General features: G+C 39.5%; 2 protein-coding genes across 7 annotated transcripts; both read right to left on the reverse strand.

Moving 5' to 3' along the window:
* Positions 1-2,240: 2,240 nt before the first annotated feature.
* On the reverse strand, positions 2,241-119,379 carry ARHGEF10 (Rho guanine nucleotide exchange factor 10). 4 transcript variants are annotated; one of them, XM_056343945.1, is made up of 29 exons: positions 119,293-119,379; positions 105,502-105,576; positions 89,464-89,634; positions 87,853-88,143; positions 86,542-86,605; positions 85,351-85,430; positions 84,147-84,203; positions 82,239-82,402; positions 78,925-79,041; positions 77,588-77,702; positions 75,651-75,763; positions 71,972-72,049; positions 71,555-71,734; positions 69,827-69,943; positions 67,666-67,758; positions 66,073-66,243; positions 64,144-64,289; positions 61,003-61,178; positions 45,018-45,133; positions 43,258-43,385; positions 42,656-42,756; positions 41,356-41,477; positions 37,749-37,835; positions 35,697-35,920; positions 34,372-34,529; positions 21,311-21,453; positions 15,111-15,285; positions 8,220-8,342; positions 2,241-6,226 (listed from the first exon to the last, which is right to left on the reverse strand). In XM_056343945.1, the coding sequence occupies exons 2-29, from the start codon at positions 105,536-105,538 to the stop codon at positions 5,712-5,714; spliced, it is 4,062 nt and encodes a 1,353-aa protein (XP_056199920.1). In that variant the 5' UTR covers positions 105,539-105,576; positions 119,293-119,379; the 3' UTR covers positions 2,241-5,711. The 4 variants fall into 4 exon arrangements, with proteins under 4 accessions (XP_056199920.1, XP_056199918.1, XP_056199919.1 ...); XM_056343943.1 differs by having other exon boundaries at positions 86,542-86,608; XM_056343944.1 differs by lacking the exon at positions 119,293-119,379 and adding an exon at positions 119,171-119,283 and having other exon boundaries at positions 86,542-86,608.
* Positions 119,380-126,710: 7,331 nt separating this feature from the next.
* CLN8 (CLN8 transmembrane ER and ERGIC protein) lies at positions 126,711-132,845 on the reverse strand. 3 transcript variants are annotated; one of them, XM_056344152.1, is made up of 3 exons: positions 132,682-132,845; positions 130,677-131,334; positions 126,711-130,276 (listed from the first exon to the last, which is right to left on the reverse strand). In XM_056344152.1, the coding sequence occupies exons 2-3, from the start codon at positions 131,217-131,219 to the stop codon at positions 129,962-129,964; spliced, it is 858 nt and encodes a 285-aa protein (XP_056200127.1). In that variant the 5' UTR covers positions 131,220-131,334; positions 132,682-132,845; the 3' UTR covers positions 126,711-129,961. The 3 variants fall into 3 exon arrangements, with proteins under 3 accessions (XP_056200127.1, XP_056200128.1, XP_056200126.1); XM_056344153.1 differs by having other exon boundaries at positions 132,666-132,845; XM_056344151.1 differs by having other exon boundaries at positions 132,657-132,845.
* Between the last annotated feature and the right edge of the window lie 11,334 nt (positions 132,846-144,179).

Genomic DNA, 144,179 nt, shown 5'->3' on the forward strand with positions numbered 1-144,179 from the left:
GCTCATCTTCTAGGTTGGGACACACATTAATGATAACAGTGATTATCCCTGGAGTATAACAACATGCATAACAGGAGAATTTGCAGTTCTGCTGTCAAGGCCTGTTTTGCTGGAGGAAAAAAAATCTCTTTGAACACCTTTGAAGGTCATGCTGTGAAAGACTGACTGCCTTTACAGTGTGGTTTATGGAGCCTGGCCAAAGCATTTGAAGCGCTTTTGGTCATACACTGACATTGCTGCATTTCAGATGGGAGTCACACAGTAAATCTTCATTTGCCTAGGAACTTTCCAGATCCTTTCATCTGAAGCTGTTTCAGTGTTGCTATTTTGATTCTTTGTTTTAGGAGGTGAAGAGAGTTTCTGGCAGTTTGGTATCTGGGCATGCCTTTAAGAGCAATGCTACAATCAAGTAAGCACAACTATGCGGCAGCAGCAAGTCAACTAATTCTGAAAAATCTTGAGCTAGGTTTCTCAAATCAAATAGCAGATAAATCTAGCAGCGTGCAGGCTGCATGTGTGAGGAAAGAAGGTGTGGATTCTACATACAGCTATAAAACCCCAAAACTGGAAAGGTGAAGGAAGTAAACCAGAACTTTGAGCTGTGATGTGGTGCAAGCAGCTGATGAACCATCGCAGACCAACAATGTGGCTTCTCATATCAACCACCAATACCTGCCTGGCAGGTGTCAAGTCTCTGCTAGTACATATTTCTGTCTCCTAACTGTAAGAGACTGCTCTCAAGTTCTAGCCTGCTTGGCAACCATCCCATATGAACTAGGTTGTATGGATACATGTTAGGCTACATCAGTATCAAGAAACCAGAGGCAGAGAGCTTGTTCGGCAAGTGGCACCACAGAGATTACATCCATGTAGTTAATCAGTCCCCAGAATACCCCACATAAGTGGCCTTGTCAATGCTGCCTGATGAAAGCAGCCCAGGCCAGGCTCAGTCCTAAAGAACCAGCTACTAACTATAACCACAGGTCAGTGCTCATGTTGTTGCCCTGGTCCTGGCCAGTTCACTAGCACAGATGGTTTCAACAGCCACACATTAAGGAGGCGGCGGTTCAAAGAGCTAATCATGGGCTTAGAAAACAGTAATGGCTTTAATCTGTGTGCTTTTACAGAGTCATCATGTGGCTTCAAGTCACGCAAACACTTCCAACTCAGTTTCTTCCTAGCTACAGATGATATTAATCTGCCGCTTTAACGGGACTATTATTATGTGAAGTATTATTACTATAAAGATATGTAAAGCAATCTAAAAATACTGTATCAACTCCATGGAATCGCTCATTGCAATACAGATTAACTCTCACAGAACCCTCCATTATAGTTGCACCTTTTAAACCACAGATTTTTCTCACACCCAAATGCATTTTACAAAACCAAATTTGTCTTTTTGCAGTCAGGAAATTAAATAGGACAGAAAAGAGAGGAACAGTGAAGTTTAAGCACCAAACCACAGTTCAGGAAACCCTTCACAATGTTCACTCCTCTCTCACAGGGGCAGTAAGTGATTTTCAGCCCTCAGCCTCCCACCCATGAGTTGTAAATTCCCATTGGGACAGAATCTGTCTTCAGGTGTGTGAATGTACAGTATCCTGCACTCATGCAATATGATGTTTTACAGAACCATGTATTAAAGAGATGTGGTATAAAAACAGGAGCAAAAAGGCACGCTTTGCTAGCAACCAAACAGATCTCAATAACTCTTCTTTATTCATAATAGTGCAGGTACACACAGAAGGGCTATTGCCCGAGTCTGATGAATACAGTATTTAAATACAATCATGGGATTCTGTATATATCCTTTAGAGCAGATTAATTAGAACAAATTGCCAGTTAGCAACTGAAAATTAATTTCCTCTGTTAATGCTATTGCTTTGCAATACTCATTTTGAATATTAATGCTTCTCATTTTTATGCATCATGCATGCTGCCCAAGTGCTGATGCATACTTCATGTAGACAGCATAATAAAAATTCTACTGCTTAGACTTATTTGGGTCCATTGACACAGGGGTCAAACTTATTATGAGATACTGCATCATTTTCAGAAATGGTATTTACTGGCATTTTAAATTGGAGAAACTATAAAACTAAAAAAATACTTCTTTGTCACATATCCTATTTTCCTTTTTGTAAGTCCATTAATATATATATATGTATTATTCATTATACACGTCACAAATTATAGCCTTTTAGTTAAAATGGCAACCAAGAAACATACTACTGATGTTATTTTTTATCAATATTTTTTATTAAAATTTTTTCTCAGTTTATACTTTGAACATAAATACACAAGTTTTATGGCTCATGTTATACAAGACACTACTATGTGTTAGAAAACATATCTAGAAGACATCGTAGTGGTTACACCAGCTCCCCTCAATATTTTCTGTAACTTTATTAATCTACAAAAGCAGTATCAGAAAGCAAAATCCAACCTACCTAGCAGCACAGTCTACAGAAGCTGTGAAGACTATTTGCCAGCTGTAAGAGAAACTTTGGTTCCTGCCTGTTTTCATAGTAAGGTAATACCAGTTAGCTGCATATCAGAAAACAAACATTGCACCTTGTGCTCAGTTAGTTACTAAAAATCTAGTTCATGACAATGTATATTTTTAAAGACAAACATGCACCTTCTCTTTTGCTTTACAGCTTCGTAAGATAAATAGATACATATTTTCAAAATAGGATAATGTATATGAGAGACCCAGTTCTGCTCTTGCTGAACTTACTGGCAAAACTCCAGTGTACTTTCAGAAAAGCAGGTTTGTACTTTGTTTCTACTATTTTGTTGATAAAATCAAAGAAAATTACATTTCAGCTGGAAGATGGAATGAATTTAACTTTAAACTCATGCATTACTGCTAGCAGATCCTGTAATAACGCCATGCATCGATTTCCAGTTGAATGTGTAGTGGACTCTTCTCACTGCTCCTAGTGAAAAAGATCTATGAGAGACTGGACATGATCATCCAGCCCTGAAGGCACAGATGTGGCATCCCATGCCCAAGAAGCATGCAGAATAAAACCTGTGGTCTTTTTACTGCAGTGTAGCAAAGGGATGCTAGATTATATATGCTTTATACACAGAAGAATCTTTGTAACTTGTTTTTCAATATACAACATTAAAATGTACAATGTAGCACTTCCACACAGTGGGCAAAAAGCAGCTCCCAGGGCCATAGCTATGGAAGAGTATAGAAAATGCAACTGGCCTTGATCCCTCAAGCCAGACAAGTCCAGGCAGTAGGGCAGGGAGAAGAGGAAAAGTTTGGGAGAATGTGGCCAGCTGCCTGGCTTAGAGGCACTCTGCTTTGCCTTTTTTTTTTTTTTTTTTCTTTTTTCCTTTACCACCAGGACTCATGCCAACACTAAGCCCACACCAGCGCTGACAACACCCAATTAAAATTGTAAGATATCCAGCAAAAGACACAGAATAAAAGCACAAAACAGCAATGAAGACCCTAAGCCTACAGTCCTGCCTGTAACAAGTGTCCTTTCTGACCTATTGGAGTCTGTGCTATTACGGCTGAAGAATCCTGTTCTGATCAGGATGTAGGCTGCAGGCAAAACCTCTAGAAGGGATTGGGGTGCCTAATTGATTTTTGAAATGCCTATGTTGGTGCCACCTAGCAGGCAAAGACTGACCAGACTGGCATTCCCTCTGTTCCATGTACTTTGTGGCAGAGAAGACCTGACATTACGCCTGTGCTCTGTCAAATTTGGTAAGTCATCAGCCCACCCCCCAGTTTTGGAGTCACCTTGATAGAGTTTTGCCTTTTAGAGCAAACAGACTGAAAATTTAAGAGAAATCTGCTGCAAAATAAAGAAAATAAATTTCAGCGACATTTAAAAAAGAAAACCACACAACAAACCCTACTGCTGTTTTGAGGAAAAAAAAAATCTTTTATCTTACATAGAACAAAACAATTCAGTCTCTAGTACTGTTTACCTTGAAATATTATGTGCTGGGAAACAGTGTAGTTATGGTTGCTGTTGATTTAAACTAGGAAGATTGAAACAAACCATGATGGAATCAAAGAGTTTGTATTAGAAGTGGCAGAAAAAATTTCAGGGCAAACCACCTCCTTCCTGAGATAATAATGGCACCAAAGTAGCCAGAAGTTTTACTTGATCCTAGTCAATGTATACATCTGACAAACACAGTGTTCAGATATATTTAATTTTTATTTTACTGAACTGAGGGACAGCATCAGACTTCTTAACATACTCAACTGAAACTTAATCATCCTAATTTATCTGTATCTTTCAGTCCATTGACAAGGGAAAACGATGTTCCCAGTGACTCCATTCAACATGTTTTCTGTATTAAACATAGAAGGATGTGTCTCATCACCATTTTTGGCAATGTCTTTCTGAGCTCAAGACTTTGTCTTGTATTTCCCATGTGCAGAGACTAGCGCAAAAGACAATTTCAGTAGGAATCCCAAATTCAAAGTTTCCTTTGGAAATACATTGATTCATTAAGAAACGATGATTAGGTCACTGTTTAAATTCAGGCTTCTAACACTACCAAAGCAACCACTTGCCTGACAGTGCGAATGAAGCTGTGCACGCTATTTTCATAACATCCACTTACATGACCATGCTTTGCTGAAACTCTGGGTGAAAAGAGGTGACTGCCACTCAGGTATGACCATATCTCTGTTGTTGCTGCTGTGCTGTGACATTATTTGATAGGTGTTTGCCTGAGGACATAGGGCAAAGCAATTGGCATGGGACCTATACCCATAGTGATTACCTGCACTTCTTATAGATATTCAAAAGTTAGTATAATTCTTCCCAATTAAGGATTCAATTAATAATGTAATTACTAATTTACTAGATGCACATACCTCCTTAAAAATGGCATAGTCCATGTCCAGTTTTGATACTGAGTTGCCAGGGGCAGAATGCGCTAGCAGCACTACAACACACAGCTGTCCTGTATCTGTATTTTCTATTTGCCCTAAGCCATAGCATCCTTAGAACTTTATCTGTATAACGAAAGCAAGTCACAGACACATTGCACCTACCAAGAAAATTAATGTGCTTTTTGTACTGCAACTTTTTTAATAACACTGAGCATTAGAAATAATAATAATAAAAATCTATTTCCTATGTTGAGATAAACAATCAATTAATATAACTGCTTTTGTCCAGACCAAACTCTGGCTTGTGGAATGATGTTACAAACTATTATAGTCATTACCAAATTAATAATAGCTTGCATTAGACTATTTATTGTTTAAAAATTTGCTAATTTGTTAAGATCTACAGTCCATGCAATATGTCATTTTGGAAAAAGAAACAACAGCTGATTTACATAAGCACAAACCAGCATTAGAAATGGCATGTGTTCCTTGCCTTCCCTAAGTGCTATAGGACATAATTCTGGTATTTATAAATGTGAATATAAATAAGGTAGAGATTCTAAAACTGTTTAAAAGTGTCTAGCAGATCTTTTTTGTTCTATATATCAAGGAAACTACCAACAGCTAAATGTCTTCCAATATCCTAGCACTGCAGAATATTCTAAGTATGTGAAGACTGTCTTGCAACCCTTAATCCTGTGATTAAAGCGTACTGAAACTGCTCCCAGGTGTATAAAGTCTATCCATTTGGGTCCTAAGATGGCATTTGCGGTAAAAGGATATCAGACTTTTTTTAATAGCAGAAACTGTCTTGGATTTAGTTCAGTTAGATATTTAATAGTGGGATTTGCCAGACCATCACTGAAGACACTAGTTCATCTTGTCGCTGCTGCTTGGTCTTCTTGTTCAGTCTTCTGTGTCCTTGGCCACCAGAAATGACCAACACTGAACTTGCTTTCATTTTCTTGGATCTCTGTCTTTTACTTTTAAATGAGATATTTTGATCCTTCAAAAGCTCGTAAATGTTACTGTCCTCAGGCCTGTGTTCTAGGGAACTTGATCCATGAGATAAGGTAAGGGATCCAGAAGATGAGGACAGGTCACTTCTTTGTGCAATGGATCCTGCTGAACCTCCCAGCCAAACTGCAGCATCATGGGTGTTACCAAGAGAAGAGCCTGGCCTTTCATTGTGCAAAATATTCTTTTGGTCATCGTCTTTAGGTTCTGAGCCAGGAGGCAGGCTGTTCCTCAATTTGTTTCTGTTCTTCTTGTTTACAGAAGTAGCCATTACAAGAAACTTGACTGGACCATTGTGTGCGTGATAGGACACCATTCCTCTTCCTGGAGGCAGAAGAAAAAGACAATTAAAGAACACTACTTATTTAACCAAAGTGTTCCACTGTAATTAGTCCATGAAATTTGCTCAGAAAAGTTTAACTCTTAAAACTCTATTACATGCATCCAGTCTTTCACCTTGTGTGTACACAATTTACAGAAAAAGTGTACAAAAAAGAATCTATTGTACCACGAATGATTTAGGACTGCACTAATAAATAAGATGAAACATAGGATTATGAATTTTAGTTGACTGACTTCTGTGCCCTGTTCTCACAACAGCGTGAGTACAGAAATGCTGCTAACTTCTTTTTGTTGGCATTGACACAAATGTAACACTGAGTTTTCTCCAGTAATCCACAAACAAAATACGTGGTTTTCAGTTAATCCTATTGCACCTTTGTACCTCTCCAGAACAGCAGAAGAACATCTGTTTCATTGTAACAGACCCCTTCACACTGTACAGCAGGAGCTAAAACTCATCCTCCAGAACAGTTGTCTAGTTACCATGGCAGATTCATAAGGAAATGACTGAACAATATTTTTTCTTCCTTTTTTTTTTTTTTAAAAAAGTATCTAAACAGTGGGATGTTGGCAGTACAAGAAGAATTACACAATGCAAATCATCAGAATGTGTGAAAAACAAATTGCATATGGCCAAATTCAGAAGCTATAACAATATCAGTATATGTGTGTTCCACAACAAAAAAGACTTAAAAATCTAGGATTCTACAAAATCATCTGCAATATGGAAAAGAACTAGGCTAATCAAGGGGGGAAACCCACAACCCTACAAATCACACTATCCATCCCTAACGCATTCCAGGTTAGAAGAAAACATACTCTGCTTTTAGAGAAAGTGTAATGACATAAAGATGAGTTACCACTTTGGAAGCACAACTGGAAAAAGTCACATTTTTTTCAGTTCAAATGCCAAATATGGTATCAGAGACTATAAAAATAGATCTCTAAATGTAATGTTGCTAGATCTGTGAAATCTGACAAAACTTGACCAAAACCAAATGCAAGAATATAGAGATGATATAAACCACAATAATCAAGACAGAAAATGGAAGAATAAAATGAGATATATTTTGATTCTGCCGCTATGCATTTGTGTTACCTTGTATTGCATTTATTTTCACCTAACACAGGTTCCACGTTTTTAAGAAACATTTATCCTGTGCCATACTGGATTACTGCTATATTTTGCTGAACACAGGATTTCGTTTTCATTTTGTGAAGTTACATAAGCTTTATTTTTTTTTTTCCCCCTGAAGGAAGTTGCAAACAGCATGCCTCAAAATCTGCCAGCTTCCCTCCACAGAGCAGAAGCTCAAGAAGAATTCTGAACTCAAAACTTTGGGGCAACCCCCCTACTTAAACACACTTTTAAAATCTTCCCTCTGCTCATAGCTTAAACATTTGCAGAGAGATACAGCAGCATTTATGCATTTGTATTTCAAATAGGGTAATATGAAAATAACTCAATAAATACATCTCTCCAAAATGCAAAAATCTTGGTTGTTGTCAAAAAAATGAAATATATACTCTTGTATATTCCAAGTCTCCTGTTTGGGAAGAAAGGACACAACACAAATTTACTGAATAGCCAGTCAGACAACATACTGAACTTTCAGTTTCTACATCCCTAAACTTACTGCATCTATTTTCCCCAAATCTGGAAGAAAGATTGCTTGCATTCTCTTCTCATCCCCATATATCTGACTGTACTCTGAGAGGATTAATGCCTATCCTATTCTTATGCCCTAAAGAAAAGCAGTTGTCCTGGCTTAAACAACTGAGACAAAACTAGACAATGTCTGGTTATACTGTAAAGCTCAGGAAGAACTACAAATATAATTTCATCGCAAAGCTCTTTTATTATATCTAAACAATACACATAATTTGGCAGGTCCACTTAAGCTACTGACAGAAGATAAATGAAATCTTCACTATAACACCAATGTAGTTGATCCGTTTGAGGAATTTCACTCACCAGTTACTTTGGGAATCCCCTGCAGGCGTGGCACTGGTAATGCTACTATTATACCCAGGTTTGTTCCAACCAGCAATAAACCATGGCACACCAGGAGGCTAGTCACAGAAACACGCTGCTGCCCTGCAAGGTTTAGGAAGTGCTCCATTACTTGAGTGATGATTTTTACCTAGATTAAAGTAACTTCAGGTAAACACAATCAGCTGTACTGTCTCATTCTGCAAAGCACTCATCACAAAGGCAAATATTTTGCTGGACTGTGGTATTAAACTTTACATACATGACAATTTAAATCCTGTTAAACTTCTCAAACATTCTGTCCTAAATATCTAAACAACAGTATCTAAAAGCAGACATGGATTATCTTTATAAATAGACTGTGATTGTATATTCTCAACAATAAACCTGAAAGGCATTTAACTTCACAGTACTCAATAATATATTGCCATAACACATTAAACTCAAGACTCAAACCTGTTTGTGATTACTTTTTTCTCCTAGTTTTTATTCTGTGAAATTGTATATGAAGTGCTGTGTCCCCCTGTTTGAGTTTGGGTGTCATCCCCCCCTGCTCCCCCCCCCCCCTCCCCCCCCCGTACAAGAATGACATTGGCACATTGAAAGTTCAAGGGAAGGCAACCAAGACTTATCAGGAGAGTGACGCACATAGCGTACAAAGAGAGGTTAACAAGCGCTGTCTGCACCTATCTCAGGAGGGCGCATAGAAGACAGTCACACTCTATTCAGAAGTGCTCAGTGACAGGATAAGACACAACATCAAATTTGGAACATGGGAAATTTGGATTTTAAGTAGGGAAAGGCTTCTTCATCGTAAGTGTGGTCAAACACTGCAATGGGTTGCTCAGTGAGGTTGTGAAATCTCCATCCTGTCCAAAGATATTAAAAATTTGGCTGGACAAGTCCTTGAACAACCATGTCTAATCAGGCATGCTGCAAGAAGGATGGGCAAGATAACTTCCAGAGTAATTTCCAACTAAATTTTTTCTGTGATTTTCTACAACATTATTTATGGGATTGCTATTTTTCTAATAAAAACAAAGTAGTTTTTGCTTGCAATGCTTACTAATTATGTTTGATTCAGTTCAGATGGATTTTCAAAATGGCCTTGACAAGTTTCCCAAATGGAAACTATGGCCTGCCCAGACTTTTGCCATGGCCCAAGTTTGTGTGGAAGAGCATTTAAACTCTGCCGGAATCTTCCAGGTTCAAAATCTACATGTTCTTGAATTAATCATGCAACAGAACAGTCATTCCCATCTTCATCACAGCTCTCAAGTTGTTAATCACTTCATTGCTAAGTAGGGAATTTGGTTTCCATGCCTCTTGTAACTTGGATGAACCTGCATGTTCCACACTTTGGAAAAGGACCTTAATTATGATGTATCACAAATGAATGCATTTTCCATCTTGTCTGTTGAAGCTCAGCCAATTTACATCCACAAATACATGAATCACAGACCCAGTGCGAAAGCAGAGAAGGAGCAGCTTGACTGTAGCCCAGAGCACTCAAGTGGAAAGCAGGAGGTGGACCACAGTTTAAGTCTTTCCTCACAGAACTTGACAAAAACAAAGTATTAACCCAGCAATGGTGTGTTGTAAAAGGCACGCGCGTAGGGCCAGATCTGGAATCCCAGCTCTGTCTACCCAAAACCACATTCTAAAATACCCTAAAGGCCCAATGATTAGGTCACTCTTAGCAGGTGTAACAAGCATGACTAAGTTGAAGAAGTTCTATCTACTTATGCAGATCCTTCAGAGACACCTATGTTGTTTTCCATACTGCCATCATCCCTCCTCAGCTAAATAAGCATGGATGGTCTATGCCTATAGAGAAATTCCAAGCCTTCTGGAACTTGGAGTTTACTTTTTTGATTTTTTGTTGTTGTTTGGTTTGTTTTAGTGGGTGTTTTTGGTGGACTTTTTTGCTTGTTTTGGAGTTGGGTTGGGGGAGGGAGGTTGTTGGTTGTTGGGGTGGTTGTGGTTTGTTTTTTTTGGGGGGGAAGGGGAAATGTATTAATGGGATTATTTTATTTTCCAAAACAAAGCACATAAAGGCACTCCTTCAGCACAAAAGAATTTCACATAGTGATGACCAAACAACTCTGTGTATTGGAGTTTTCAAAAACCAGTATTTGAATTCTGTGATTTCGAGCTCAAGTTTGCTCAAGTTACATATGACAAGCGAGTCCCCTCCCACAGCCAGTGCCACAGCAAGTGCAAGGTAACTGTAGGTCAGCTTAACCTCACTCCATTTCACTTACAGCTTCTTTCACACACTACAAACAGAAATGCTTCAGTACAATTTTTAAACTCACAATTATCAAAACCTCCAATTGTACTGTTGCCTCTCAAACACCTTGCAGAAGAAAGTGCTCACATTTTTAAACAAGAGATCTTTAACACTTTTTAAAGCATTTAAAATGTAAAATAATATGCATGATTTCATATTCCAAACCTGAAGCAACTTCTAACCAGTAATTTTCACCAGGGAACACTGGTAACACGCATTACAGTTTCCATAGGTGAAAACAACAAATTATCAGCCAGCAACTTAGAATCTTCAACACTGAGCACAACCTTAAGTATAAACCATCTACAGTAACATCAAAAGAAAACCACTTGCTTTGAAATCTTGGAAAAGCAGGAAACATCTGCTTCTGAAAATATACTTTGAAATAGCATATAACAATTAAAAAGAAAAAATATAGATTAAAAACTTATTAAAATACCAATTTGAAATATTAATTTGTCATCTGCTAGCCAAGGTTTGAAATAATACTTTTCTTTGTTATTTTGTGCCTTTTTATTTTGATATATTTCAAATTCAAAGAAAAGGAAAAGAAAGTAAAACCAATTTTTCAGAATGCATTATGCAGTAGCACAGAAATAAACTAGTTAAGAAGGGAAAATGATAACCATAAATGCCAAAACCAATCAAATACTCCTGTCTTTAAATGACAACGTTTAGATCACTGTCCCAATGCAGACAGAACCTGTAAAATGATCTGACCAAGATCTTGACTTTACAAAGAACTGAAGCCAAAAATTAAGCATCTTCTGCTCTATGTTCATGTTTCTCAGGTCTGAATTACAACCATCACCAGACCCAGGTAAATCCCCATGTGTTCCCACATAGATCTTCTGAAGTCAACCCTAGGTAGGTACAAGGGCAGACCGGTACATATCCTCTTACATGACGCCATGCTGTTCTTAATACATAAAAAGTAACCCCACTGTACAGATCTACTGGACTGACCTAATCCCCAAACTTTTTATCATTTCCTAGCAGTAAAATCATAAACCAGCTGCATTTTATGGTGTGGCTCTTGGTGGAGTGGGGACAAAGGAAGGCTGTAAGCCTCAAAGTATAGTTTGTTTTCCACAGAGAGGAAATTACACTTTTTTTTCTTTGCTCTTCTCATCTGTTTCCAGGAAACACACATGCCATTAGAGGATATAGGGGTATAAACAGAATAGAGCAACTTAAGCAGAAATCACCTCTTTGTTAAGCAGGTAACCTGTCATCATCCACATGAACAATGAAATTACATGTATCGGGGTCAGAGTAATCTCTTTAAAAGGACAAACTCTTTTAGAGTTTTAGAGCTGAAAGGAAAAACTTGTTTAAGAATGTTCTTGAATAATAAATTATTGAATGTGACTGAAAAACAAGTGGACTGTCTATTCATATACAGTAAGATTTTATTTTTTCTTTTTTTGGTGAAAGCTGTGATAAAGGCCGATGAAAAGCTGCCTTTGTTGACATTACAACTACAGATCACAAACAGTGAGCATAAACTTGCTCTACAAATGAAGTACTTAGCACTAGTGAAGTGTGCATATTTGTCTTCACATGTTAATAGATTTTTTTCCCCCTGCTGCTCAATGCGCCCTCTGTTCAGCTAACCTCTGTTCCGAGCTGTGCTTAGGCCACTTAAAAGCGATCCAGCTGTACTGTGGTATACTAGATAGCAACATAGTTACCTGAACCTATAACAATGGTGATGCTCTTCCTCTCAACCATTCACTTGTTTTCACATGGCATTTGTGCTTTTTTGGTGTTTGCTTATAGAACTCAAGCTTGTTATACATTATTAGGAAGTATCGCTGCTGACATATGAAATAAAGGTACTGTGGACCATTCTGGACTAAACCTCCATCCCACAGTTGCCTCCATGACCCTGGTTTAATTTCCAGTCCTGCATTTCTACGCACAAACTTCCCATAACTCCAGAAAGCAAAAGCCCTCCCAACACCATCCTTCATAAGCAGACTGCCACAGATTTCAAAAGTTATGTCCAGCAGATAGAAGATTCTGCCAGACACATTCTGCTTTTGTACATTACTAAACTTTGCCAAATCTAAGGACAATCAGCTCCTGTGTCATTTCCCTTACACTTCATTCTTCTGTGATTCTGTTCTGCTTGCTGTACTGCAGGGATGTCTTCCTCAAAGCAAAGGAGGCGCATCCTTTACAACAAGGAGAGCAGGTACTGATATTTAAAGCCGTCTTCTCCTAAGAACAAAATTGGGAAAATTTAATGCTATAAGAACTGGTTACTAAGATTATGAGAGCCTCTTCCTCAGCTCCATCTTAATTAGTTACTACAGCTATCCTTTAAATACAGCACTGTAACTCACAGTAACTATTCCTGACAGCGACAGTAAAGTTTTCTTCTACTTCTACTGTATAACAACAAAATAAGTTCATTAACTTCATGGAGTAGCATTCCGCTCATTTACATTGCTTTAAACAAAGACAAAGATGGCATCTCCAGGTAGCCAGCCTATCAGGCCAATACTGCATACTGTTTTTTCTCCTAAAATCTTGGCAGAAGAGTCCAGCTTCTTTGAAGTTATATCAGATCCTTGCCTTTTTAATCTCTCTTTATAAGACTTTTAGCAATATTTTTACACAAATATCTTCCCTCTCGTTTCAATACCAGTTGAATTTTTACTTGTCTGTTATTTTTATATACTGAAGTGCTCCTATTCCTGTTCAGAAAACAAACACAGCTGTTCTCTTTAACACTAAAAGTCCTAAAAATCCTCAGTAAAGGCATATACATATTTTGTAAATACACAGCTATTTCACTCCTTTTCTGTTTCACTCTGTTTTTTTCTTTTTTAATCTCAGTATATACTACACAGAGCTTGACTTATTCTTTGGTTGCTTTTACTTCTAAAAGGTCCTCACTGCTGCTTTATTATGTAAACCTCCTACTCCTCTGTCTTTTAGCCTTTGTTGTTGCAGCATTATTGGAATCATATAAACAGGCCCAAGAGCTGTTGCTAAATAATTGAAATTCATTTAATTTTTAGAATGGATTCTCCCTTGGAACATTTGCTGCAATAATGTTCTACTCCTGAAATAAATTTCCACTTCCATTCACCGGCGTGCTTTTTGTGAAAACACTGAGAAAAAAAGAACTAAAATGGGTAAGAATGACAACAAGGAGATATAATTAGCTAGAACTCTTTTACAAAAAAAATAATTATGTTACATCAGTTTTATTACCATGGCAATGAACACTAAAGCTAAATTTTGGAAGATTTATATATATTTTCTGCATATAAAAGGGAGGCCGTTACTTCCCCTTTTCCCCACTGCTATAAACAGCAGCACATATTAAAAGTTAATCTTCTTTTTACAACTGGTCTTGATTTATTTGTGTAACTATGATGAATTCAATTAAATGACCTATTTAAAGGCAGGCCGTTTTTGCTGCTGTTCAGTGTTGGAGCTACAGTCAAACATCACATGTTAAAAATGCCCTGTCTAGAACGTGATATAAATGGAGACAATTTAAAATAGACTTTTATTGCAAAGCTAATACCATCTGAAAGAAAACATGATAAGAAGACTGAGACTGACGTGAAACATGTTTGATGCAAGATTTATACCTAAGTCTTGTAAGAATATGAACATAACATCAGTGCAGGAAGAACTGGTTTCTGCTAGAAACCAAGCAATAAAGCTGGTGCACACATTGCCCATGAAAACTGCAGAAGCTCAGACTACTGCAGTCTATAAACAGGGAGAGACAGAAATAATTGTTGGCCCCTTGTGGACACCTCATGCTCAGCCATGCCAGTATCCCTTTTCTGTCTGCCTCTTCTCCTAGCACTGCCACAGCTCCCATCTGAGGTACTTGCTGATGCGGAGGTCCTAACCACTCACTCACAAAACTGATACAGGCCAATGACAACTGTCTGTGACAGTGATGATTTGCAGATGATTGAAGACCTGTCTTAAAACACTTAAAGATCTGTTAAACGCTATCCTAACAACCACAGGTTCCTTCTTTATTTATAATACTAACTTTTTTATAAGACTAACCTTCTAATTTGACAAATTAAAACTCCCATTAGCAAAACACTGGTCATACTCTGAAATGGCAATGTGTGAGTTTCAGCTGAGTCCACTGGGACGACTGTTGTAACTAAAATTAAGCAAGCGTTTTTTGGTCTGGATCCTAGACTAAGTGACTCCATCACGTACTTTGATACTAAGTTCCAGAGCAAATCCTAAACTCTGCAAAGCAAACGCACTTTCATAGCAGACTGCATTGTCCTACTGCTTCACAGTCACACACACACGCAAAAGGCTAAATAGAAGAATCCACCTGCTTATCTATATAATTACATTTATAAACTCTAAGGAGGAGAGCTGCTACTCAACCAGTTTGCTACACAGGATGTTCTTCTGGGCAGGCAACAGACTGTGATTAACTAAAGCAAATAGTTATAAGACAGTTATCAGACTCAAAGTCCAAGACAGATCTGATTCTGGCCTAATCTGTAACACTCTGGAGAACGATAGTGACAAAGACAAAAGAGAAATATTATTATATGATGTGATTCAGCTACCTGGTAACATGTTGTGAACAGGTGTGGCAATGTTAATATCCTGGAGGTGTTTCAGTGTCTCAGTGTGGAACAGGCGAAGTGTAGATCCAGACGTGAAGGCAATCCAGATTCCCACTCCAGCAACTGCCATGTGGGAGATTACCATCCCTTCCTCTTGATGGGCTTCAAAATGACTCTGTAAGAAAAACAAGGACTCTGGGGAGATGCAACCAAACATCATCCAACCTTCCTAATAAGCTCTTCACTGGAGGCACTGCATCTGTCCTCCATGTGAAGGACAAAGCTAGCTTTTACTTTCCTCTTCTTCCTTTGCTCAGGATATGTGCCTCTGCATACGATGTTTTGATTTTCCTGGGTTTGGTTTTTTGGGGGTTTTTTTTGTTGGTTTTTTTTTTGTAATACACCATCATTAGTATGGAAGGACTCTCAGCTCTTGAGCCAAAGTTCTACCTGATGACAGAGTCACAGTAACTTACATATTGTGTTTATTAAAAATATTGCATGGCAGGGGTTGATAACATGCTGATAACATGAGCAGGGACTCATAACAGCTCAGACTTAAAAGGATTTTGTATTTCTTTATTCATACTCCTTTGAGAAAACTACCACAGGTGAGGTTCCTGGGGGTGAGCAGATTTTTTCCTATTATGTTGCTTTTATCTACAGCAGAATTCCTCTTTAAATGATAAAAAAATATTTTTCTTCTGTTCTGCTAGGAGATATTTTCAGAATAAGGGTAACAGTCAAGGAAAAAATCATCTTTAGAAAGTAGGGCGTTTATGAACATAAATACACAAGTATTTGCTCAACTACACACACAGCAATGTAAACCTTAATACTGTGGCTTGTTTTTCCATGTAGACACTTCTGAATTTCACAAACATTAGCTCTTTTGTTTTGCTGTCCTTCAAAATATTGACGCTTCCCATTAGAAAGGCCAAAATCCTCCTTCTGAAGATGAGTAATACAAGACATTGAGGACAGACCTTTTTCCTTCATCTAAGCCTTCACAGTCACAACTTCTGCAAGGCTCCAGGAAGGCCAGAACCTCTCTACAGGCCCCTGTTAACATGCGAGATAAAGCTGTAGTAAAGTTCTTTAATCATTAACAAGAAGTAGGGATATTTTTTTTCCAGTTATGTCCTCAAGTTAAACACAGCCTTTTAATGTTGTGCCAGCTATTATTAAATACAGAGAGCTATTCTGATATACAGAAAAATTCCTTGCCTAAATAAATGACGAACTGTTCCCTGTATACAAATCTCTCTGAGGGATATGGAAGGAAATATCTGCTCTAATATTCACACTACATATTATATACTCTTAATTACCTATGCAGACAAAATGCAAAAGTACCCCCTTTCTTCTTGGAAAAGTACACTTAAATTTTCCGTGCATTACAGTTATGAGTTATGTTTTGGTCATTTTCCATCAAAATCTAAATTACATATTTATCAGGATAAGCTCTTAGCTTAAGACAGTTATGTTTTGAATTTATTAGGGTTATAGATATAATACCCAAATTGTCCATCTAAATTCACAAACAGGCTAAGATCAGAGATAAAGAATACAAGTTTAAGCTTTCACAAAGTGTAACTTTTGATATTATACTTAGTAGGCACTTAATTTTCTTTTCATACTTTAATACCCCATTAATTAGTAATTTCCACTGAGACATTGGCTGTTTAAAGATAAGGGGATTTTTTTTTTTCTTTTCATTTGTTAACACTATTCTTGAAATTTTCAGTTTTAAGTAAATTAACAGAGAAGTTTCTCTTCAACTGTTAGACAGTGGGTTCAGTTTTTGAGTGTTACTGTGGTACCTTTTGACTCTTCAAACACCACCACTGCAGAATGCAAGGTAAGCGCCTCTGGCAGGCACATTTATGTTCACTGTTTTCTTCAAGCAACCTCTATTCATTCTTTACTAAATAATACACACAATTTGAAAATCATACGATTTATTCAACAGAAGAATTCATCCATGAACAACATCTTTCAAAGGCAGAAACAGCTCTTATGACTAAATTTCTTGTTATTCTTATCATGTAAGTTTCATTGCAAAAAGGATTTTAAAATATTAACTCAGTTTACAGACTCATACATCCCTATACTGACGACCACCTGACCTCTGAAAACTTCTCAAGGACAGATCCAGCGTTGCTGAAGTGAACCTGACCAGCAACTTGCACTGTTTGAAATTAGAAGAATGAAGCAGGTCATAAGAAATGGAATTTCTCTGGAGTGGTCTGACCACAGCTAACAATTCTTTTGGTGCCACTGTAAACAACTTGTACATGCATTTTTGTCACATTCCATTTTCACCAGCCAACTCATTATACTCCCACTCTGTCCTGCCATTCGTACAGCTGTCTGCTGAAATACGTAAACACATTTAAAGTAAAACTGTAACACTGTCAACACCATAAGGAGCACGTAAAAAGAACTATTCTTCTCATTCAAAGGGTCTCCTAACACGGAACAGGAACATACCCCAAACGTGTACATTCTTTCACAAATGTGTAGGGTTTTGTACAGAGGATAGCTTTGACATCTGTTTCAATTACAAGTCTATCTGAAAGCCAATAGCTGGTCTTTTTCCTTAGTTGTTTTCTTCTCATAGCAAATACTGATAAAAAGGGACAAAAATGTCTTATTCCCTTAAACAACCAAACCCACCCCAAAAATGCCCTTCATTTTACTTTTCTCTTTTAGTTTTCATACCTACATTCCTCTCTATTCAGAGCCCAGCTTTTTTCCCCCGAGGCTCTCTCATTCAAACTCTAACGACAGGAGAGCTGCAGAACACACTCTGGATGCCGCAGCCCGCCTGCCCACCCCAACATAGCTCACCGTTGTCCCAGCAGCGCGGGGCATAACTGGAGTCTTTCTCTGAGGGCGTGCACACTTGCACCAAACAGCTGTGCCAAGCACTGAACCACAATTTCTCAAGATTCATGAGAGGTGCATAATGGGTATCATTGTCCACAAGGTAAAATAAATGACTTCTATTACTCAGAAGTTAAGAGTACTCAGGCAACATACGTTCATGTATAGGGATTTTCATTTGGTTTTTTTTATTCAGCTGAACATTTCAGAGTAACTCTGGTATAGTTAGTCAAGTTTTAAAAACAAGGGAAAACAAACCAAGATGGAATGTCATACAATTGGTGAATTTATTCTTAAATACACTTGGCATTTACTGCCTTTACAGAGCATAAGGTTCTACAGGTATAGAGATCACTATGGGATCAAGGTCTATACCCAACAGAAATACAAGTCTTGGATCTAGGGTCAAGACTAAGGACAAATTTTTTCTTCAGAGGAAGAGTATCAGAGTATGTAATTAACGTATAACAGCAGTCAATGCATTTCTCATGTCTCTTGCCAAGGACCTTGAGGCACTGTGCCAGTTTGGGGCACTGTGCCAATATAAGACATTTCCTAAAACATTCTATTACAGTAACGTATCATTAAAACAAGTGAATTGAATCTTATCCGTATCAGAGGGGAAAATAAAGAGGCAGGAAAACAGAATAACATCCAAACCCAATATACAGAATACCACATCTCCTCATTTACTGATAATTATTTTGAAAAAAGCTCAAATAAGAATCTTAAAGCAAGGAGGCATGGAATGAGATTGTTTTCAAGGATAACGTACTTTGCACTTAGCAAATACAGGGACAGTTAACGATGAGTTACCTATGAAGCAGGGAGTGCCTCACCAAGGACAAAGTTTACAAAATGGTCTTGAATAGGCTCATGGGCTTGTACAAATATGGCCTTAAAAAACAGTCAGGTGTCTTTGTAGGTAACATACGTGACACAGAGCATAGAATATGCATGCATGATAGTAGAAAGCAATGAACAAACAAGCAGCTATATGGAGATATAAAGGAGTTCAGCAAAGAGGGAAGAACAACAAACAACTGAGCCTTGTGAAACACTTGGATTCCTGTTGACAGAGCAAAGATGTATATTATGCAAAATATCATGGGTCAAATCATTACTACTAACTCTCAACAAGAGAGGGCAGAGAAGGAGAGCAAACATTTCCTTGCTGCTGTTTCCTTTCATACCGTAAAGCTTCTGCTCTGCACAGTAAAAGGTAGCTCAGATGTATTCAGCTGCTGGTATTGTTAAAATATTCCTTATAGACAGAGTCTAAATTGCCTCATGTATAATATAATACTGAAACAATATTGCCAATGAACAAGGTATGCACATCATAGCAGATCACTTTTGGAAATATAAGGAAGTTATCAAAACAAGCCAGGTAACCGAGCAAGTAACAGCAGTGAAAACATTAGTGAGCTGTTTAGTCCGGTGAGAGGAAGAGAACAAGATCAGTACTTGTGTACATCTTAGTACCAGCAAGGAGGCAACAGAAAAAGAATAATTTGTTCACGGTTTTATGAGGAAGATGACATGCTACGGCATGGATATTTGTGTGGAATAAAAAAGATGACTCTCAGGCCAATCATACAGAAAATCATCATGCTCTAGAATAAAATTATCCATGTCAAGAAAACATTATTCAGCCCATACACACCATTTCAGTTGCACGATTTCTTATACGTTGTTTGCTGCAGCATTCATTGCATGTATATTAGTTATAGCTATAAAAGCCAGTGGATCTGAGCTCTGAATACAATTGATGGGTTAGTTTACAAAGCGCTCTGGAAATGAAAAGAAACCTTCTGAGATGCTTTGTAGGAAAACTGTAGTAACAGCTGAAAAATGAACTACCATGTCTGAGAGATATTGACAGAATATTTGTTATTTTGTCTCTGAACTTCTGTTTTCAATATGCAATCGGTTATATTACACTGTATTTTGATAAAAGTAAGCTTTACGCATTCTTTAATCCTCAAAGCTTGTCTAACTGGTATTGTTCTCCTGTGTCAAAACAGCACAGCATAGCCCAAACTGCAGCCATACCACCTGATATAGGAAGAGCTTTGTGGTAGAATTAGACTAGAATTGCCAAACTTATTTACAGAGACCTGGCTGTATGTAAGCAGCGTCACACAGGAACAGTGTGGCTGTGAGCTCTTACCGTTGCTAAGTATTTCTTAGTAAGAATCAGAGAGATTCTTCATCAAAGTCTGTAGAACAGTAACCATGTGTCCCAAAGTCTACTCTGCCCCTCAGTGATACTAACAAAAGTCCATTTCAAGCACCTATTCAAATCACTCTTCCAAAATCTTTCCCTCATCATACCATTTAAACTATCAACAAAACAAGCCTTAAAGAAAAACAAAGTAGGAAAATGCATGATCTGAGCATAAAGAAATCACCCAGAAAGAACAGATAAAGACAGAAGAAATTAGGATGTTAGCTATTTCCCTGCAAACCCATGACAATGACTCACAGAATCAATTGTACCAAATAGACAATTGTTGGGAGAAAACACGTTCATCAATGAAACAAAAAAGCAACAAAGCAGCACACAAAGGAGGAGGCTGTGAGCTCATCACGACTCCTGTTTGAAAGAACTTCATGGCTGTAAACATCATGCAACTCCGTGTAACTGTATTGAAGGTTGAAGGAGAGGCTTAGTTCCTAATGTTTCATCAACTCCAAACTTTAGACCACTAAGGCATTCTTTTGGTAGAGGCTGCCGATTTGACAGAAATGAGTGCTTAATGTTTTCTGGAAAAATGTGGTCACAAATATGAGCTTGAATCCTTAACACTCTTCTCTCCTTACAGAAAGTCTGACTCTTGTATCATTATTCACTGGAAAATGTCCTTATACAAAGCAAATTTTTGTAGGCCACTCAGAAGCAAAACTCTGAAGAAACATCCTATGAAATCATCACAAGTAACATCTAACTATATAGAAGCAGTCTCTTAATTAAACCTTCTTCTGGAATTAACAGGCAATTCCTATAGGCACCCATATCTTTGCTGCCTTTCCTCAGATCTCATTTTTAAGTAAACCTTTTGCCCCAAATATTCTACAAGTTCCAAGCACTTTATGGAAACCTGGAGGAAAATGGAAGCAAACTGAAATCTAGTGAGACATCAGCGGAGAATTTCAAACTGCAGGGAGTGGAATTTAACAGAACTGAAACAATACTTCATGAAAAGCTTCCTGAATCATGAAGCTTCTCAAACAGATTTCAATGTTTGAAATTTCACCACTTATACCCTGTAGCATAGTATGTGAGCAATGCTTTTAAAAGCGTTTACCTCTATGGAATGTGTCACAGTGCTGATTATAAAAATTTGTCCACCACATGCAGCCCAAATGGTCTCCTCCATCACAAGCAGACTTCTAACAGGCAGAACCCCCAGTTTAACTATCTTCTGAGGTTCAGTGTTCCATGTTCCATCTTCAATAAAAAAGAAGAAAGGTTATATACAACAAAATGGTAATATTTGTTTTAAAACAGTTTTGAAAACACTATCTCTCAAGCCTACTGCTAGAATCTCTGCAAGCTGCCACTTCAAGCTATGCTGTGACTTATGTATGTTTAATTTTAGCTTCCAGGCTAAGTTTGTAAAGGTAATATGCAACATTAAGGGGGAAAACAAAAACCAAACACTCATGTGTTTGTTAAATGAACAAATTTTATCTGGATTAATTGAGACACAAGGAATTCTACATTACTGTTCTAATACATCTTCCTTCCTTTCCAGAGGAAATGCACTCAGAAAGCCATGGCTGATATAATTTTCTCCAACACAGAAGGAGCTCATAACTGACCTATTTCAAGATGAATCAACTTCCAACTAGGACAGAATCATCTTTCATGTGAAAAGTAGTCAGCAAAATTTTTATTGGGTTCTAATGGGCTCAGATGACTTTTAAGAGCACATTGATGGAACGGACTTCCTGCTACTAGATGCCTCATTTAAGGAGGAATGTTTTTTCTTAATGAAATTAAAACTTAATTTTGTGCCATATCTTCAGTTTTCCTACTTTTTCCCCTAACTATAATCCACAGTGTTTTCTGTGGACTGCATTTAGCAGATCCATGTTACATTATGCATGTGTATGGTGGCACAATCAATTATTCAGAGACCTTCTAAATAAAAACTGTACACCGCCACTTAGAGCTCTGGTCACTTTCACTTGCCATCTCTTTGAAACAAGGATTAGCAGATTATTTCTCCAAATTTAAGAGCTAGCAACATGGGGTTCTTCAAACAGTTGTAGCTGTGTATTTTATACACGCAATTTGACATACTAAATATGTCAATAATGATTTTAATACTTTTATATTAGTTAATTTCTATTGTAAGCACTCATTGAACATAAAGTCTCAAAGACCACATTCCTATTCATTATGCTTTAGTAATAATATCAAAACTAGTTAAAGTAACTCTTTTGACATTGAAATAAAATGTGTCAAAAAGGCCTCATTCCGTCACTTTAAAGCCTTATTCCTGCAAAAGCTGCAGAAAAGTTGTCTACTGACACTGGTTTCAACTCTGTGAACACTTAAATTGTTGTTGATGGAGATCAAGGTAAACATATCTTTAGGCAAGCACTTAATTACACCTTTTTCATTCCATCTCCATAAGAAGTGCATCTTTTATTACATGCGTAGGTGAAGGGGTACAAAGTTGCCTGCTTCACAATAATGGCAGTGACAACAACAATGAGAAGCCTCAGCTGTGGAGTACTTCTCATCCCTTCTGCCATCTGCATGATACAACCTTTGCTGAGTCATGCTCAGGATGTGGCTCTCTTCCAAAAGCATCTTTGTAAAAATGACATTTAGTTTTAGCCCATCAAAATAATTTTCATTATTTTAGTTTTCAAGTGAGAAGAGTATTTCCAGTTATTAGCCTGCAAACTCTCCCAGCACTATCAAAGTCACTCCATGTTCTTTGTGACTCATATGTACCATCAGTAATATACAAACTTTTGGAAAACTTCTCATTTGCTAGCAACCGCATTATCCTCAAATTAAATTCTGAAGTGAAGGCCGCCCATACCCTGCAAGTGCTTAACCACTGTAGGTAGCTCGGTGCAAAGCCTTCAGAGATCAGAGCTGCACATGTGTGCACATCCTGACTTTGTTGTGTAAGTTATGCTGACTGCAGAAGCCAGAACAGCATCCATATGTAGCACCCTTGTGTTTCCTCTTTAGGGATAAACCCAGCATAATTCTAGTATATTCTTACTGTCTTTTCTGAACAATAAAGACAGTAAACTTGGGCAAAGAGCAGATATGGTGAGCAAGAAGCTAGCTCTTCTTCTGTAGTTATATTTTCACACTGACCAACACATAAACACAAACACAAAACCATTCATGGAACCCAACAGCTCTTTCTCTTAAGTACATTCAAGCTATATGTTGATCTATACATAAGGCATAGCTGATACTGAAATGACAGGCGAATAGAGATTTTCAGCTTCTGAACTATGGACTTGGATTTAAATTTTGCTTAAATTTCATTGCAAGCATCTAAGGGTTTTTTCTTCTTCATCTTTATGCCCTCAACTTTCACACAACTCCTCAGATCACTAGGCATTAAGCTGTGTCATTAATTTTGATCAAGTCTAATTTAAAATTATTATGTAGCATTTGTAATAGTTTTGAGTGAAAAGGAAAACTAGTACTGGTGTCAGGTGGATGTTGATCGCAAAACAAAATTTCTAACACAGCTTACTGAAAGGTAAGAAGATGAGTTCAATATTACCAATGTTATAAATGCTACTAGTATTATGAATACTTAATTCAACAAATATGCATATCAAAACTCTGTTCTCAGAATACCATTTTCTGTTGGCACTGTTAGCACAGCATTTAACAAACCAGTTAACTTTAAGCATTCAGTGGGATTGGACATATGAAAAAAGTGAGACGGAGATGTGATGTCTTTCATGTTACCATGACTTCATGCAAAGAAACTGCAATCCCATTTCATATACGGCCCAGGGAAAACCCGAAACTATTGCTCTACCCAGATACCCTAGCCATGTGCTAAGACTATTCTGTAGTACTTTTTTATTTCTTCCTGCAAAGATTGCCGTATTCCAGATCAGACAGCATCTGAGACAGGTGGGACAAAAAACCGGCAGGAGACTCTCTAGTCTGGTAATTAGGGCAGTATTTAAATGACGGGTCAGCTGTGTTCTGGTCCCCGTCTCAGTGAATGCTTGATTATATGAAGTAGAATGGCACCAGGAGGAGAATTTAAGCACTGTGCATCTCTCTCCTCTTATTTTGTGGCAGGCAGGAAAACCTCTTGAGAGTTGAAAGCATAGGTATAAATCCTCTCAAGCAAGGCAAGGGATTAAGCCTGGTAATCCAACATACTTCTGTGAATGCTTTAACCACAGGCTGCTGACTAAAAGCAAGATCACAACCTCATTTTGCTGACCAAAAGTTTTATCGCTCATTGCCAAAATTACTTAGCAAGTCTGCGTCTAGTTCACAAGTTGCTTCAAGACTATCAAAATCATACTTTAAATAAAACATAATACTCTCTCTGCCTCTCTCCAGATGTCAGCATCTGTCCCTATTCAATACCTGCCTGCACAGACTTCATGTTTGACATGGGCTATTTCATGTTACCTGTCTGCTTCAAAGTTCCTTCCTTCTAAAATCTAAGTGAGAAGTATTATTTCTATTCTACTTGTGTAAACACCTGCAGTTTCAAGACATACTTATGTAAGCGGGTCCAATAACTGGCACTGTCCATGTATTTACAATCAGATGCAGCACTTGCAAAAGATATAGAATGGCTTCATTTGATGTTATAAATCCTTGGTTACTGATTTAATAAACTGATTTTTTCCTAAGAAAAGCAGCAAGAAGTAGTAGCTGAGAGAAAACTTTTGCCAACAAAATCTCAAGGCATACAATAGGACAGGGCCAATGCAAGTTGCTCAGCAAACTATTTTCTGAAGAACAGGAATCGAGCAAAAGAAAAATAATCAATGGAGATGTACATGATGTGGTTCTCAGAGAGCTGGCCAGAGAATACCTGTAGGAATGCCTGCAGAAGCATGGTTTGTCTTAAGATTCTGTTCAATTGATTCCTTGTTTCTGTTCTCTAAACAAGCATTGATTTAGTTTTAGGAAGATTTTACGGTCATTGTCACCTCTAGAATGCTAAAAATACACAATAAAATCTTCTTCTACCTATGAGGTATGCATATAGATACCGAAAGAGATGCAATATACAGTACATATATCCAATAACTAGAGGCTAGTTTGTATGTGGGAAAATCAGTTATCTGCACGTTGAGCAAATACAAGAGCGAAGCCTGACACCTGTGGAAACAGGAAGGACGCAGTGGGAGAAGAGAGAGATGTTTTCATTCTGCTTTGTGAGAAAAGTCCATACAAGTATTAACAACACATAAAGATCCCTGTATTTGCAAGTTTTAGTTGACTCAGATCTTAAACGGACCACATCAAAGCACCAAAACTCCTGCTAAGCATACACCAAATGCCTAGTACACAAGACATGAGTGTCTCTGGCAGTCTGTACGACATTACTATAGCAGAATGTAGGCACCTATATAAATTGCAGGTACAGCTATTTGCAGGAACGAGATATGTCTACAAAATCTGAGAACAGGGGCAAATACAAAAATACATCTAGAGGCTTCCAGAAATAACACATCATAATTTCTGATTTTTGCATCTTAGATGAATACTTAAACCACGGGAACACAGTTTTTAAGCACGAATGTGTCTATGCATTAATCGACCTGTGCTATGGCACTATTTGCAATACCCTCTGTAAGTTGTATTTCTCAAGTAGTTACATGCCATAGTTTATACTCCGATATTGAAAAGTATCTTGCAATGCTTATATCAGGCTGTATATCATACTTATATCATGGCTTATATCATACTGCACCAAAGTAAGATATCTTATGCTCATACTTTAAAATCTTAGAAATATTGTATAATAAGGGCATTATTTCCATTAGTGCATTTTGTTATTAGTCTCATGATTTTTATGGATGTTAGAAAATCAGTTACCCTTCTATTCACTCAAATTTCATCAGATAGGAAAAGTTTTAAAACAAAATTCATTATATAGGACAGGATGTTGGCTATTTTATCTTTCTTTTATTTGTTTCCATAAACCCCAGTTAAGTAAAATACTACTATTTTACAATAACATATAAAAACAAGTTTCTTATTTAATTTATACATGATTTATTAATATTTAGTATTTTTAATAATAATTTGTTGGCGCTTTTAGGTCTTCATATGAGATAACCTAATAAAATATAGTTTAGGTCTTGATAAAGGCTTTCTAAAGTTTGTAGTTTTCCCTTCCTTTATGCTTACAATCAAGCTGAACAGAACATGCCTCTTTGTCGGTAGCTTCCTCTCCTGCTTAGCAGTACTATTGATGATTTCTACAGAGCTGCCAACACAGTCCTGGGAACAGTGGTTGTTGGTTAATTTGTGCAGTGGAGCACAAACATTTTTTCCATCACATGGTGCATAAACCAGCACTGCTGAGGATTAAGATGGTAGCTACAGAAGTAAAAAGTGTAGCACATTTCTTATCTCTTGGAAATAAGCCGAGAGACTCAGATTTGCTCTTTTAAACAAGGTGTAACTAGGAATGTCCTGTGCTAACACATGCTTATAGTATTTTTTTCCTACATATGCAACAAACTTCATGCTAAATAGCTGGGATACAACCTCTACCTAAAATTATGGGGGGTGGGGGGTGCTAGAAGTCCCAGCATGAGGTACGCAAATTAGACTGATAGCAATGTTACCAGAAATATGTTGACAAGTATTGGGTGATACTGCTAACAGCGATAATGCAGCCAAGACAACAGTATTTATTTCTTTTCAATATCACTGCTCTAGACCTCTCCCCAGCAGCTTAATACCACACCTTACTTTTCATAGCAATACCTCTCACCACTTTCTACTTTAAGTGATGACAACGTGTCAGAACCACACTCTTCAGACACTCTGGAGCAGTGTGTGAAACCACCCAAGCTCTGAAGTTTGACATCAGTGACATTACACATATTCCTCCTTTCCTGCATTCATCAAAGTACACCATTGTCTTGCTAAACTGATCAAGGTACCTTGCTAATGAACTGACCTGATACCCCTCCATTGTTGTAACCGTTTCCCCTTACTCTTGTATTTCATTTCAGTTTTGGTCCTTTTCATTGATATTAATCCTCTGAAAATAATCACTGATTGGTGTCATGAGGCCTCTTTGGACAGCTAAGTCATCAAAACTCTTAACCAGCTTCAGAGCTCTCCATGTTTTTACCAGTGAAACACAGAGACTCATAGAATGGTTTGGGTTGGAAGGAAGCTTAAAGATCATCTAGTTCCCACCCCCCCTGCCATGGGCAGGGACACTCTAGATGAGGTTGCTCAAAGCCCCATCCAGCCTGGCCTTGAACACTGCCAGGGATGGGGCAGACACAGCTTCTCTGGGCAACCTGTGCCAGTGTCTCACCACCCTCACTGTCAAGAATTTCTTCCCAGTATCTAATCTAAATCTTTCAGTTTAAAACTATTCCCTCTTGTCTTGTCACTCTGTGCCCCTGTAAAAAGTCCTTCTCCAGCTTTCTTGTAGGCCCCCCTTCTGGTACTGGCAGGCTGCTATAAGGTCTCCCCAAAGCCTTCTCCAGGCTGAACAGCCCCAACTCTCTCAGCCTGTCTCCATAGTTGAGGTGCTCCCACCCCATAATCATCTTCGTGGACCTCCTCTGAGCTTGCTCCAACAGGTCCATGTCCTTCTTACATTGGGGGCCCAGAGCTGAACACAACACTGCAGGTGGGGGTCTCATGAGAGTGGAGTAGAGGGGGAGAATCACCTCCCTCGACCTGCTGGCCATGCTTTTGATGCAGCCCAGGATTTGGTTGGCTTTCTGATCTGCAAGCACACATTGCCAGGTCATGTTGAGCTTCCCATCCACCAACACACCAAAGTCGTCCTCCTCAGGGCTGCTCTCAATCCATTGTCCACCCAGCCTGCATTTGTGCTTGGGATTGCCCTGTACAGGACTTTGCACCTGGCCTTATTGAACTTCAGGAGGTTCACACAGGCCCACCTCTCAAACCTGTCAAGGTCCCTCTGGATGGCATCCCTTCTCCCCAGCATGTCAACTGCACCACACAGCAACAACAACAGTGTTGTCGGTGAGGTGCTTGCTGAGGGTGCACTCAATCCCAGTGTCCATATTGCCTACAAAGATGTTAAACAGCACCAGTCCTGGTACAGACCCCTGAGGAATGCCACTCATCACTGGTCTCCACTCAAATTTTTGAGTGTGACCACCCAGCCAATTCCTTATCCACTGAGTGATCCACCCAACAAATCCATGTCTCTTGAGTTTGGAGACAAGGATGTCACGTAGGACAGTGTCAAATGCCTTGCACAAGTCCTGGTAGGTGACATCAGTTGCTCTTCATCCACCAATGCTGTAACCTTGCCATAGAAGGCTACCAAATATGTCAGGCACAATTTGCCCTTAGTGAAGCCATGTTGGCTGTCACCAATCACCTCCTCCTCCATGTGCCTTAGAATAGTTTCCAGAAGGATCTGCACCATGATCTTGCTGGGCACAGAGACTGACTGGCCTGTAATTCGCTGCGTCTTCCTTTTTACCCTTTTTAACAACGGGGGTTTTGTTTCCCTTTTTCCAGTCAGTGGGAACTTCACTGGATGGCCACAACTTCTCAAATATGACGGATAGTGGCTTAGCCACTTCATCCACCAGATCCCTCAAGACACACAGATGCATCTCATCAGGCCCCATGGAGTTGTGCACCTTCAGGTTCCTCAGATAGTCTCAAACCTGATCTTCTCCTACAGCAGGCAGTTCTTCATTATCCCAGTCCCCACTTTTGCCTTGTGTGACTTGGGCTGTGAGGCTGGAGCACTTGCTAGTGAAGACCAAGGCGAAAAAGTCATTGAGTACCTCAGCCTTCTCCATGTCCTGGGTAACCAGGTCTCCTGTTTCCTTCTGGAGAGGGCCCACATTTTCTCCAATCTTCCTTTTATCACCAACATACCTATAAAAGCTTTTCTTGTTGCCCTACCCAAGTTTAATTCTATCAAGGCTTTAACTTCCCTAACGTCATCCCTGGCTGCTCAGACAATTTCTCTGGATTCCTCCCAGGCTACCTGTCCTTGCTCCCACCCTCTGCAGGCTTCCTTTTTGTGTTTGAGTTTGTCCAGGAGCTCTTTGTTCATCCATGCAGGCCTCCTGGCATTTTTCGTAGAATCATAGAAACATGGAATTGTTTGGGTTGGAAGGGACCTTAAAGACCATCTAGTTCCAGCCCCCTGCCATGGGCAGGGACACCTTCCACTAGACCAGCTTGCTCAAAGCCCTATCCAACCTGGCCTTGAACACTTCCAGAGATAGGGCACCCCAGCTTCCTCTTTGTTGCGATTTATTGCTCCTGAACTTGGAGGAGGTGGTCCTTTAATATTAACCACCTTTCTTGGGCCCCTCTTCCCTTTCGGGCTTTATCCCTGGAGGGGGAGTCTCTCTGAAGAATCTAAGCTATTGTTCTGTGCATGGCCAGAGTTGCCTCAGCCGCTGTTCTTGTTTCACATTCAATTGCAATCCGGAAAGTTGAGCCTTTCATTCTTTTGTAAACCTCAGAATCAGAATTTAGTAGTGTACACCTACAGGAACAGGCTCCGCAAAAACCTACTAGAAAATACACCTTTCGTTAAAATGTGCAAGAGGCTTCCTCTTACAGGTTTGCGGGCTCACGTCTTTCTGTGGCAAAGTGGATTCACATCAGTATCTTTGGGCTTCCAGAACAGACCTCTAGCTAGCCAGGCAAGGGCCACTTAGGGTGGCAACAGCAGCACTCCCAATCCCTTCTTCATGTTAAAGCTGAGCCGCTCTTGCAAAACACAGAGTTACAAGACTGGATGAAGGGAACAGAGCATAAGTTTTTGTATTACACAATCATTTTATAAAATAGAGATTTCTTCAGATGAGAATAGAGATTTCTTCAGATGAGAGCCTGGTGCCCTAGCCATTATGATACTCTATGAGAAATTACATGTCCTGTTTCTCCTATTCTGTTGTGTTTGTTTTGTTTTGTTTTTGTTTGTTTTTTTTTTTAATACCAAAAGAGCCATGGTTCATCCTTAGCTTAAGAAACCAATCATGGGTACAAGCTCTACACGGTGAATCACAGGCGACACTTCTCTACCTCATTGGCACCTGGAAGCAGAATGGCATTAACAAATGCCTTGTTTCAATTTCTTACTTTGGACATTTCTTACAGATTTACAAAATGGTTGTGGTTGGAAAGGACATCTAGACGTTATTTGGCCCAACCCTTCAACTCAAGCAGAGTCACCTAGTGCTGGCTGCCCAGGACTGTGTCCAGATGGCTTTTGAATATCTCCAAGGATGGAGACTCCACAGTCTCTCTGGGCAACCTGTGCCAGTGCTCACTCACCCTCACAGTAAATAAGTATTTCCTGATGTTCAGAGGGAAACTCCTGTGTTGCAGCTTGTCCCCACTGCCTCTGGTCCTACCACTGGACACCTCTGAGAAGATGACTCCATCCTCTTTCCACCCTTCCTTCAGGTATTTGATGACACCTCCCTGAGCTTTCTCTTCTCTAGGCTGAAGACTCTGAGCTCTCTCAGCCTTTCCTCACAGGATAGATTCCAGTCCCTTCATTGTCTGAATGGCCCTGTGCTGGACTTTTTCCACTATGTCCACATCTCTCTCATACTAAGGAGCCCAGAAACTGGACCCAACACTCCAAGTGTGTGGCCTCATCAGTGCTGAACAGCAAGGAAGGATTACAGAGCACACCAAGCACTGTGAATTTAATTCTAGGGGTGAGCATGCAAGGGTTCACTGTGGGTGCTGTACACGAGTAAGAGGTTACACATACCGATCCTGTGCTGAAAGGGTAGCCATTGCAATAAAAGCAGCATGTCTATTTGGTGCATCTATTCTCTCATCTTAATTAAACTTTCTGAAACGAAAAATATATTAATTCTACTTTTTGCCACAATCATTCTAAGTTTTTATTTTCTTTTTCCTGTTTTTCTCCATACTCTTTACAGGACTTTCTGAAAAGGAAATATGTATCAATGTCTAGAAGAAAGGAAGTAGCTGGAACTGACTGCAGTATAATCAGAAACAATACAGATATATAACGATTGTGATTTCCCTTTCCTAAGATACTTTTGTGAATGGAAGTCAAACACGCGCTGACCTTTTTTGCTATTGCATCACTCAGAAAACACATCTGGGCTGTCTGCAATCATCACAAAGGGGTTTTGTTATGTTTTTTAAACAAAGACAGTACAATGTACTTTTTCCTTAACCTCATCTAGAAGTGTTTTGCCTGGAAATATTCCTAATAATTCAGCATGAGGTAAACACTAAATACACAATATTTCAGACTGATAACTTTGCAAAAGTTGATAGCACCATAATCGACTTCCCAACCCACAAGGTTTCAGAAACTTTACAATCTGTATCACTACCATTCCTATGTATAACAGCATTTAATGCAGTAGCTATTCCATGATTCCACGTTCCACAAACTAGTCTTCTCACCCACATAAAATTAAGGATTATTGAGGATAATTATCAGGGTCCTTATTTCTAGGACTAACATATTAGCTGACCTGCATCCTAGTCTTTCTGTGACATTTTCACAGATTACCATGTTAGCTCACATTTAAAAGCTGAGTAGATTTTATGGTACCAGTGCTTCATTGACTCTGCTTTTAATTTATATTCAAATTAATTGAGGCTTAAGTACTTTTGAACTCATAGTTGAAAATACACAGATACTAAGGTGTCTCAATTAAACATGACTACTCTCCATAAAGGAAGGAATCTCACTGTACACCTTCAGCTCTCCCACTGATTTGGCATGTGTTCCTCAGTTTACTGAAATGGAAACCAAGATGTACAAATTACTTCAGGACAAGACTTTCTACCACCAAAGAGCACTCTGGATGCTGTCGATCTGACAAAGTTCTCTTGTGAAGAATGTCAGAAGAGAGCACTTGATGTTTGTAAACAAGCTGGATATGTACATGCTTTGAGCTATCTGAAAACAACAGGAGAAATTAGAGTTATTTGTGTACTTAAAACTGAGAGGCAGAAGTCATGAGTCTTTGACTACATACATATAGGCACTGAGCTTCAGTGACTGAAGTGAACCACTACACTACACTTTCAGCCCAGAGAGGAAGACACAAGGATCACAATTCTAATAGTAACCAGATTTCATGTTCACTTTTAAATCTTTCCTTAGTCTCCTTTATGCTGACAGACCAAAACCCAAGTTGAAGTGCATGGCTGGAAAGTAATCCCCTCCTTAGAAGAAAAGGCAACCCTGTAGTATGGCACAAAGCTCTTCACAGGCCGTATTCCCTCCCTACTCCCATTTTGCCGTTTGGATTCCTTTGTTTTGTAAAATAGGTCAGTGTTCATGAAAACACCCCTTCAGGGACTACTGCCTCACAGGTCCACGGCAGCCAGCTGTAAGGAATACAAACACTAACATGGGAGCAGCTGATTCGCACAACTTTCATGAGGCATGGAGAACTGAAATAACACCCACAGACCAAACTGTAAGGAAAGGGACTACAAGATGAGTCAGAAAAACATGGATGTGTATCTCTCATCTCAGAGCTTCAGCGATCCTGAAAGAGACCATGGCAGGCTCTGTGAATGTCTAGCTGCACAAAACTGATGTCTTCAGAGGAAAATAAATAGAGGACACCATGATCCTTGTCAATGCAACATAACCTTCAGCTCATAATGTAATTCAGTCTGGTTAACAGCTCTGCTGTGTCCTTAACATTCTCTGCAGACAAGCAACCCATGCATCCTTTCTTACCTATACTGCTAAGGATGCTACTTGTGTTTAAGTGATCTTTTCTGGAAGAAGTGACAGCAATTGCAATCTTAAAACAGCTTAAATACACCAAACCCTTTCAGAAGACAATACTTTACTACCCACACAGGTACATACAGAAACTGAAACAACAAAAACTATGTTCTGAGACTAAGATCAAGACCTCACTCCTGTGCTTCCAAGATAAAGAAAAAATTGCTCTTCAGTGATGAAGGGAACTGAAATCTAATGTCTGGCTTCAGATCAGAGATGACAGCTCCACAGGAAACCCACTGGGTTGAAGATGACAGCTGGCAAAAGGAAATGTCTTTCCCAACACTTTTTCAGATTCTTTGTTGCTTGGAAAAATGAAAACAAAAAACAAAACAAAAAAAAAAAAGAAAAGAAAAAAAAAAGAAGAAGAAAGTGCATCCTGTACTTTTCCCAAACTAAGTCTTTATATGATCTGACACTAGACATACAATTTGTTCCAAGATTGAAGACAGTAAGCTTGGTGCCTCAGTTAGAGGCTGGCAGGATTTAGTAGCCGAGGTATAGTGCCATACAAATGCATCTCTACTGTTTAGAGGGCCCACCTCATTAACATATGACAGTCATCTATGCAGCTCACACTAGTAAGGTACACCAGATCTCTGCTGGCTCTGCACTTTGCAAGGTTAGGTGTCTCTGTGCTAACATCTCGCTTAAAAACTCAAGTTTCAAACTTTGGTTAAAGCCTTGCTGATTTTGAAATAAATTAACTATATATGTATGCAGTACTGCAGGGAAGCTAGTGAAACGTGTACTGGAAGTACACAGGCAAGCACCTAAACCAGGTCCAGAGAAGACTGTTCTGGTTCAGAGGTATTATTTGGGACTCTCCTTTGCTCAAGTTATTTTAGCCAATTACTTAGCTAGGTGCAGAACAAGCAACTGTGATGCTAATGGGAAAAGGAGTTCTGCTGTGAAATACATGACCCACACACATAGGAAAGACTTCTCCTATCTGTACAGTAAAAATGGAGTTGTCATTTCAAATGAGACGTACAGGAATCTACCAATATGGTATTTTTGTCTTGCACAAACACCAGTGTTGGGTAACTGAGTGGAATTAGCACCGTGCTGGGTAAAATACAGTATACTGCCTGTTATCACATAAACTTCTGGACTCTTTAACACAAAACACTTTAGGCTTTAAGCTAAAGGGGCACAAATCAGTTTTCATTCATATCGTATGGTAAAAGTGGGAACAGTATCAAAGTTTCTACTATCCTTCAAAAAGAGAAAACAAGTCTTTTCAGAAGTACTGAAAAGTGTAGCAACCTTAGTTCAGCAGTTTTATAGAGAATTTTCAGAAAATATAATAGTGGAAAACTACTTCTGCCAAAATATACTGACATGCAAGTCCCTCAGGATGCTATCAAATCATATCACATTACCTTCTGCTTTTGTGTAGATCGAGATGTTTCCATTTACCAAGCCAGCAAACAAATATTGAGACATATATGTTAAACTCATAACAGTTGATTTTTCAGGAGTGAAGAAGTGTTGAAGTCGAATTTTCTTTGAGCCTTGACAACTTTTGTAAATAGAAATGCTTTAAAAAGAAGCAAAAAAAAAAAAAAATAGACTTGTGAAATTATGTTTTCTTTAGTTCTTATTAGAATATGCACAAATGAGATTTAGAATAAAAAGGCAGGGGGTGGGGATTTTCTCCTTCTATTCATAGGAAGAGGAATATAAAGAGTATCTTGACCCTCCAAAATGTCTATGTAGACAATCCACAATTACTTAACATTGATGTATGGCAACACACTTCATACTGTCTGGAGAAACATGCATTCAACAAAGACACATAACAATTCTGCTCAAAGTCCTTATTATGAGTCTATCAAAAATTATATCGGTTAAAAAAAAATAATGGATTCAGTATTACCTTGAGAACTAGGGAAATGAGAAGAAGGAACTCACTGCCAGAGTTACACTTAAAATTCCCACCGTTCCTACAGATTATTACCATAGGTATGTTAGGAATATTGAATACTTAAATCTGGAATTAATTGCACTTCACAAGCAAAAATAATCAGTACAATTAGATGTTGGAATTTTTGAAACACAGCATTTTCCTCAGAAAATTTTGTTCTGCTTCACATATACCAGGTAAATGTATTTATCTTATACCTTAAAAAAATTGCAGGTAGTTACATACTTACATCCTCACTGGCTATAACAAGATCTGTTTGCTTATTGACCTAAGTTTAAAATCTGTAACTTTGTTCTTCAATATAAATCAAGTGATGACCCAGTAAGGTCATCAATTCAATCAGAGCAAAATAATTCATGTCAATAGTAAACAGTATTATTATTTGCATGACAAATCCTGCATATTGTCACAGGGTAGAAGGTTAATGGGTTCCTCATCAACACTTTGTCATTCTGAAAATTTTCCAATACCTAAAGGTTATGTTGTAACGTTACAAAAGTAATATTTATATTTTTCAGACATGATTTATGATGAATTAATCCTCTTTCATCAAAGATACGCATTATTTTAATTCCGAATACTACATAGTGTATTTTAAAATCATATAGAATGTATTTTTTTCTTGATTTAGGTGGAAAGGATAAGCTGAGATCACTGTAATATCACTTGTACACTTCTTTAAAAAGAAAACATTTTCTTGGAAGTATCTCACATGATTTTGCTATAGAATAGTAAATCTAATTAATAAATCATAGACAGTACACAAAAAATGAGAATCACCTTCCTTCTTCCATGCCAAGGCAAATAGTAGGCACATTAGAAGCTTTTGTGAGAACATTTTCAGAGTCAAGAGCCTTATTTTGGTCTTTCAGTTTCTCCTCCTCTGGTATGTAGACCATGCAGAGAATCCGTGATTCCACATTGAAGCACTCAATAACCTTGGGGCTGGTGCTTTGAAATGAGACTATTGCAATCTGGCCCATCTGATTAGTACAACTACCAATCTGAATCGAAAAAAGGCAAGAAAAAAAAAAAGACCAAGACTTGATACCTATCTCCAGGAAGATAAGCATTAACAAGGAGGAATGACTGGAATGTTAATTGAAGAGTGTATTGCAAGTTATATGCATGAATATGATTTTTCATGCATTAAGACATAAACAGGATAATAATTCAGCATAGACAGATTTCAAAGCATTATATACACAAAGTTCCCTTGTATAGTCACAGAAACAGGGTTTTTTTGAAAGGAGGAATATTATAACCTATTCTGATGTCTGATTCATATGTATATACATAATGTAATGGAATCACAATAAGAACCTGTGTAATGTATTATTTTAATAACCAGTATTTTAAGTTATATGAGATTTTCTTGAAACAGATAATATATCTGAGGCCTGTCCTTTGCACAGTAACAGATCTGCAGATAAATGCTTTGTCCTAAGAGAAAGAGGGATTATTAATATAATCCCTTTTGTAAACTCACTGATTCAGGATCCTAAACAGCAGATACGGGATCCTAAGGGCAAATGAAGCTGGTGAAAGGTCTGGAGGATGAGTCTTATGAGAAGCAGCTCAGGGAACTGGGGTTGTTTAGTCTGAAAAGATGGAGACTCACAGGGGACCTTATTGCTCTCTACAACTACCTGAAAGGAGGACGTAGGCAGGTGGGGGTAAGCCTCTTCTCTCAAGTAGCAAGTGACAGGACAACAGAAAACAGCCTGAAGTTGCACCAGGGGAGGTTTAGACTGGATATTAGGAAAAATTTCTGCACAGAAAGGGTGGTCAAGCATTGGAACAGGCTTCCCAGGGAGGTTGTGGAATCTCCATCCCTGGAAGTATTCAAAAAACATGTACATGTGGTGCTTCGGGACATGGTTTAGTGGTGGACTTGGCAGTCTTGGGTTAACAGTTGGAGTTTATGATCTTAAAGGTCTTTACCAATTGAAATGATTCTGTAATTCAATAAACTTCTCCCTGACCCAGAACTAAGTATCATCAATATGTCCACAAATCTGTATATTTTAGGGATCTGGGAAGAGTACAAATTAAAAAAATAAAATCTGCCCAAGCAGCAGTTTTTTTATAAAGTAACTCTTTATGTTTATATGAAATGAAAAATCATAGCAAAGAGAAAGAAAGGACATCTTGTGGCAGTAGAAAGATTTTATTGGCATGTATTTGTGACAACCGCTTACGAACAGTGAAGACAAAAAGAAATTATACAGGTCACCTTGCAAAAGTTCACTGACAAAAAACCATTTCTAACTTCTACTTTTAATTCACAAGGGTTTCCTTAAATTTTTAGTATTGTAGTAACACGAAAAGATACTGAAATCATAAGCATTTTTTTAAAAAAAAGTATTGGCTATCTCCCTTTTCTGGAATATCTGCATATTTGCAGTCATAACAATATGCCAGAATAGAGGTTTTTTTCCTATGTACACACTTAAACAGATTATTTATGGCTAAAACATTTTTAAAATTTGAAAACAGACAACAGGAAAGTGTGAGCTCATACGGCTTTTAGCAGCCCTTCTTACAAATTAGCACATAACTTGCTTCTGAATGTGCTCAGCACTTTGGAATTCATTTTGTGCCACATTAACAAATAACCCACACATAAACAGAGAACAGCAGGATCACATGGACAAAATTACTAGCTGTCCTTTATAGAAGGCCATCTTAAAACAAAGAAACAAAACAAAAAAAAAAAAGGAAAAAAATTATCAAAATTTATTTCAGATCCATATGTTGCTAAGAGTCACAAAAAACGATGCAGAGAAACAGAAGACAATCCCCTTTTTAGCTTTTAAAGATTACACTTACCCAAAGAAAACCATGTTCCGTGGCACAGGAATCTGACTCCATTTCTCCAGAGAGGTACAGTTCAGGATTATAAGCAGCACATTCAACCTGCAAACAAAGGAGAAGAGAGCTGTTACCACATTAACAAGGTATGCCTGTTTCTGCATAATTTAGTCTGTAATTAACGAAAACATTTAAGGACATCAAAGAATCACAAAAGGCAAGAAGTCAGTTTAGTCTGTCCAGCTTCCCGTGGGCAGGGTCAGCTGCATGTGTGTTGTTCCCAGTGTGTTCCTGATCTACATTACAGACTTGAAAAGCCAAAACCTACAAATTCTCTAGCTGATCTGTTCAAATGCTTCATGACCTTTATTAAGTTTTTCCAAATACCCAACCTAACATCGTCCTTGCTGTAATCATTAGAGTGTTACTTCTCATTCAGCCACCAAGTACTTCCCTTCTGCAGTGTCCTTTTACATATAAGGCTGATTTATGTCATGACTCTGAGTCTTCTCTTAATTAGGCTAAATTATCATTATAATTTAATTAATTCTATTTTAAAAATTTTAAAATAATTAATTTTCTTATTCTTGTTTTTAAAATTTGTGATTATCACAACTTATCCAACTGGCATCTCTCCAGCAGATATCTAAGGTTCGCGTATTTTAGAGGGCACTTTGCTACCCGAACATGTTGTTTATTCTAGCAGAGCTGTTAGTAGCACTACACCATGATTACCTCTTCTGAAATCTGTTTGTACACATCCCATTGATTATTTTGCTCTTTTAACAATATTACATTCTTAGCCTATCCTTAGCTTGCTAGTCTATTAAGAAATACTTTTACAGACCCTCTACTCAGCCACCTCCTCAATCTTGTGATTGTGAAGCTTGTAAACCTCAAGCTTGTGAAGCACTTTATTTCTGCCCAAGCATACCATGTGTCTGTCCTATTGACTGTCGTGCCTTTTTTCTCCCCCTCAAATTATTTCTCCTTTACTCATTTTGAATTCTAATGCTATCATCCATAGTAATCCTACTCCCTCCCAACTTCATGTCATCATGTTACTATCAGTAGCTTAATAACAATACTCATGATTTTATCATGCAGGTCATTTAAGAAAATCCTGAAAGATAAATACAGACCTTGAGTCTGGTGTAAGTCCACTCCAACTCTGAATATCATTCAAGCACCAAGGCTCTGAAAACGGGCATTTTTATAAGCAGTCATGGATTTCTATTTTCCCTATTTCCCCTAATATCCATGGCAGTGTTACCTACAGCTTATGTAAACACTTTAAAATATACACAAGCAATTCATAACTTTGTAGAGAATAAAAAGGTTTCTGATGAAGTGTGATACTACATTTTTAGACAAGATTCTCTATAATTCACACTAGTGTTCTCACCTCAGACATCAATGTCATTGTGATTATATTGCAGTACTAGAGATAGTGTGGTTAGTATTAACTTAGACAACTTCACCATAACTTGGCAACATCACCTCCCAACAGTGAATAATTAAAATAAAAAGCAACAAACAAGCAGACATAAGTTAGAGTTCTAAATTCCCAGTTTATTTAATTTTCAAGAGTGCAAAGAATTTCCCAAATCTCCCTGAAGTCAGCAGACTTCACCAAGTGATTAGCAGTAGTAAAAATGATGTCATGTATTCAACCAAAGCAGTCTTCTATAAGGATAAAATATGGAAACTGACAGATGATAAAAAGGAAAAAGAAAAAATAAAAGCTATCCATGTCAGTCTAAGCATGTCTCATTTAGCACATGCTGAAGCTATCTACTCGTAGCGGTGATTTACAGTAGCTGTGACAGCTAAACACATCACTAGCGAACGAAAAGACAGCCTGCATGCTGGGTATTTTTCAGGCTGCTTGTTATACCTCTATGTTACTTCGCATCTTAGTCAAAACCGATGATGTTTTTCCATAGTTAAACCCTGGTAGTTTAGCTCTCAATCTTGACAGAAGCTATTTACCTGGAGCGTAACCTTGCTCTGATGGGAGGAGTTGTTACAGGCTCCCTAACACCACCGAACAGCCTAAGCAGCATGCAGCAAGATAACAAGCAGGATCAGCCAAGCAAAGGGTCTCGTCCCACCACAAGCTGTGGGCTGACACCCAAACTGCAGCTGAGGCTGCAGAAAACCACCAATAATGCTTAGATGGTCTTTTCTAGTAATATCAAGGACTTAGGAGCATCAGGCATGACAGCTGGGCTCACACCCACATTGTTTTTAGGAGCTGCAAAACTGGCAAAGCTGACCCAGAGCTCAGGCAAATACTGCCGCGCGCTGTATTCTCCTGAGGTGACCAAGGCAAAGACCATGACCCAGCTGTAGGGGCAACAGACTTTTCTTTCCAAAACAAGTGGATCCTGTTGTAACTTGATTACAGGAACTGAGCCTGGACCTTCAAGGCTCCTGGCATGGACCTACAGGACTTACAAATGCATACATAGGCTCTAAGGAAACATAAACATTTTAGGTTTCTGCAAAAAATTAGGTTAATTTGGTTATTTCACTAGTGGTGACTTTAGCAAGTATTCAACACAGGGAAAACTGGCTGTTTAATATGACTACAATTGTATAGCAGACTGGAGACTTTCAGTAGAATTTGGTTGCTGTAAACCACAGCTCTGCCCTGAAAGCCAGTATCAGGAATGGCTTGATTTAATACCACTACACATTTCATATGCAGTTCCAGCTTGCAATTGTTTTCCCCTAACATTCAGGCCTCTATGCTCATACTTGAAGTGAAGTTTACAGCTGAACTTCCCTCCTGTGCAGGCTGTCCTAGCAGTGAGGATCTGCAGACTTACTGCTTTAAGCAGTACCCATGCAATGTTGTTAATTTAACATTGTGATTCTGGCCATACACATCCAATTTTATTTCCATTAGTGTTTTTGCACAAGCATAACTGACTGATGGTCAATAAGAAATCCTGTCGATAGGAAAAAATAATATCCAGCACCCTTCCTTTCCATCTGTTGGTCTGGATATGCTGTACTTATTTTCATCATTAAAGCCAGTGGTCAATATGACTTCAAACTGACACATTACATTAGGAAAAGAACCATTCAAATTATTTCTGTATGATTGTTCAGGACAGAACTACATTTTATATCAGATCTCTTTTTATATCAGATATTGTTTTATATAAATGAATTTTTAAAATTATAACTGTCGCACTCTGTGCAGTAATGAAAATTGGAAATTTGAGGATAATTCTACATAGTTACACCAGTACAGGACAGCTATCGCGGAGATCAGATTCCTGCACTTTGTAAGCTGCAGGTTATACTTTGGAGCCTCAAACAAACACTTGGAGACTTCAAGACCAGTTCAAAATTCCCAGCAGTTTCCAACAAGTGATGAGTTTACATCTGAAAGCAAATGTCATGCTATACAAAAGCAAATACTATGTTCCTTAGTGCCTCAAAAATTGCAGTATTACGCCTTCCTGTGACCCTCTTGGACCTTCCATTGTTACTGGTCTTGCACCAAGGTAGTAACTCAAGAGAACTAATAGATGTATTTACACTACGGTATTCTTTAGCAGTTATATCACACAAGAAAAACATTGTAATCCCATATAAAAATTCTGTTCACCTTAAACTCCTGTTGCTTGGCCATCATCACTGGCATGTGTCTAACAAGGAGAGGATGTTTCTCTTTTTTTATTTGATTCCCATCATCTTCCACACAGAACCAACCCAACAAGTTATCCTCCGCTGTAATGAAAAGAACAAACATCCCACAATACTTTCACTGAATAACAACTTACACCTCTCTACAGGAATAGAAATTAATTCTATTAGGATATGAGCAATAGATTACATAGATACTGATAATGTAAAAAAAGAACACCTTACACTAGCAAAATGTTAAGGGTGTTCTTTTAATGATCTTGCCAGTAAGTCATTAAAAGAGGAAAAGCACATCAAACCTCTCCTCAGACTCCAGGAAATCTGTTTTACAAACAGCATTTCTCTGCCTGTGTAAGTGACATCGCTACCAACTACTACTTATCATAAGGATGCTCCTCCCGGAATGATGGAGACATCTATTCTTTCGTCTTTTGTTTTTGTTATTTTGTCTGTCTTCAGTGAGAAACCATAAAAAGCACTGCATTTTGAGGGTGTGCTGGTGAAACTTGCTTTCTAGCAAGTGTATATAGTCAATGTTTCCCAATTTAGGCCTTCAAAATCCCAGGTATCTTTGGAAATCTATACCCCTTTGCAAACTCAGGATATTAATAACATCACAGGACAGCACATTTTTTAGTCCTCCCACTTAGATCAGATTTGTTTGTGATAATCCCCTCAGTGAAGACTACAGACTTATGTTTAAAACAACCAAACACCACCACCCCAAAAACATAATGATTTAGTTTTACGCATTTAACCGTAGAAATATTGCTTTATATTAAAACTACACCCATAAGTTTATTTCAGGCTCAGAAAGCTAAACGAATGAACCGAACAGCTTTACTGGTATTTCCTAGCTAAAATGATTCTGACCTAAAACTGAGAAATTTAAACCTGAAGTTCAAAGTTTAAAAAGTTCATCAGATCTGAAGAGCTAAGTTTATAATTGAATAACTTCCTCGCCTGTCTGTCCTGTAGTGTATCTCATTCTTGTTGATTTAGACATAACAATTAGTAATGATTATCACAGTTTTCATTAAAATACTGTGGAAATTATATTCATTCATAATGAAACCTCCATCCTATCCATAACATCATTACTCTGAAGCAATACACAATCACTGCTATTTACTGTACTGCAATTTTAATATCTGCAAATAGATTTTTCACAAAATAACAATTTTCTGAAATATAGAAATAAATGCATTATACGTTGGAGAGCTATCTTAATGTGATAGGAAATGTAAGTAACTAAAAATTACCAAGGGCCAGTTTAGCCATTTGTAAATTGTTGATCCAAGATTGTTTGATAGCAGGGGTAAATGTATTGAACACAGCCGTAAAGAAAGTGGGCCGTCCAGACCTGCAAGACATAAAAAAAAAAAAAAAAAAAAAAAAAGGTGCCACTCTAAATGCATTGAGTATGACATACAGTCAAGGCTAGAAATGTTGAGCAAGATGAAATTTCATTATTTTCTAATAATTAGACAAAGACACAGCTCCAGTATAAGCATGCAGGTTATGCTATGCTGTACTCCCGTCTTCCTACACTTTACATGAAACGGTATGAGAACATCCTCCTTGGCGAAGGAATGTAACAGTGCCTGTTCCCTGTTAGCTGTCACTGCCACGGTTCCACTCTTGCTTCTTGCATCTGGAACACAGGGTTGAGGAATGGGAGAAAAACTACAACGCTACCCTGGAACATGCAAGTTCCCAACACTGTGGCATGACAACAGAAGTCAGAGGCTAACTGAAGAGGCAGAAGAGAGGAAGAGCTACAGATTCCCAAATCCTCCCTGGTACATCTATGCCTAATACAAAAACCCATTTAGAAAGTTTTGTAATCAAGAATACTACTGACTTGTCCTGTTTTCCTGGGAGTTGCAGCTGAATTCTACAGCGATCTGCCGCTCTGATTTCATCTTCTTTTTTCAAAATCAGTTTTTGTAAACCTGAGGTCCAGTCATGGGCTACAGATTGGTTTAAGTTCTGAAAAATTAAAAAAGCTAAGATTCAATGCCAGTTTACTGGCCTATTTCCAACAGGCTAACTAAGGTGATCTCTATATGTAACAAGTAATTCCTGGCACCTGGGCCTCATTTAGGTTGCATTTTCATCACAGATAATTTAGCCATATTTGTAAACGTTTCAAAAATATCTCTAAAAAATTTGCTAACATTTTATCTGCTAATTTAATCTCACATTGCTTAGTTTGATGAGATACCAACAACATTCCCAAGTGTTTGTCAGATGAAGAAATTTAAATTTGCATCAGGTGTATGCACAAGCCTTTCATTTTATTTCAATGAGTAGTTACACAGAACCCACAAAATCTGTTTCTAAAGAAAATTTCATTAAAATGTCTAGAAATTATACTGCCAATTTGGTTTTGTTCAAATCTTTGAGCCAAAATGTTTACAGAGCCATTATGAAAGCTGTCTGTGTGGTTGGAATCTGTTTAAGTAGGATGCTGAAACAATAGCCCTCTGCAAGCAGTGTTCAGAGTAGGTAAAAGCACACCTAATAAAGCATCAATAGTAACAAGTATCCATACACAAAAGTACACTGATTTTCCACAGTCAGAATTTTATAAAATTTGGATTCTTTTTCAAAAATAGAGAAGCTGACCTCATTTCCCAACTAAACTGCTCTATCTTATACATCTCTACCTCGAAATACTGACCAAATTTTAAGTATTTAAAGCATACTTGGCTCTGACTGGCAGCACAGGCAAAAAGGTTTTGCATATGTTAATGGCTGAATATCTTTGGGTATCTGTACTATACATATTCCAAATAATGCAGCTGAAATTGACCTTCAAACACTTGTGAAATTTTGTCCAAAAGTAGTTTCCGTAAACTTCTTTCACAGTATGTATTTTCACAAAACTTTATGTTTTATTTAATGCCCTTGACTATGAAGGCAAGATTTCCCAAGAGAAACTCAGCTTTCATATATGTATTCACACACACACATAAAACATTTACAGCCTATGCTGGCAGGTAGGAGTTAAAAATTGTGCCTAAATGTACATAAAGCATATAGAACCAAAGGCAAAAAAGCAATTTTTAAAAGTCTTAAGACTGCGGAGAACTCATTCTGAAATTCAGTGTTAAAAGTACTATATCTGTCAGCCAGAATATAAGCTAAATAAAAGGAATGTGAACAAAGCCAAAGCAAATTACTTTCAAAATTCCTCTGAAAATCCTTCTATGTTTTTGTAATTTGCACTCAGTTTTATGTACAGTTCCCCCTGAAAGCCAGGATTATGAGCTTGGATGGGCATCAAGAGCTTCCTGCAAACAACCATCCTCCTATTGCCTTGCCTAACTGCAAGAATCTGATTTCTTAAGATCAAAATGTAATTTTTTTCCCCAATAACTACTGAGCAGATGTGGACACTTGTAGTATCCACCTATGCTTAAAAACAAGATTAGAAATATAGCTGTAATCTACTTATAATGCTAAACAGTTAACAGTAAATTAGTTAGCAGAGGTAAAAATTACTACAGTCTTTACAGAAAGAGCTGAAGAATGTCTTGCACAGATCCTAGGGAGAGACAATTACGTTACTTTACAGCAGGAACATATCTGAAAAATAAATCCAGCTTTGTTTATTACCTGATAGTTTCCTTTAAGGCTGCCTATTAATTGACTAATTTGACCAACTACATTCAAGTCATGTAAAAGGTTCTGCAGATCATGGTACAGTTGCCCTGGTCCCATATAGAGCTTATCTAAAATGAATAAAAACATAAGGTTATATATAATAAAAAGACGTCATTCTCAGTTGAAGGAGAACAGCATGACAAAGATAACTTTAACACATATCGCTCTTTCTTAACACTATGAAAATGAAGCTTATTAAAACTGGTGACTCTCTCTCTAGATTGTAAAAACAACTAATGCACCAATGTGCAGCTAAGGTCTTCATTACTTTTGAAAGTCAGAGTGGTTTGTTTACACATATCAATATTTCAGCTTGCTGCTCCAGGTGCTTTTAATGTCCCTCCAGACAGGTAACAGTGAAATGCATCCCAGAAAACTACAGGTAGTAGTATATTATCATGTATTAGCTTTGCATGTACGGGCGTTACCAGAGGCATTTCCTCTTAGCTCACCTTATCACTGCCATTTATAGTTACAGTTAAGATTCGACTTTGTTCATCTACTATGATGAAGAGCATTAGGTGTACTTTCAACAAGCAAGCACTAGAACTGTGACAAATATCAAAGCTTCACTGGCCCCAAAAGTCTCTCGCTGACTTGGAAGTTTTGTTTAGCACAAAGCAGCAGACTTGCTGTTAGTTTGAAAACCCTTCCTGAAGGTTGCTTTTGGTCATATGACAAAGCCAAAAAACGTATTTGTAGCCTTCACTATGGTGGTTTAAAACTCAAAATTAATTTAATTGATCGCAAGTTGGTTCTGGATCGTATATTCACATCCTTACTCTAATACGAGCCTGCAATTTCACTGAACCACTTGACATTTTATTGCAATCACGGTTAAGTGAAAAAAGAATCCGCACTTATATCAGCAACAAATCTTAACATCAGCAGAAGTATTTGCCCTAGCCATAAATAAGTACATATGTTTATAAGATAACACTAACTCAGAAAAGGATTAGTAGGATAAGCTGTCTATTTAAATGCACAAATCTCGCAGAACCCTACTAATACACTCTCACTCCCAGACATGATGTTAGGAGCGGGACGGCTATGTAATTCTTGAGGAAACAACACCCCCACTTTCCCCTAAAAATACCCCACCCTGACACGAAGTCAGCATGTTTCCCTTTAGCTGAATGACAGGAACTGGGCTGGATTATCTTTGCAGGAAATCCCTGCAGTTTATTTAGCTCACACAGTGTAGAATCCAAACTACAGATCCTTCATGCCTTACCCCAACTCTGGAAGCTAGTTTGCAGGCAGAAAACTTCCCTGAAGCAGAAGGATTTCACCCCTGTGTTGGCAAGAGCACGATCTAAAGATAATGCCAGCTACCCGCTGTGCAGACAGATCAGGACCAGGGACACAAGCCGTGCCACATGGTCTGGCTGCCAGGGCACGTTGGTGCTGGACGCAGCTGCCAGCTAAGACACCGCAAGCACCTCTATTCCCCGAGTCTGCTACAGGGACCGGCGTATAAACCAAAATGCAACAAACCAAACACAAAGCTATCAAAATAGCATAAGGCAGAATATACATGAAAAATAAACATGCACAAGACAATTCTTGAAGCATTAATATATTCTCAGTTGTGTATTTAACTGTATTTTCTAAAGATATTTTCCTGGTTGGATGCATCATACAGATCAAAGCCATCACTGGATGATAGTTTTTTTTAACGCAATTCACTATGTTAAGCTAGAGGTCTGCCTTAAACCTTGAAAAGTATACAAATTAAAGGCTCAAGGAATATGTTAAGGGTTACTTTATATCTGAATACTCCACTTCACTGCACGAAGATGCAACACATACCTGAGATATTACACATTCCCATGGAATTTCAAATTATTCTCTTGCCTTTAAATCCTCTGGTAAATTGAATCAATGAAAAGATCTCTGTGTATTGCCCTCGAGCACTAAACAAGGGAATGACTGCACTTACTACTATTTACCCAGCCAAATAATAGATGCAACTTTCATCCACCCTTCTTTGCCCATTCTGAATGTTAATTAAAAGAATACTCTAGCCTTTCTTACCCTTGAAAACAAATCAGTCCAGAAGAAAAACTCATTACATTTATTGTACACAATGAAAAGAAATTACTCCAAAGTAGACCTAAGAGGAAGAATTCTGAGATTATGGTCAGTAGACTATGTCTGCAGATCTGTTTAAAAAATGAAATAATTTTCTGGAAATGCAGACTACATACTTTCACTAAGCTGCTTTTTCACTTTCTTCAAACCAAATAAATGAATTCATAGTCTATTCATTTACCTATCTGTTATAATCTCCACTACTAAACAAACCAAACTGGTGCACTCAAAACCATATTACAAATATTTCTGAAATTTATCTTTGTGGATTTGAACCAAGAGAAAATTTACAACTACCAGGCTGTGAAAAGCTGAAAGGTTGTCAGGATTCCCTTGTATACAATTGGTATTTTCATTCAAGTGAATTACATTATTTTAAAGTTTTAAAAACCAAGATCACTCTTGGCAGCTTCGTAAAGACAGAGTTACCCCGATATTTCAATTATATTACTGAAAGCAGGCTGGAGAATGGACACTAACCTGCAGCATATAACAGCCAGCGTTCAGGCAGCTCTTAGATGCTGCAAGACTTTATGCCAATTTTCAACTGAAGCCATAAAGAAAGCTTTAATTACTTAGACAGACTTGCCCTGTGCAATATATACATCCACTGTACCTGAAAAGAGCTGTCCTCTACAATCTCCTTCCTGAAGCTTAAAATGCTCTTACAAATATCCTTGTTCCAGCCTTAAGAATAAGGCATAGATCTTGAATTTCATTCAGTAATTGTCACCTGAGTCTATTTTGTCTGCACCATGCATATTTTATAAGCTTTTAATAAGTCAAGATAAAAAGGATGCAATAAGTGTGTCAAATCAAATAAACTAACCTTGCATCTGAAATTCTGTCACACAGAAAAAACAGATGGAATTAATTTGAGGCTCATTCATTGAAGACCACATTCTCAGCACAGGATAGGAAGTCAAAAAGCAAATCAACAACTAATTTAAGAGAGCCTGCTTCTATCCTCTGATGTTCAAGAAAAGACAAATGGCTAAATTAAGAAGATATCTGAATAGTCAATCAATGACTAGATCAACAGCCACACCTAATATCATTCCTTTGTGGAGGACCTTAGTGGGCACAGGCTAGAACACCAAAAAATAATAGATCAGCAATGATGGACTCATCAGAAGAGAGTTCTTTGAGAACTGACCACAAGTTACAGCAACTTCCTCTCTGAAGTAGGTCCTGTAAGGGTTACCTAAATGTCTTTTCAAATAGGATTAGCTTCTTGGTAGTTAACAAAATGCTGACTGCTAGGTGATCTGGTTAAGAATTGTCTGACAAGGGTTTTTCCTGGGTGAAGGAGGTCAGGGGGCACTCTAATCTGTTCATCAGCCAAAGACTGGCTGCTTCAGCCCACACATGTTACCTGACCATTGGACTACTGGCTATTTTGGGGTGGGTGTTCACTTTCTTTTTTCCATAGAGAGCACTGAAAAACTCTTGGCTTCACTCCAAAGCAGATACGTGGTTGGTTTCTTTTTGTACTTTGAAATGTTTCACAAACGATAAAGTCATTTCCTTCCCATTTCTAAGCCAGACTTGCTAATTATCAAGCTCCAAAACAACTTATTTTTCCAACGTGAAAAAAACCCCTTCCTGAGTTTAGAGAAGATTCTATCCAGCTCTACACATTCTACATGTTACAGAAGGATGGTGTGCCTGGGCAGGAGAGAAGGCAGTGTGCTGTAACTGACAACCACATACATAGCTTCAGAGGCAATGCTTTTTGCATTCCACCTACAGATCAAGGGTGAAATCTTGGCCGCATCTAAGTTAGCAGGAATTTTTTTTCATCAATTCCTTTGTTGCTAAGATTTTACCAGAGGAATTTGTGCCTCCCTGCAACAGGAAAGTTTACTGCCAACGACCAGTAATTCATGCAGAACACCCAACTCATTCCTCAGCATTGTTATGAGATATATTCAAGGTTAAAAAAGAAAACAAAACTGCCATTTGCTTTAGAGGGAGGAAGGAGGGTAAAACTTAAATTGATTTTTGTTGCTAAGTAAAATTAGGATGGGAAGATTCTGCTTTTTATAACAACTGCTCTTTAGTCAAGATATATTTAAGTATAACACTAATAACACTTAATTTACCTGCTTATTTCCCTCCCAGTGTCACTCTCAGCACTACACCTTTAAATTCACCAGTTTTGCCTGGTTTGAAATAATTCTTATAATTGAAACAGAAGCAATTGTAGCCCATTTACATCCACACACTTTCAAAGCCTGCAGGAAACTCCCTGGGTGTGGTTAAAGTTTAACTTGGCTAGGGCAAAATTATGCTTTGGAAGGTTGTGCATAAATACACACACGCAGGAGAGTGTCTGTGTGCTAGTGCTTAGGTGTGGGCAGAGGGGAAGAATTCCCACCTCTGGCAGTGGGCTGATTTGCAAGGGAGCACAGCCAGCAGCTGCAGCTCTTCCCCTGCACAGACAGCACAGCAGCAGCTGCTTTACTGGGCGCTGGTAGAGCAGCTGCTCCCTTGGAAATTTTGTCTATCCAGTTCCTCTAAATTTTCAATTTGCATGGGCATCACAAGCATATTGGATATTGTACTCCTGAACTGATCACACCCTATTCTCCCTTTCCAAGAATTACTATGGGACACGTTTATTTACTGCAGTGATTTCTCACGTGTACGCATTTTCCACTAGCTTTTGCTGTGTGTTCTGATTCTCTCTTGTGAAACACTGATTTTTCACAGATTTATGCCACCGAAGAGGAAAAAGAAAGTATTGCATTGCCTAGAGTAGATGCACCCATCATTTAAACATCTATTCCTGCGTAAGCACATGTAATGGCTCATGTGGTCCCTTCCCACACTAAACTCTTGCTCATTCCCGGTTAGGAGGATTTTTTTCAAGTAATAGTATTGCATAAATCCCAATAGCATGCAAATATAATAAAAGCCTCATTTGGTATACTCTCAATATTGCAACTATTCTTGCAAACATTTCTGTATCCTGTATCACATTAAAGCCAAAGACTTGTTAATAGATACATTCCTGGGTATCTCTTTTAACTGCAAGGTAAGTAAACTTGACAAGATCTGCCTTGAGTATGCTTATAGTAACGACCTCTTCCCCACATGGTTCAAAACCACAGTATATCAATAGAAATTACTTTGAAAAAGCTGTATCGACATGAAGTGAGAACAGACGCATCATGGAAATTCAAGGTCCTTAGAAAGATTACTTTGCTTCTGACAGACACAGAGCCCTGAAGTCAAATTAGGTGTTACACAAAATGGAAGCTCACAAACACCCACATGTGAAGACCTCAACCAAAACTGAGAAAAGCTATTTTCCTGACAATAGTTCCAGTATTACTGAGGGGTAACACAAAATTAATGGTACGCTTGAAGAACATGCCGGATTTGAAGAATACTCTCTGAAAGGCTAGTAGGTCCTAAATTTGATTTGCCATTTGCAATCTGGTCTTCAAAGCTGAGCGCATTTGTATTGCTTCCTCCCACTGAGCCATCTGTGTGCATCCAGGCAGCATACTGAAACATCAAGTGTTATGAATTAAAGAGATTTGGAAAAGATTCAATCCTCATCCTGAGCATAAAAATCACCTGGGATGGGGGGCGAAGTTACATGTGTGGGAGGCAACTTTAAAAGCTGCTGTGTCTGAGGAAGGCATAATAAACTGGTACTTGTGTAGAATTAAGCACTCAGTACAAATAATAAAAAATAGGCCCCTTCCACAATATTTAAGTCTACATTTCAACTCAAGAAGCTTGTACAGTGTTCCGGAAAGCAAAGCATCAAGATACCAGATGAATTCTCGATCAGTTCATAAAAAACTGGACAGATTTCACGAGATTGTGAACACGTTTAGGTTGAACTATGATCATGTAGCAGTAATATATTTAAAACTGCTTAAGTGCAATCAGAAACAGTCAGAACTGCTTTTTGTTTTAAATGTGACTTTGATGTCCTGGGAATGTTTCACTGATTTTTTTTTTTTATCTAGTAATAATAAGCAGACAGCATCCCACTGCTCAGTTTAAGATGCCCACCTTTAGGAAGGACAAAACTGGAGACTGTTTTGAGAGACAACATTATAGCTGAAGTAAAATAGTTTTCTGCAAGGAAAACTAGAAACCATTAATAAGGCCCAAGATTCAATTACTGCAGTTGAGGAATTCTTTCCCTACCTTTGGTACTGGAACCTGCTCCTACCGATAACACTGGTATGGAAAACACACAGGACAAATGCCTTACAGCTTTCTCTAGGCAAGAGAATTTGTCAAATGGTGGAAAAGCTTTCTCCCTGAGGACGTCTAGTGGAACTAATTTTCTTAGCGCAAGTATCAAAGGAGACCTTTATGTGGCATTTTCATATACAAGTGATCTATTTCAGCAATCGATAAACAGATCTGGCAAAAGCATTACGAATATTGGGAATTGCAAGAACATCACCATTCTGATACTGATGTCCATTTTAAGGTATTATTCCCTTTCCCTTTACAAAAACCTCTGCACCAGAACACCTAGCTTTCACTGGAAAGCCAGAGATGAGGTTCCTTTGCTGCACCAAGCCCTTCCCTTGCCAGAACTTGACAAATCCAAGCACCAGCCACACACAAGGGAGGCACGTCCATACGTCTGATCCCTTCTGCCTGGAAACTCTGTATGAGTATTAAAGCCAGTGACAAAGCAGATGAGATTTTATTTTTATATGCTGAACTACAAGCTTCCTGCATGTTGTGTTAAGTAAGCAAAGTCCCTGACAGTTTCCCCAGCACCACACCCCTCCTATCTGGGTCTTTCCACTTGCTTACTAATGCTGCTTCTGTTTCCAATGTCACTTCAGAGAAGCATGTAGGTGGGTTATGTTTATTCGTTTCTCCTTTATGAGAGCATTTGAATAGGCAATTGGAATTTCAGTAGAATAAATTAAAAGAAAAAAAGTAATCTTGTGAATCCAAAATCCTGGTTTAAGACCTAAATAAGCTCACAGGCCAATTTAAATTTTGTAAGAGAAAAGCAGGCTTTCTGCCTTATCCCCATTTGTTCTTTCATGCCTGTCCTGGTTGCAGCTTTTAGTAATTAGTACAGTGCTGTATATTTTGGCTATGATGTGAGAACAATGTTGATAGTACACTGATCTCCACAGCTGCATGCTCCTGAAAAATCTGAGCCACCATGGCTGAACTGTAGCTCACCTGAGATAACACTGTACTCTCAGGTCCAAACTGCACAAATGTTTAGAGAGTGGTACTAGCCTCCAGGTTTGGAAATTGAAGAAAATGGGAAGTCAGGAATAATCTCAGAAAACAAACTTAGTTGGCAGCCGTCAATGATAAGTTGAGCTGCTACTCACACATAGCTTTACAGCACAACCCTAAATTAAGTTTGGTAACCTAGTACACAAAGAAACAGCACGAACACACACGTAATATTATGTGATAGGCAATAAACCCTGAGATTACTAGAAGAGAAACTGTTAAATTTGTACATGGGGTAAGCAAGCCTAATCACTGATACAACCAGGACCTATCACCATCATTAACCAATATGAAGAGCATTATCATAAATTTGAAATTACATTATTCAGTCTAATCATACTTTAATCACGTAAGCACCTAAAGATAATCTCTATGAGCTTAATTATTGAATCTAATAATCTGAGCCTCTAAAACTCTTTAATGTATTTATTCTCACTGCCACACAAGACAGGGTAGTTCTTCAAGTCCTAATCACAAAGAATCAAATACACATGCCACCCAGTACACATAGAGCAGAGGTGAGAAACAAACCTCCCAAGTCTCAACTCTTGACAAAGTATTTTTAACATGCTTCACATCCCTGTCAGCTGTTAATACCTTGCTCTCAACTGGTAATTACATGAATGTGGAGGCCTGTCTCACTATATGCTCGTTGTATCAGATCTGAACACCAAAGAAACAGGTTGCACAAAAACTACAGTCCAACCGCAAAACTGCTTATACACACACAGCTTGAGCAATGTGAAGATAAAATCAACAGCTTGCAACTGCAAATATTGAGTAAGGTATTAAATTCATAGTGTTATACCATTTGTGAGTAAAATTATGCAATAACACCAAGGAAATGCAAAGCCTCTTGAGATGGTGAGAAGTAGTTCATACATCAAGAGCATGGCTTCAGGATTATATTAAACTCCAGTTAATCCTGACTGCACAGGGAATTTCAGAGATAAAGTCCCATAAAGATTTTCTTTCCTGCTGACAGAAGCAGCTGTGCTGTGTCAGAGACGAGGAAGGAAGTGAAAGAACTAGGGAACAACAGGAGGGAGAAACACTGGAGCCCCGATGTGCTGACAAGTATGGACCCCACAGCCTGGCTCCTCAGCAACATGCTAGCTGGGACAACAGCTGGTGCCTTCCTGGACTACGTACTGACTGCAGATATGTATCACAGGAACTCCAGTTCCTGGCTCTGTTCCCATGAGGAAGGAAAGTCCTGGAAGCAAAGAGACTTTAGAGTGAAAGAAAAGAGGTACCATGGCCCTTTCCTCTCACAGGTCCTGAAGGGGAAGGCTGCGGGTAGCACAGACCTGGAAGCCTCTGCCCTCCCAAATTGGGAGAGGAGCTGCACAGGACCTCCAGTGTACACCTGCATTGGCATGGAAGAGCATGACAGGAACTGGATGCAACAGGCAGTGAAAGTATTCATGTGAAGGCATTTAGATGATGAAAGTACTGCAGGGATCTCAAGACAGGTCTGCAGGTGATTGTAAACTGGCCAAGCTGCCAGAGGTTTACACTGGAGTTCCCACCAAACCACCTGTAACAACTCAAGTGGAAATCATACTGTGAGGAGCTTACCTCACTCTTTCATATTCACTTGCTTATAGCTATGTTTCTACATATTTCACTACTCTGTGTAAAAACATGGACGAGACCCCTAAAAACAGTGTATAGGAGGTGAACGTCAAGCCCTATAACCACTATGGTGGATATGAAAGGCAAGCAGATGAATCTTATCCAAAGTGGGTGAGACAAACATGTTAACACCTAATTTATTCTGTGCCTAGTCCACCAGCTAGAAACATATATCTGCTTAAAAAATGAACTATTTCACATCACCTGGTTTGCTCAGCTGAACAGGCTATTTGGAGATAGACTGATTTAAAATCTCTGGTCTTTTGTTCACATATATCAATGACAGTTTACATTTATAAACATATTACTGTACAGTATCATTTCAATAGTTTTAAAATAAAGTTTTACATTATTACTCTATTTCAGAGGTGAAAGTTAGTTTAACTAGCAATTCATCCCACATCATCCTTTTTAAAACCTTATCATCAATGCTAGAGTTGATATGCCACTTAATGTTTAGTCTTGCTTACTCTGGACATTTTAGTACAATTGTCCAGCCTTGCAGTGATGATAAAGCTAATTTTTATTTTCCCTTCTCCAATTCTGTATTTCTTGTTAGACAAACCAGTAAAAAAAAACAGCATTAATGGTAATGGCTATCACAGCAGCACTATCTTTGTTTTCAAGAACTGTTCTTCCATTGGGCAAGACATTGACAGAAACACAGGTGCACACTGTAGCCCACCAAACACTCCTGCCTGTTTCCCTGGCAACACTTGGAGACCTACATAAAATGACTGCATCAAGAAGAAGGAAACTCGGAAGAAAGGAATCATGCCTGCACTTCAGTGTTATGTCACTACATTTGACAGTAAACAAAACCCACAGAGATCAAAGCCACACATGACTGGAAATGGAGTACAAATATATCCCTGGAAGTCGGACCAGGAAAGATGAGAAGCCATGGTGTAGCAGTGCTGAGGTTTGATCTCAGTTACGAACTGTAAACCTGTGAAACAAAAAACAACACTAAAATGCGGCCATAGACATAAATGTGCTAACCTGTTTTTTCTTTTTACTGTTATCTCCTACAGTCATCACTGCATGATACATATAGTACAGACGGGTCTTGCTCATTTTCTCTTTCAGCCTTTAGCCATATGGCTCAAATTAAACGGTTCTTTGCTTAAGTAATAGGCTATGCTGCGTATGGCTCCTAATCAACATGACCTGCAGCAGAACACTGCTAACAGGCACTGGTTTCCCAACCAGAAATGACAGGATACTTAGCCCACCCACCTTGCTTCTACAGAGTCTCTCTAGTCTGGTCTTCTTCAATAAAACCGCTGTGAAAAACTTTTAGAGCTCATCCTTTTCATTCTTGGGAACCAGGGAACAGGCAACTAGGGGTGGTCACTGTCGCGGCAGCACCAAGCAGGCATTCATCTTGGCACAGAAACCACATTTCACGACCCATCAGCAGTTTGCATAAAGCGCTGCAAACTCTTAACACCACATTCCAGGAACCTGAAAAGCTGAAACTCTGGCCGGTGCATTTGACCTTTGCTCCTATATTCCTGTTTAAGAGCAGTGAAATACATGTATTTTCAGTGATTTTATGTACAGATGGGTGACTTGCAAGTGAAGGTCCACTTCCAGATTCTTCTAGAGGGGAATACAGTACGTTTTTATAAGAAGTGACAAATTTGCTTTTGACTGTTTTTTTTTATATTTTTGGAAGACATATTTAAAATATGTCATATTGATATGACATACTAAAAAACAGGTTGTATTAATTGCTCTTTCACCCATCCTCTTTTATCAGAAAAGTATGGGTAACATTTAACTTTCTTAGTGCTCTCTTTCCATAAATTCAATTCAACTTCTCACCCATTTTGATTGAAAAATTATCATTTACTAGGATACAGCTATGTAGTAAACTTCCTCAAAAGCCAACAACAACAAAAGAATCCCTAATAAACCAAACCCCAAGGAAACAGCCAACAGATAAATCCCTTCAATTACTAAAGATCATTCAGGACAAAGCAGCATATAATAGCAAAAAAGATAACATCACAATAAACGCATTAATTGCTTCAGATGCTTACAGCATCTAAAGTAACAAATAAAGACAGAAAAATTAGCAAAAGATAGTTAGCAATAACCTAGTATTTGAATAGGCACTGATTACTCTTTCAATTCCTCTATGATATAACTTGATTATCAAAGATAGCAATTTACCTGTGGGCAGGTTTAAGTGATCTGTGGCCTCCCTTTAGACTCCCTCCAGACACATTAGGTGTCTGAGGTACTTTGAGTGCTTAGGGTTCCTGCCCAGAGCACAGTGTATTTTATAGTTGCAGAAACCAAGGTACAGAAGTAGCAAGACTCCCACAAACATACAAGCAAACCTGTGACAGAGCAAATACTAAAATTCAGGAACCTTAAACTTGATGTTCATTTCCCTAGGTCCACAATAAGCAGGTTACCTATAGACATCTTGGAATAAAACAAAACAGAATAAAGAAAAACAAAACCAAACCAGTATCCCAGCTGTGAATGCTGAATCCATTGTTTTCAGTAGTTCACAGACAGAGGAGGTGAAATCAATGCATGTATCAACACAACTGTGTGGAAGAACAGAATTCACTAGTTAGCATTACGTAAGGAAGAAGTATAATTAAGGAAAGTGTCTCATTTTGAGCTTTTCAACCATTTATAGGCTAGGGTCATCCCTATATTACATAATACTTTTGCTGAGTTCTTTTTGGGCCTTGAAAACAAGGTTCTTGCTTCATAGAATCTTAGAATCATAGAATGGTTTGGGTTGAAAGGGACCTTTAAAGGTCACCTAGTCCAACTCCCCTGCAATAAGCAGGGACACCTTCCACTAGATCAGGTTGCTCAGAGCCCCATCCAACTTGACCTTGAAAGTTTCCAGGGATGGGGCACCTACCACCTCTCTGGGCAACCTGTGCCAGTGCTTAACGCTCTCATCATAAAAAATGTCTTCTTTACATCTAGTCTGCATCTAACTCTTTTAGTTTAAAACCGTTACCCCGTGTTCTATTGCAACAGGGCCCACTAAAAGGCCTATCCACTTAGCAGCCTCACCTACCATTATAGTAGTTTTCTTATCTCACCATAGAATCAAGTCAAATGCTCCCGTAACCACCTAAACCACGCTTCAAATACCTCTTACTGAACTCCATTACACAACACAATTCTTTCAGCACAAGTAAATCAAACCCAAGAACGTACAACTTCCTACTCATGCTGAAAATATTCCTCTTTTGCTATATTAATTCAAATTTTTAGTACTATGAATGTGTCTGTCCTTCTGCACATGGACTAACTGGGAGGGAGAGGACAACAGCAGTAGCCTACCAGAAACAGTACATGGATTTAATAGGGAAAAAATTCATCTTCCATCTTTCTGCAAATGGTTCTACAGAAGAAAATTCACACATCAGGCTTCTGTCACAAAGAGTTAAGCTAACTACTTCCACAGGAACTGTCCAGTTGGCATGCCAGAGACTCATACTCACAGACATTCAAGCAAGATTAACTCCGATACATGAAATAGGACTTTGCCTAATTTGCTCAGAGGAATGCGATCCGATAAATGTGCTATTTTTTTCTGAAGACTGAGAATGAAATGTTTTCTGCTTTAAATATCATTACAGGAAGCAAACACAAGTTATAATTGCACTCCATCAGGATACAATATTAGAACCATACAAATAAAGGATTCTGCCAAACAGCTGAGGCTTCAATCCTTCTCCATAAATAAAAGAACCTATAGTCTACTTCTGTTGTATCCCTCTAGCACCAAGAATAAAACAAAAGCACAGCAAGGACTGGAACAGCATAGCAGAATACACCCTAGGAAAATTTTCCTGCCTTCCCCCATGTACCCTCAGGCCACACAGTTTCTCCTGCCAAAAGACAAAGGGCTTAAAAAAAAACAGCCATGAACTTAACAACCCCTGAAAGTGTTCTCTAGAATTCAGAGACAAAAGACTGGTATGCAAAGCAGAACTGGGTACAAAACTGCAAACTGATGATTTTGCCAAGTGAAAACCAAGTTCACACAGCCCTTGCTTTCCACTGTAGAACAGTACTAAAGCATGCCCTTGGTTTATGCATATTCATAAAACCTTTCAACCTTTCAGCAGTTGCATATTACAACATGTATGATATGAATTCAAATTCATCTATTAATTTCTCTGTAACACCCAAAGTTTGCATCCTTTAACAATACTATCCTTTCTTGCAGCATCGTAGAAAGCACCAATTGCATTTAGCCAATAATAGTTTAAATTATACAGTAAGATACAGTTATGACAGTTGCCTCCTCATAAAAAGGATTTTGGCTGAGAAAAAAGTGCCACGATAAGAGAAATGCAGCTAATAATCAGTAATCCTCACAATAACAAACTAGAATCCATTAAGAGTCCTTGTTAATCACAGCAGTAATGTGAGAATGCCAACTTTATACAGGGGTCAAGTACTTAACCTGATGAGTTACAGATAGAAAACAACTTTTCTCAGTCTTCTAGAAACAGAAGAAATGACCCCCCTACTTCTTAATGCTTTTACACAGAATCATCATCATTCTGTATCTCTCCAGCTCCCAGAAACTGGAAATGAAAGCTGAAAATAAGGTCTGAAACATGGTTCTATGTGATGGAAACAGGATTCTGCCTGCAGCATCACAAATTGTTCTTGATGTTATTAAAACCACACACTATGAGGCCACTGGGATTTCACCACAGCACTTGGTATACTTTGAAAACAGAAGGAAACACGATATAACTTTATGACAACCGTTAAGTCAAGCAGTTTCAGGCAAAGAATCGACAATATTTTGTTGGTAGTGTTTTGCAGTTTGTGGTTAATACCCAACAATCTCATGATTGTTGATCCCAAAAAACATGATACTACCATGAAAAAAATTGTGTCATCATCAACTATAAAATGCAGCGTGTTGGTGGGTGCAAATAAACAAGCAACAGTGAACCATTACACAAAATCTTACCAGTCCTTTCCTGCTGCAGGCAGGCTGAACTTTCTGAGCTTCTGCACCTTTAGAGGCCAAGATGACTGGAACTAAGGGGGCAACTCTACAGAATAACTAACACAATTAGGTGTGTATTCAAACTCGTCTACACAGGCCAATTTGGACAAGTCTGCATTCAAAGTAAAACTAGCACAGACACAGCAGTACATGCAAATAGCAAGGCTACACTCTTGCTCTTTCATGATGGGTTATATTCAATTTAGCTCGATCATTTGGCAGAAACATTTGATTAAAGCTGAGGGAAGATTTATTCATTTGTATAACCAGAATCTTTCATAAACATTTTATTTCTTAGCTTTTGATCCCTTTTACTAGGGCAAGACTGAATTAATGCAACGATCAGAGCTTACCAAGAGGACAGTTGTTCAGCTCATCTTTTACCTACTGATTACCATTTAACCTGAAAGTTGAGACTACAAATGATGTACAAAGTAATTTCATTTTTTTGACATATTGTCACCAAACATCATGAAGCTAGGCAACCTCAAAGCCAAGAGGTTCAAGTAAGTTCTACAGGACTGTTCTGGTAAAAGTTTTTCTTTCTCCCCTCATGCTCCAGTTCCCCATCTGATCTTGCTGACAGGCAAGGATTTGGTCTAATCGTCTGTGAAGCTACTGCACAAAGTTGCAGTAGGATTATTCAACAAGCTGTTCCTCCCAAACTCAGCTATAAGAAGGACCCCTCCATTCTAAGTAATATTCTCCTTTATATACATTCAGAGTCATGCATACAGCAGCTGGTAAATGACAATATAAAAGCCTTAACCTCATTGTCTAAGTAGCCCATTAATGGTTAAAAGGAGTTACAAGATGACATCATTCTTGAAATTGAGACATAACTACCTGTAAAAATTTTCTGTGGCTGTTTACAAAGAGAGGAGCAAAACCACCTGACAATAACCATCCTGGAGAACATGGGGGGCATTAAATGCTGCAGCTGCACCTCAGATAATTCTGAAGTGTAATATTTATGCCTCCTTACAGCACAACTGTGGGAAAATTCAGGAAGCCAAGGGTGCAATATTAAATAAATATAATGTGAAATAATGCCAAGAGCTAGCACTGAAATCCATGCAAATTAGTCCACTAACAAGGATCACAATCTAGATATATAAAATGTACTAAAAAAATGCAGTATTTAGGCAAAACACAAGATATAAAAATAACTCATTATATGTGAAAGGCTAGCTATCAAGTCAACTCTTGGAATTCATACATCTCTTGAGGGTAGTTAGCAGGCTTTTAGGAGGGATTAACAGGCACAGAAGGAACTGGCAAACTTCAGAGCTTGAGGTTGAGTTTGGAGAGAGGCTTGGATTAAATTACCTATTGGCATATTGTTTCAAAAACACTCATTAAAATTAAAATTGACGTTTTTTTCTGAAGCACTTATTACTGCGTTTGACAGGTGGGATACTATGGGCTTGAGAGAAGTAACTTCTACCCTGCAGTAAAACCACTTGTGTTGAGACTATTCCACAGCAACAGGGTAGCTGGTCATTTTTATTGAGAGAAACTTCCTTAATTATGGGATAAAGAACATATGCATGACCAGCTACGACGGGACAGCTGGCACACCACACCAAAACAACCTTTTTACAGGTTGTATTGTATGAATATATATATGAATTCATATATATATGAATGCCCACACACATTCATACTTTAAAACACTTTTTGCATTCCTGTATAGAACACTGAACTAGGACAAGTACAAATAACTCATGTTGCAAGGCAGGAGACTGGCTATCACTTTACAGATTCTCTGCTTCCAAGGAAAGAGGTTGTATTACTGTCCATGTTACAGAAGTCTTCATTCACAGAATTCTTTCCTTTGTTTTCAGTAGCCCATTGAAATTCAAATATGGATTTTAATGGGAAAAAAAAAAAACCAACCAAAAAACCCTGTACAAGTCAATAACTCCCGTCACTTACTTGGCTTAGAGTTAATGATGACATTTTCAGCAGAGTGCTGGGGTGGAAACCTGCAGTTCTCTCCTTGGCCCTCACTGCTGCCATACTCGATGACTTCCACTTGTCCCAGCGGTACACTCCACTTCAATAAATACCTCTGGCCAGTTGTCACAGCGCCACTGCTTTCATAGGAAGAGCTGGAAGATGCACAAATTATTGCTTTGACAAACAACTGTGTTTCAAGTCCCATTTATTATTTTAGCTTCTAAAATTTGCTGTTTATCTGTCTGAGCACCATGCACAACTTGAAACAAATACATGCATCAGGCTGACTGTGACTGATCTCTCCTGGAGTGCAAAGAGCAGCTATGCAGGTGCAGATAATCTCATTTACAAACAGTGTAGGACCGCCAGCACAACAGTCCCTACATTTCTATAACAAAACATAAATGACCATCTTATAAGATCAACCTGCATTTTGATACACAAGCTCTTAGGATGACACTTTGGCTCCATATTTTCCTAATCCTTTTGAAACAGTGCTCAAAAGTAGTAACTACTATGTTGAGAGAAGTACGGATGATGGGACCTTTGAATGACTACCAGCAGCAGGGAGGGCAATGTAACCACCCAAGGGCGGACAAGCTAACATTTCTGCTGAGCCCCACAGCACAGGATATTCTTTACAGCAGACCTTAGCAACTGCTGTGGCTTCTGAGCTTAATCTCAAGTGAGCTACTGCTGAAGCGAGCGTGTATCACAAGAGGCATATCAGAGGAAAGAGCACACTGAGGAAGCTCACTTGGAATAGCAATGGCATTAATACTCATTTTCCTTTGTTTCTTTCATTCCCTTATTCACATTCAAGCACACATAACAAACATTTATCGTTAAGGACAAAAGAGATGTTAAAGTGGACAAAAAAGGTTTACTTCACAGAAAGCACGACTGAAATAACAAAGTTAAATGCTTGGGAGAAATCAGCAAAATGCAGTTATTGAGAACAGTACCTAAATGCTGATGTTTAGCTAGTCAGCTACTGTTCCCAACACAGTCATACTTTTGTTTCAATGAAGAGGCAAGTATGAACAAAAACCACAAGTGCCACAGCTTAAGTAAATATTTATAAACTCTTGATCTAGTTCAGAAGAAAGAAAACAAGACTGGGCAGGACACAGCACTCATTAGGGATAGCATCCACCCCCTCCAACTACTGCTACTTAAAAGTTAGGTCTCCGGTTCAAGCTGGTTATCTAGACTACGTGTCAAGAAGGACCTTCTTAGGGGCATGTACTCTGTAGAAACGCATGTCTTTTGCCAGCTATAGAAAATGGTTCTGGAACAAATGGTCCCCAGGCTCCTGGGACATCTGACTGTTTCTGTAAATGTTGGACAAAAGGTGGTTAAGTGTGCTGACACATACTTAGCTACATGTACGTGTAAAACTTCTGAAAAAGTCTACATTTCCAGGGTAAATCTGCAGGCATGCACTGTGAAAACCCCTGCTATAACAGAAGCCTAGCTTAGGTAAGATGCCTAACTTCATATAGCTAAACCAAAGAGAAATAAAGCTTATCCTGCATAAGCCAAACAGGCAAGGGGTACATTCTATAGCAGATGCTTATTTTGCACAAAAACTTCTGGAATGGATACAGGTATCATGTGTGAACTCTGGCAGATTATTTCCTTCAGGCTCTAACTATATTTCACATGACACAGGTAGTTTCTTCTGCAGTAAAAAAAAAAATAAAAAAAAAATCTAAGAGCAGTCCATTAAATCATGGAGGAATCCTAAATCCACACATACAGGTTGCAGGTGGACCCACAGGCAACCAAACACCCCAAGGAAGTCACAAACCTTTTATTTGCTAGTGAATAAAGCTAAAAGTGCATTCACCTATTCTAAAAACTCACTATCACATAAACAAGCAGGTTGGAAAGCAAACCTTAACTGCTAGAGAAAACCAAAATTAAACTTTTTCAGAGCTAGCAAATGCCCATGACACATGCATGCCCAATTACCATCCCAAAGGAGGTTGCTCAGAACCAGTTAATGCCCACAAGAACAACAGTGCTGTGATAACAGGAGCTGTTGACTTAATAAGGAACCCAGAGACTTGGCATATCATGAATTTTTCACATGGAAAATGAAAACAGACTGCACATTGCCACTTCAAGGACAAATACAGAAAATCCAAGATGATGGTATGGAAGAAGATAAAACATGAATGGTTAAAAGTAATTTTCTTGCAAACAACCATAAGAAAATATCCAGGTGTTACTAAGGAGCTGAAGAATTTGTAAAGGAAAAGAGTAACAGGATAGTTGACATAAGCTTGTTCATTTTCTGAAGTGCAGTTATTACATGGCACTTCTCACTCACCAGCATGAGACCAAGCATTCATATTATTACAAAAATACGTACCACATTCATACTTCAGTAATAAACTGAGATATCAACTCATATTATGCTTAAGAAAAGATGTTCTTGGAAGATTTTAGTGTTCCATGTTTTCTTTGTCAGAATGTGCCATCACATAAAACAATTTATGATACAAGCAACATTTGAATGTGGGTGTAACCTTGGCATACACAGAGATATGGTAACAGTAATAATTACAGCCATAATTTACAGAAAGCACTATGAAAAGATGTCTTCTTCAAAGCACCTCAGCTTTAATCCTTCAACATTTGGTCTCAGAGATAAAAACCTTTCCCCAGCTGGAAATTTGTTAGTGACTTCCAGGTTTGTTCTGGTTACATGTATTAGCTTTGTGTTTTGTTTTGTTTTTGTAATTTGCAAATGGTGTCAATTTACATATTTGTATGTGTGTAACTATGAATTTAAGGAAAAGGAGAAAAAAAATCCTACCTTGGCATACCTGTGCTCTGCTAAATGCTAATATACAGCAATAACTAGACACTACAGATAATTTCTATCTGTAAACTCCAACTGATAAAATTTACTTACGTGCTTACTCTAGAACTTCCAAACATCAGCAGGCAATATAGAGGACTGTAACAAAGCTAGCTATCCATTTATTATGACTATCTTAGAAATCATTAGCCATAGTAAAAGCAATTTAAAAAATATTTCAGAAAGTATCATTTCTTCCAGCTGAAGCTTGAATGGTTATTTTAAAAGTATGAATGAATTCTTACCGAATATTTACTGTTGCACACATCAGCACATCATTTAACATGAAAAGTCGTCGTTCTTTGGTTTTGATAATTTCTCCTTTGTCATTGTAAACTGTCTCAACCATATCATCAGTCCGTATGAGGTACCTGTTACCACTGCTGAGCAGCTGGATTTAAGAACAACAAAGCACCGTATATTATACATGGCACATCTAACGTCCAGTGCAAAAAACCAGAAGAAAATAGAACAGGTTATCACTTGCCATCCTAGTACAAGTGTTAGCAGGTGGATCTCCCAAGTGAATTAAGCCTCTTTACTAATTTGATTTTCACATAGAGAAACTAATTTCTGCTGCCACCAACACAGCCTGCAGGGGTTTTTGGTCTTCATATGGAATGTAATTGGTCTGGGAATCTTCCACACTGATAAAGGTCCCCTAGTGGAAAAAAAAAAATGATAGCTTCCACAATTTCTGTGGTTCCCTTCCTTCATCCTTTCTTTCACAGCCCATTTAAGTGCTACACCTGGTTCCAGCTGTCACAGAGGGAGGAGGAAGGGTGCTTGTGCCTGCTCTGTCCACCTGGGCTCACAGAGCTAGCTAAGGAGTGCAGCTGGCAGGTTGCCACAGGCTGTGGAAAAGACGGTACGTGCAAGAGATGCATGGCATGTAAATTGCTCCTGCCATTTGCCTTCAAGGGTTGAGGATCAGCACCGCGTGCAAGCATGAACCAATCCTTCACAGGTCAAACACACCTTCATAGCAACCAAGAGAACAAAATGGTCCATAACTTACTCATTTCCTATCCACCCACCTCCTTCACCCTGCCTGGCATTGTTCCAAAACTGTATATGCAAATATTAACCCACAAGGCACACAGGGCCCTATGTGATTTGGAATGACTATCCACACATACATCAATTCATCCTCTCAGTGCATAACATACAAGATTTCACAGTTTATATGGACTGACAAGAGGAAACCTGGACCACCTCTTAAAAAACACATTCTGCGTCTTGAACTCCTTCAGTTATTTGTAGATGATTAGTAGCTGCTTCAAGAAGTAGGATTATGAGAACTAGAAAAGTAAAATGTCTGAATCCATCTTCTAATGCACTTAGAATGGAAATGTTGTTGCAGTGTAACAATAAATTCAGTATCCCATTTCTGATAAATAGCATAAAACAGTGTGTTCTGTTTGACTACTATGCTTTTATGCATCACAAAACCCACCATTCCCTGCACCTTCAGCATGTCCCCATCACTCCATCCCAGAATGAGTCCAGAGTATAATCATCTGTAACTTCACGAAAGCAAGAACTGAAGCATTTATGCCTTATCTCATGGGAAAGGAGGAACCGTTTTATGATGCAAGACAAGCATCCATATATCCACAGTACAGGTAGCTACTAACAAACTCCAATGAAGATTGTTCCTTCCTTCCTACTGAACGTCTTCTACAGTTCTTTAAAGACATTTCTATTGCATGATCCAAATGAAATATACTGGGATGCATACGCACAAATAAAATATACTGGGATGTTCGTTAAAACAAGGAAGATGTTGGACACATTCAATAGCACATCTTGAAATGCTCCATAGTTGGAAGCACTGCAATATAAGGATGAAGGTAATTACTCAGTTCTAGGATAAATTAAAAGTTTAATTTTCCCATGCAGAAAACATACACAAGAGTTTACTACACAGCATTATTTCCTACACTGCCAGAGAACACCAATACTGCTACATGTTGCCTGATCCAGCGCACAGTGGTTTAACCAAAGAGCTTGTTCAGTCCTGGAAGTAGGTCACATCTCACACCTACCACTAAATTGACCCCATGCTGCCGACCTGCACAGAAAAAAACATAGGTTTCTCTTTGGTGTCCATTTTAGAGATTTCTCAAGGCCCAAAAACTAACTCTTCCATCATACATTCCTACTTTTCTAACCTTGTTCAGATAACGTTCATTCATTGCTTTTGCTATTTGTTTTATTTCACAGCGCTGATCTGCATCCCTTTTCCTTTCATTTAACTTCTCTGCCAGCGTTTCAAGTTCTGTAAGAGCCATCTGTAGAGGTAGTCTGTCAGGATGTCCTTTATTGGTGTTCTTCAACATATCCTGAGGGGAAATGATAAAACAAAACAAACATTAGATTTCATTTCAAAGTCAAGTTCAAAAGATTACAGGATGTAAAGTTATTATTACATTCTTTACCCAAGTACTACTAAAGAATAAGACCAATGAACACCTAAGGAATACTCAGACAGCACATTGCTTACTTTCCTGAATATCTTAATAGTTCTTAAAAAAAGATACCGAATGAGGTCACATACAGCTTATTTACAGGATGAAAGTACAGAGAAGGAACTTGAAAATAAATGTTTAATTTATTAATATTAACCACAATGTGAAAAATGTTACAGTAGAATACATAGGTGTCCATAAACAATGACCTAAAATTAAACTTTTCTGATTTTTACTGTTGTAATAATATTGTATTATCTTTATCACCATTATTATTCCTCACCAAAAAACTGATAGTGTGCTCACCCTGAAGTAGGAGACATTGCTTACTTCATGGGTCACAACAGCTTCTCCAAGTCTTTCCCTTTTGTAGGCAATACAGTAGGAACAACTTGAATTATATTTTTTTCTCCTTTTCCACAGCACTTAAAAATTAGTCAACTATGGCTTCTTGCTGCAATAAACTCTGTATCTTCTGCTACATCAAAAACTTTCGCCACGGCTTCCTACCCACATGCTCCCCCCCAGCTATCTCTGCTCCTTCTCTCACAGTAATTCCCAGACCCACAGCCCAAAGCCTGTCCTTCCCTGTGGCACCTGCCACACACAGCCAACTCACAGCGCTTACTGGGACAGGCCTGCTATAGTCTGGAAGGAGTTACAAACAGCATAAGTTGGTCTGGAGCAGGTCTACACTGGGGAACTGTGCTCTTCCTGCAGCTCAAATGCCTGTTGAGATGAGACCCGAGGACTCCCTGCCAAGTCTTCTGTTTCCATGGGAAGGAAAACAAGATGCTGCAGGTCAGAAGGAAGCTGCACCACACTGCCCACTACCTGTGAGCCAAGTAGTCAGGGAGGGAGCACGCTTTTTTTCTACATCCCACATGTATTCTGAACTATCCAAGGCATGAACTACATCCTCTTGTATTTTTCTTAAATGGAAAGTAATGCCACAAAGTTCCTAGTGGTGTTTTGAAGTGCTGTTAGCTAACAAACTGTATGAACAAGTAGCTCTTTTGAACTACAGCTTTACTTACAAGCAAAATCTAAACTAGCAAGTAATCTAGAGTAAATCTAGTTCATTTTTTCCTGTAGTGTATTTACTGCCTGCCCCGCAATCAGAATACAAGATCAGCACATTATGATGCAATGACATTTTTGCTTCTTATTTCCCCATGATCCAATAGCCACTTCCACTGCAGCACACTCCTCCGGCAGAAGACAGCTACCATGCGATCCCACAAGCAAACCACATAAGAATACACCAAAAGCATCCCTTTGGTAAACGTTATTTACCTGCAATAGTAGAATGAACTGTGGAAAGCGCTGGATAGGTTTCATCATTAAACCATACAGTGTAATTCGATCGGGGCTTGACTCTTGGCATTGCTACAAAGCAAGAAAGCCACACTGTTTAGTACTGTGTGCGTATTTCCATCAGTTAACAGAATGAAAGAGAAAACATTCCTTAAAAATTCTTCTACAGAATTTACATTAATTGTAGTAGTGGCACTTTAAAAATTCTATTTACTATGAAGATTCCACTTAAAAATATTAAATCTTTAAATAAAATCACTTTTACAATGATGGCATGTCACTGAACTGAATCTTCCTTAAACAAACACAGCTGGGATAAAGCCTCACTAGCAAGGGAGCACCTCTATGTATATCGATATGGCACATTCATTCTTTTTACATAAGCAGTGCACTGAAAAGTCTGCTTAACTTCAAGCACAAAAAAGGGAATGTGCTTGTTCAAGGTCTTAAATTTGAAAAATTTAAGTGATATGTTGATTTACATTCTGTAATTTACTATTACTGCTCTGTTTCTTGGGGCTAAGAGACTATAAATCTCTAACTAGCTATGTGTTTTTAAGGGGAAATTTAAGGGAAACATCATAATCTTAGTGCTATGCAAACAAAAAGGTAATTTTTTTTTAAAGAAACTAAGGAAAAGAACATTGCTTTATGTTTGGAAAGAAAAGCATACGAATCCGTTGTTTTGATTATCAGGACTGGCAGATAAAGCCAGTCAAATATCACTTGCATGTGCAGAAAAGCCCTGTTTGTATAAGACATTTCAACATTTGGAAATAGTGTGGCCAGATTCACAGCTGCCCCAAAATAAGGAGAGTAAAGGAAATACTCAATACTAAAACCAAAGCAAACCCAAACAATACTAAACTGGTGTTGTGCTTAAGTTGATATTTACTGCTACAACTATCAGCTTCATAACAATTTGTTTCATTATTTATCTCCACTAACTTTTTATGCCCAAACAGCAGTAGTAAAGATTCAGTCTTCATTGCTGGTGGGCAAACGAAAAAAAGGAAAGTACAGAAATGTCTTCAGTTTTCAGAGTTCGGCTGTGAGTCCGCAGCTCTGAGCATCACCAGTGCCAGCACCGACCAACAGTGATGAGAGCTGTACATTACACCTCTGCTGGAACAACAAGGTTTTAACAATGTGAGAGGTATGGATGTTTCCATTGGTATGGAATGTTTCCGTGGTATGAAGCAGACTCACTAGAGTCTGATCTTCACGGTGCCTAAAGCTTCCAGAATATAATCCTGTGCAGTGCTGGCCACACTCCAAAAAATTGGTAGTTAATGTTAAGAGCTAAAGGCAAATTACAAATCACCCCACCACCACCACCCCTCTCTAGGCAACCTAAGAGCCTCGCTGTTCCGTTTCCCTAGGGCATCCAATTTCAGTGTCTGGTGGACCATTGCAACAGGCCTGACAGGGCGACAGCTCCGAGAGGCACAACTCGATCCAGGACTCTTGGGAAATGGGACAAGTAGAGCTTCCAGGCTCTTCAGCAGTGTCACAGACTGCTTAAAAGCATTGCAACAAATTTTGTGTACCCTCTGTGAGGTATCATTCCCTAGGGATTCACAGCACTTCTACTGCATGTACCAAGCTCTCCATGCACATCATCAGAAGCATCATATTCATCAGGGTAGTACGCATTCTGCACAAAAATTTTCAATTTCAACCCCAAATTAGAAACACGATTTTCAAAATACTAGGAAATTGTTGTGGAATGGAAGTCTAGTTACACTACTTTGCACAATAAAGAAGTCAAAAGTAAAATAAATCCCAAATAAGACAAAGCCTCACATGGTGAATGATTATTTGAAGCTCATCTGATATGAAAGAATCTCAATGTTTTGCCAGGTACAGTCATGCAAACACCAGTAATCTGATCTGAACAACAACAAAACTACTCTGTACTTCAAAATAAATCCTAGATCTAACGTTGTGTTACTATTTTGAAAATAGAGTAGTGGAAGATGAATTCGCTGGGGATTTTTTGTGCCAAACCCATAAAACGTAAAACCAAAGTCCATAAAAAGTCACACAATATACAGCAATCAAATTTACTCCTAACTTACAACTTATACTAACTTATTTATATCATATGCCCAGCTGTTCGAGGATTGAACAAACTCACCTTTAAGAAGTCTAAAAAGGCAGGTTTGGTGGCACATGTTTTCTTGAGAATCCCTACTGCTGTACTGAAGTTGTTTACATATTCGCTGTACGCATCCAATACCATCGATTTAGAAAACTGTAAGGATGAAAGGGTAAACCTTAACTATAAATAGAAAAGATATCTGAAAGCATAACTATCTAGACCTCTGACTGTTGAGGACTCTCCTTGCTCGGAGCCAAGGGCTTTGGCTTGGCCTAGTGCTGAATCTACAGAAATCCTGGTGATGTCCAAAATAATCTTTCTGTAAAAGACAGGTTGAAAACCTAAAGATGTAATGGCTGTGAATTACAAAATGTAAATTTAGAGAAATCGATTTATCTTGGCCACAACACTAGGGTAAAGCCCTGACGACTATGGGCAATCGAAGGGCATCCACTGAGATTCAAAGCAGGTACTGGGATCCCCTCACCATAGGATCATAGAATCATTTAGGCTGGAAGAGATCTTTAAGATCACAGAGTAAAGCTATTAACCCAACACCATCAAGCCCACCACTAAACCATGTCCCTAAGTGCCACATCTATATTTTTTTTAAATACTTCCAGGATGGTGACTCCACCGCTTCCCTGTGCAGCCTGTTCCAACGCTTGACCCCCTTTTAAGTGAAAAAATTATTCCCAAATATCAAATCTAAACCTCCCCTGGTACAACTTGAGGCCATTTCTTTCATCCTATTGCTTGTTACTTCGGAAAAGAGGCTGACACCCACCTCACCAGAACCTTCTTTCACCTCATTGCTGCCTATCTTCCAGATTTGCTGAACCAGCAAAGTCCAAGGGCATTCATGCCCCATCTTCAGCTGGTAGGGGTTTACCAAGAACACAGATTGTGTGGTCTGCAAACAGCTATGTGAAGGGTAAGACAGTTGCCCTCTTAGTAATTTTATCCCTCTCTTCTGCAGAGCTGGTCTCATTAACACTACATAACTAACTTCAATCAAAACAAGACAGGTTTGCTTTAAACAGCAAATCTTTAGTAACCATTCCATTTTGACTGAAATGGGGTCAAAGTACTCAGAGACACAGGTCCCAGCGCTCTTACAGCAGGCCTGAAAAGGTGGTGATTTCTAGCAGCTGGGTGGCAACAGAAAAAAGCACTAAAAGCAGCAGGTAGGCAGCCTTTTCCATCCACACATTTGTGGTGGGAACTATGCCTTTCTATCAACCAAGGTCACTTCTTGTTTTCTCCAATTTAAAGCAGTGGCTAGTTCAGTCCTTTGCTGGGTGAATTCCACTAAGGGTGGTATAGTGTTTTACAAATACTCTTTGCCTGTGCACTAGGCTCAGTTAAAACCCAGGAATTCAGGACATCACCTACTGTGTTTTCTTCTACTCCCAGCAGACATAACGACTACCTGCCTTTTGAGAGACACTGAGCCTCAGTCTCTCCTTAATTTTGGTGGGTTTGTGAATTTCTATCTTCTCAGAAAAAGGAACTGTTTATTTAGATGTCTGAAAACTTGATCAAAGCCTGAAAATTTTGCCCACAATCCTTTCATATCTGCCAACCAGTCCAAAGATGTGTTGGTGTCAGTTTCCTTACCAAGATGGTACATATGCACTCTGACAGTTGCCACAGGCATTGGAGAATATGGGAATAAAGCGGCCAAGTTAGACAGAAAGATATGGAAATGGAATAACAAGCCTAAAATGGAAACAGATTATCTGTTTAGATGCATTTGCTTACTGAAGCAACAAAGACATCACCAATCATTTCAACAGAGTCCCACTCAGATACACGGCTCGCCAGCGCAATCTGAAACATTGAATGGCACTGAAGAATTTCCTTAATACGATAAAAGACCATTTTAAGTTTTCTTTCGCTCAATAATTTTGGCTCCATATCTGAAAGGGGCTTCTCATATTGCTGTGGGGAAAAAAAAAGCATAAATAGATTTAAACAAACAAACAAAAAAGCATCTTCTACAAACAGAAAAAGAACAATGTATGTAACAATATATACACACAAAATCTCTAAACATTTGACATGAAGCAGAAATGTAGCTTCTGTAGCAAAATCTATGTCAGTCATACTACAGATTCTTTAAAAATTCGATTATTTTTCAAATTTCAAAATAACAAAATACAAAAGATATTAGGGTACCTCCAGGATTCTTTTGAGAGCATCCACATAATTCTTCTCACTGTCAACTACAGAGCCCAAAATATACCTTCTCACAACCTGTTGAAGAAACAAAGTTTTGTCTAAAGCTCTAATCAGGTTAACACGTTCATCATAGCTGGGAATGCTGATGATAAAATTCTCATGTTAATAAAACACAAGAAACACAAAGCAATTTCAATGTTGGAACTGCAATAAAATAATACCATACCTTTTCAAAAGTAATTTACTATTACTTTTCATGTTTTAAAGATCACAACAGTTATTGTAGCTGTATCAATAATCACTGCTGACTTGCATTTCCAAGCTTTACTTTTGAAACTAACCTTTTCATTTTAGATGTATATATTTAGGCATTAATATGAATAATAATAGGTATAAAAAGATGTTGGCTAGTTTGGTGAATTACTGCAACAAATCAGGTAACCAGTTTTCAAAATCAGCTTTCAAGATTCATTTTCTATATTTTAATATATTTTATAAATTTATTCAGAGCAACCTGAAGGACAAACAAGAAAACTTTAATTGCCTTTTTAAGGTAAGGCCATAAACTGTACCACTAAGAAAGTACCTAACTAAGTCAACATTCTTTTTTGAGCCTTACCATGCCTAAGTGAAAACCCCACCTAATCTATATTTAGACCTATTGAGAGAGTTGTAAGAGCTTCAGGAAATGCTACCGTATTTTCGTGTTTACGAACTTCAGGTTATTTATCACACCTCCTTCTCTACCTCTTGCTTCTGTAATTCAGCTGAAATGTACTTTGTGTGCATGTGTAGGTGACATGAGAGAAAGGACTGAGGAATCTGTCTGGCTTAAGATTTGAACTTCTTACTGTTATTGATTAGATGTTTTGCTGGTTTTAAGGATTTGTTTTCATCCAAATCCATTTCCTAATCCATCTTATCCCAGGGCTTTCAAAAGTGTGACTGTGAGGGAGATGATAGCATAAGGGCAGGATCAAACCACTTGCCACAGCTACTTGGGAAGGCAAAACTGCTTCTTGTGCTATTTTAAGCTATTCTAAATGACCATGAAACTCACTTTTCAGACTTGCTTCTCTCTGCTCCTGATCCCTAGAGCCTCCTGCCTCCTCTGCCACGGCTGTCTTTAACTCTCCACACTTGTATTTTGCATTATTAAATTAGGTGCAGGTTATCTGAGGATTTTCTTTCAAGTACTGGAATTTCAAAGGAAGACTTCAAAATTATCTGAGGCCTTGCTTAAGGATATACATGGTAGAATTAGTTGTCTCTAATTTGTGTTTAGAGTGGATTTAGCAGTGTCTTATTTGGTACAATATATCAGCTGCTCTGATGTAAAGGACATTAACTCTACTTTTAGTCACAGTTCATTCTTCTGAAAAGAATAAATGTCTGTAGAAAATGTTTTGTTCAGGCTCTAGAATACACAAATATATACTTAATAGTGCCTACAGGTTATTACAATAGATACGCACAACTTACAAGAGGCTCTCGTGCAAGTCTTACATTCATATTCCTGTTTTCGCTAGTAACAGTAGCATACAACGATCTCGTTAAGAATTCAGAAGCAAAAGCTATCTTGACTGAGACCCCACCCGGGACATCGCGTTTACCAGGCACCAGCTTTTAAACAAAAGCTACCGTGCCACCTGCTGTCTAAAACACGCACAGTCATGAAGTCAGCTTGATGGTACAGCAGCCCGGCTTCGAAGGGCCTTCTGGCCCTCACCCTCCCCAGCTGGGATGCCCAAGGCTGCTGTGCAGGCTGCTGGCCCCCAGTCTGTGCCGTGGCACAGGGTTACTCCACCCCAGAGCCAGGACTCGTGTTGGCCTCGGTTGAGATATTCAAGATTTTCCACCAACCTCACCCCACCAAAGCCACGCTGACCAAGCAGCCCCATCCTCCCACACATGGCCTGCTGCACCCCTCCAACTTGGTATCACAGCTGGTATCCAGATTGTTAGTAAAGGCGTTAAACGCCATGGGCCTTGTATCCCCTCCTGAGGGAAGCCACTAACATGAGCCACCTGCTGGACTTTGCACCATGGACTACCACCTTCTGAGCACGGTGCCCTCGCCTGTTTTCTACCCACTTCTAGTCCACCCATACAAATTATATCTCGCCTATATGGCTACAAGGGTACTTTGGGAGGCTGCTGAAAGCCTGGCTAAAGTAATGGTAAATGACATCCTCAGTTCTTCTCTGTCCACAAACCAGTCATCTCAAAGGGACTCAAGCTGGTCAGGCACAAAAGGACACCGGTCAATCTATTGCGGACTGTTGCCAATCACACTCCAGTCCTAAACCCAGAAATAGCTCCCAGGAGCATTTGCTCCATCACCTTTGCAGGGACCAAGATGAGGCCAGCCTGGATCCTCCTTCTTGCGGGTGACAGTATGACATTTACTTTTTTCCAGTCTTCTGATCACTGTGATCTTTAACAACGCAAAAAGTCCCTACACTCAGCACCCTTAAATCCACCCCATCTGGTCCCAGGGATACCTATATGTCCAGCTGGCCCTCAGTACCCCTTAACTGTTAGGTAATGCTTCACTCCAGCAGGACCTGCCTCTAGGCTCAGGGGCTTCAGAGGCCTGAGGACAAACCTCACCAGTAAAAGCTGAAGCAAAGGTGGCACTGAATACCTCAGTCTTTTCAGTGCCCTTTGTCACTAGGTCCCTGCCCCATCAAGCAGCAGACCCGTATGTTTTCACAGCCTTCCTTTTGCTGCCCAAAAACCCCCAGTGAAACTCTCAAACTCCTATTTGGAAAGAAAGAAAACACAGACTGATGCTGAGATCTTACATTATCATAAGATCTTACAGTAACATAACATGGTTTGGTAGTTGCATTGTTACAAGATTAGCACTTCCCTGTGCTAAACACATCAGAAAAATAAACCTCACCAAGCAAACCAAAACACTTAATCCACTCTCCTCAACTCCCCTTTGTTTTGTTTTGTTTTTTGTTCATTTTCTGAAGGTATTGTCCAGCTCATGACTTGACACAGTAAGAAGCTAAAAATTCTCATATGGTTACTACTTGTCATAACAATACAGCAACATGATTTCACAGGATTTAATTTCAGCCAAAAATTTCTAACTTATTATGATTTCAGTGATTTTTGACACGGTTTCCACAGTGACTACAGAGTTTGAGGTGCAGAACAGCAAAATATACTCTTCTATAGACTTGACTTTATTGGGGACAAGCTGGGGTTTTGCTGGCTTTTTGGTTGTGTTTGTTGTTTGGGGTTTTTTTAATCAGGAGAGACCTTAAGATTCAGACAGCATACAGGATATTCTCTACATTTAAAATAGAAATCCCGGAGCACCTGGAGCAATATCTTCTGACTCACTAAAAATGCTTAAACTCTTCTTTTCACTCAGAACAATCACATTTAGTGTAAGCATTCAGGTAGTGAAACAATATAATTTTAAAGGTAATATTATAATGCAAACCAGCCTTTGGCATCTCTGGCTGAAATCGGGACTGATGTAACTATATGCATATATCAATTTTCAAAAAACTACTTATTCAGTTCTGAATTCGATGTCCACTTAATTTATGTTAACCACCAATATGTTTGAAAAGCAAGGCACCTGCAAGCCATTGATGTAGAGCAGAAAGGGAGGAAAAAGAGGCACAAGACCATATTTCCAAAAGCCTACTACCTGCTGCTGTGATAATCCTTCAGGCATAGGAGTCATAATTGCTTCTGTGTGCATACAGTCCACATCAATAAATAAATTTAGCTCCTCCTCTTCCAGACATGATGATCTATGATCTACAAATAATTGAATAACCAAAATGTCAACTTTTACAACATGTAGCTTGAAAGAAAGAAAAAAAAACCCCAAAAAACCCACAAAGATCCTATCATCCAAGCACAGTAATTACACAGCAGTCTTATTTTCACTTACCAAACAAAAGAAATTTCCCAGCACTTCTGTTATCACCTGTGAAATCACACATACCACCACCAATAGGCGCTCCAATACAGAACATCTCTCAAATATACCTCAAAATCCCCAAATCCACACAGCAGGAGATAACTTATGCATCTCGTGCTTGATCTCTAATGCCTCTCTGCAGCCAGGAGAACAGGGCTGCCCAGAGTGCAGGACATGACAACTAGGGTTAAAACACTGCAGCTCCAGGGCCAGCAGTTTCAAAATAAATGACCTTTGGGAAGAAATTAAACATACCCATAATACGATCCAGCCTGAAAAAATCCATATACTCTTCCATAAGCGAACTAAGTAAGTTGTGAAATGTACCGAAATGTTGACTTTCATCACAAATGAGAGTATGGGATTCTGCATTGCTCCCTAGGCACCAATTTTCTGCAAAAAGCACCACCAAAGTGTAGTGATAGGTGGCAGTATGCAGCCGGCCAAACAAGGAGACGTGAGCAAAGGAGAGATAAAGAACAGTATGCGAAACTGTGTCTTAGAAGAAAAAGGGAAGTAAAAGAAGCAGATCTGTTGGCTGGGAGGAATTAATTACTTTATTCGACAAATTTGTCACTAGCTCCCTGCTGATTTGGTAAGTAGCTAAAGGATTAAACTGTCCACAGATATGCTGTGTCTCCTACCTAACCTCTAGAAATGGAAGGAGGAATGCCAGGTTCACTGCAACACTGTGCAAGTAGCTTTCTATTTTCTTAGGTATTTATTAGGTAAATTCAGAAGCAGCTGGAGGCCATGACAGGGATGTAGGATGTGTCCTGGACATTAGAGATAGGGTGCAGCTTTATGTTAGCTCACTCACTAAAAATGTCTCGCTCCATTCTTGTGGTTTTAGCTTCCTAAAACTGTAGTTTTATAAGCTCTGATGTTAAAACCATTCAACTAGTAGGGCAGAAACTTGAGCAGACATACTATCTTTCAGACTTATCCTGAAGAAGAAATGAGTTTGTATTCAGTTACTGCTCCCTGCCTCTTGCAAAAATTAACTGTGGACTGCTGCTGGTGAGGCTCATGACACAGGGTTGGCATGTGTTCTTAACTAAAGAAAGAACACTAATACTTTTAGGTTTTTGATTTTACACCACTTTTTTTTCCCAATTCAATCTCAGCTTTCAACAAAAATCCACAAAGTGTAATAAAGCAGAAGTTTCTTCCCCTACTTCCACTCTGAAGTACAGAAAGCGTTTGTTATCCCTTGGCCACCACAAATTTTTTGAATAGTCAACTTTCACTCCACTGAGAACCATATCATAACAGCAGACTTTCCTGACATGCAGGAGTTACTCAACGGAGGGAACTGGACAGACCTAGTAACTTAAAATAATTTCCATACTTCCATATAGCAAATACTAGATAGGATCTATGACACTGTTTGATGGGATTTGTTGTTGTTAAGTGGACCTTCCTCTGTGGTCCTCAGGCTTCTCAAGTCACTCAGGTTCTTCCCCCAAACCTAAAACTACTCAGGATCCATTGACCATACTGTCATCTGAACTGAGTAGTATATCATACTTTATAGATATAAAGCTGATTTAATGCATTCAGTACTCAGTTCCCAGTACAAAAACCTGCCAGTCCATTCACTTCCTGTCTCAGAAACAATGAGACAGAGTAATACACACAGTAGAATTGGCACATACCTTGAGAAATAAAAGATTTTGTTCTAATGAAAGAACGACCCTTTTTCACAGCTGCTTTTGTCTTTTCGAGTCCATCTTTGGTACCTTCTCTAGCAGCTCTCATAAGCTTTTGCATCTGTAAAATAAATAATACAGTCTACATGTTCAGTGCATAATAGGTACATATTTGACCATACCATACAGAATGCTTTTGATAAAAATATCTTTAAAAAGAACACTGTCAAGTAGTTTAGGCTATAAATATAGCCCAAAGTCAAGGGAATATATAGTAAGTACACAGATCCATCAAAGCTCAGATGCGAGCACCTGTACTCTTTCTTGATAAAAATCAGGCCTGGAGAAAAGGACTTACTTCATGACAATATCATATGCAAACCTAAATAGCAAAATGCTTAAGAACCCTTCTGCATCAAATATCTGATCTCAAAGTAGTGTCAGATGCTCAGCTTTACATTATATAACAAATACTACAAACAGGTCATTGATAGTCAGGGTTCTTGCCCATCTTCCAACGTCCCACTAATTTTGCCACAGTATTTCTGACCTAAGGAAATCCCCTAGAATCAGTTCTATATTAACTATATTGTTAAATAAACACTGTTTTTCAGAAAATATTACAATAATTTCATTAATTGAAGAAATAAGTGGATTGAATTAAGAATTGCATAATCTTACAGTACACTACTACAGCAAAAAGAAATGCATGCAAAAAAATAAAAATGAAGTGTTGTTTTGCTAGGAAATGTTTATTAAAAACTGCTCTGTACTTTTCCTTTCCCAAAACATCACCATGGCAAAAATTCCCCACCTACAGTCAGAGCTGTGCTGACATCATCAGTGACATCAGAACACAAACAAAGCTGTCTTGCTGCAATCAGGCAATTTCTTGGTTTGAGCCAAAGCTTTTAGCAAACCCCCAGCCTTTTCATACTGGCTCCATTCAGAATGGAGAGCAGGGAGATTCTGAGTCCCGCAGTTTGATGCTGTGTGACTGGAGAGCCAGGGTCAGGCTAGCCCTGTGGAGCTCGCCTGGGTCTCAAACAGGTGCCGGGGCCAGATGCCTGGCTCACACTCTGGGTAAGGGCACCAGTCAGCAGTGAAGAACAATGCCCTGTCTCATCTTCTGAAATGATTACCATTAAAAATAAGCATGAGAAAGGTTTTTGACAAAGTAATTTTAAGACAAACTGCACAGTAATAATCCAGCACATTTAGAATTCATTTCATACAAATTATTGTCTGCTTTTTCAAGTTATTTTTCAAAGAAAAAGACAACATTGTCTGTGTTGGAAAAGCAATATTTAAATGTAGCTAGTTACAAAAATCAACTACACTACCTTCAGCTCATGTTTTTGCTTTAGTTGCTGAATCTCTACTGCTCCCACAGTGTTTGCCATCAAATCTTTCATCTTTTTTTCATAATGCTCCTTTAAACGCGTTAGGTCATGAGAAAGCTACAGTGTATAAAAAGACATAATCTTTTCAAAAAGCCTGTAGTGCAGACTTCATGCTAAAGTACTCACGTATATCATGCATGCTGCCCCATCTGCCTACTGATACACAGACAACTGAAGGAAAATTATCATTTAAGGAAGCTCCAACCTGACAACTAGACCATCACTCCTGTGCATCGCTGAACTTTCTGAAATTCAGCTAGGTGACTTTCTGCTACACCAGCAACTACGTAAAGAGAGGGGCAAAGCTGCTTAGGCTAAGCTAACTGTGTATTAACTACATTGTGCATATCTCTTATAAACCATATGGAAACAATGCATCAGCTTTAACCACAAGCATCATTCATTGCAGCACAAACCCTAGTGAGTGTATTTCTGACTATCCTTCAAAACAGAGAATCGGAAGAATTCTGAAATTCTGAAGAACCTGTGGAGGTTACTGGCACCTGAAAAGATGGAGACTGACAGTGGCAGCAAGTCAGGTAAGGAGACACTAACAGGGGAGGATGCAGTGTCTTGTAATTTCCAAGTGCATCTGTCATAGCCTTATTGTATGGCTATGGGCATAACCATCTTGTACATAAATATATCCATTTGCAAGGTAAGGAAACTATCGCAGAGAAATGCTTTGGGATACTAATGAACATTTGTTAAACATTTTGAGCAAGCCAGATGAAACAGTTTAAATGTAACCAGAAAAAAAAAAAAAAAAAAAAGAAGAAGAAAATGTTTGGTGCACCCTACAATAGAAGTCCAATGCAAAACCCCTTAGCTGGATGTCAACAGTTATTTGGCAAGAGATAAAAGCATCAGAAAAGAGAAGGCCTACTGAGTTAAAAACAAAGGGACAGGTCCAGGATTTAGCTCCACTAGGCTGGGTCAGGATGTGATTACTTCCAACATGATGTTTCTGGCATTACAACAGTATAATTAAGAACAGCATCTGGTTCGTAGACTAGAAATATTTAATACCACAAACCCCTTCAATCTTAAACAAACAATAATAATAATAATCAAGAGTCATAATGAAAAAGTGACTTCGTGGAAAGTCATACCAGCACTTAAAATTAAAAAACCCACCTCAAACCTTCCCATGCTTTTCTATGCGCACTAAAAATAATAAGCCAAGCAAGGCCCTCACAGTCTCTGAAAGGCTATATATGTTATTATAGCATCCACCACAAGACCTGAGAAGGGAGAATTAGTGCAAGGAATGGGGACAGAAAAAGGTATAAAGTTGAGTGGTTTCTGCATGTGTTGGAGCGCCAGTGCAGGGAGGGTTGGGATTTTTTTGTATTGTTTGGTTAGGGTATGGGGTTTTTGTTTGGTTGGGTTTTTTATTTCAGCAATCCTAAAGTTTCTGTCTTTCCTCGTTCTCTGCCAAACACCTTCTCTAGTTCCCCAACTTTTCCACCTCCCAGTAACCCATCCAGGTGCAGCAGCCTCTCCATTCACCAGATAATGTGTCCCTGGGCTCCTCACCCCCATGCTCATAAGGCAGTCCTCAAAACCTTTTGTCACAAGCCTGGAAAAGCCAGCTTCAGGGCAGTGCCCCAGAGCACACCGCTCTTGTCCCACCACTCCTCGGTCTCTTGCTCAGACACTTTGTGCCTGATCCTGGCACCATCCCTCTGAACCCACTGCCAACAATTTCCTGTGACAGATCAAAGTATACTTATAAGCACTTAAAAATGGAAACCTTGTTTTGTGCACATGTGTAAATGGATTCCTATGACTACAGCCAAATCTGAAGCTACAGAAAAGAGGAAAAGATATTAAAAAAGAAAAAAAAACCAAACCCAAAAACACAAAACCCAGCAACCATGTTAAGACTCACATGCAACGTCATCTCCGAGTCTCTTCCAAAGTTATTTTAAAAAAAAAAAGAGAAAAAAACCACCCAACCAAAAAAACACCCTCAAGAAATAAACAGCTGCAATAGCTTAAACTTGTTCTAGCCAGGACAAAACCAGAGGATAAGCACTCAGCTTACAAAGTGCTGATTTGGGTACGCTCAGGTCTTGCAATTAATTGCTCACTTCCCAGTTTCCAAAGGGCGGATGTGGGGGGAGAGCAAATAATGTATACTGGAGGGAAACACAGTGAGGCTTTTATTCCTATCAGGGTAAGAAACCTGCAAAATGAAAGTAAGGGTCCCATGGAAGAACACCCTGGCCACTACCCCTACATTCTCCAGCCATGGGGTGCTGGAGCAGCCAACAGAACGCAGCTGTGAAGTGGCTTTTGGGCATCTATCCCTAGCCAGGACACACCAGTCATGAGGATTTTGCAGTGCTCTGGGCACTGAGCCCAGCCCTCCCTGTCCCCCACTGTGCCCTGCACCCCCATCCTCCAAAGCACTCAGAGCAGGGAACTGGCAGTGGGAGGCTGCCCAGGTCCCAGGCAAGATTTCCCTCTCACAGAAGAGGCACGAGTGCAGAAGGAGAGAAGGCAAAGCAGCAAGAGCATGGGAGTCTGGGGCTCCTCCCGATCTGCAATCAGACAGATGCAGCACGGACAGGCACCCATGCCATCAGTGTCTTCCTCCCTCCTGCAGCACAGATGCGGCCAAAGATACTACACTAGAGGCATGTCACAGATGGATCACTTTAATCATGCCACCTCTCTTCTTAATAAATGTACGGGCTTCTCTTTGATCACAAAAAGCTTTCACTCTGGGGGGTGGGGTGGGTGGTGGTGGTGGGGGTCTTAAGCTCAGTCACCTTCTAATAATCAAAGTAATACAGATCTGAGACAGAAAGGTAGGGAACACTGGTGAAAATTTTGTGACTTTTGAGCACCTAAAGCATCCCAAAACTTCAAGTCCTGTCAGGCTTACCCCTATTTGTGCTTCACATTATTTTCCACACTCATTTATCACTTACACTATCCAGCAGCTGCAAAAGAAGAAAAGGTGAGGAACTGCACACAAGCAAAAATAATCTCATTTTTAATCTCACTTTTATCCAATTTCAGGTTTTTTTCCTTTTTCTAAGGAGCTTCTGTTTAATAGTTTCATCTTTTCTTTTCCCTGTTACATTTCGCTGCAGACTGTCACTCCCACACTGATTCATGTCTCCTTTAAAAAGATGCTGTTGGCATTTGAAACTGGATTGAGAAGGGAAATACAGGTGAAAAAGGCAAGTGCTGGAAATCAGAATAACATCAATGGCTGAGCAGCGCTGTGGGATACATACATGTCTCTTGTGGTTGCCTCGCAAAAAGGAGCTGGGAATTCCATTTTTACCCTCAGAATCACTCTGTTCTTCATAGCTTTCAAACTCACTTGAACTCCACCCATACTCCAGCGAGCTGTTTCCACCATCATCACCATTTTCAACATCATCATAAATCATTTCCTCTGCAAGAATTAAACAAAAATTAAAAAGCTACACTGAAATTTGTTTGTTTAAACACTAAAAAACTTGTTCAGGGTGTACTATAACAGAACTATATAGACTTTTATACACACATTTTAAAATGTGAATTAAATCCAATATTTCATTGATCAACAAGATCAGACCAAAGCAGCCACTATGATATTTTATGACTCATCGTTCTTGCAACTCTACCAGTCACTAGCACTCTTGCATATCTGCAGGTTACCTTACACATAATCTAGTCTAAGAGCATGAACTATTAACTTTTTCAAGATATAGAATGCTATTTTGCAAAGGCTGACCAAAATATAACCTGTTAAAGACACGGGTCTTTTTGTTAGCACAGATGTCAAGTACAACAAACACACTCAGAACAGAATGGAAAATTCTTAGTGCCAACTCCGTATCAGGAAACGGGCATCCACTCTACATGAAGCATCGTTTGTCTACTACAAGTAGAGAAGTATGGACACTTCTGCCAGGGATCCCTATTGTCAGAGGTTATAATGCAGTATTTAAAACTGTCTGATATTATATTCACTAAACGAAAGTTGTGCTTTTAATTTTAAGATTGAAGTTTATTTAAATTGAGAAAAATTGTACTTGAAAAGCTGACATATTTTACACATCCATCTAAACCCTAGATTCTGTGATTGAAATACTACATTTTGACCAATAATATTTTAATATGAACAGTAATTAAATCCTTGAGGAATCTCCTCTAACTAGGAATAAGCAAATTTTAAGAATTTTTTTAAACTTCCATGCACATCAAGACTGCTCTTAAAATACACTTACTGAAGAAGACAATTTAGTAGTAATCTAGCACAATGAATGATTTAAGAGAACCATCATATTAAATCAAAATAAGACTTATATAAAAGTCAAACTTCTGCAATGCCACTATGGGGGCAGAATTTACCCAGTGATTTGGTGAATGTATCTTGTCCATGTGCTAATGTAGACTGAACTCTTACTGTGACTTTTTTGGAATAGTTGTATCTTCCTGACAAAATATACAATTAATAAACTTCAAGACCATGAACATACAAAGATGAAGTTTCCCTCACTACCTATTTTCTCAGAACCTTACAATGTCTTTGGGGACAAATGGAAAGTCAAAATTTTAAGTAACATCTTCAGGGTTAAGCTGTAAATTCTGATTGAGATGCTCAGTAGAGCTTTGCTCCACATCCCATACCCCTCCCCAGCTCAGCCTCCTGGCCTTGGTGTACGTGTCCTAAATGAGCAGTGACAGTGCAAAGATGTCCCTGCCCAGAGCAACACAGTCCACTGAGGGACCTTCCAGTAGGAAACACTTTCAAGTCATGAAAGTAACATAACACTTACAAATTTTAAAAAATACATAAATCTCAGTAATAATTTGTAAAACACCTCACTTGAACACCACTACAGACAAGAAATGAAAATGTTATAGCTTTAAAGATAAATGCGGTTTTCACACAAGAGAGCTTAAGTATTTTCTTGAATCATTAACAACTTCAGTATCAAACACCTACAGCCCTCAGAGTCGTGACAAGTAGATGCAAGTCTTCCAAGAGTTAGTTTAAATCTGAACTTTGTTAGACCTACTGATTATTGACACAATATTAATTCCATTTACATATATTTTAGGTACTTAATAAATATATCCATCCAGTATACATGCACATAATTCCATAATACATTGCTTTTAACATGGACTGTATTACAAAGACCTCAAACCTGGTTCAGAGTCTGAATTTTCTCTTGGCACATCATCGTAAATTACTTCATCTGGGTCTAAAAGCAAAACAGAAACAAAACCAACAACAAAAAAAAAACAAATTAGGAAATCCCTAAAATTTGAATGGGAATAACAGTGTTTAAGAGGCATTTCAACCATTAATAACAGCTCTAGCTTTTGGTCAGCCCCGAAGTGGTCAGGCAGTTGGACTGGATGGTCACTGTAGGTCCCTTCTAACTGAAATACTCTATTCTATTCTAAAGAATTTTGCTTATATTGGCATATAGGAATATGATGGAAATATAATTCATTCTCCACTAGCATTTTGCTAGTACATCTAATCATCAGTCACATAATAAAATAATGCACAAAATCAGTAGAAGGTATTTGTGAAATTTCACACAGTTTTATCTGCATTGGTTATGGTGACCTTTGGTAGCCTGAAAACAAATCCACTTCAGCAGCCAACATTTCTCTCTCCTTTTTACAGCATTACATTATGTTCTGTGTTTGTTGAGGGCTGCTCATTGCTTTAGTAAATGGCCATAGAGAAGTTGTAATACACATTTTTAACAAGAACCACAGCTAAATAATGTAATGATCATTATAGTACATTAAGGAGCAGAATGAGGATGCAAATTCTTGTCACTTCAAGTGACACATAAAACAAACCTTCAGTCCAGTGGGAATAGCTGAGAACAGGCAGGATAACCTGTCCTCAAACCACAGGGTCTCTCTTCTGGTTTGAAATGCAGCTGTCAGCCAAAAGCACACACCAGGAAAAAGTGGCAATTCCTTCCCTTCCACCTTCTCCAAGAACTTATTTGCCAATTACGGCATGAGAAGAACAATTTCATACACAGCCACAGAGCAGACTCTGAACTGGAGCAAGTTTCCACTACACACATATCGATGGAGCCATATGATTTTCTTAAGGCAGTGACAAATGATTCCACAGACTCCAACAAGCACTCCATGGAAAAGTGAATGCTCGTTTTATTCTAAAATACACAATTTTATTATACTGTTGAATGTTTTAACCGGTATAACAAGGTTCTGGAACATATCTGAAAAAATACAATAAAAGTGAACATGGACATTCCTATAAAATATACATGTGCATATAGTTACACACATACTGTTGATCACAACTTAAAATGGACCTTCTTCTATAGTTGTACTTGGGTGCTCACTGCTACTTACTTTCCATCCATGCTGTATTTGCAGGATCTGCAACCCACTTGGCCAGCGCATCATCCTCTCTCTTGTCCTGGTTATCTTCACTTGAAAAAAAGGCCATAAAATAAAGGCATTAAAAGCTACACCACAATGTTTTTAAATAACTGTGAAGACAAGACAATAAATATCTTGCTGCCTTTCAGTTCCTACTCCATGGCTGCTGATTACTCAAAAATGCTGCTTCAGTATATAATTAGGAGATTAATAAACTATTCTATTTAACTGTCTGACAACTTGTGTCAAGAAATTGAAAACGCTTCCCTTCCAATCTCAAGAAGTATTTTGCTTTTGAGCTCTTCAACCAGAATACAGAAAATTCTTAGAAAGCAGTGAAGTAAGTGCTGCTATTTCCCTGTAAATAAGACTAAAGACGTTCTGGGGTACATCAGAAGCCACTGGGCTTGACAAGTCTGTTATCCTTTGGTTGGTGCTGGTGAGGCCAAACCTGCAGCAGCTTGTCCAGTTTTGGCTTCCCAACACTCCCTTTCCTAGGGACATGTGGAAAAATTGAAACTATCTCTAGGGAGATGTGGAGCAATTAAAGTCAGGGACTAAAGCACATGGCCTACAAGGAAAAAGCTGGAAGACACGGAACTTGTTTAGTTCAGTAGAAAGGATGCTACAGGGTGATCAAATAGGTGAAAGAGAGCACAGAAGTGATGGAGTTGGGGTGTTTTTTTAGTTGTTTCCATTTGTGTTGGGGCTGGTTTTTTAAGCGCCAGATGATACACAAAGAGGAATGGTAAACAAACTGCACATTGGAAGATTTGGTTTGGACATCAGGGGAAAAAAAAAATAGAAATCACCGAAGGGTAGTACAGCAGAGAAGACTGCCCAGGAAAGCTGCAGCGTCGCCATCTAATGACATGTTAGCAGTGGTCCTGCTGAAAGCAACAGGCTACACTACAAGCACTCCAGTAGCCTGTTGCTAACAATGCTATAACTTTATAGAAATTACACCTAATTCCTTCCAAAATGTCATGCATGGTTATATATATGAGACCTCAACCAGTGTTGATTTTGGTACACAAACAGAGTTAGAAGTTAAGAAAATAAAAATAAACATGGAAGCTTCACAAAAGAAAAATAGAATATTTATCAAATGTAGGAATTAAGGTTTTGTAGATCATTAAAACATGCTGAACTAGCAATCACCTATTTTGAGGCTCCTCTGCGTTTACAGAATTATGATGACATTCTTCAGTTGCTGACTGTGTACCTGCTAATTAGAAAAAAAATATGGTTACAAAAATGCTTGGAATAAAATATCAGTGTGTTTCAAATGGTACATTTTAGCATAAGAAAGTGATTTTACTAGTTCACTGCTATGAATAATCTACTTCTAAACTACTTTTATTCTTAACCATGTCTACAAAAACTTACAAATTCCTTCACACTATCCATTTCTGCAAATGAAAGACTTCAGAGACACAGCAATTTGGTATAAAAGCTAAGAGGAAATTACAGTGTCTGATGCATTTAATTCTAATCTCTCAAACATAGTCCTCTACAGGTAACAGCCACCACACAAACATTTGTTTTACTTGACAGTATTCCTAAGGGTGGTATACAGCAAAGGCTGCAAACAAACCATATCACAGTCCATAGAATTATAATAGAATAGCTGCCTACCTAAAGAATAGTCTATTCAAAATACAAGAAAGAAAAAAGGGTAAGATATGGGGAGCTTTCTGTTCCTCCTGCTCTCTTGACATTAAGCTGTCAGCTTTGCCAATTCTGGTTACAAAATGAGGATTGTTCCTGTTTCTGTAATAATCCATGGTTATTTCCCTTTCAGGTTTCCTCTTCTGTCTTAAAATTGTACTAAAGGAGAAACAGAATTCATCAAATCATCAAAGAAAAAAAATTCCACAGCAACTCTAAATCCACTAAGACTGGAAAATAAACAGAATGGTGTGTAGAAAAGGTAAAAGGGACAGGAGCTCTGCCAGGACCTAGATAAAGCAAGATAAGGTATGTAAAGAAACCATTTGTCTTGAACACTGAACTATGGCTCTAGAAATTATTTTGTGACATTAAAAGGGAATTGGCATCAACCATTCTTAATGGCATGATATGACAGAAGTCTTCCCTTGTACTGTATGTTGTAATACAGTGGCAGCAAAACAAAGGTCAAGCAACACTAACTTAAAGAATGGGTTGAAAAAGAACTGATTGTGTACTTTCGTTTTTTCTTAGGCATCTTTACTTAGGTATCTCAATCCCACTATGGGAAGCAGAGTCCTGTAAGATTTTTTTATTATTTTTTTTTTAATAAACTGACATTTTCTTCCAAATCTGGCAAGAAATTTTAGTTCATACTGTAGGATAGTGTTCTTTTTCTATTTTGACACAAAATCTCTCACATATGTCCAGACTGAGTGCTACACAGGCATTTACAAAACAGCACAGGTACCTGAACTTAAACAAGGATTCCCCTTCAAATAATGTGCATAAATACAGTACCTTCTTCATCTACAGAAACACTGCGTATTATGACAGGACTGGAGTATGCTGGCAGTATCAAAGGTAAATTAGATGGCACAGCATAGCCACAGGGGACAGGAACAGAATATCCACCGGACAAGTTTGGACTTGCACATTCATCTTGAGGACTTGGTTCTGGTGACGAGGATGGATCCTTGTCTTGGATCGGTGAAATATTTATAACTGAGTAGGGATTTACTTTGGCTGGCGTGCCTTCTGCAGCAGGTTCTGATGTTTGTGGCTTCTCACCGTTTTCTAAATTATCAGCCCCTGAGATATAAAACAAAAAAAATAACATTTTGTTTTTCATACCTGTTCAAGCTGCCTAGTAGTGCTCTTTGCAAATATCCTAAACACCGATACGATCCTTACTTTACAAAGTTGCTTGGGATCTATGACTCTCAGAATTGCCACACAGTAGCGCTATCCTCCCCATTTTATAGACAAGAAATGCAACAGCAGCAAAAGAAGCCGAGTTACAAGGATGCCTATGGAAAAAGAACGACTGGATTCCAAATTCTGAAGAGTAAGATTTCTGACAAGTAGCCAGGGTCCTCTTTTGCTTGTCATAAGCACACGGTTCAGAACAGGCTTAAACCCTAAAGGTTAAAATGTGGATTCTAGATGGATTTGGATCTTATAAACACAAATGCAAGAAACATTTTAGGAATAGCCACGCAGAGAGAAGTTGACTGAAGGAACACTCCTCAAATAACAGTCCTGAAAATGCAATGTTAAGAAAATGAGAAAGAAAATAACTTTCCAAGTATTGCTCTTTGGAAATCAATTATTTTCTGTTACACAAAGTTCCTGCTATTACTTGAGGCAAGCTGAGGTACAGCAGAGCCAAGGGCCCCTCTGGAGCAATCTGTAGAACTGCATCCCAAGTGATCAGAAGTTTTTGAGCTGTTAGTACAATTCCACAAAAGGGTGAGTGAGCAATAGACTTTCAAGGAAAGATGGTGTTTAAGTTCCAAGCTGCACAGTCACCTGAAGAGGTACCTCTTTTTAATTGCCATTAGCACAATGACTTTGCTTACAAAAGGATATTGGATCAAAGTCAGCAAAATCAGCTATTGTCCATTTGAGCAGAATACAGCAATTTACAGACCACATCTCAGCACTGGGAACACCTACATGCATTGTAACAAAGGTTTTAATGTTTAATAAAATAACACTTCTGTTTATGAGTAAAATTCACACATTCAGACTCCATTTATTTTTATGCATGTCCTCTTAAGGTCAGCAACCAGCAAACTTAGCTGTGAAAGCAGCTTATTTCAAGGCATCTACACACCATTAGAGCTGCAAGGGCATGAAGTTTTCCTACAACGTGGAACTGTGACTGAAACAAATCCATTGGTTTGGATGTCACACTTGGATGGGAAACCTCACAGGAGTTACATATGATGGTCATTTGCCTTGTCGAATCTAATCTACCATCAGTGTAACTGGCAGGAATATTTAAAACACTTGTATGGTATTTCCATGGAAAACTCTTTTTGTAAGTATCTTTATTGCATGGTATCTTCCTGTAGTCAGTCTTGACTATTTAGCCTAGCTGAGGCACAGCCCAACAGGCTGACTTACCTGTGGCATTAGCCTCTTGGTGCTCTGTGTTATTTCCAGGACCAGGTGGCAGTGGCACAAGGGCTTGCCTGTCTGCTTCAGGTATCTCATCTCCACTGTCAAAGTCAAACTGTTCTCCCTCATCCTCCTCTTCATCATTCACACCCGTGGCTTTTGGTTCATGCTCTAGAACTGTACAGAAAGACACACTTCTGATTATTTGCTTTTAATAATGATTTCATGGGACCAGTAAGTGTTCCACATTATGAATGAAGCTTATACAATGAACCCTCAGATTCTGAGGTTACTGGAACTGAACAAAAGCTCCTTGACTTGCTAATAACTTAATGCAGTTTTCAAAAAATCCTTTAGTGTGAACAATGTATCTACTTGGAAAGCAATTAAAAAGTGATAATGCAAATACCCTTGCTTTTCTCATAATGAAACCAAAACACTTCCAGGAAAACACTTAAGTAGCCAGTTTTTAAATAAGAAAAGTTCACAGAATAATTTATTTGTACAGGGACTTTGGGACTTTTTAACTTCAAGTCATTTTTCCTAACCCAAACTTGTAAGTGTACTCCTTAACAGTGTCAAAATGCCAGTGATGGTAGTAACTTTCTTCACACACACCATGAGAGACCAGCAGATTGGTTTTCCTACTCCATTCTGAGAGTTTTAAACTAATGACCTTATGTAACATGCTATTAGCCCTATTGCCACACACTGTGCACTTTGGTGGAGGTGGGCAGGTTGACTTTTCAGTTCTTACCTTTGAAGAAGCAGAAGCTGCAATAATTACACCCTAATCGCTGAATCACAGAATGGTCAGGGTTGGAAGGGACCTCTGGAGATCATCTAGCCCAAACCACTGCTAAAGCAGATTCAACCAGAGCAGGTTGCACAGGATCATGTCTGGGAGGGTTTTGATATTTGTGTAAGATATTTGCATATGTTGATAAGAACCCCTCAGTTCTTCTCCAGGCTAAACAGTCCCAGCTCTCCCAGCTTTTCCTAGTAAGGGAGATGCTCCAGTCCCCTCATCATCTTTGTAGCCCTCCGCTGGACCCTTTCCAGTAGTTCCCTGTCTTCTCTTGAGCTGGGGAACTCAGAATTGGGCACAGTAATAATATGGGTAGGAAATGGGAGCTTGGGGTTGTTTCTGTCTTTGCTTGTGAAGACCCTGCAGCATAGATTGGGCACCATACACAGGGCTAGGGAGGGGCAGCAGGAAGAAGTGCTGGGCAGTCTCCCTCCATGCTATTGTTATTACTGCAGGAGCCTGGAGAACCCACAAATATTTAACCCTCCTCACTGCCTTACCTACGGCTGGTTTTGCTGTGTGTTCACATCACAAGAAGCCTGCCCACAGCATCCAAAGCTTCTGTCAGAGACACTGCACAGAGAAGGCATAGCCAGAGCAGCTGCAGAGAGATTCCCAAATCTGCCAGCCTCCTCCCTGTTTCCAGAAGCCTTCACTGCAACTCCCCAAAACAAAAGGGCTTTACCCTTCTCCCCAGACCTGCCTTAGCTGCTCTCTCACCTTCTGTAGAAGAAACTCTTATCAGAGGTCATCTTGAAGGCAGAAATGTCGTCTGTGGAAATTTTTTTGCCCAGCTGACCTTCATCCCAAGCTCTTCCCCAAACCCATGATCGTTAACTTTTACAAAGGTGTTCAATATCATATTTAAAATGTTATGAAAACCCCACATAACTATAGCATAAGAATATATACTAAAATAGTTAAATATGTAAATACACCATTACACTATAAAAATATATGTTCAGTTGATAAGGTTTCCCCTGTCCCCTCTTCAGGTAACACAGTATGAAAAAAAAAAAAAAATCTTGCAAGGGCAATTGGATCTCCTGAGTCATGATGATATTATCAGGTTTTCTACCATCCAGGACATGTTTTGTATCTTTATGATAAAACCCACACAAACTACAGCTCTAGGCTGCTTAGATTGTCATGGTAATCAGCATTCCTGCCAAGGCTTCTGTTTCTTCAGGCAGGCTGAGCCAGCATATTTTATCACAGCCACAAATAACAAGATCTTTCATGCAGCCTCTCTGCAAGAGAAAAAATGAACTAATTGCAAAAATAGTAAGGAACAAAAAAGGAGTTATCCTGCATTTATTGCCTTGGTTTATGGTTGAGGCAGCAGGACATTTAATTTTGATGTTTATCCTTCTGTACAAAGTCAACCTTTGGATTAAGGCTTTTCATTTTTGCTTTTCTCCATTAGCAATGTTTATTTTTTTCCTGAAAGATGCAAAAAATCCTGCAGGACTCTTCCAAGTAATTCAGGACAATCACAGCATTCTTCCCAATTCAACATCCATCTCACTAGATTGTACTACTAGCTGCTTGACAGTAATGGGGAAAGGAAAGAAAAGGGTGGTGGTAGTATTTTATTTCTGGGTTTTTCTCAGTTTCTTTATGTTTTCAGTATGTCTGTGTACTTCAAATTTGGAAAACACAGACTTGTGAAATACTAAGTAGAGTGGGTTTTGTGATTACCAGCCTGTGAAATGTTGGTTAGTCACACAGGCTAGGCAGATAAGTAGACAGCAGTCACAAGCAGGTAACAGCCACAAAACCACAGCTTTTCACATACATGCACTGCTATCTGCCACTGCTCACACTGTACTATATAAGTGAACCACAGTAGCAACAACCTCAAATACATAAAGTAGTTCTGTCGGCACTTTGTATGGTGGGTGGAAGGGAAAGACAAGGTTACTGGAACGAGCTGATCATTTCTGCAGGATTAGGACACCCAGGAAACTGGGGCATTGCTAGAGCAAGGCTCAGCTCAGATATATGAACCCACACACTCACTGGAGGTGAATTCTAGACGCTGGCAAAAGAAAAATTATACATGTTTACAAAACGTTCGAGCCATGCAGGGAAACATCTTGGGAACAGCAGGCATCTCTGAGTTTTTGAGGCTGCTAGGTTAGGGAGCTTCTGGATCCAAATACTTCCTTAGGGCGTATAAAGGTAACTTAGGTATCAGATGCCTGATAATGCTCCACTCTAGCACTTTCACACTGATGCAATTCCCCAGGCACTCAAGTCCAGCACAGTGCCATTTGTCAGAGACAGACAAGACCTGCCACTGGCAAAAAAAGGTAATTTGAGACACTAAAAGCAAAAGGAATGACTCAGGACCCAGGAGCAAAACCTGGTCAACCAATGCACAATTCCTCTTCAACATGCCTCCTCGTTCCCCCTACAAAAGCAACCAACCCATATTTTATGATTGTGGGAAGAAATCTTAAAACAGGAATTGGTTTTCTCAACTCAGGTTAAAAAAAAAAGCAGTTGCAAATGCTTAAGGGAAATTCTTGCATTTCTAAAAGCTTCTATTTGGAGTTTTAAAGCATGAAAAAAACCCTGTTATAATGGGAAAAAAAATTGTCTTCAAGTTAAATTAAGTGTGAAAGTGTGAATTTAGGATTAGAAAAAGGAATATATAGTCTCATAATTGTTAGCAGAACACATGGATTTATGACTTTTTCCTGTGTTATTTGATGAAATTACTTTTTTCTTCAGCTTACTTAACAAACAAGTTAACTTAGGCTGTGTTTCAGAGACCTGATGGGACATAAGCAATTTTCAAGAATTTTTGGTTACTCTGCCAATTGCAAAGCATTCTTGGCACCATCTGTTTTCCCATTCATTTCCCTTAAATTCTTTATAGTTCAATGTAATACAACTAAAGAGTTAAGAGTTACATTAATTTGAAAGCTGAGATCAAGCTAGTGAAGCTTCATTAATAGTTTTCTTCAACAGTTTATTTTAGAGATATAGAAGTAAGACAAAATAGCTCTGCATATATAATCAAGTGCACTTTGGAGACAGTGCAAACGCCGGGGGGGGGGGGGGGGGGGGGGTGGTAAGTACCTCAAAACTCTGACCTCCCTTGCAATTCTCTAAATCAATAGATGATCCTGAAGAATTCAACTGAGCTTCTTCCATAGAAAACCATGATAAAGGAAGGAACCAACCAGACCCCAAGCAGGAATATCTTAGCAGTCCAGAGCACAGTATCAACAAACCTGGAAGCCCTAGACAGACACATTGCCATCAAGAAATATTCATATTTTATGTAATGTTTGAAAGATATCTTTAGAATTTGAAGTAAGGCTTCTGTGTAATTAGGCATGTTATCCTTGCAATCAGTTGTAGTCTTTTTTTTTTTTCAGTTAGCAGGGAACCATGGAACAAAAGAGGCAATGCATCTATTCTATTTGAAAGACTCCATGACAAAGAATTTTCTAAAGACTTCAGGACATGGTAAATCTGTATGTTCTCAGAAGGGAAAACTATTTTTCCTTTCTCCTTCCAATGTATTCACTGAACACCAAATTTTCTCGGTTTTTTTAATGATAAACAATTTTAGTCACTTTTACTATACCACCACCATATACTGACCAATGAAGAAAATAAGTGTACAATGCTTCAGATGGAAAATATCTAATTATTTTTTAGTGAAAAAAAATAAAATAATTGAACCTAAAGCAGACTGTCAGGGGCTGCTTGTTCTTATTCCAATGTGAAGTTTTAGAAGATTTATCTTTTTTACTCATGTATTTTGGATTCAACAAGTCATTCTGGACTGCACAGACCCACTGAATTCCCTAAATGTTTCAACTTTTTTACAAATTCTTCAGTATCTTGAAATACACAAAACTTTTCAGTTAAAAATATTTAAAAGTTTACTATCTCAGAGTATTATTAGGCATTATAAAATTTGATAAATTAAAAAGGTTACAAATAAAAAAAAAATGGCCAGGCATAGCAATCTGAGTCCTTATTAATTAACTTTGATACATTCCAGAGATTTCTCAGGTGAGATAACGCTTGCCTTTTCAGACCCTTATTTCTAAAAATCTGCCCAGCTCCTTATGCAAGTGTACAAAGTACTAGATAGAAACAAGAAACGGAAGTGCACAGATACCAGGAAACAAATGAATTTTTAAAGTTATCGTTACATTTGTAAAACTAACCATTTGGACCCAAACGTACCTTGCTGACTGTGCTCCACAATGAACAGGCTCCCAAGATGTTTGCTTTTTATTTCAGGTGAAATTTCATAGCAGAGGCTTGGTGTTTGTCAGGAAAGTTTGCTTGTGTTTGCCTTATGCTAGGAAACACTCATGCCTGCGAAAGTTCCCCCATTTGTGTAAATGTTTGGGAAACAACAGTTGATTCACATTCAGCAGGAACTTACAGAAAAGATTTTAAGAGACTTGGTCACCACCAGGCAGCCTTTAGTTTCTCCCAGCTTTTTAGCGCTGATTAGACTGCATTCCTACAGCTAGAAAGTAACACAGGATTTTCTACCCACATCTCCCACTTACGACTGCTACTTCTTTAGTACCAGGAGAAAAAACCTGAACGTTCCATATACTTTTGCTCTGGTACCTGATTTGTACATCTCTCTTCTGCCCTTCCCCAAAAGACACCTCTACCAGCACCTGAGCAGGGATCAGGGGTGAGATGTACAGAGTGACTGAGCAGGGCAGGAGGCACCCCATAAGAACGCTGGCTTTTAGGAGCAAGTGCCCCTGCAAACATCACCCTTCGCTGACACTTTCAAGTCACAGCACATTTGCCAGCAGTCAGTGGCACATGCCACAGTAATGCAGGTGGAAAGATTCTATTTTGTTGAAGGAAAGAAACATCTAAAGCAAAACTGTGTATACAAAAAAACACGGGTGACCGCTCCTTCCCATCGGAAGCAGATCTGAGCTAAGGACTTTCATTCCCCTTTCACTTGCAGTTGTGCTAAGCTGGAACTGCAGGAAACCCAGGTCCCCGCAGTACAGGCACGCTGCTAATTACACACAGCTCGTGCACGCTTCCAAAGCATGACCACAGCCTCAGTGCTACAAGTCTCTGTGGAAAAAACCCCCAACAATACTAAACAGTACACATTCATGCAAAAAATGTTTCCAGTGATGGAAACAAAAGCAAAACCACATGAATTAACAGTCTCTCCCTGCAAATAAACAACAAAGAAATAAGTAAAATGCCTCTTTAGTATTTCATAAATACACACATTACTTACTAATTATGTTGTCAAGCATGCACAACAGATACTACTCTTCTGGATAAAAAACAAACTCAACATTAACGATGAAGCTGTCTGCTCAAGTTTCACAGAAAGACTGCCAATAAGAGCATGTCTAATACTATAAAATTTTATTTCTTGAAATAAAGCCCAGATCTGTGGATGTTTGGAAAGATTTACAAATACCAGAAACACCGAACCTTACAAACTACTCAAAACACTAAAAAATTAAGCTTGAAGTTAGCTAAAAATAAAAAGAATCGAGTTGCAAAAAATCACAAGTCTAACATAAAAACATTACCCATGAACTAAGCTGTCCAGAGAGCAGTGGCAGCAACACCAGCAGACCTGTACTCCTTTGCAACACCACAAGATGCTTTTCAGTGCTGGCTATGCTATAATTAGAAATGTTGCTATGTAAAATCTGCATTTTGTGACCAAATACTTTAACTGCATTTATACTCTGCACACTGTTGACACTGGTATTGCCTGCCATGGCCAGAAACATAGACCGAGCCTGGTCCCAAGCAGGTCTTTTCTACCTCAGCACCATATTAGTAGATTCAGCCATTAAAAATTCATCAAGAAACGTTGCTGATGTGCAGCAAGTCTGTAAAAGGATATGCTGTTAGGAGAATATGTACCACCATTATTCGGAAATCTGTGTAAGTACCCTGAAATACATCCATCCATATTAAAGGCTATTAGCATTCCATCAGTATCAAAGGAACACACTTAACAGTACCAAGGTCACCAGGCTGAATTAGTATAAATGGCACCAGGCACCTAACATGAGGTACAGCAGTCAAAACACAAAAGCTACTTTGCTGTCTGAGGTGCCCGTTGGTAGAGGTAGGTGCTGATGCTGGCTGTGCAACTGGGCTCAGCCTCAGCTACTGTGCATATGAACTGTCGAACTCACCTACAACGTGCTGCTAAATGGACAATCCACACAGGGAATGGGAAGACCAGAGAGCTTTCATAAAACAGAAATCAAACAGCAGAAGGACTACAAAGTCATTGGGAAAATGTTGGCTAACCATAGGATACAAATGTCACATAAAGAAAAAGGGAAAAGGGAAATCTTCTAAGAAATGCAGTTTTGACTACAGAGCTGCTGTGTTTGTGAGAAAATAACAATTTTTAGTGGAGTTTCCACCAGTGAGAGCAGCTTGGGTTATTCTTTACTTCTCCACTTTTTTTTTTTTTGTAGCAGGTATCATCCATTAATATCTAGTTTTCCAAATAATTACTTTTTACATTGAAGCAATTACTGTTTAATGGTTTGAGGAATATGCATTTCTTTAATACTGTCTGTTTAGTTCTAATTAACATGAAACTGCTGTGTCATCCGGTAATACCTTGGACTGAAAGGATTTGAAGAATAATTATGAGTCCTGTGAAGCAGAAAGTGGCAGAAAGAGACCCTGGAGGCCTAAAGCAGGGAGCATGAGATCCCACTTGTACAGAAAGAAAATGTACAGTTCAGGTACATAAACTGTATATCATACTAAAAAGAGCTGAAATCCACCCAGAGCAAAAGCTTAAGTATCCTAGGTCTTGGATCATGTCTAGAAACATCTTTCTACCAAGCTGACACATTTTGGATATAAGTAGCAAGGGATTTGATCTCATTTTTAGATCATGTTTTCTTTCTCTACCTTGCCAGCAACTGTACATATTTCCTAGATAGAACCTTTAGATGACTTAGTCAAGGGATACCTGAATTCTGGGTCATTGGTCTAGGTTGAACAACCCTTTATCTAGCAATGTCAAAACTGAAGCAGTTGGTGGCACTCCCCAAAGGCAGCACTTGTAACACCTAAAAGCATCTGACTTCCTTATCCACGTCAGAGGCACTCATACGCTCAGTCTCCTTCTGAGCATCTCCACAGAAGATGCATATGGCTTCATGGATCTATTTGTCCTTTTGGACACACTGCCAAAGGTTCCTTCTTCCCAACAGTATCTCCATCTAACACTCCCAGAGCACTGTGTGCAACCTGTTCACGTGCTTAAAAAAACTTGGATTTAACTATTTGTTTTCTCCCCAATGTATTCTGAACAAGCAAACAACCTAGAAATCAACTTTTACAGCATCTTCTACTACAGAAAAAAATACAGACAGAATGGTTATGTCCTGTAAATCCAGGACAATAGTGGAAATATTTTGTATTTCAGCTGGCTTCTCACCTGCTCATTTCTGTTGTTACTGCTTTGCCTAGCCTAAAGAGCACTATACAGATAGACTGATTTGTAAACAAAGTGCAATATATGTAAAGTTTGACAAATCCATTATCCTAGCAACTAATGGGCAGGGAGTTTTATAGCATCCCCTTTCTTAGTATTTGTTTTAATTGTTGTTTCTATACATCTTGCTCTTCATTGCCCTAACATAGTATGGTCCTGCTATAGCTTGAAAAAAGTATACCTGTGGAATTCAAGCAAACTCACAAAACCAGTAATTCTTACATCAAGATTCACTAACCAAACTCTCCAAAATTCTGTTTTACAATAACCTTTTAACACAGCTTCTACCAGAAATTCTTTCTCCTTAGTGGACACTGGCTTGAGTTGGGCAACAATGGTGTTTCCTTGGGACTTTTCAGTCCATCATCCTTAGAGTCCTTCTCATTGCCTCCTTTCATTAGCCATGGAGAGGAAAGGAAGCCCTGCTTCAGCCTCAACATGGGATGAAGACAACCACCATAACCAAATTTCATGATTCAGAGCTTCAGCCAGTCCACATAGAAGTCAGGAAGGAACCAACATGAAGAATCTTCTCAAGAATTTGGCTGGCAAATATTCTTCACATGGAGACATAAGTGGGTCACCATCAGATATGTAAGTGGAAAAGAGCAATCCCAGTCAAAGTTAATTTTACTTCCACCTTCCTTTGCAATACAGGAGATGGCTAAGATCTTCCAGACACGTTACATAAAACCAATTCACTGCACTCAGGGCAGCACCTGGATTTCCTTTTGTCTCTCCTTGCAACATACAGAACGGGAAATACAGAGACTGGGAAGTTGCCCGTCAGCGTTGGCATCCCCATGGTACAGAAGCACATGTCCTTCCAGCCCCTGGAGAAACCTGTACCAGTGCAACAGAAGATTTTTCAGGAACTATCAATGCTTTCACCTAACCAAATTATTGAGCTCAACAACAGACTACTGTTTAACAATAAGATGTATTCCTTCAGCAATCCTTCTTTGACAGAATCAATCACCTTCTGTATTAATTTTAATGAAACTATGACAAGGTTGTATTTCCTGGAAAGATTATTTCAATGAGGAAGAAAAAAAATAATAAAATCTATATAGGGGCTTGAACAGTTTTTCCCCAAGAAATGTTTATCAAGCATGTCTTTCTCAGATTACTAGGCATAATTTCAGTTCCTCTCTGCAGCAAAAGCAAGCAGCACCTAATAAGTGTTTCATTCAGTAATTCAGACACTTTATGTAAATTATCATCATGCAAACAAGTTTTTACCTGTGCTCATGCACAAGAGAAAATAATTATAATAATGTATTAAAAAGTTAACTTGCCTGCAAACTCTAGAGTGGAATCATTACAGAAGCTTTAGGCATGGTTAGTGAATATTTACTGGGATCAGTGAAACACAATTAAAAAAAAACCCAACCACAAAAAATCCCTCAGTTATTTGGCGACAATTTATTTTGGCCAGTTAATGCTAGATACAGATCCTAAAAAGGCAAAAGAAAGAAAAAAAAATAATTTACACCTCTTCTTATATGTTGGCTCACTGTTTGAAATTAAAATTTCAAAACCTAGCTTACACAAATATTCACTGAAAGAATACCCCAAAATCAATACAAATTTCTTTTAATATTGTTTGTCTTTTAAACCAACAATACTAGTTACTCTCGACAAATGGCTAAGTTTTGCTGCAATCCCTTGGAAGCCCTTTATCTCATCGTCAATTTTTCTTTTCGATCAACATGTCTGGGCCTTGTCCCTGCACGCAGTCAGCAAGTCCAGCAATAAAGTCACTTTACAGAGCAGTTAAGTGAATAAACTATTATAACTTATTATTCAGAAAGAAAACAATACAAATACTATAAAAAGATTAAGTCAGCCTCCAAGAAATCTGTAAAAGTAAATCACATTTGATCATTTAACAAATTATAAACATCTAGCAAAGATTTTGCTGTTTACTTCAAAACAAAATAAGATAAAATTACATATATGGAAACTGTGTTCTCTTTGTAGATGCTAAAAACAGAAATGATTTTTTAATTAATCTGTTTATCTTCTTTCTGTTTCTTGTTTTTCCCAATGCTCAAATACACTTGGCCAGAAGAAAAAACACATAATTAGGAGTGACATGTGACACCATAGCTGCATTTTTGCAATGTGTATTTTCTTGTTACTATTTGTTACACAGCTTGTCTGAATTGTCACACAAAATAATTGATCCTTACCTTAAACAATGTATTTTCCTTTATTTACTGAGAGAAATGTGATCTTTAGAAATAAATAAATCGTTCTGTTACAGATGGGATGCCAGACACCAGCAAGCTACTGCCAGCTTAAAAAACAAGGGACCATTCATAACTACAATTCATATTCTGTTCTCATTCTTCTGAAATCTTGGCTCCCCTTTTGCCATCATTTGTAACTGTCTGTATGCTGAAAATAGATATCCAACAAACAATGCTGTTTAGCCCAAGACCAACTCCCTTTATAGCTGCAGTTTAATCTAAGCAGTGTTATTATCTTAAAGCCCCAGTCATACTAAGTAGAGCCTTTTTGTTTTACTTTAGTCCAAAATACAAACTTAGGTCCCCCCAGCATTGTTCACTTCCATAAACTAAATCCTAAAGTGTTTTTCTTGTCAATATTACAAAAGCCCAAAATTAGCTGCCTTATGTCTCAGTTGAAAAATCAGTTTTTTTAAATAGTTAAAACCTAAATAAACTATGAAATAATTCACTAAACAACACAAAAGGTAATGAAATAATCTGAAAGAAATATATCTGGGGGACAGAATAAAAAGCAGTTCCCCCAGCAGAGAAATACAGTCATCTCTACAGCAAAACACGGCAGCCGTCCAGCAGTTTCCTGCTAGGATTAATCAAAAATGTTTCTAAGTTTTTTGGGTTAAAATATGTAAAGTTCCCAATGGGAACTTTATGAGAGTACAGTTTTTCTTACTTTACTCACTTATTCCACAGAATAAAGATTGCCTTCTCAGGGGCAGAGGAACTATGACTATTTTAATGTTCCGGCATTGGCAGGCAAATGACAAAAAATAACCACAGGAAGACACAATCACACCACTCAATCACATACAGGATATCCAGATTTAAGTCCCTGGCCTCCTTGCTCGATGTCTTTCCATAGCAGAAATAACGAAATATCCCACTCACAGCCCTAGAGAGATGATTATTTGTGTAAAAACATGTATGAAGTGCTTTTACAGTCAGTGTCTAGGAGATAACCTCAGTCTGTTTTCAATTAAAAAAAACGACAAATATTCATTCAATTGAAGAACATCTTAAGTCCCAAACTTAGCGCAACAAGGTTTCTCACTTAGCTTTACTCATGGTACTGGGGACAGTAGTGTAGGTAAGTGAACATCCAGCTTTCCACTAAACCTCATCTTTATGAGCACCTCACACTTTCCAAATAAAGGTTTGCAAGTGATTCTCTCTCAGGTAAAGAGAGTATTCGGCAGTGATATCAAATTAATTCTGACAATGTCTTTGTACAAACTCTGAAATTTTGGTATTTCACTTTAAAATTTTAATATAAATATGTTGGTTTCCTATAAATAGGAAACAAAATATACCATCTGTTCATGATTCAAGAAATGTATTGTGATGCAGTCATACTCCAAATCTCATCACTATATATTAACCTACCTTGATAGACTCAATTAATTATAAAACAGAGCTTAAAGCTTATTTCAGGTCTTACAGCTGTTGTAAAATTTGGTAACTCACTGTTGGGACAACTGGGATGAATTGTTGGCAAATGTACTCAGTATAACAAAATAGACCCAGTGTTTTCTAACAGTTTTACAGAGAAAGCACATGAGGTATAGCATGAACCAGAAATAATGACACACACACATATTGAGAGACAAAAGTGTGAAACCAGAAGCATATTTGATACATAGAGTACGCACAACCGCAGCCTCCCTTGGGCAAGGAGCTATTTGTCAGGTATCCATCTTGCTGAGTAAACAAAGCTGGGTTTTCCTTTTGAAACAGGCCCCAATAAACACCACTTAAGCCCTCGCTTAAAGAACAAGACTTCCACTTTGCAGGATCTTAAGTAGTAATAGCACAAGCACAGGCCATCACACACAAACACCATCCTAGCATTAAACATCCAGCATCCAGTTCAACCTGGTCAGCATGGAGATGACTCCTCTACAGAAGAAACACGATATGATTCCTGAATCTCAGAATTACCACTTTCTTTAATTCTTCCCTGCAGAGTCTGCAGTCAGCAGCATGTCCTTTTCTTGTCTAAATGGGCTTGATTAAGGACAATCCAATACAGCAGCCAATTAAAAATATAATTATAACTTAGTCATGATAAAATCATTTCGGTTTGAAAAAAGGATTTTTTTGGTTGATAGAGAGAGAACACGAATCATCCTCTATTCTATTTCACAAAATAGCCATGGAAATTTTGTGTGTATGAAAACTCATACACCAGCACTTTGTACATGAATTCAGATGCACAGACACACTAAAGAAAGGAACGCAAGCTAGTACTAACAGCTCAAGTGTCAATTTTGGGAACAGTTGTCTGGACTGTGCTTTTAGCCAAGGAAGCATTTACATCTACCCTTCTCCAACTGCTCCTGGGTTACTAACGCTTATATTCATTCAAAATATACGGAGAAAAATACTAGAGAATTTTTAGTCAAGGCTAAAAGAAGAAATTATTTTTAAAGAAGTCTGGAGGAAGGAACATATGGGCATTAATTTTTCTAAAGTTACTCAGTACTTGAATTTCCTCTGGGTAGGGGAATTAACTAGCACAAACTTGTCAACTGCCTAATTAACAATGCATGAATGGCATGGCCAAACAGCTATGAGCAGATATGTTGCATAAGCGTAATAAATTAAATAAATAAAGGTAAAATATGTTATCTTCCATTCCTTTATCACATGTAGTTTCTCCCTATCAAAAAGCAGCAGAAAAAGCTCTACTATTGACCTTAACTGTACCTTAACTTAAACAAGGTGTAGATTCAGACAGTTGTTAATGAAAAGACATTATTTAATGTTAATTCAATCACATAGCTTTCATATACATTCCCACAATATCCTCATTACAAAGATAAAGATTTGCCATTATTTTTCCCCTTTGTAAAGGGTCAGATACAAATAGGTTTATGGAATTTACTTTTCAAAACCATAGAAAACCTACTTGACAAATATAAAAATGAGATTTATAGTGCAAGGCATAACACCTGTAAAGGGAAAGGAACCCACATGACTTTCAGCACTACAGCTATATTTGTTAGGACAAATAGGTAAAAGAAAAAATTCCCATGATGCCAAAAGAAATTAAAAAAAAAAAAAAAAAAAGCAAGTGATTTCATCTGTGGCCCCAGTTCAGGACTTCAGAATCATTATGCAAAGCCAAAAATATTTTTTTACGATGTATCAAAGGGTCCTGCACCCAGCACATGGTGAAAGCCTTATCTTTGCTATAAGCCACAGTAACCCACTCATGCCCCCACAAGTGCTGCTCATCCCTTCTGAGCAGACACCGTGGGTGGCCAGTGTATATGCTTGCCAAAAAGCCTTCAACCATTACAAAAGTCTTATATGTTTCCTTCCTTTAACTGTTATGTGTATTTGCAGTTGTACTTGGTCCTTAAAATCCTCACTGATTTTCCACCTGCAAAACAGTTCATAAGAATTATCTAGAAAGTGAACTAAAGCGTATTTTAGTGTAATTATCAAAATTTATCTTCACAGCTATTCTCTGTATAAATACACTTTAAGAGAGTTAGCAATGGTAAAGTAAAAAAAAAAAAATACAAGTTCCAATAGCTTCAGGCAAAGCTTTTTGAGATAAGGAAACCATCCATTGACGCAAGATCAAGTAGAGCAGAATCTCAATTTATGTTAAATAAATCTAATCCCAGCCTGTTAAAGAATGACGTGTCTGAAAATAAAGACGCAATACACATAGTTCTACATGTCACCAAGAAGTCTGCAGAGAAAGAGCCTTAATTCTAGAATCATATTGAACTACATCACTGAATTTTTGTCAGGGTATCCCATACACTGACATGCTGCACAAAGTTGGAGCTTTTGCTGCAATTATTAGTGTCTTTGAAAAACAGCAGCTCCTGCTCAAGTGGAAATATTGATTCCTTTGGGATGACTCTTCCCCCACAGTACTACATTGCTTTAGAGATGCAATTATCCAACAGAGACAGTTTCACAGTAACTGTCACTAAACAAAACAAAGCTAAATTCAGGGTCCTGACCACATGGATTAGGACAAGGACAGGAAAAGCATTTTTGCCAACAACCACCTTAGTGATATCTCAGAGCATAAATAAAACTGTCAATAATGCTGGCCAGAAATCTAACCCATTAAAAGTTTATTTCACAGCTTTCTGCTTCTTTCACATTCCCAATTTTCTGGGTAGTATCTAGTAACAGACCTCTATCTGTGGCAGAAAGAAATCAGTTTTGATCTAGGATGGCAATTCCCAAATTCCTAAAAAGTTACCGCTGACCAAAATTAAGATAAATCCTCTTTCATACTTAAATGGCCTCACATAGGTATAAGTTCTGTGTGAACAGTAAGTAAAATGTCCTCTAAGTAATAATGTATATTTTTATATATTAACATGTATGTATAAGAATATATATAATAAAGGGTAAATCCATAAGTAATAATGTCCTATATAAAAGACAGATCAAAAATTTTTGGGAAAGTCACGATCTATACAAACTATACTAGCAACTTTACCAAAGTAAGAACAGCTGTACCGGGTTCAACCACAGGTCTCCATAACCCTTGTCTCCAAAAACTTGTGCTGTGGGATGATTAGAACAAGCACATTACACTTCTTCTAAGAAGTCTCCCAGCATCCAACTACCAAAAGTCAAATCCTTATAAGATTCAAAATACATAATAACAAGCACTACAAATAGGTGTTTACAGGAAATCAAACAGGAAAAAAAAATAGTCACATGCAATATTTGCTTAGAGCATAAACACAGGGCAATGACATGGTGTCTTCGTAGATTGTACCTTTGCATCATCTGAAACCTGGGCTATACCAGTGGCCATACAGCTACCAGCATACAGCAGGAAACGGGCACCGAGCACTGACTTTACAGAACCAGCCCCATAGTCCAGCATTCATAATACCCTTCCATAAATCTCTGCCCTCTGACCACACAGAGGTTCAGCTGTGCATGCTTCCCCTCTGCTTCCCATGAGAATGCACGCTGGCTGGAGAACTGCAGCATCAGAAGATGGTCCTTCAGCTGCAGCCCTCAGCAGACATCACCCGGATTAAGTACGCTTGGCAGACTCCAAACCTGTCCAGGCTTTTGAGACACTGGTTCAAATATCATGCCTGCGCCCCAGCCTTCGCTTGTTTTTTCTCTATAGGGCACCACGTGCATCAGCACCTGAGGCTGCCAAAGCACATGACAAAGATGTAATTATATTGTCCACAATTGTTGCCTTAGAAAAGACATATTTGCAGATTTGGACTGTAAGGACCAATCACTCCCCAGGTTTCCTCCTGTCACGCTCTCGCAAAACCCGCAAGCAAGGTCCAAGAACAAGCCAGGGCAGATAACTGGAGCTCCTGTTTGAGCAAAATACCACTGGGACCAAATCTTAAAGTGAGATGAGGAAAGAGAATATTGGGGACTTAAAAAACATTTTTGGAAATATAATCAAATTGTTACACAAAAATTTACTTTAAACCCCAAATTATTTCAGTTACCTTCTGGTGGTGGTGGAGGGAATTCCTCTGTGTCCATCCTCGTGTACCCACTGTGCCTTTAGCAGACTGAAAACCCTGCAGAAAATGAAGGGAACATGTTTTGTAGATGAACATAATTTCCAAATATTGAGACACTCCTTTTCAGTTTGGCCAAGCTCATATCTATTAGCTAATACCATTATGAATGAGAGGAAATGTGCCTGGATTCTTGCTTCAAAATACATCTAGTCCAAATTTTTATGTACACAGCCCTCAGTATTGGATCCAATTCTTTTAATGATCTCAATAAGCCAGCTGAAAAAAGATGACATTTTCAAACTCTTTGGTACTCTGTAGCTCCCACTGTGACAATCACAAGCAGATTACTAAAGCATGTTATGTCAGTGTCTGTTTGGAGCATATATTCTGTTTCAAAAAGTTCATGAAGGGGAGAGGGATAAAAACTCTAGGAAGCTCATCCATTCTGATGATGCTTTTCTCCATTTGGCCATCAGAAATCACAAGTTTTAACTATACACTTAATACACAGCTTCTTCTTTTCTTTCTGGCAATCTTTAAAACTCCACTTAAGCACTCTCCTGAAGAGAGTGAAGTACCAGGGAGCAGTCTCCTGAGCACCTTCTCTTTCCTCCTTTTCTCTTCAAATGTCACCAATCTCATGTTTCAAGGAAAAGAATAAATCTACAAAGTATTCTCATACTTTAGTCCTGAATACACACTGGAAGAGAGCAAAGCCCAGAATCTGAGAGAGAAATTTTCCTTCCTTCCACATAACAGGACTTAACAGTGATATTCCAGTATCTTCTGGAAGGAAAAACTGCACCTGTTGCATTGAGCAATGCGCACACTCTGCCCCAAACCCATTTTCGCTCTAGCTCAAGAGACAGCATATCAAAAAGATAGATTTCAGAACAAGGCTGAGGAGGAAAACTTTCCAAAAGCCATACGAGACAGTGCAAGAGACAATGCTTAATTTTCTGTCCTACTCTTGAGTGGTCTGTAGATGTTAACATTAAGAAGCTACCACTTCTGCTGGCAACAGCACACAAAACAGCTCAAGCCCTTGGAAAGTCTCCATAGCTGTAATATGAAAAAAGTTGAAGGAGGTAGTGAAATTCAAGGTACAATGGAGAAATAATAAACTAAATTATTTGGGCTACAGAGGTAAAATCAACTGCCACTTACAGAAGGTGGCAGTGAATGGAAGGAAATGCCTTAAGAAAGAATCCAACCTTAGAAGGTACCAGGCAATTTACCTCCCTGACATCAGGTATGCAAGGACAGACGTGCCAGGAACGATAACTCTGGTAGTGCAAGATCCTTGTAGGATGAGACAATTCATAACTACTTGCATTCTCTAAGCATAAAAAATTCTCATTTAAATTGTCTTAAGCTTTGGTAATTCTTAACCAAGTCCTAGACAAAACCAAGTAGCTTCAAAGCCAAGGCTCAGAAAGGATTCATACACATATATAGCATCTGTCTATAACACAAAAAATATTCAGTTACATGCTTTCACTGTACAGTGTCCCTTCTAAAGACTTTCTCTACAATTTATATCTGCAGAGCTCAAAGGCGTGTTCCTGCTTACAAACGTCTGGAATGCATTTTGCCACACCAAAATTGTCAGCCAAAATGAGGGGGGAATATGGTTTGATATTTATTTGATAAAAAAGGCTATTTTTCTTTATTCTTTTAAAGTTCAATCATTACTGGAACATAGATTTTCAAGTGTGAAACATGCAATAACCAGCAAACCTCTGAAAGTCAGTTTCAGCACCCCTTCCAAATACATCTTTAAGAGACTAGCTAAAAGGCCTTCAGAATATTTTTTTATTTAAATGATGTAAATTTTTAAACATCTGTGGAAGTTAACTTCGACGACGATTTTTAAAATCAGTTTCTTCCTCACAAGCAAATACTAACTGCAGGCAGAGCTGAGCTATGAAAGTTTTCAACTTGTTTTCCATTTTGATCTAGCTCTACAGTGACATGCTTTGAATTGCACAAGAATTGTGTTGAGGAAGGACACAGACCCAGTGTTAGAGTCCTAGCCACTGACCTGCCTGCTCCCATCTGAACAGTGCAGTTATTCACAAGAAGAAAGATACACTTTCCCACTTAAGAATGCCTTAGGGCTTGACTTATAGATTGAATTAATTCATCTTGAAGTTCCACATATTTTTCTCTACTTATTAAACACTGGGAAAAGCATTGCAGTAGCAAAGAGAGTTTGTGTATTGTACATTACAGTAATACCCATCATAAAAATAAAATAATTGTCATTTTACGCAGCAGACAGCACACTGATGAATGATCTCTAGCAGCACCATATTTCAAAGAAAAGTTTTTCGCTCTTCTGTTGAGAGGCAGGGGAACTAACTCAGGTCAAAGATGCTTAAATCAAGATTAAGCCAGATAATTTAATTTGACTAGCAGCATATGGCACAGTTTACTCTTGTAGCTCAAGCAGTTTCCCCATTGATTCTGCTGCTAACAGTTACACACCACACAGCTATACAGGTGCATTGAAACAATAATCATAGAAATCACAGCTCAAATTAAGCTGAAAGGGACCTCTGAATGTTCTCTCATACATTCAGGACAGGTGTCTTCAAAATTAGATCAGGTTACTCGGGGCCTTTTCCACCCAAGTTCTGAAACCCTCCGAAAGTAGAGTTTTTACCCCCTCCCAGGGCAGCCTGCTCCTGTGTTTAACCAACCACTCCAGGAAAGTTTTCCCTTGTGCCCAACTGGAATTACCGTTACAGCAGCTTGTGGCCATTGTTTCTCATTATCCTGTTGTGCACCTCTGAAAAAAGGTTGGCTCTGTCTCTTCTTTGCAACGCCACCTTAGGGAGCAGAGGACTGCAATTCAATCCCCCTCAATCCTTTCTTCTCAAAACCACACAAACCCAGTTCCCTCAAGCCTCTTCTGACCTGTTCCCTTCCCCCAGCCATGGCAGTGACCTTCACTGCATTTGTTCCAGTTTGCCAGTCCCTCACTTGCACCCAGAGCCCCACACTGAAGTGACCACTGAGTAGGTGGTACTTAGTTTAACATAAAATTATTTAAGAAATTGAACAGCTATGAGCTTTTAAGACACAGAATACTAAAATTTCATTCCAAAGGTATTTAAAAGCTGCAAATAGAAAAAATGGCCTATTAAACATGAAACGTGAGCTATTATATGCATGTGGATTGCATTTTAAAATTATTAATCTGAATAACAACTGCCCTGACTTACTCTATGTGACACAGATGTTATAAAAATACAGAGCTTTTTTTCCATATAAAATTGACTTCTCATACATAGTATATCCTCTATTTAATGACTCAAATGGCTCCCTTCCAGGCTCCACAGCAATCACAAAAACACAAGGACAGAAAGAAGCTCTTGAAGTTACCTAGCCCAAAGTGGAAGATTTCCCATGAGCTTCCAGGTACCCAACCAATTCACCTGACTCGGTACTCATCACCTTCTATGCTTCAGATGTGAACAGAGGTAGCAGTGGCTAGTGTGGACCACAGTGGTGGTCTAGATTGCCTCCTCCCCATCTCTTCCCCCACATTTCACCTGTGTACCGAAAGTACAGCAGATGCAGGGAGAGAGGCTGAGGAGCATCCAGTTATTTTTATGCGAGGCAGGTGACCCACTCTGGCCAAAAGACTGGCCCCTTACCTCCCCTGTCTGCTTCATGATGTTTTCACCTGGTCTTTTCCTGTCAAACTGTTAGGAGAAACGGGCAACTCTCACTTATACACACTGGAAGAGGAAGGAGCTTTCCAACTTTGTAAGTTCTCAGTTTAACTGTCCACTTAGATTGGTTCAATGACTAACCTGTTATATTTGAGCAAACCTCAAATATTCCAAGCCTAAGGGACTAGTGCTGTTAAAAAACAAAAGCTATTTGTAGCAGGGTAACATGTTTTTATTCCAACCATTTAGCTATTAATAAGTTTGTCTTTAAAAATCGGCAATAACCATCTTAAATGCATGCATTTTCTTAATACACTGCAGTATATTCAGGTCCTCACCAAGTTTGTAAAAATTTCTAAATTTTAAATTGACAATTAAGAAAAAAATCCCAAGAAATTAAAATACCACATTAAAATCAGATGTTCCTGGGAGATGTTCCCATACAGAGAAGTCCTACTCAGTCAGATCTCAAGCGGCACTCACACCAGAAACCAGAAATGGCCAAGTGTGAAATGATCCCCAAGAATAGTTCCCAACACTTATTTCAAATTTTCCACCAAGAGCCCTCACCTTTGACCATGAAAGATGGTATGGAAGGAAGTGGGAGTCTGTGATGTTCCACAGCAGACCTTATAACCTCGGAACGCTAACACCTAAATAACAGAGGCTGGTGGCCAGGCATCCATGAGACTGAAATACCGATTCCACAGTAAATTACAGTTTCAGCAAAGAAAACAAAGGCACCTCTATACTTGTTCAAAGACTACAGAAGAAAGTCAGTGCTCCTGTCTGTGTCATGGTTTCCCCTCTCATCTCTGGTAAATCCTTCTACCTCCAGGACTAGGTTTTTCAGATACAGCTGTGCATCAGATTTCGTTCAATAGTTTCCTTTAATTGTGGGATAAACAACAGACCACCACTTCTCATCTACAGGAATACAAATACTGATCAACATCTGCATTTCCACTTGATTAAAACTATTTTCCAAAAGTCATCACTTGTACATTAGTCAGTAGGTAACAGAAACAGGACTGCACCAGACTCCACCAAAACTACGAGGCAGTACAGTGTTCAGACTTGGTGGCACAGTACCTATACACTGAGCTACAAAGGGGCACACACTGCCAAGTTTTCTAGTTCTACCACCTGAACTGTAAAGGCAATGTACCTTCTCTTTAAGGAGTGCACACTGTAACTGCAGCGACATCAGGATTCCTCACTCTTACGCTGCAGAAAGAGTGAACCAGTGAGCATTTTTTAATAGAAAACAGAGAAGACGAAATGAGGAGACTGATTTCCAAGGAACTGTGACTCATGGAAAAAGCTTAGTGCAGGCAAGCTGCAAAGTAACTTCTTTGAGAAAGCCTGGAAGCCTAAAAATTAAATAAATAAAACCAAGAAGAAACCATGAAGACAAAGCCCATGAACATCCAAAATCCTCTTGCTGTAAAGTCACTTACTGATTATTGCTGTGTAATGCCTAATTGAGTCTTCTTCCACCTATAACTACAAAAGTCCCACTGGGAAGTAAATCTTGCTGAAATTTGATATACAGACTCTTCTGAGGGTGCAGAGAGGCAAGGAGATAAAACACAGAGAAAAAGATGTATAATTTTTTTTTTCCCTATACCTCAAGATGGCTCTGTTATACAGAAAAAATAAAAACTGATAGCACGATCTGTTCTCCATACAAGACTATTCCTAAAAAAAACCTAAATTCCACAGACTGTGTTTCTTAAGAGATGTTTTTATACTACAGTGGGCATGAATGAAGCAGGCATTTATATTATGACAGCTTACCATCACATGCTGGAAGCCATAGAAGGCTATATCAAGGCCAGATCATTGTTTATTTTAATGTTGATTTGGTTTTATTAATAGCTGACAGTCCTGTAGTATACAAATGTTATACTTTAAATTTAACAAAGAAAATTACATAAATCATAAGCAATGGAATAAGGAACTGCATAGCTTCAAGTAGACAGTAAATATGAAGCCCAGTTCCTTGCTCAGATAAAAGTCAGGGGAAAGTCTATTAGCAGCTGCAATGCAAACAAGGCCAGACCCACAGAGATGCATATTTTCCAGACTGCATGCAGAATCCGTTTCCCTAAAAGCTACTGGGCTTCTTTTTCTGCCACGCTTTCTCACACCAAGCAGCATCTTGCTCAAAGTTACAGAACTACGCAGCTGCAAGCCCTGAACAAGAAGCTATCTACAGGGACACCCCAAGAACATGGCTGAATATTGGTTTTCTGATCCGTCTTTTTAAAGGATACTATTTACATTTCTTCACCTCGAGCAGATTCCTGCCTAGTACATCTCAAGGAGGGGAAAAAGAGGAAGAAAGTAATGACCACATTTGCAGATTTGTCTGAGGGCTCCTACCCACAATGAAAGCAGAAAGCACTATGGATTTTTTTAATCCATTTTAAATATTAAAAAAAAATTAAAAACTTATGTTCTTCCCCTCTACAGAGTATTATTGCAAGGCAAAATAGACTCATTCAGGTTCGCAGGTACCTTAGGAGTCATATAGTCCAACCTGCAGCTCAAAGCTAAGTCAGCTATGAAGTGAGACCAGGCTGCTTTCTCTACGGAGGTCTTGGAAATCTCCAAAGACAGACTGCACAACCTTGCCAGGCAACCTGTTCTCCTGCTTAGTTGGACAAACATTCCTCTTATATCAGAACTACCCTTACTTCAGTTTATAATCATTGCCTGTTGTCCTGCCACCTTCTTGACAGATAACCTGCCAGCAGGCAGGGGCAGGCTGCCATTAGGCCCCCATGAAGCATCTCTTCTCCAGGCTGAACAAGCCCAGCTTCCTCAGCCTCTCCTCCAGGGTAGTGCTACAACCTCCCGACATCATGGTGGCCTTGTGTTGAACTTGCTCCAGTTTATCCACATCTTTCTTGTATAGAGGTGGGGTATGGACACAAAGCTGGATGCAATACTCCGGGTGGGGTCTGACAAGTGCTGAGTGAAGGGGAACCCTTCTCCTTGGAAGAGATCTTGCTTCCCACATCTGCTGCTCTGCCTTCATCAATGCTGAATTTCATTAAGTTCCTGCCAGCCAGCTCCTCCAACCTGCCCAGGTCTTTCTAAATGACAGCCCTGATCTCAAGCATATCCACTGCTCATCCTCTCCCCCAGTCTGATGACACCCGCTAACTTCATAAGCAAGGGCTGGTCAACTCCCAAGTCATGCATAACACTGAACAGGACGCATCCTATGACAGACAGCTGGGACACTCCACTGGTTACCAGCCTCCAGGTAAGTTATAACCAAGTAGTCACCTCTAAACCCAACCATCTCACCAGTTTCTCACCCATCTGACAGTACACTCACCCAGATCATAATGAATTCTGCAAAGACCTTGCTGAATCCAACACAAACACATGACTTTATTAAGCTCAGTAGCACTATACTTACTTTACAGATCGGAAAGCAGAGACTTAGAAACATTTAAGGAACGAGATGGAATATGGGTAAAAAGTTATTGAAACAGGGAAGAGCACAGGTTCCCAAACAAGCAAGTAGGGCACCTGACTTTTAGCAAACAAGCCTTCGTTCCTGCCTTTTTTTTTTTGCAACTGTTTCAATACCCAAAGGAAGAAGAGAAGCATCACCCCAGGTTTTGGAGGCCATCCTGGAGGTTGAGTGTGCTATAACAAATTGCTAAATCCAAAGAATTAAAAGTGAATGCTGGCGTCACATACTTTTAGTCATGACTGATTTGTTGTTGTTGTTGTTGTTTTTCCATGCCACACAAACTAGAGGACTGTGTTGCTGGTTCAAGACCATGATCTTCCACATTGTGCACACAAACAAAATAAAAATATATGAATACTAAGAGCATTTTACTTAGTTTGCTCTAAAAATTATTGTAATCAAGTAACTTCACCTGGAAAAATTATCAGATTTCTGAATTTCCTCTTTTAAACTTAATCTAGATTAGTCCCTTTCAATATTGAAAATCAAGTGTTACCTTCACTGGAAATATCCTCCCCAAGATTTCTATTTTTAAGTCTGAGAAGATCCTTGCAAGCTGTATAACACTTCAATTGTGATGTAAACCTAAGTATGGTTTAATTGCATACATATTACCACATACATATATACATATTACTGCACATGTAACTAAAATTATTATGCAGAGATTTTATAAATGTTTTTTAATTAAAAAATGCACCAAAATAGTCATTTACTCCAGTAATTCTGATCAGCCCTTTATATAACATACAGTATTTCTGTCATCGGGAAAATGCCACCTCCTGAAACCTATTTTGATTCCCCAGCAAATCAAGTTCTTAGAGTTCTTAGCTTAAAAAAAAAAAAAAAAAAAAAGAAAAAAAAGGCAGGGGGGAATGTTTTTTGTGGATACAGCTGATAAAGCATATTTCCCCCCTCCAATTGTACTTCATCCCCACATCCACCACGAAAACAGAAAGTCCTGGTCAAACTTACATTAAATCCATGAGTCCTAGTTTTACAAGGCGTAAGTTGTCTTTCAAGATACTGATGACAACTGATGAAAATTTCCGTCAGAAGCTCTTTCCAATGATACAAGTGAAATGATACACTGAACTGAAGATTCAGTTCCTACCACCTTCTGCAAACCTAGTACTGATAGAGACACATTTATTTTCAGTCCTTTGGGTACTGCTGTCCTTGGAAAAGTAACCATACTCTTTCTCATCAAGGACAACCCATTACATCTGATCATTATCCAACTGAATAAATTTATTTCACCTGATCAATAAAGTTACTAAGAATATAAATACAGACTTTTATTCCTGTTTCTAAAATATTTGGAGTAAAATATGGCAATACATTTCTAATCATAAATTAGAATCATAATGCATGCTCTAGAAAAATAACACAATTTTCATTGATTTTCTTTTTATAACACAAAAAATGTTACTCAAATCAGAAATCCGGTAATGCAGCTGTTAAAGCATCAATTAAAGCAAGAAAGAAAAATAGCAATAGCTCCTGCACAAAACAGCCCTCATCTTCAAAAAACATATAATGGAAGGCAGTTTTCCACGGAAGTGTAAGTTCTGCATCTAGTCCTAACCTCAGTCTACACTCCTTCCTCGATTTGGAAATGATTGAGGAGGCCTCTCTCTTCTCCACCTTCCAAAAGTGAAGTTTTTAAGACTCAAATTAGTCAGTCCATGGCTTGCAACAACATTGAACATTATGTATAAAACTCTAAAAGAACACGGAGGGTGAGACATTGATTGTTTTAAAGTAGTGAAAAATACAAAGTCAAGAGACATAAGCTCAAGACTCACTGTGGTCCTAGCAGGAGATCTAAATATTGCCATCTACTTTCCAATAACTGATGATCCTGTTTTACAGATGAGGAAATAATTTATATCCCCTTTCTTGAAATGTCTAATATATATATATTCTGTATCACAAAGGAAAAAAATATTCACATGATCTCTGCAATCTTTTTGAAAGCATTTTGAGAAAAGAGATTAGAGAACAGAAACAAGCATGCATGTGTGACCTTGAGCTTGGATCCTAATAGTTCATATTCATGGTTCAGTCCCAAGTAACAAGTATTGAACAGTACAGTAAGTCACTGAAACAGATTTTTCCCAAGATAATGCCCCTATTCAGCACCACGTAAGTAGAACAATTTATTTTGCGCTAGTTAACTGCTTCACCCACGCATTTGACATTAAGCTTCAGGCTTCCTGACTGAGCAGCAAACATGTAGGACATGAATCAATGTTGTGCAGTTATGCATCACTTCCCACAGTCTTGCTGATTCAGGAAAGTCAGAATAAATGCGAATCAAGTTTATGATCTAAACACACAAGTTTGAAGATATATTCTTCAAATCTTGTTTAGCATTACTTGTCATCACTCCATTAAAAACAAGTTGTACTTTTACATGTCCCTGGTTTCAAAATAAACTGAGGTATTTTGGTGCTAGTAAACCTCAGATTCTTTACCGTAAGAAAATGTCCAAGTGATTTAAATTTCAAAAGATGCTAATAATGCAGCAGTTTCCTGCCACAGATATGTGACAGGCCTTGAGTCCCAAGATTTGCTTTCTGCAAATCACTTACAATAATGTTACTGAGAAAGACGTGAACACAGGAAGTGCTAAGACATAGTTGTATAGTTCCATTATGAGAATTTTGGGTTATCTTGCTCATGTTCATCCCCTCATTATTAAGAACACCTCCTCCGCATAGCATGCCTGCGGTCTCCCTAAGTAATTCTCAAGCTTCAGTTTATGAATCCCTGATAACTTCCAAGCATCCAAGCTTGCAGCTTTTCCACTCTTTAAACTGCTTCTAAATTCAAAAACTAATATACCAATATTAATTTTCCAATAACAGATGTAACAACAACAAAGACTTTGTACGAATAGGAACAGGAGTGGAAAAAAATATCTGTAATGAATTCTGATTTTAACAGAAGAAAGTCTTTGATATGAAAAATGCCACCCTCAAATGTTGTAGAATATATACAAAATGAAAGACTAATTCATACTACTATTAACGAAGCCCCATTTACTGCCCCGGTATAACATATAAAATGTTCAAAAAATAAGACGCACTTGACAATTGCATTCACAGCATTTAACTTCAAAGGAAGTTTCTCTAAGGAGCAACTGCTGCAACAGATATTCCACATGAAGCATCTGAGGATAGTATGGAAACGCACTTGTGGCTTAAAAAGCCATCAGGAAGCTGAACTTACAGAAAGCCTGAAAAATGCCCTTAAATTTAGAGGCCATAAGAAAATTTCCCATGAGATCCCTTCTACAGTTCTAAACTAAAACTGTAAAATGGAAAGACGTAATTAAAGAAAAAGGAAAAAGTGTAACAGAGGTCACTTTACAGAAGCAGGAAGAAAATTACTATCCCACATATGTAAAGATGAAGGAAGTAAGTTCTACACACTGCTCATTTCTCCATCACATACAGACAGCAGTGCAGTATTACAGATGCATGAATAAACTGACAACAGCTCTGCAGAACACGTAAATTTTAATCTGACAGTCTGAATTAAAACTACTCCTCTTCCTCCTGGACTGCAGAATTTCTTTCCTGGATTCTTCAGAAATAGACTGAAGTTTATAAATTTTCTACAATAGATTCTAAAAATAATTTCTACTTTACACAGAAGCAGTTAATAGATTTCCTGTTTTACAGATGAGTAATTTACAATTCCCAGTTGTATTAAATTCCATTAACAATTATGACGTTTGACAATAGCCCTTCAAGGTTTCGGACAAGCTTGTTGTCTTCCTTCAAATGTTTATAAACTATGCAAGGAATCCTAAACAACTCAGAATCGACTGAAGAAGTCCTCTGGTGTTGAGATTTCTTCATAGCAAATTTGAATAAATACCCTCAATTGTAACAGACATGGAAAACAAAAGACAACCCCTCCTCCAGCAGTAAGTAGTGGTGTCCTGGCAAAAAGAAAAAAAACTAAGAAAATCAGTGCAACACGGTGTATGTATAAATTGATAACCAAGAAAACAGACAAACAAAGAACAAGCTCTGTGAAAAATAATAATAGACTGAAAGATACTAAAAAACCTCTAAAAGTTGTGATGTCTAACATTAAAAATTCAGCCTACTCAGAACTAAGGCTGTACCTTACTTAAGACATGCTGTACAGCTACTAGGTTTAGGATAATCAGAACCTATGAGTAGCGCAAGGGTTTAGACCTAATATTTCTACACAAGTGTAAGTCAGAGTACTTCCACTGAAGTTAAAGGGCTAGAAGAAAAAAAAACACCACAAGATGCTGAGGTATCGGGGGGTGAGGGGGGTGGGGGGGGGGGTGTGTGTGTGTGTGTGTGTGACTCTAAATACTATTTCTGTAATACTGTGGATTAATCACAGCCCCTGTTCAGAAGAGTGCTCATGGGCATGGAGGGAGGAAACCACATCCTCAGTACTTTGGTCTGCTCACCACTGACCTGTCAAAGCAAATAGCACAGGACTTGCGTATTTGGTCTCAGTAACGAAGAGCTGTGGTGCCAGCCTGCACACACCTGTCACACAGTACTACGGCTCCTCTCCATATCCCGGGGGTATGAGCTCCCAAAGCCCAAATAGGATCCTGCTGGGTCCTGGCAGTCAGCAGGAACTGCCGGACAGCACGTTCCTCAAGCATCTAGCTACTTCCACAGTCCTTTCTCCCACCACATGCACCTGTGGACATCAGCCGTGAAACCCCCATGTGCTGGACACCCAGTGCCAGTCCCATCACAAGACACTTGTCATCGCTCATGTGGTAGGTCATGTCTCATGCACAGCCCCACAGGTAAACCAAGAAATCTGTAGGCTGTGTTATAAAAGTCTTGAAATCTCACTGTACCTCAGAAATATCAGATTTCAAGGTAGTGTCTAAAGAACTACTGTACATAACCAGATAAACACATGTAACTAGTTCATGAGCTACTGAGCCCGAGGGTGGTGAGGGGGAGACAAGATGGATTAAACAAAGCAAGTCAGACAGATTATCAAGATCAAACAGATCACCCAAGTGAAAAGAATGAAGGGCCCATTGAAGCAAACAGCTGAACAGCCAGAACCCCTGCCTGAATAATGGGCTAGCAGCTGTAGGCACCCAACATGTCCCATGTTCAGGCAACAAAACCACGTCTCCCGAGTGCCAACAGGAAATTTTTAAAATGTAATACTTCATTTCTGCTGCAGAACGGATTGCTCACTGGGGTTCACTGAGCAGAGTAAAGGCTTTGGGAAAACATTTATTTCCTTTACAACAATAACAGTCACATGCTAACATACAGTGGTGTGTCCTCACCCTATTTACTCAGCACAAGACAGTTTTTAAACAGTCAATCTTATTGCCTGACTCATGCAAAAAAAACCCCAACATTGTATCTTTTTATGGTAACACTTAAACTGAACAACTGAAACAAAAAAGATACTATTTACACTGCAAGTAACAACTTAAAACCTGCTAGCACAAGATAAAAGCCATGTTCTTACTAGGTCTTTTTTCGGGGGGGAGAACAGGACTGAGCAAATACATGAAAGAGGACAAATTTAGCACAGATTAAATCTTTTTTTGGTCACAAATACAAGCATCACACGAAGGCCTTTAAAGGAAACCTTTGCTATGAGCAAATTATCGGTAGCAGTCTTTCCCAGCACCCGGCATTGCCCGCTGACAGCGCTCGCCCAGGTGAATTGACTGACCAATCTTCTAAAGCTGCCTCTGCCTTACCGGTTAAGAGCGGGGCATCTCTCAACAGTAACTATGTGGTCCGGGATTGGCACAGGCAACTATGTAGCTCCACCACTATTTGAAGTATAAAGTGCAAAGCCAATTTTAAAACCTCCTTTCGAAAATAAATAAATAAATAAATAAATAAATAAATAAATAAATAAATAAATAAATAAATAAATATGCAGACATGGACAGTTGTTATCGTGCCAAGGTGGTTTTCGCCTGTTTCAAGACTGCCAACTTAATTGCAGATCCCAACGACAAAGGTGGTGTCGAACGCAGTTTTCAAGAAGGGGGAAGGAAAGAGTTTGGATTTTCCATAGCCTTGTCCGCGCCTTACGAAAAGGAGAGGGATGCCGGAGCCGGGCAGCCCGAAGGGTCTCACCCGCCTGCGAAAGTCCCCGCGAAAACCCCGCGGAAGAAACTTCAACAAAGGTCAAGAGCTACAAGTTCGAAAACGGAGTAACCGGCCTTGACTAAAGACCCTAGCATCCCCGCTGCGGCGACTGGCAAAACCTATTTAATAACGCGTTTTAAAAACGCGGGTTTTCCTCTCCTCCACCCAGGAGGGCAGAGACCCCCCCGCTGCCCCGGGGACGACGAAGGGTGTCCCCGCACCAAACACCGAGCCCATCCCCGACGGGCGAAACTTCCCGTGACTAACACCGCGGCGGGATCCCGGCGCTCCCCGCCGGCTGCAGCCGCGGCGGGAACACCCACCTCCTCCGCCGCGGCCGGCGCCGCCGCCAGGAGCTCCGAGGCCGCCGCCCGCCCGCTCCGTCCCGCCCCGCTCCGTCCCGCCGCGGCTGCAGCGCGGCCCCGCTCCCGGACGCGTCACTCACCCGCCTCCCCCCGCCCGGGGGTGCCGCCGCCGCGCGGAGCTCCCGAGCCCGGCGCGGGAGCCGCCTGCCCGCCCACCGCCGCCGTTACCGCCTCCCGGGGGCCGCCGCCGCCTGCTCGCTCCGCCCACCGCCGGGCTCTTCGGGCAGCGCCTGCCGCCATTGGGGCAGCGCGGGGCCCCACCGCCTCCCGGTTGGCGCAGCAGCCCGCCGGTCGCGGCGGGGCGGGGCGGGCGGTGGCGGCGGGCGGGCGTCGTGCTCCCCCCGGCCCGGCCCGGCCCCCCACCGCATTCCTGCCGCCGCACGTGATGCCGCCGCCCGCCCCCGCGCCCCAGGGGGCAGCTGCGGGCGGTGGGCGGCCCCGGGGGACAGGGAGGGCCGGGGGTGCGGGGCCGACGGTGTAACGGGCGAAGAGCCGAGCGGCCCGGCGGCAAGGGAGCGGGAGGCCAGGCAGTCCCAGCACCGGAGAACCGGGCGCACACGTGGCAAACTATTTTCCCCTTGGCCTCGTTCTCCCCACCAGCCCCCGGGCGTGCAGACGCACACCCAGCCGGGCCAGCTGCTGTGGAATTCAATCTCACTGACCACTTGAAACACTTTCAAACTTAAAGGTTTTCTGCAAATGCTGGCGCCCCAGCCCCAGCCTTGCGATCTTCGCTCTTTTCTCACCCTTCTCGTGTGACTTTCCTCCCAGCGAGGGGCCTGCACCCCAGTACTGACCGAGTCAACCAGTCACTCACAGACTGTGTCGGGCAAACAGGTAATGCTTATTCTGCAAGTAGCATCAACCACTTGTACATTTGTGTGAATGCACTTCAGGACTGAACGTGCCCCTTCCATAAAACTGAAAAAAAGAAAAAAAAAGAAAAACAACAAAAAACCTTTACAAGACAATTATTTTGAAAATGTGTACTTTACAATATATCCAATGTATGCAGGTTTTTTTTTCATGCTTTTATGAAAATAAATGCTCTTAAGTGCATTATGCATCCTTCATATCAATGTCAACTATTTAATACTGCTAAATATTATTTAAAATCTTTGGACCACTTTTAAGCACAAAACCTTCAAGCTAAATGCTGTTCAAAAATCCATGCATCATCCAGCAGTGATCCTTGCCTATCTATGTGCACTCCTGCTACTGCCAAAAATGAAAAATGCCCAGGTATAGTAAATTCATTATCATTACACGCCAATGTTACTAGAAAATGGCAGCATCTCAAAAGACATTTGATTAATCCACCTTTTTTCTACGTTTTTCATTTGTCTGTAGTTGTAGATTATCCCATGTCGTCGTGTGGATTCATGAAACCTGAACTACAAATTAAATATTTAAAAGTATTACTTTCAAAAACGTTTCCGTTTTCATAAATTTATTTCTTTTTAATGCAGTTCGTGACAGTGTGAACTTAAAATAGTTCTCACATAACCCTATAGGTTCTACATAAGAAAGAACACGAGTAAATTGGGCCATATGTAAAGGTTAGGATCAGGAATATCATTATGGCATTCAGTTCCGCTTCCAGCAAAGAGACCACTTTATCCCATAGCTTTTGAAATTTTGAGGTATGTTGCACTTCACTTACACCCAGCTATCATTTCAGGAGCTGAAATGGCAGGCAATCCATCTTTGGCAAACTGTGTAGTAACTGCTTATCATTAGAGGCCACATTAAAGAACATACACGTATCTAGATTAAGTGCAACTAGCAAAATTCCATGATTAAAAATACCATTTACTAGCAATATCCTTCTCCTCTTGGCAGCCAACTCATTATCTACATGCATTAAATTCCTCCTGTTATAATTATATTTCTCTGCTAGAAAGACAACCTTCAAATCCTTCCTGTAGTTCTTTTCTGAACCCTTTTGATTTTTGACAACCACTTCTTTGGTTCTGGTGACCATACATATATATCCTTATCCAATTCTAATAAGAAGTTCCTGTAGAAACCTTGTTGGACAAATCTGACAATAACAGATCAAGCTATAAAAAAGCAAAAGTAACTTCCAAAATCATCTGCACTCCTCCTACTGTTTTCTAAGGCAACATCCTATTAGCAGTTATAATCAGCACCCTAACCACTGCAATCACAAATTCATCATTTATCCACCCATAATTAGAGTACAGATAATGGCTGTCTCCAGAGTTAACATGATGCTTTTCATAACCAGGTCCTAAGAAGACGATGTTTAAATTGGTTTTAGTGGTGATACCTGTACGACGAGACCTCACCAGAACTTACCTGCTCTCATTTCTGGTTAATGGGGCTTTGGCAAAGATACCTCTTGCCTCTGAGCTACCCTTGGTCATGCATCTACTCCAACATATGTACTGGGCATCGTAAGGACAACACAGACAGAGCAGTGTCCTGGCCCCACACGACACAATGCTGTGAAGAAGGCACCCGTTTTTTCTCTCTCCATGGAAACTGGAGTGGTTGAATGTAAACTTAAATTTATGGCACCTAAGGACATACCATCATCATTCCTATGGCTTGCTTTCCAAAACATTGCATGAAATCTGAACAAGGTAACTAAAACTTAGGTTACCAAGTTCTCCAGTGAAGCCTGATTTTCTGTTTCTTCCTTCTATTTACCAGCTGATATAGCCGGCACATCACTTTGGGAGTTTTCATCCACTGGAAATTCAGAAATTGTTTCTCCTGTTGTTCTCAACTGTGTCCCACACAAAGACAGTATGACATCTGCTCACTGTAATTCTTCAGAAACCACTCAAAGCCCAGACATCCTACAGCCCTGCTTGAGCATCTGCAGAACTCATGCTGGAGTCTTTGGAGTAACTCTGAAGTTACAAGTCCCCTCTACTTCCCTTACCAAACAAGGCTGAGTGATGATACTATGAAAAATTTATATAGATATATATGTAAATAGATAATTTTTTACAAAGGCAAAACACAGAGCTCTCAAAATTCAGACTATTACATGAAAATAAAATTTGGTTTTATAAAAAAGCATTGCCCATTCACTTTCTGATATGATGCCTACTGCTGGCCTGTCTTCCTGGTCTGCTGGAAGAAGCAGCACCACTACTGCAAAACAGTATGTCAGTTCTGAGCGTACCAGTACAGGTTAACGTGACAACTGAGTTTTAGAACACTGATGTTTTACCAGCACTAGAACTTCTCTCATGAACTCTCTGTTTGAGAGAAGCGTTTGCAAGTCAAATTCTCAGACTGCCAATTCAGATGGGCTAGTTCCAGATTTTCCTAAATTTCAACATTCCGCAGCACGAGAGTCCTTGTGTTACATCAGCTCCTTGTTGTCACGGGTGACACATGAGCAATCGTACAGCTGATGCCGTAACTTACTGTGGTGGGTTGACCCTGGCCAGCAGCCAGACCCCCACCCAGCTGCTCTCTCACTCCCTCTCAACAGGGCAGGGGGAGAAAATAAGATGGAAAGCTTGTGGGTCAAAGACAGGGAGTTCATTTAGCAACTACTGCCATGGGCCGAACAGATCTGACTTGGGGAAATTTCATCTATTGCCAATTAAAATTAGAAAAAGATGGTGAGAAACAAAGACAAAACTAAACACACCCACCCCCCACCCCACCCCCACCCCCCACACGCCCCCCGCCTTCTTCCCAGGCTCAACTTCAACTCCTTCACTCCTTCATTCCCAGCTCCTGCCTCCCCCAGCCCAAGGGCCATGGTGGGATGGGATACAGGGGTTGTGGTCAGCTCGTAACAGGTTCTCTCTGAACTCCCTCCCCACATTTCTCCTCTGCTCCAGCTTTGGCATTCCCACAGGCTGCAGTCCTGGATAAACCTGCTCCTTTGTGGGCTCCTCCAGAGGCTGCCCCAGAATCTCTGCTCCAGCACCTGGAGCACCTCCTGCCCCTCATTCTCCTCTCACCTTGGTGTCTGTACAATTGACTCGTCATTTTTTTTTTTTTTTTTCCCTTACTCCTCATTTTGCCTGTGTCATGTTTTTGCCCTTTCTTTCCCTGAGGTGCCACCGCCTCACAAGGCCGCGGGGCCCAGCCGTGCCCTGCAGGGGTGGCTGGAGCTGGAGGGAACCGGTGGGAACCGGTTGTGCTCCTCACAGGGCCCTGCAGCCCCCGCCAGCGCCTGGGCACCAGCAGCAGTACAGTAATATGCACAAGTTATTTCCATTACACAAAATTCCCACTTTTTGGTTATTTTGCCACACTGAATTCTCTGCTTCATTTCCAAAGCTAAGGCAGTGAAAAACTCGAATCGATTCGCTGCCACAGGAGCCTGTGAAGCGCCAGGATCGTGCAGCCGTGAAGACACGTGCACCTTTGGCTGAAGCAGGGCTTCTGCAGTGGCAGAAAGGAAGCACTAGCGCAATCCAGGGCACTGAGAAGACTTCATATGAACTACTATGTACAACTCTTAAGCTGCCAACATTTAAGAAAAAGGAATTCAAGTAGGAGAAGTGTCAAGTAAAAAGTATTAGGATGGCTAGGAAAATAAAAGAGCAGATTGATTTGTACTCATGAATATGCAAAAAAGCCTCCAGGGGTGAAAAATAATTGTGCAAGATGAAAAGGCAATGATAATGCAAGAATAAATTACTATAAATTAGAACACACTGTAGGCTCCTTCAGCCTTGGGCAATACATTGCTTGGGAAACTTGATGTCCTAAAAAAGGTCCTCAAACTTATCCTCAGCCAGCGTCACAGCGATACTTAAAGCAATGTGCTGCTGAGAAAAAGAGTTAAGGAGTTAGACATCTATACATTCAATGTCCCAACTGCAACCCGATCGGCAGTGTAACAACCAGTTACAGCAATGTAACAAAACAGTCTCAGCTACCTCATCCCAAAGCCTCCTAATTTTTTTCATATTTATTTCTATGGCTCCTAAGCAAGGCTACTGCTGCTTTCCAGGATATATTTTCTTCCTGTAAATATGACCCACAAAATGATCAAGCTCTTGTTAGATGCTCCATGTCTACCCTATGCAAACCACTTCTCTGTACTTTTGTAGTTTGCCTGCAGGGCTTTGTATTTCAAGGTGTCATAGTTATCACCTTGATTTACTCTTTAAAGATCACAACAGAACTGCACGGTCCAGAAATGTAGGAAAGCCAAGCCCCCCCCAAATTAGTCCTTTCTCGGGTATATTTTCTCCCACACTCAGTGCAAGCCCCATGATTAAACTTCAGGGAGCACAGGTTTGGTGACAAAACGCAGAGTTCACACGGTAAACTGCTTCTGGCAGCAGAAGTAGCAAAGCAGGAGAGGGAAGCTGCAGACCTGTATACCAGCAGCAATAATAAAAGTCAGGCCGAGTGAGTACCTGGAGCTACCACAATCAACTATCAGTACCGAAAAGAGGCACATCCTCACAAGTCTTTACAGTAAATACCAGAGAGCATATTGGTGAAAACAGTGTCAGCTTATACAGCACTCTATGTGCACCAGGCGTTGGCAGCTAAGAGAATCACATGAGGAAATAAATATTTCAGACCAGAAGTAATTTGGCCTTTATCTGATAAAGCTAGTATCAAATGTCTGCTCTCTCTGCTCAGGTCATATCCTTAAGGACTCAGAAGTGACCTACCTGACTCATCAGAACATACATACACACACAGACAGCAGCGAGCAACAGCACAGCCAATTTCCTTGCTTTCTCCTCCTTTGTGGATGTGCCAGCAGGCCCCACTCCTTTCCTTTCAACGTCCTTGCAGCTTTGCTGCATCATTATCTTTGCCATTCCACCTCACTCAGCTCCCTTTTACTCGGGGAAAACAGGAAGGCAGGATGTGCTGCAAGAACACTTTGTTTCTGTTCTGTGACGCTGCCACTAGCTGAACGTGCTCATTAGTGAACCAGATGCAGAGCATGCAGTGTCTTTTCCAACACTGGAAACCCACCTGGGGGCTGACAACTAGAGCAACAGGCAGAATTGCATTAATGACCATCACTTATTTTTTGTTCCAAATTATCAATATAAATACCAGTGCCATGACACAAGATCAAAAGATTGTAATTGCAGAGTAACGCTGTCAGTCTAAGTGTGCTCTAATACTTTACTGGGAATACGGTAATGAGTAGTAAAATATATTTACCTATTAATTGAAAACATCTGAATAGCAAAACAGTAATAACACTTAAATTTCTTTTACAGATTATTTACAAAAAAAAACCCTTATTCATACAAATACTATTAATGCATTGTTCTTCTCATCCCAGTCTGCACCCACACACATTCCACAGTGGAGCTTTACACATGAATGTCTTCTGCTTCAATTAATCTTGGGGACTTCACTGCAGAGGCAGCTAGCAAAATTATGCCAGCCAGTTGCTTACAAAGTGCATTCTTATAATTAAAGAGCCAGCAATGACACTATTTTCCTTTAACCCGCTAATGCTAACAAGCATCAGGAATTCCTGCAAAGCACCATGCAAGACACATGCGTTTAATGCTTAGAATTTTATATTGTTATTTAGCAATGAGACAAGTTTCTGGGGTTTGTTTGGGTTTTTTTAAAGATTTAAAGCGCCTCATACCAAACCGTGAAGTGTCACATGGCATCAAATGAAGTGCCGTCACAGTTAAGAGCCTAATGCAAAGATGAGGCACACACTTCAAATACACAAGTCAGAAGGGTAATTTCCAAGTGATGCTTTTTAGCCGTTTTTAATACATACTTACATATAGGGGAGCTTCTAGTGTTGCAGACACTTAACTAGACATGCTCACGTTAATAGTATGTTGAAGGGACATTACTTTACAAGGTTTTATAGCTATTTCCATGGATATGACATCACATTTGTCAAGTTTAACGAATTATTTCAAATAAACAAGTAATTTTTTTAGTGCTTACACTGCAAAAACTAAGCTACAAATAGCAAGTAAAAAATAGGCATTATTTTAATCAGTAAATGAAACTCACAGTAGACAATTATTCAATAAAATACTTTTATTTATGTACACAGTGTAAAGACGCTGTACCATTCAACAAACATTATATTGTACCAGAGCACGCTTGAATTTACTTAACACTTCTAAATTCACTTTAAGTGGGAGTCTCCCTGAGGTTAAGAAAGGTGGCCTATAACTGTACACTGCATCAATATTTAATCAGTGTTATCAGGAAAAAGCAAAAAAACCCTGAAAAATTAGAACATGGGTACTTAGTGGAAGAAGGGCCCAACAGTAACTGCTGAAAACTTATTAGACAAAGGTATCACTGTGGTAACATGACTGCTGCAAGATCATGACCAGTACTGCAAGTAAGAGTAAATATTACAGAAAAACTGGTGGGTGGGAGGGAAAACAATGACAGATTTGGGGAAAAAAACATAAAAGACAAGACACAAATGGAGGCAAACACAAACTGCGATTTAGGAACGCTGTATGAAGACAGTAAGAACCAGAGACTTGGCCAGGGTGTCTTAGATCAGACATTTTTCTTTACCAAAACCAAACCAAACCCCACAAAACACTCCCACCCCCATCATAATTTGTTGTCTCAAACAGCACTCCTTGAATAAGCTTGCCCAGGAAAGTAGGATGAAGTCTCCAACAGTCACCTAGGTAGACAAAAAATTCACCCAAAACCATAATATACAAGTTTTCCAAATCATGGAAGGAGCACAGCCTGTGACCTGATCCAGCCACTACTGAGGCTGACTGTGAATCTTCTACATGAGGTTGCAGATGAGGCCTTATGAGAGGCCCAACAGGACTAGAATTAGTTTCACATTAACAAAGTTTATAAACAAATTACGGCTAGTCTCCCTTTGGGCTGAAAAGCAGCACTTAAATTATAAGAGTAGTTAAGACACCAAAACCCTCAGAGAACTTTTTCAGTGTTTTTTTGGAGCAGCAATGCAGTCATCCACAATCATAAGCCAGAAAACCCTCTTGAAGGGAGCAGCCAAAAGGCAATGAAGAAAACACTCAAGTATTACAAAAAAAAAAAAAAAAAAAAAAAAAAAAAAAAAAAAAAGAGGCTCTGTGTAACATAACTAGTAACTCCAACCCTAAGCCAGCAAGATGAAGAAGAAAGGCTGTCTGTATTTTTATGCCCTGTTGTATTTCTAGCTGGGCTGTAAAGTGCCCTCACCTCTCAAACCAACTGAAATGAGTGCGGCTGTTTGCTTTATTGCATAGCTCTCTTGTTCTAGCAGTGCTTAGGTTAACAGGTGTTCTTAGGTATTATTAACTAGGTAGTTAAGACAGGCAAAATATTTTTAAATATGCCATAACAGTCTTTGCATTAAAAAAGCTCACAGTAAGATAGATACCGAAAAGGCTGCCTTATTATGATAAAAAAATACTTTGCATGAAAGACTAAAAACCCACTTAAAATTACAGAAATTAACAATACAAAATATTAAACTTTAAAATTTTGGTGCCACTGACATAACTATCCATCTCTTTGCTTTAACCACACCTAATTTTTTTCAGTCCCATATTCACTACTAATCCCAATCCTCCATGTTCTTGTACTTCAACACATAGAAACTTCACCACCTTTAGCCAACCACTACAAGAATTACAGCCTTGGCCCAAACTTACTTATCTTCTGATGCTTCCATTTTCTGTTAAGATTCTTCAGAATTATGTGGCTGGAACTTTTATAATTATTACCTTGTTTTATCGATTCCAAACATTTAAATTTTAAGCTGCATAGAGCACAACACCATTTTGATATCTGGTTACTCACCCTCTGCCTTCCCCCCTGGAACTCCTACAAATGAGGTCTGGATTCTGCAAGATAGGCATTTGGATATCATAGCTGGGTTCGGCTTCTAAGGAATTCATCCCTCCTAAGGTACTTTTGACATTACTCTCCTGCACACAACTCCTCAGGAGAGGTATGTAATTTCAAGTCTTAGAGAACTCTTTTTTTATATAGGAAGGCATCCAGACATGAGACACTGCCAAAACACCACAACATCATTCTGGCCTGCTTAGAAGGTAGCACAAAATTTAGATTTTCTGTACTGAGTATCAGCAGAGTAATAGGTAGGGTTGCTGTGTAAAATTACTATGACCCTCTCAGCCCAGTTTTGAACAGGCAGTTTCAGATATTCACCATTTCATCACTATCAACAAGATCTGGCTACACATTTGTGACCTAATAGGAAGACGTTTCCTCCCCTTTACAGAGAAGCTCTTAACTCTGTGCTTGCTGCATTCCCTAATTCACTTTATGTAATCTCACCACTAGCTTTCTCCCTTCACATACCAAAAATTAATAAAATGTAGTTGTTTACACCACACAATGCTTCCCGCACACACTTAAAACAATACACTCCACCACAGATGAGTACTCAAAGCCTCTAATGCATGCCATGACCTAAAAATCTTCACAGCTTGGTCTTGCCCAGTCATTACTTTGGAAAATAAATCTGTGTAGCAGTCACATCACACTACACAACAACGTTTCAACTACCAGGCTTTTTATCTCACTAGTTCAGTGCACCAAAACTAATTAGTAGCTTTGTCATTCTCCTGCCACTGGGCGTCACTCTCTTCCATCGTGATCTTTACACCTTTATCCACTTCCCAACATTTCACCCAGAAACCACCAGACCAATACTGTTAGTGGGGGAACATCTACTGCAATTTGCCAAGTCCCTGTCTAAAAAGTAACCCTGTTCTTTAGGTCAAGGAAAGATTCAGTGACATGGCAGGTAAAGTGCAAAGGATTGTTAGCATCACTTTGTATGTTCTTCAAAGTAAAATAAAAATAGTAAAAGAACAATTGAACTCCTGAAGGAGGTGATATGGGGTTTCCTCCACAGAGGAGTCACCTCAGATTCTAAAACCCTCTATAACTAAGAAAATTTCCAAAAATAAGAGAAACCATAAACAGGAGCACTAGCAGAACTAACTGCATGACCACTCACGTGGTCAAGAAAGTAGTTTTAATAACCAACCAGCAATCTTTTCAGGGATGAAACAAAGTTAAACATTCTGTCATTGCCTCTTGTATTTCACTGATTTCAAGTCTGGAAGGGACCACTATGATTACTTAGCTAGACCACCAGTATAATGAATGCCTGCATCCCCATATGTATATTTGTGATGGATATGAACTCTTCCCATACTGACAGCAACATGGAAACTACAACTCACTTTGACAGTGAAACTCAAACAACTATCTTCCTCAAGTGCACTTAAAAGAAAAAAATAAAACCAAAACCCAAACACAGCCATGACTGCATTCTACCACTGACCAGTTCAGCCCCTTGGAATGACTTAATGGCACACAGGAACTAGGTACCCATGCATACCTAACTTGGGTCATAACTGACCTTAATAAACCATTTAACATAGTTTCCAGTATCAGTATCTCTGACATATGTGAAGTAGAATTTAAGCTAAACTTGATTCAAGCCGAGCTTAATAGACAACTAAACTATAAAGCCACTTTGAAGCGTTAGGACAAAGGATGCCGTTATAGAACATGTCACTACTACATCATCAAATACTGTCCAACCTGATGGTTGGTGTAATTCTTAACTAAGAAGTCTAAGATCTTTTGTGTATGCACATATGAAACAAACAATGCTTTTAAATACTTTTGGTGCATACAGAATACTACCAGCAAGGAATCAACGCATTAATGAGCTTCTCGCAAAGGCTTCTAGTTCACGGGCAAAGAATTACTTCGCATTGTATCCTTCCTCTACCCTATTAGGAAACAGATGTTTCAGTGTTATATCCTCTTCTTCTGCTGTGTTTCACCATTCAGTTTTCCATTTTCCATTGCTTTATTTTCAAAGTTCCAGTCAGTTGGGCTGAGGAGTTGCTGAGTTTTTTTGTATGTCCAGTATGGGTTGAGTATTAGTGTAACGGCAAATAATCCCGAAAATAAAACAATGAAATGAAGTAGTCCCAGATTTTCCATCACAGAATTCCAATTGAAGATACACACCCACCACATGTGGTAAGTAAGAATCATGCGACAGTGAAACAGGTGGATCATCACCCACTGGTTTGCCTTCCAGAAAAAGGTGTTAGCACAGCCAGCCTAGAAAAACAAGAACAGAAAGTATGCAGAAGTGATAAGTACTTCAAGATAAGGAACTGAGGAATCTGTAGAACTAATCAAATACCCAGCTTTCACACACGCATACTCTCGGGCATTTTTTCAATGCAGAGCTATGATATTCCACACGCATACGGCAACCCAAACTCAGAACGAATCTGACCATCTCACTCTCCACACGCACACAGCATCGCACAGAAATCAAAACAGAGGACTACAGAACTACCATCATGACAAAAGCAAGTATCACAGTAACATGGATACTGGTTAGATGAACACAGTTTTGCGGAAAAGCTGTCTAGGGAAACCACAGATTACTTATGTACAAGTGAGATGCACGAAAACTGTTACAAACATAATTTGAAAATTATCATATTCTTACCTTTAGAAGCATCCAGGAAATGCATGTTGAGGGAGTACTCATCTCCAGCAACATTCCCATCAAAGGCAGATAATGTCCAGATTTCACATTAATTACGAGACCAGCTAAGCCACCAAAAGCAAGCAAGTGATGAACTACCAAGAACACATCAAATGTTCTAAAAATAACATTAGACACGTGAACAGCTACATTTTCAAGCAAGAAAAATCCAGCAGCTATTAAACAGTTAAACCAACTCCACTTTTGCTGCGAATACACTTTGTCAGCATGGAAAACAGGATCTATGAGCAAAGCCCATAAGCCAGCAACACAACTCTGGAGTCCGAACATACCACGTGTGACTGCCATATTCCAAAACACCTTCTCCTTTGCATGTAAGGCACGATAAGTGGTACTTATCCATGAAGACAGCCAGTGAGACAGAAGAAATACTCCCAAGTAGATTAAAAAACCAGCAGCTAAAAATGTCAAACGAACTTCCCATAAGAGATAGTCCCAGTCAAAAATGGTCCCAAACACTGGGTCATCCTTTGTAGGATTCATTTCTTCTTTTTTACAGAGCAAAGTTTTGCATGGGGCTTCTCACCCACACTATAGTCTCCTTTATGCCTATTCAGCCTCTGCTATTATGCAAACCAGAAACCATGAACTCTTCCATCTGGAACAAGGAGAGAAAAAAAAAAAAAAAAAAGTGAATTTTTAAGTCATCCATATACATAGCTTCTAAACCATAAAGAACTCATTTCCACTGCAGTTATGTCTTTGGTCCTGTTGCCATTAAGCATATTCAAACCAAAGACAGGTAGCCAGACAAAAAAACCTTTAGCAATGTGTTTTAAGATTAACAATTGGGCTGGAAAATCTGTGCTAGTACAAAGTAACACACTGAAACAAAAGCTGAAGAGGGCAGAGTAGAAAGGCAAGAAAGAGGAAGAGAAAACACAAAGTAAACTATTTTCTTACTTATTTCGACAGCAGTGTGCTGTTATTGTACTCCAATATTCTCCTACTCCCCTGCTTTTCCCTCACTGGTTTTCCACCACTTCCCTCACTGGTTTTCCACCACTTCCTATGCCTTTGGGTGCAATTCAGAATCTCAAATACAGATCCGGGACATAAAACTACAAAAACTACACAGAAAGCAGGACCAGTTACACAGAAAAGGGCTTTCAGGATCATATCTCAAAACAAGACTTTGCAATCAGTTTCTGAATATTAAACCACTTTCCAAAACAAAACATACTCCAAAAAGGCAAGAAGATTATGGAATGCAGACAAGCAGCATTAATATGTATTAACAACATTAGTGTAATTAACTGAACAGCAAGTGCCTCAAGTTCGCTGAAAGTTCCTGAACACAGCACAGTTCAAAAACAACAAGTGTGGGGAGGGAAGAGCCAGATACTACTAAAATATCTGAATGCCAGCTCATTTTATGAAATATTTAAGTGATAACAGCGTGACCACTGGACCCACCGCAGCCTGTAAATGCTCAAACCCACAGCGCGTTCGGCAGTTCGGTGGGAGCTGCACCAAAAAAGCCACAACGACCACCTCGTACAGAGCCCCCGGCGGGATGCCCCCGCCTCCTCCAGCACGCCGCAGCCCCGCCACCACACGCCCCCCCTGCAGGGACCTGCTCTGCCCGGCCGCCGCCCGCAGACGCCCCCTCCAAGCCGGGGCGGCGGGCTGGCAGCGCCGCCCCAGGGCCCGATGCCCGCCCCACGGCCCCACACCTGACAGCACCGACTCGAAGGTGGGGTCCCAGCAGCTCCCCCCACCTACCGGCGGAAAACCCGGGGTAACCTGCACTAATCCGATGGCACGAACATACCCTGGCCAGCGCGACCCACTGCGACAAGCCTGGCCCCAGCCGGGCCGCGGCAGCTTCCCCGCTCCCGCGCAGCCCCCGCCGCCGCCCCCCGCCCCACCCGCCGAGCCCCTCACGCAGCGCCGGGGGGACGGCCCCGGCGCACAGACCTCACTCACACCCGCCGCTGCTCACCGCCAGCGCTGCCCGCGATGGCGGGCCGGCCCTTCCCGGCCCCGGGACTGCCCCGGCGGCAAGCCGTCCCCACCGGCCTCCCGGCAGCGCCCGGGCCGACCCGACCCGCCGGGGCTCCCACAACAACAGCCCCCAGCCGCGCCGCCGCCACACGCCCCTCTGCGCATGCGCCAGACGCCGCCGCCGCCGCCGCCCCCGCCCCCTGCGCGCTGGCCCGGCGGCACGAACCACCGGCGGCGCAGGGGGGGGACGCGCCTAAACCATTTGGGCAGGAGGCGCGGGGCGGCGGGGCGTCTGGCTCCGTCCGGCCCCTCGGCGCCGCGCCGCCCCTCCGGAGGGGACCCTTGCGAACAGGGTGTTCCGCCACCACTGAAAGGTTAGCATTTTACACGCGGCTGTTCCACAATAACAGTACAAAAAGAGAACGAGCAGTGATGCCATAGCCGGTACCTTCAACTGTAATTACCCAATTTCATTAAAGACGGCAAATTATTAAAGTGATGTCACGGAGTTCTGCTCTATGAATCTCTCCATACTTGTGGAAACCGACGCTGTCATCCCAGGGACTCAGCCTGGCCGGGCCCTGCGAACATCGCCGGGGCCGGTGGCCGAAGCCCCGCCGGGCGGGCGGGCCCGGGGCCGCGCCTCAGCCCCACGGCCGCCAGGGGATGGCTCAGGCCCGCAGCAGGACCGGGGGATTCTGCCAAAAAGCCAACACAAAAATGAAATAGAATCAAGCTACAGCTTCCCGTACACAGAGGACTGGCCCAGAACAGCCGAAATCCGAAGCTGGGTCGGCTTGTGATGGGAGGCCAGAGCTGGGCGACCAGTCCTGGAAGCCTGAGGCGTGCCCAGCTGCCGGCGGGGAGAGGGGAGCGCTGCTGTTCCCTGTGGAAAACCGAGTCTTGCCACAGGTTAACTGGGCAGGAGGCGTTTTGTGCATTTGCTTTTAATGGCTAATGCGGTAAATCTGCCCCTGAGGGACCCCCGGAGCTCTGTGAAAAGTAAGACCTGTTCATGTGCTGCCTCAGTGGTTCAGATACGGGCAGCTAGCCTCAGCTGTTTGTGCGAAAAGTCTGGTAACAGCACCTACCCGCCTGCAACTCATGTAACCTGCTGGGTGTGAGGTTCGGAGGTATCACACCTTCCCTCCGAGCTCCTCTGCAGGCAGCCCCAAGTGACACGAGGGTTTGGCTGGAGTCGTGCCCACGCACCCAGACACTACCTGGGTGCCACAGACGTGAGTCACACGCCAGAGCACACCCACCACCGCACTACCAGTAACCTCACCTCTGGCCAGGGCGCCCAGGCTCAGCAGTAAGTGCAGGGTGAGAATTTTCAGCCAAAATGCTTATTTCATGCAGAGAGCACACTCATGATAAAGTGACAGAGATCCTAATGACATGCACTGCCAAGCTGGCCTTGTAGACCTAAGGATTCGTCTTTGCACAAAAGTGAGAGTAAAGTTGTTGCAAAGCTTTGGGATACAATCAGAACCATTTACTAACCCTGACAGGGAAGAGGGGCTGTAATGCCTTAGAGATGCTAAACAGAGGATTTGGGGGAGCTGTCACTTGAGAAGTGCTTCGTAGCTGGTTGATTATTTGTTTAATAACCTCTGTTCCTTGACAGATGCTGGACCTGTCCTGGGTAACATGAAAAGGATAAGAAAGCTGAACAAGCAAAAGCTGGGTGAGCTATTATTGGAAGAAGCTGCCCTCTCAAGTAACATGATGCACCAAGGTCACGTGCTTTAGTGTCCCCTACTTTTATTTTTCCCCGTAGCTGTCTTTAAAGAATTTCTTTAAATTTTAACACCTTGAGGCAAGAGATTTTTTTTACTTACATATGAGGAACCATGATCATACTATAAAAAACAAGATCCCAGATAGACTGTTGTCTTTCCTGGGGATTTTCCTTGTCTTCGCTGCCTTTCTTGCCTTCTCAAGCAATATCACATGTTTTTTTATTACTACCAGCAGTAGCCATGATGAAATAGTTTAGTGTTACTTTCTGAATCTACTGATACTACAACCATACTTAGTGACAACTTTGTAATAGGTGCCTCATTATGGTAATTACGATCACTTCAGGTATTTCAGAATAGTTTTTCCTGCAGCAAGGCTCATGTCCATATTATGTCATATTCAGTTTCCCTTGTACAGCCATTCTGGCTGGATGCTACAGCATGACCTGTCCAAAGCTAAATTTCCTATCTGCACTGTCTCGATTTTGGAAGAGTTCCTCAGCATCTTCAGAATCTCATGGCTGGAAGAGCAAAGAGCAGCTCCAGGCAGGGAGCCCTGCCTGCAGTCTGGATTATCTGCCCCTTGTAGCTAAGAGCCTCTTTACGCTGGTTCAGTATTGCTTGCCTGCGGTCAAGAAAAGAACATGATTTTTTTGCCCATTACAGTATCTGGGTTTGGTTGCCTCAATAGCTACACCTATACAGCCCCCCATGTGGGAGCTGGCTTTTACTCTGAGACAGGGTGGCTACATCCCAGCTGACCACTGAATATGATTTTAGCACATACTATCTCCCAAAACATCCATAGAAATGTTGACCTCAGAAGGTAATTTTGACCAGACCCCCGCTTCAAATGGCCAATACCCAGGAAGTGTCTAGAAAAGTACTAGTTGGCATAGGCTGGACTTATTCCAGGTAGCATACTAATATGTAAACATTGCATGACGTAATGCATCAGTAGCTCCAAATACAAATATTTGTATTTACAAATATACATATAGCTGATGATAGTTTAAAATTTCTTAGTTTTATTGCTGTCTTTTTCTTCACTCCCCAAATCAGAGTGAGACAATCCAAAGTCCTTTTCCTGCTCCGTGTACTTTCAGAAGCAAACTAGTACCTTCTCAGTGGCATGAGACCACCTTAAAGGCAGAGGCTTAGGAGATGTGTGTGGAGGACACAAAGCCAACCAGTGAGCCCTTCAGTGAGAGGGAAGCCTACAGTTTGTGGAGAGGCTGCAGGATGACGGTTATAGGACATGTATGAGTGCTTGTGTGTATGTGTGGTGAGAATACAGAATATAGCCAAGTGGTACTTATATGTCCATTGGCAGTGAGTTATGCGATTTAGGGATGAGTTGAGAAAGGAGTTTTAATCCCATTATCAAATTAATTAATCCATCCATTGCAGACAACTATTTACCCTGTAAAGATTTGCCTTCGACATGGAAGGGCAGAAGAGTCCAGAATAAGCCACCCTGAATTCTGCCTTTTGCTATGGCAACAGTGGAAAGTTTTCTCTGTACAGGAGTTACGGCATGATGGCAAAGTGGCCAGAAATTATCTATGGCAGCAGTGAAGGGACGGAGATTGGAAGGAATCCTGCCAATGAGGCTGTTCCCTGATCATTTTATGGCACACTGTCATCCTCTGAGTAGCATATGAAGGAACTGAAGTTAGCGTCTTAGGTTATTTTCATTCATTTTTTAATTCCAGAATACTAGGAACTTTTAGTCAGTGGTACTGTATGTTGAACTAAGCCCTCTGAGTATAAATGAAACAGGAGCTAGCAATCTTTCCAACAGAGGATGAAAAAAAATAATCTACTGCTACTTTAAATGTCAAGACCTTGTTGACTTCTCAAAAGGTTTTAGCCCTCTCTTCCCAAAGTTTCAGAAAAGCTTGCACATTTCCACACTGATCCATGCATGTACGCACAAGGTGTACTGACCTGTCATGTAATCACATATCTTCAGTTACGTGGTTCTTTTTTAAACTGAAATTTGCTCCTCTACCACCTACTAATCTGCATTCAAATCTGTGGAAGCTTTACTACTAACTGTGGGAGCTTTGCTTCAAGTCTTTGGGAGTTTTACAACATGCCTGCCTCAAGGAACTCTGTGGGAATACTAAATTTGTAATCTTGCTTAGTTAATGTTTTACACATACTCTCAAAGTTCTCCTGATTCTTGCAAACAAGTACTTATGCAGTGTTCCTACATGCAAACTACAGTTGTTCCAAGGAGCACTTTGAACATGCTTGTTTAAGGCATTTTTCCTCTCAGCTAATAGCAAGCATACTCGACTTCTTTCAGAAAACCTGTATTACAAGGCCTTCGTGTGTGCCAAGGATTCAGAAAGTCTTTACATTTCATAACATATTAATCTAGCCAGGCTGGTTTGTTTTCCTCAGGACCTGAAATCACTACTTTCCGCAGACTCTTTCTATTTGACTTGTGGTTGGTTTTAAATAAGTTACTCCTTATGCTCCAGAACAGATAGCGATAATAGTTGCCTCAAAGCACTTGATATTCTCAAAACCTTAAAATATTCAGATCTGCTGAGTATCCAGACTTTGAACTACCAGTTGCGGGAATAGTCACAGCAATGAAACTGGCTGTTTCTGCCTGCTTGAATCTTTCCAGATATTTCAAGTAATGCAGAACTGGAGATTCTTTGCTCAGTCCCTCTCAAGATTATTCTTCATTTCTCTTTAATTTGCAAACACTTAATGAAAATGCTGGAGGCATACAAGCGCTGTTGAGTACTGCCATATATCCCAGTCTCACTAAAAAAAAAACACTTTACTGGGTGTAGACACAGTTCAGGATGTTTATCATACCCACACTGACCCTGTGACGTCTGGCCATTCTCAGTCCACTGCTTAATTGGACCTCACCAAGTACAGCCTTTGGGCAATTATTCCTTCAGTATTTCCTCCCTTCTCATTCTTTTATTTCCATTCAAGGCAGTATATCCTACTTCTTTTTCTCTATTTCTATTTTGATACAAAATACTCTCAAGGTCTCTCCTGCTTGGTCCAACCATTTCTCTCAAGATTTTCTCTAAATCTCAAGTTCTCTCTCCCATTAGCCCTGCAATTAATCTGTAACACAAGAGACGTTGCTGCTTTACCTGTTCTTTGTCTCCTTAAGTTCACACCTCACTCCAAAGCCGCCTTAGTTTCTTTCCAAATTGCAGGCTTCTCTGTGTTTCATGTACCATAAACATGTCTCTTGAATCACTGCTTAAATATATTTAATTATATAAATCTTTTCCCCTTCTTCTCCCTTACTCTTTTAGACCCCTGGACAGTCAATGCCTCTTTATGCTCCTCCCTAAGGATTTTCACCTCCTGCTGCCCAGCATCACTGGTGACACTATAACCACTTATTTTACCCCATAGGAATAATAAAGAAGAATAATACTGACTGTATCCAGTCCTGAATATAAGTTCCTCAGTTGCTTCTGGGTGGCTTCAGGTAACTAGCACGAGGTGATGATACAAGCTTGGGTTCGCAGTTGAACCTTTTTATTCCTCTCTCACCAATCTATGTGCCTTAACATGTTTGCTGGAACAGGTTATTCTGCCTTAGTAGTTAGGCTCTTGCTTCACAGCTGTAGTCATGATAGGTCTAACTAGTGTTTCAGGCTTACCCAGAATGTCTATTCCTTCTTTCCCATTTCTCACCCGGGTAACTCCAGTGCCCCTTCAAGAACCAAAGGAAAATCCTGTATTTGTCTCATGGAATATATGCTTATCATTTTGGAGTTTCATTTAGCTCTGGGCAGCGTCATCTGAATAGAGGCTAGGGACTTTACCAGCAGACAAAATGATGTTTGTCAGGTTAGAGCAGCCAGTGACTGGTTTACCAATAGGTGTCTAGCAAGGGTTTGATACCAGATTACCACCTCAGACCATCCTTCAGTTGTATCTGTAGACAGCTTCAAACAGTTCCTGTGAAAACTATCTGAAAGGAAGTCAAGGACCTTACAATTACTGTTTAGCAGTAGTGGGCAAAAACCAGAAGCATTTCTGTGGCCTCAGTCAGTAATCTAATAAGTTTATCTTTGGGGATTTCAGTAAAATGACAGCAAATCTATCATATTGACAAGGTTTTCAACAGCTTAAATGACTTCTTGGAATAAGTAGTCCATGAGCAGTAAAGAGGATGTAAGGTGACAAGCCATTTTCCTCTTTTTAGCTCCAAATGGAGTAATTCGGGTATTTCACAAGTTGCAGTGCTGTGCAATAATGACAAGAGTGTGAAGCAACAATCAGTGTTAGAAATGGAGAACAAATGGAAAGAAAAATTATTTTTGTTAAAACATTTTGCTAGGAATAGTTGGGAGAAATGTAAGATATGTTTAAAACAGCAGCTGAAAATGAGCCCCTTTCATGGCAGGTTATTCTAGGCTTGCAAAAGATGGAAATCCTTTTTTTATATTATATTATAGTCTATTTAAATTTATTTGGAATAAGAAGATTCTAACCATTTACTTCAGATATTCCCAAAAATAAATTCTACAAACCCATATTAATGTAAGTAAATAGCAGTTATCCAGTCTCTTAATATTTAATACAGTTTTTAATTTAACTAAGCCACCGGTGCTAAAAAACCTTCCTAATACCTCCTTTCTCTCCAAAGCTATCTTTATATGCAGTGGTCAAGAGTCAAGCATTTGATGACTGCCACAAATCCGTCAGAGTGTTAAATGAGTCTAGAGTTTTCATCACAGTCTGCTATTTACTGCATTATAGCAACTCTCTGGTGTGTTGAAACAGAAGCACCATCCAGCATGTGACCACTGAATTCATTTATACTAATTCATGGGCAGGTCCTGTGTGGGCTTTTTCTGTTTCGTTGTATTCCATCCTTCCTGAATTTTCACTTTCAGTAAAATTTAAACTGGTCTTGACACTATTTCACTAGATTCTTGCATACTACAGTAGGTCTTTCAGGTAGTTTAATGTGAAGGGCAAAACTAATGGCCTTCCATTCACGAGAGTCATATCCACAGAGGGGAAATAACGTGTTTCAAAGCTGAGAAAAAAAGAAAGAGAAATGTGGCAGAGAATTCTCTGCCAAGTTATTCTCTCCTATTTCTTGCAAGCTTAATCAAAACCCCGCTGAAATAAATCATAACAGGTTATGGATATAACCCATTATAGTAGCCTTTCAAGTATTTTAAGGAGATTTGAAGGAAAACACACAATCAATGAACTATAAAATATAAAATAAATAAGGGTGTATGTAATCTTAGCTTTTGCGCATCAGCCCACAGGAGATTCTCATAGTACCTTTTGAACTAGTTGGCCAGTTTAATCCAAAATAAATATGTTCTTAAAAGTTTCATAAAAATCAGTAGAAAGGAACTTCCAGCTAGTACCCATGAAAAGAAAGGCCGCACCACAGAACAACAGTCCTCTATCCTGTTTAGCTACAGGTCCATAGTTATCACAGACAGCCCAAAACCAACAGCACCTCAGCAGATGCAGCCACAGAGGCAACTCACTATGCAAGTTGCTAAGGACCATGCAAGTCAGCCAGAAATAATGTGTTACAGTAGTATGAGAGAAATTTGTGGCAGAAAGATCACAAGAAACAAGTTCCTTTGCCTTGCTTCTCTCGAAACAATTTGATTTTGCAATTAGTAATGGCTACTCAGAAGCGTGAACAGGTTTTTCAAGCCTAGGTCTCAGAGAAGTTCACACCCAACTTTATAAAGATTTCAGTGGGATTCCTCACAGTGAAAAACATGAGTAAATCTTTGCGGACTGAGGCTGTAATCTGTTAAATCTGTGTGTATATATTTCCTCACATTCAAAGGGTTAGGCTGCAGCACAGCCCCACGGTGACCAGCAGCCTATGGAAGGAGCCAGTCTGTAATGGTCTGAAGGCTAAGCTGTGCTACGCTTACATACCCACCCTCCTTTCTTTGAAAATGATGATGCTACAGCACAACACTTTATCTGTTTATTCAGTGTGCATGGTATGTCGAAGATGGGTGTTGGTTACTGTTTGTGGCATGCTTTTATTTCAGAAGACTTAGGCATCTAAAAATACAGCACAAGGAAAATTAGAATATATTCTGCATAATTTTGCAGTTTTACACTGATAGAGACTCTTAAATAAAGCAGGCTTCCATGTAATGACTAACTTCTTACTAGAAGACTTACTTAACCCTATCATTTCACTTGCATAGAACTTGACATCTTCCCTCAGTGTGAAAACAGACTGGTTTTCATGTTCTTGAAAAAAGGATTCCCATCTGTAACTACTTGCTTTAACTGATTCTTAGTCTTCCTACATCTTCTAAGACATTATTTTGTAATCAATTATATTAATAAGGGAAAAGCCCAAGAGTTATAGTAGAGGTCTTTAATGTAACCAGAGTACATTTTTTTCTACAAAGGTGACAGTCTGGACTGAACTTCATACTGAAGTTGTCATTTTTGTGAATCGACAGAAAAGTGATACCTGCTTACACAAGCTACAGAAATTAATGGCCCTAATTCTCTACCAGTTATTTGGAAAAGAAGACCAAAACTCCCAAGCATCAGGAGTATCTTGTATAGAAGGAATCCAAATGAAATAAATGTCTGAAAAAAAAGATAACAAACTGAAGGCAGAAGCAGCCAATTAATTAGTCAACATCTCTGTCATAAGCAGACAGTTCAGACAGTGGCAAGGTACAAGATCTCCGCTGTTTCAGCATCTCCAACGGATAGCCTATTATCAGAATCTAGGTTTTAGCTGCCAAGTAATTCTAATTCTGATTTGGTCTTGAGGCAATTCCAGGTGTCCTAAGGGACAAATAAAAGATCCCTCAGGAAACGTTTTTCCAGCTCAGGAACAGAAAGATGTGAAACGAAACCTCCCTTAAGGTCTTTCAGCAGGAGTGAGCTCACTTTTCCATATAAATGAAATCTAAATTTACCTTCACTATCAGAAATCAAAATGGCTACAGAGGAGATAGCAGGTGTGCTCATGAAATCATTGTAGGAGAGTTTGCTGAGCATTCAACCCTTCAGCACATATAAAGGGACTCTGCACTGACAAGGCAATAGATTTCTGTTTGCTAAGGTTATAGTTTCATTCTGCTGAAGTCACTGGATTTAAAACTGCATGCCAAGAGAATCAGATTAATCATTTACCACTGCTGAAGAGGATAAACTCAAAGACAAAAAGATACTTTGAGTGCTTCAGAATGACAGATTTCTGGGGAAATCTGATCATCAACAACATATTGCAACAGCAATAAGTAGTAAAATTCCGAATTTGCCTCAAGCCCAAATATAAAGATCCAGATACACACTTCTTTTTTTACTCCATTTAAGTAGTTATACATTCTCCATTCCATGTTGTATTCAGTACAGAGCTGGCATCAGTAGCTGGAAGCAGCATGAAAGAAGTGCATACATTGGCCATAGCGACAAATCCCTTAAGTGCAATCTATTAAATTAAGTTTTTATGACTTGAGTTATTACAACTTGCAAACTCATCATCTATCACAGAAGGTAAATTTTTCATGAATGGACATGAATAGAAATAAGAAAATTCCTTCAGCCTCTTCCAAAGTAGTGGAGAGGAATAAGTTCATGTACTAATTACCGTGGTATTGCTGCATAACAGAAGTCACAATGTGATCAAGGCCAGCGTCTTTAGCATTGAGTAGGAAGCGAATCAGAACAAAGCAGGGAGCTTTCAGAGTGCTCAGTGGGCAAATTAAAATTCAGCATTAATGGGGCAATACGCCGATCAGATTGGGATAGGTAAAAGCTGCCAAAGGAAAATCCTACTTCCTATTGTGCTCCTTAATTTAGAGAGATGAGGAATCAAGCAAAACTAAGGCTGGGGCACATGTTCACCTCAGGATCTGGTTGTGCTAGCAGAAGGCATTGTCCTCAGCTGAACATCTCTCCCCCGCCATCCATGCTGCAGATTATTACGCCTTCTAATCTGCTCCTGAGCTGCTTATGTGTCTGTCAAAGCATGCTGGGTTACTTTGAAAAGTAACCCTTTTCTGACCTATCACATTTAGCTCCGTGTAGGTAAGCAACAATACTGCGAGCAGCTCAGCTAACACCTGGGAGGGAGCAGTACCGTCTGGCAGGAGAGCCACAACATCCTTCTGGCTGACACAGCCTGGAGCCGCAGAAGGAGCCATGCCCATTGTCTGTCCCTCCATAATTAATGGTGACTTCCATGACTGGCATTTGGCACAATGTCATATGCAAAAGATTAATAAAGCAACAACCCTTAATGGTAGAAAAAGCAGTGTAAGAGCTTTACGAAGGAGAAATCCTTGAGCAAACATTTACACAGTAGACCTTAAGTTGGGCATGTGTGATGTAGCTATAACCGGCAGAAGGAAAAAGACCAGCACTGCACCAAATGCAAGACAGGGTATCGTTTGGCTAAAACTAGCAGCAAATTGTGACACCCTTCTCCCTGAGAATACAATTCTTATTACCTCTATGTGTAAGATGCAAGGCCAGTAGCTGCTAGCAAATAACTAATGAAAGAGAAATAGCAAACTGTCATAAAAGCATTGGGTGAAATCTTACTGCTGAGAGTAGCACATATAAACATTATGGTATGGTGGCTCACCACATGACCATGTCAATGCTTTTGTCGAATTCCTAGAGCTTCAGTGTATTGTTTGGTGTATAAGAACGGAATATACCTTCAGTGTTAAGAAATGTCCCTTCCTCAGCCTAAAGTCAAGTTGTCTTGGATGGTTCTTGAAACACAGCAAGTCAGCTCCCGTGACAAAAAAATGCTTTTATGCTACTCAGTCATCGCCAATACAGGTGAAAGACAAGTCACTGTGCTGATCTGGTGAAATGCTGAGATGTAACTTCAAGTTACAGTGCACCACTACCACTACAGTGCTCCCAAGTCCCCAGAAAGCAGCTTATTGTGATTTGACACACAGTCACAGAAAGGTTAAATTGATTACCCCCAGCCAAAACACAGCAGAGTGATGATTAAGCTTCAGAAATACCTGACTGTGAGCTTAACAAGAGGCATGCTTAGATGTATATTATCTTGACAAATGAGCACATTGTTCCCAGGCTGTGCTGCAATGCATTTTAAAAGGTGCCATAGTAGTAAAACAGTCATTGGACATTTCTCAGTAGGATACGGTTACAGCCCCAAATAATGTCACCTTCTCTGTAATCCTTTTGGGCAACACTGCCAGTGAAAATGTCCTTATCTGATCCCAGTGTGACATCCGTGAGGGCTTGCTGACAAAGGTGGGAATACGATTTAGAGGACAGGACGTATTCCAGTGGTCAATTTTAGGGCTGTTGCTGGCTGTCGGAGAAAGGAGGTATCCCCTGCAAAGGATATCTTGATATTGCCATTAAGATAAACAAATCAAGGCATAAGCTTTGCAACACATAACTGAGCTATGAAGTTGTTATTTGCAGTGGATAAATTAAAGAACTCATTGACTAATGTTGGCTTTACAATTATTTACTGCAGCCTTTTGAGTAACACAGGTCACTGGACATCCATTAATTAATTTTCTTCAAGCCCAATAGATGTTGCTGAATTAAAGCATGTCTATAAAAAAAAATAAATCCAATGCTGATTTAATTATTTTTAGTGATGGGCAATCTTCGATAGATTATTTCAACAGTTAATATGCAACAGATAACTAATGAGAGCATTATTTATGGTCTGAATTAGTTTAGCTTCATCTCCCAGCTACTGAATCTCATTATACCTTCAACAGCT

Source organism: Falco biarmicus, chromosome 6 (assembly GCF_023638135.1).
Source record: "Falco biarmicus isolate bFalBia1 chromosome 6, bFalBia1.pri, whole genome shotgun sequence".
Classification (NCBI taxonomy): domain Eukaryota; kingdom Metazoa; phylum Chordata; class Aves; order Falconiformes; family Falconidae; genus Falco; species Falco biarmicus.

Bases quoted from the DNA above. Each gene is read 5' to 3' on its own strand.
- ARHGEF10 (XM_056343943.1), bottom strand. From the start codon at position 105,538: ATGGACACAGAGGAATTCCCTCCACCACCACCAGAAG. The intron at 84,204-85,350 runs GTAAGTAGCAGT...TTTTGCTTTTAG, and splicing joins AAATACAGCATGGATGGAAA to ACCCAGATGAAGTAATTTAC. The intron at 6,227-8,219 runs GTGAGTGAAATT...TTCTGCCTCCAG, and splicing joins GGGGATTCCCAAAGTAACTG to GAAGAGGAATGGTGTCCTAT.
- CLN8 (XM_056344152.1), bottom strand. From the start codon at position 131,219: ATGAATCCTACAAAGGATGACCCAGTGTTTGGGACCATTTTTGACTGG. The intron at 130,277-130,676 runs GTAAGAATATGA...TTGTTTTTCTAG, and splicing joins TTTCCTGGATGCTTCTAAAG to GCTGGCTGTGCTAACACCTT.